The sequence below is a fragment of the Ctenopharyngodon idella genome, chromosome 8, assembly GCF_019924925.1.
Source record: "Ctenopharyngodon idella isolate HZGC_01 chromosome 8, HZGC01, whole genome shotgun sequence".
NCBI classification, from domain to species: Eukaryota; Metazoa; Chordata; class Actinopteri; order Cypriniformes; family Xenocyprididae; genus Ctenopharyngodon; species Ctenopharyngodon idella.
Window position 1 is genome coordinate 22,462,331 of NC_067227.1, and position 139,495 is coordinate 22,601,825.

General features: G+C 36.2%; 4 protein-coding genes across 11 annotated transcripts; 2 read left to right on the top strand and 2 right to left on the bottom strand.

Moving 5' to 3' along the window:
- Positions 1-46,730: 46,730 nt before the first annotated feature.
- Positions 46,731-68,722, bottom strand: unm_hu7912 (un-named hu7912). 2 transcript variants are annotated; one of them, XM_051903949.1, is made up of 2 exons: positions 68,464-68,722; positions 46,731-51,507 (listed from the first exon to the last, which is right to left on the bottom strand). In XM_051903949.1, the coding sequence occupies exons 1-2, from the start codon at positions 68,563-68,565 to the stop codon at positions 48,256-48,258; spliced, it is 3,354 nt and encodes a 1,117-aa protein (XP_051759909.1). In that variant the 5' UTR covers positions 68,566-68,722; the 3' UTR covers positions 46,731-48,255. The 2 variants fall into 2 exon arrangements, with proteins under 2 accessions (XP_051759909.1, XP_051759910.1); XM_051903950.1 differs by lacking the exon at positions 68,464-68,722 and adding an exon at positions 57,147-57,355.
- A 1,109-nt stretch (positions 68,723-69,831) lies between these two features.
- Positions 69,832-86,703, top strand: LOC127517820 (beta-1,4-galactosyltransferase galt-1-like). 4 transcript variants are annotated; one of them, XR_007931378.1, is made up of 3 exons: positions 69,832-69,919; positions 70,784-72,646; positions 76,421-76,777. XR_007931378.1 is itself a non-coding variant. In XM_051903952.1 (3 exons), the coding sequence occupies exons 2-3, from the start codon at positions 84,043-84,045 to the stop codon at positions 86,056-86,058; spliced, it is 1,326 nt and encodes a 441-aa protein (XP_051759912.1). In that variant the 5' UTR covers positions 72,089-72,646; positions 84,029-84,042; the 3' UTR covers positions 86,059-86,703. The 4 variants fall into 4 exon arrangements, 3 of the variants coding, with proteins under 3 accessions (XP_051759912.1, XP_051759913.1, XP_051759911.1); XM_051903952.1 differs by lacking the exons at positions 69,832-69,919; positions 76,421-76,777 and adding exons at positions 84,029-85,342; positions 86,033-86,703 and having other exon boundaries at positions 72,089-72,646; XM_051903951.1 differs by lacking the exons at positions 69,832-69,919; positions 70,784-72,646; positions 76,421-76,777 and adding exons at positions 82,792-82,947; positions 84,029-85,342; positions 86,033-86,703.
- Positions 86,704-91,031: 4,328 nt separating this feature from the next.
- Positions 91,032-109,086, bottom strand: syn1 (synapsin I). Of its 4 annotated transcripts, none has more exons than XM_051904213.1 (15): positions 108,770-109,086; positions 108,144-108,672; positions 106,790-106,847; positions 105,228-105,319; positions 104,463-104,619; positions 103,755-103,844; positions 102,613-102,675; positions 102,277-102,419; positions 102,105-102,179; positions 100,150-100,252; positions 99,928-100,059; positions 98,431-98,503; positions 97,733-97,801; positions 95,978-96,572; positions 91,032-93,775 (listed from the first exon to the last, which is right to left on the bottom strand). In XM_051904213.1, exons 2-15 carry the CDS (start codon positions 108,449-108,451, stop codon positions 93,745-93,747), a joined length of 1,989 nt encoding a protein of 662 aa, XP_051760173.1. In that variant the 5' UTR covers positions 108,452-108,672; positions 108,770-109,086; the 3' UTR covers positions 91,032-93,744. The 4 variants fall into 4 exon arrangements, with proteins under 4 accessions (XP_051760173.1, XP_051760170.1, XP_051760169.1 ...); XM_051904210.1 differs by having other exon boundaries at positions 91,032-93,813; positions 108,804-109,084; XM_051904209.1 differs by having other exon boundaries at positions 91,032-93,813; positions 108,770-109,084.
- A 6,653-nt stretch (positions 109,087-115,739) lies between these two features.
- vgll4l (vestigial like 4 like) lies at positions 115,740-121,363 on the top strand. Its single transcript, XM_051904216.1, is given in 6 exon segments — positions 115,740-115,968; positions 118,112-118,235; positions 118,339-118,576; positions 120,269-120,344; positions 120,466-120,599; positions 120,601-121,363. Coding segments are annotated over 6 exon segments (813 nt in total). The 5' UTR covers positions 115,740-115,901; the 3' UTR covers positions 120,775-121,363.
- The last annotated feature ends 18,132 nt before the right edge of the window (positions 121,364-139,495 follow it).

Sequence of the window (139,495 nt, forward strand, 5' to 3'; positions counted from 1 at the left end):
GTTGCAAACTGTTGCTGAAAAAGTGGACATTAAAGTGAATTTGGGTCCAGTAAGGGGCCTCTTGAACCTCCAGCTCTATTGTTCCAAATGAGTGGCAGATTGATGAAACTGACAGCTGTGCTCGTTCTCTCTCTCTCTCTCTCTCTCTTTGATTCCCTCCTCCTCTCTCCTTTTCCTCGACAGCTGCCCTTGCCTCAGGCCTCAGTGGGTTTGGCTCAGAAAGATTACAGAGATGTTAGCACGTGTGCAGTGCTCCAGAGACAATGCACAAGCCCCCCCAATAAAATATCCATTCTTCTGTATTACGGTTTTAGCATAAACAAACTAATAAACTTAATTTGATGCATATTGTCAGTCATGCATCAATGAAACGGGTAAGATTTCTGTCTTATTCGGCTCCATCTGTCACAGGTTTATGTATTTATTTATTGTATCAATAAATCCAATTAGTTTCAGTCTGAAATAAATATGATTATTTAATTGAAATCAAATAGTGATGCAAGTTAATAATAGACTATGGCATGATTTCTGAAATTTTACCCATTTCATTTATGACTGACAAATATGCATCACATTAAGTTTATTAGTTTATGTTAAAACTGCATAATTCAAATGGACGGACATTTTATATGCAATTCAAATACATGAGTCTTAAATTTAGGTCTTTTTTGTTTGTTTTTTTGAGCACACCAGAGCAACAAAGATGTGCAGCCAGGCTCATCCAGAGCAATTCTCTAGCCAGATACACATAAGAGGAAGGACAAAAGGAGCAAAAGCAGCAGCAGCAGCAGTCAGGGACGTTCAGAGAGAGACGGATCAAGCCTCTCTGTACGTGTGCTGAAAGCTCTGGTGTGTGGCACAGTGGCAGCTGCTGCTCCTGCACAGGAAATCTGACTCTGCTTTCTTTCACTAACACATGGCTGGCCGGAGGAACAGGAGTGGATACAGTGGTTAGGGAGGGGGAGAGAAGTGTGCGTGGGTTTGCACCGGGAAGAAAGGGCACACTTTGGCCCAAATAGCTGCTTTGCAAATGAATAGAATGAGCTGGAGCACAGAATGAGACACTTTCACCCCTCAAAGAGAGGGGGAAAAAACAATCATGTGACATCCATCTCCATTGACACTACACAAAAGAGGCTCAGTTGAGGGGTCTGCATCTGACATACTGATGTGACTTACAGTTTATGGTTGTGCTGATTTACCATAACAGGACAAATACAAAGCATTCCTAATTCACATTTAATGTACAGTCAGCTGGTCATTTTATATATATTTTACTGGCAATGTGTGCCACAAATATATATATTATATTATATTATATTATATTATATTATATTATATTATATTATATTATATTATATTATATTACATTTTATATAATATATATATTTGTGGCATTATGTACGAAACTCTGCATAGTTTGTTGGGGTTAATATACTGCAGTTAGTAAACTGTACAGTAAAATGACAATCTACTTGTTGGCTTAATTTGATATGACTATTAAAAGTAAATTTGCAATAACTGCCACATGCAGTGCTTGACTCTGTTCGCTCAATCGCTTTCTGCTTTGTGTAGTAATTAGAGGAGTTTACATTGTCAGACTGTGCAGTGATTAAATTACAATCACACCCTTTGTGGGGGCGTGTGTTGGGGCAGATGGTTTTGCATGACCCAGAATGATGGGGCCGTTGTGCGAGCTTCTGGGTCAGCCGTCATCTCAACAAAAGATTCATTTGGATGAAAACGAACATTCATCAGTCTTGCAAAATGTTGCCTATTATACGCTCTTTTGTTACAAAGTGTGTCCATTTTCACTGGGCACTTATTCTAACACCACTATGAGTGAAGGCCAAGTAAGGCCAAGAGTGATTAAACAATTATTAAGAATGGTTTTTGAAACAAATCTATGCATCGGGTTATTTCAATTGTGCTGGTTTTGTGCTGATTTATTAGTTATTGCTAATTGTTTCTTATGCCAATAACTCAAATAAAATGTAACTTAATTTTTCAGACTTGCAGATTGCTCTGAATGGTAACATGTCCTTTTACTCTGATGGCATAATGCTGGTGCAAGTCCAGTCATGATGAGATCACTGCCTAACCCACAGTGACACAATCTGTCAGTCTGCCACATTTACAATTAATGACTCACTGCCACTGTTAAACGCTCCAGTAACTCAAATGACAGTTGATTGTGGACTCCTGAAAAGCTTTCTTACAATATTCAGTCAGGACTAATTAGAGGGAAAGGGTTGATAGGTTAATTTTAATGTTTTAATGTCATTTTTAATGTTATTTTAATTTCTTCAGCATTACAGTGCAATTGTGAGGCAATGCTTTACAAAAGTGATGATGCTTCTAGTATACAGCTTTATTACACAGCTCTCTGGCATACTTGGTCAATAATTGCATTCTGTAGCCAAATATATAATTATTAAAATAACTGTCATAACCAGTGTTGGGGAAAATTACTTTTAAATGCATTACAATATTGTGTTACTCCTTAAAAAGTAACTAATCATGTTACTTGGTTACTTTTCATGGGAAGTAATGTGGTACGTTACTTTTGCATTACTTTTTCTCACCAGGGCTGGGCTTGCTTGTTTGTTTTTTAACAACAACAACAAAGTTCTATTTTTGGCAAATGTAAAGGCCCCTTCACACCAAAAGTGAAGTGAATAAGCCTCAGGCTGAAGGAAACACATATTTACACCTGTACAGTAGAGGGCGCAGCTCAAACAAACCTTTCAGCTGTGCTGCCAGGCACCCTAAACGCTCTTCCAGTCCCCACTTTCATGATGTAACGTCGTTTTGACTGTCGGGAGACTGGCTGAATCCCAAATGGCACACTTCTATGCACTTTCGGCCTTGTGGACTTACAATGGCTGCCACGTGCGTGTGTCTGTTAAGTCCACGAGACTGTAGGGTGTCCCATTCATCATTTTAGGTTTCAGAAGGGTGCTCGCGAGCACCCCCTTTGTGGCCGCTATGCGCCCTCGATGCACACTTCAGCTGAGCCCGCAAGTCTGCGAGCTATGAAGAGGACTTTACCTGGCAGTCAAAGCAGCATTACGTCACGAAAGTGCAGACTCGTAGGAAGACCGCGAGTGTTTAGGGTGCCATTTGGGATTCAGCCGAAGTCTGCTGCGGAGCTCACTTCAGTGTAGGCTCGGCAAAAGTGCACATCGAGGGCACATATTGACCAAAAGGGGGCGCTTGCGAGCACCCTTCTGAAACCTAAAATGACAAATGGGTTATCCTACGGTCTCATGGACTTAACAGACACATGCCAGCCATTGTAAGTCCATAAGTGCATATGAAGCGTGCCATTGAAACAAATGTGATGTTTAACTAAAGTCATATTCATATTTTTTAACTGGATCATCAAAGGTCAGAAGCAAAGACATTGGTTAATAAAGTGAGATTAAATACATAAAGTATATTTGTGTTATTTAACATATGTGACCCTGGACCACAAAACCAGTCATAAGTCGCACAGGTATATTTTGTAGCAATAGCCAACAATACATTGTATGGGTCAAAATTATCGATTTTTCTTTTGTGCCAAGAATCATTAGGATATTAAGTAAAGATCATGTTCCACGAAGATATTTTGTAAATTTCCTACCGTAAATATATCAAAACTTTATTTTTGTGAGTGGATATGCATTGCTAAGGACTTCAATTGGACAATTTTAAAGGCGATTTTCTCAATATTTTGATTTTTTTTTTTTTTTTTTTTTTGCACTCTCAGATTCCAGATTTTCAAATAGTTGTATCTTGGCCAAATATTGTCATATAGACTGGCTTTGTGGTCCAGGGTCACATATTTATTTATTGCAGGTTTGCGTAATATAACTAATAATTGTGTAATTGTTCCAGGTAATTTATTTTCTCCAATCAAATCAACACTTCATGTCAGTTAATTTATTCATTTGGAAAGGAGCCACATAATTAGTGCATAGTCAGCTGTTCATTATCACAAAATAATAACTGGGTGACTGTACACTATTCAATACATGCTAATATCTAATAACTTTTTTGCTCACCAGCCACTGTGGCTAGTGGTTTTCCAAAGTTACTAACTACTCAGCATTTTCACTGGCCACAATTTTACCATGGGAAAAAACTGCCCTATAGATAATTTTAATATTATCTCATAATTTGGCAGCAGGTATATTAGACTGCTGTCACTTTAAGACCTGATGCACGGATCCATTATACTGTTAACATATGCGTTTTCTTTCTCAACTGTTTTCATTCACTGTGTTTACGTGAATACCCGCCAAGACTGGCATTTTGACATTACTGTGTATTTGACTGTTTAAGCGCAATACTCAGTGAAAAATAACTCAATTTAGTACTAAGAGGCAGCTTTATGTGCGCACACTTTGACAAAATCTGTGGGAATGAGTAGAATTATGCACAATACACGCAATCCCACAATGAAATTCAAGCCCTGTAACACCAACAAATATTCATCCAGAGCAAATGAAACGAGTGAGTGAAGGGAGGCAGGTTTGTGTGTTAACTCGCTGTCGGAGAGATGGGAGAGCGAGAAAGCGCAGCTGGTATCGTGTATCTATTGAAAGTAAAAGTATTGGAAGCGTTTCTGATATTTCAGTGTGACAAAAAAGACTACAATTTAAAAACGTATATAAACAGTATGTATATAAAATGTAAATATTATATATAAAATTAAACCTGCCAAAGTAGCTAGTAGGAGTGACTGCTTTACACGCCACTGCTTAAATCTACCCGCATTTGGCGAGTTGGCGGTTGTTAATGTCAAGCCCTGATCCTTTATACTTTTTATATTTAGCTCAGTAGGAGTACAAAACCCTATGAACCCTATGACTCAAACCTGAAAAGCGAATAGGTCCAATCTCCATGTTGACATAAGCTCATTTCAATTAATAAGGGGAACTCTCTCAAGTTCCTCAAGAAGGATATCAAAGAACGAATTAGAGAAGTTAAGCTTATAGGAAATATTCAAGTGTTTGATGTTACAGTTAATCCAGAGTTTGAAGCTCCCTCAAGTAACATAAGTGGTAATTTCCTTCTCGCTGTTCAGAGAAAACCTGTTTACTTTTACACCCAGCACCTGCATGGGGTTGTACAGAGCTCAAGCAGCCTGCGGTTACTCACTGTGAGAGGGACTTCACTGCCAAGTTTCAACAGAAACAGTCATGTATTCGCTACACCTGTAGAAACACCTCTGAACTGTCATAAAACGCTGAGATCTTCAGAAAAAAATCTGCAGGCTACAGCAGTAACAAACAGGGGTTGTTTGGTGAATACTATCACTGGGAATTTCTGCTATCAAATCAGAGATAAGCAAGTCTAGTTTCTGCTCATCAGTGAGCGGCTGAGTGTAAATGATTACATCATCTTTTGTGTCTCTCTTTAGCTGGAATGTAGCTAAAGGTCCTCAGCCGACTCTAAGATAATCAAGATGGGATGGGATTCAGATAGTAATACTAAGAGACCACTCACTTACTGCTATGTTCCTTATCCAGGATTGTTAATCAATTTGCAATTTAGCCAGAAAAAAATTATTTACTTATATAAAATTAGCAGATGCTTCTCTCAAAAGTGACTTAAAATAATGCAAGAACAATTAGTCAAATGCTCACAAGAGTTTTTTTTTCTTCTTAAAATATAAAAATAGTAATAGTAATAATAGTAATATAGTAATAGTAAATAATAATAGTTAATGATGATTATTAATATTATTGCAATAACTTTTCGTTGGAGACAAGGTCACTCCGACTTAGACCAGCATGACTTTCCATGCTGGTGGACCAGCATAGCTGTGCTTTTCACCCACAAAAAGGTCAACCGGTAGTCTATTTGTTGAAACTGGTTTAGCAAGAAGGCCTTGTTGGTTAAACTAGTTAAAAAGCCTAGTTAGGTCACCAGCATCCAAGCACAAGATAGTGTTATTGTACTGGTGTTGTGTTATGCTGGTCTGTTCGTTCAAGCATGCACGTGCACGCAACAGCACCGCTCATTCTACATCAGGACAGTTTGTCCTCTAGCAGCTGTCAGAGATGGAGATAAGTACAGCTGGACTGTGACCTGTCACAAAAACATGAAGGTGTTTCATTGCCCTCCTTGTGCAGCAACCTGCTGTTTACCTGTGACACATGCTGCAGATTTTTATCAGTGCTCCATGACAGATGCATTAAGCTGGTGACAAAGGGCACACTTCTGACATCCCAAACAAAGACAATTTGTTGAACGGAGTGACTGTTGATTGTCTGCTCTGTTTATACTCATAACAGCAAACAGCGCTCTGTGATTGATTGGGATCAGAACGAGTATCTACCTGCCTGTATATCTGATGAAGTCTGGAAGGCTACCGCTTTCATTTGGCGCAGTGAAAGCACAATGGTGCTGTGTGTGCATATACACTGAAAACATGCAGGGACTGCGTTAAAAATGTTCTGTCCCACCCAATTTGTGTTTGAGATGGCGATCAGAACAGACATTATAAAAGTGTGTCTGTAATAAACAGCAAAAAATAAAATAAAATAAATAAATAAATAAATAAATAAATATTTAGAAGGTATATTCAAGAGTTTTTAAAATTCCAATAACTTTTGTCTCCATTTCACAATTTTAAAATTATATTTTTAAAATAAATATATTTTATATTTAATATATATTTAAATTTTAAATTTAAATACAAAATTGTGACATGGGGATAATAGTAAAAATATAAATCTACCTTCTAAATAATAATTTATTTATTATGTTGTTTATTATGTTTATATTTAGTACAATTAACTGGTTCAGTCCACCCGATCTCACGGAAATTTGTATGTATTTTACAAGGGGGCTAATTTCGTACGAATTTGTACGAATGACTAACCCCTAACCCCGCCCCTTACTTTTTAAAATATTTTTATTTATTTATTTATTCATTTATTTTACATATTAGTAACCACTTTAACTTTTCAGAAATGTAAATATTCCATCTGATAATGGTGCTTAGAGCTTGCAAAAATGAATAAAACCATAAAATAATAATAATAATAATAATAATAAATTAAAGTAAAATATGGTAGAAGATAGGATTTTCAATTAACTTAAAAAAAATGGTCATACAGTACAGCATTAGAAGATATGGCACATGAGCAGTGGTAGGGGTAACGCGTTACAAGTAACTTGAGTTACATAACTAGTAAAGTAACATCTTTCAATTTACAACAAAATATCTAAGTTACTTTTTCACATTTATTGACTGACAGCTCTTCTGTCCCCATGTTGAGAGAAATAAAGTGAAGAGGTGTTGTGTGTGCTGTGTAAACATGATGGTTATTGTAGTTCTAGACTAAATGTGAACATGCATTTACTCATCTCACTTGCATGAAAACATTCAGTATTCCTCAAAATGAATAAAAACAGTGAAATGCAATCTCAGAATTTTACGCAAACCTAAATTACACAAATATACTTTGTGTTGAACTTCCTTTTCCTGTATCCTATTCTTCTTTAATCCAGAATGGCAGCACAGCTGAAAGGTTTGTTTGAGCTGCGCCCTCTACTGTACAGGCGTAAATGTGCATTTCCTTCAGCCTTAACATTTGCCAAATGTAAGGGCCTTTACATTTGCCAAAAATAGAACTTTTTTGTTGTTATTAAAAAACAAACAAGCAAGCCCAGCCCAGGTGAGAAAAAGTAATGCAAAAGTAATGTAATGCATTACTTTTCATAAAAAGTAACTAACGCAATTAGTTACTTTTTTAGGGAGTAACGCAATATTGTAATGCATTGAGCTTGACAGTCTGAAAGAATTGATATCTGCAAAATATCTATATTTGTGGTCCAAGGAAGATAAAAATCAATTGGTTAAAAAAAAAAAAAGATGGGTTAGTAAATGATGAAAATTTCATTTTAGGGTGGAATGTCCATTTAAGTGGGGTAATTTTAGTAATCCAAACATTAAAGGAGTCAATGACCAGTGAGCCAAAGTAACCTGTCCTATTTACTGCCTTTTATCTGTGTTCCTTGGCAGCAACCTGTGATTAATGTTTCAAACAATATCTACTTTTCTCTTACAGTTATTAGGCCATCCAGAGAGACTTATCATCTCTTCTGTCAGCATGAACCCTCAGATTGTGTCATTCCTGAATATTTAGCTCTAAAAGTGCAGGTCGACCTTCTTTCCACATCTACCCGCTCACAAGTGCACGTGAAAGACAGTGAGACACCAGTGTGGCATAATCTCTCAGTGGGCTGATAACACACGCACCTCTCCGTTCAGTGTTTGGACTGCTCAGCATGGCACGAGGTGAATTCAAAGAGAGGTGTGAGGCACAGCGAGGCAGGGACAGAGAAAATTTGCCCCTGTGTGTGAACAGTGAGCTGCAGGTGAGGGTTAATGAGTGATAGATGCTTGACGGGAAGTGCTGCCTGTTTCTGCACAGTGCTCGGGTATCACAGCAGTGTTAGGAAAGTCCAGCGCTCTTAAAGGGAGCTGACTCATCATGCTGTCATGGCATTACACAAAGAGAGAGAAAGAGTGAGCAAGATAAAGAGAGGGAAAGAAAAGAGAAAGAAAGGAAGATGGTGGGCAGAAACATAAAAAGATCAGAAACTAAGCATGAATGAGGCTACTATTATTCTGTCTTTCTAGTGTTTGCCTACAATGTTGAATGTCTATACATCAGTCCTTTATTTTCAGACATAACCGTTGTAAGACATCGCTCTTTGAAGTCTTTGGAGAAGAAAAGACACCTTAAGATCCACCGAAATCTCTTTGATCACACTTTTGAAGAACTTTTCTTTGTGATGAGATGATTGAGGTGCTTGAATTACCGATCCAATGTAATTATTGTCAATGGTAAAGCTTTGTTTAAAAGCTCTTGTGGCCGTAAGAGGGACGTTTCAATCTTTAGGGCGATTGAGTGTCAGTTTCAAATGCAACAAGCCTCTTTTTGATATCAGTGGCTGTAAAATATGACTCAGTGTGCAGATTATTAAGACGGTCTTGATTCATATGAAGATCACATAAACATTTATACACAAAATACTATTATATAATATTATTTATTTTGTGTGCATTAAATAAAAAAAGTATATTAAAAATTGGTTTGCTGTTTTTTTACAGTACAAAATATTCAGTAATTATATGTAAAATAAATAACATCAAATATGTGAGAATAAATAGAAAAAGTATGTATTATCTTATTTACTATTACAATTTACATTCTTTTTACAGGCAATGTGTATACTTTCATGGTAAAATGTTAAAATTATGCTCTTTTTATAAGCAAAAGGTATAAAGTTCAAACTGTTTGGTATATTAACCTCATTTATATATTATATTATTCATCATTTATTCATATATATACAGTTAGGAACCATATTTACAAGACCTAATTTTCCAATATAATATTAAAGTAATTAAAAATATGAAAATGTAAATGGAAGTGGGCTACATGAATTATGTAGTAGCCAAAAATGTTAACAAAAAGGCAAGACTAACTTATATTTTAGATTCTTTAAAGCCATCCTCCTTCTAATTCATTAAAAAAAAAGTCATCGTTTTGTTTTTTGTAAGACTTTGTCAAAAAATTCATATGTAGGCATTATTTATTGCTATTTCAATCAGCTAAATATAGCTAATTTCAATCATTTAAGCATAAGCCTTCAGATTAAAAGCTTAATTTCATGAAAAACATAAATTCAGTCAAGTGTGCTCATATTTTGACTGGTAGAGTATTTATGATTAAAAATCTGACCTCTCTCTGCAGACATGTTGTGGCATGTTATCGGACCACTGACCCACTGTAAGCGTCAGCGCCTCTGTTCATCCTCAGCCAGCTTGACGTGATTAGACATATGTTAACCATCCCAGAGGACTGTTAGTGTGGCTGATGATGACCGTTTCTTACAGTTTGCCCTTGCCCATATCTTTTGCTTTAAGAGCCCTGGCAGCTGCCTTGTGTGCATGAAATTTGAAATGGACAGGTAGCGCCACATGTTTGGGACTGGAGTCAGCTCTCCTGTTACCAGCTGCACGCGACAGCTGCTGTAAAAGTGCTCCAGTTTCATGTGGGTTTATCACAGTTTATGATGAACGTGCTGGACTCCACACTTGGCCCCTGTTCTGGGTATTTACGAAAGACAATTAAAATGCCAACCACCAAGGCCGCAGGACAGAACAGCGACTGTTGAGCATTTTCTGGTTTATGTAAAAAAAAAAAAAAAAAAAAAAAAAAAATTGATCAACTCAAAGTTAAGAAACGTAACAGTAAACAAAACACAAAGACTCTTTTACTCATTGAAAAGAGTCAGACTTGACTAGGGTTTGTTGCAGGTAAAGATAGACATCTTATCAAATGCTTAAATATCTTATCAGATGCTATAAGGATGTTTTGAGGAATTTATATACAGTGGTTTATTCATTCACACTAAACAGTACAACCGGTAGAGCCTGAAGACTGGAGACAATGAATAAAGCACAGTTGTTACATACTGTACAGCCAAACAACAGACTCCATACATAAACCAAGATCTAGCCGATATGGTAAACTGCTTATATCTACAATACTTTCACCTAACATAAAATGCCTTTTCTGAATGTATAATTAAAAATATACACTTCTGTTCATACATTTGGGGTCAGTAAGATTTTTTAAAAATGTTTTTAAAGATGTTTACAATATTACTGTCTTTGCAAAACATTAATATTGTAATAATATTATTATAATATTATTAAAATAATAAATAGGTTTTATTCCTGTGATGGCAAAGTTGATTTTTTTTAGTATTTTTAGACCATTCAGTCTTCAGTGTCACATGATCCTTCAGAAATCATTCTAATATGCTGATTTGGTGCTAAAGAAACATTTCTTCTTAATATTAATGTTGTTGTGCTGCTTAATATGTTTGTTGAAACCATGATACAACTTTTCAGGAATTCTTGGATGAATCAAAAGTTCAAAAGAGCAGCATTTCATTAAAATAGAAATCTTTTGTAAGATTATGAATGTCTTTACTGTCACTTTTGATCAGTTTAACCCTCTGGTGCTGTTCGTGTGTCAGTCAAAAATGACTGATTTTTAATTATTATTTCAATTAAATGATTGTACTATATTTAAGTTTGATAATGTTTTTTATTTAATATTTTGTATTTTTAGGGTATTTTATGGTACTAAATTGTATTTATTCAATAGTTATAATCCATTTATTCACTTTTTGAGCATGGACATGAAAATGACATTTCCATCATAAACTGTCATAAATCTTAAAGGTTTTGGAGCACAGACTTAAGTTTGGTCTCTTTGTAAAGATGACACTTGGCAGATTATTGCTTAAGTGAAAAAAGTTTTAAAAAAGTAAACTTGAAAAAAGTTATATTTTACATTTATTGTTATGAAAAATGCATAAAAATGGAATTTTCAAATTTTAAATGAAATATATCTTTTGCAAAAAACACTTTTTACTCTAAAACTGTAAGAAAACCAAAGGCATAAATATAAACAAGCTGTGTTCCAAATTTGAGGTTGATATCTCAAAAAATGAGCTTTTAGTAATAATTTGTTTGTGCACAGTACCAAACGTTTCCAATAGATGAAATTCGTCTCTCATTCATTTCCAATGCGGTCATTTTTGAACGCATTTTTTTAGGACCATTTAACCTTTTTGAATCATGTCCGTGATTTTTATTTATTTATTTTTGTAATCACACAGCAAGTGCCAAAACCTTTACCAAGTTTTGTACCATTCTGATTAAGTAAAAAAAGAATGACTTAATAGCACCAGAATGTTAATGTGCCCTTAATTTATTTTTTTCAGACCTCAAAGCTTTGACTGGTAGTGTAGGAATAAAAGAAATAAAAAAACAATGAACACATTTATCATTGGCTTTTAAAAATATTTTTGATCCCAAATGGTTTAGCCTCTCAATATCATTTTATATAGCAAAATATCTCCACTACACTATATGAACAGCAATGGAAATAATAAAACAGTGTCCCACTTCACCAAGTGTCCTAGTTGTATTCACCTATAATGGTGCACTATATATCTTTTAGGGGCTTTGAAAGTCTGTTTACTTTCCACCCCCTCAGCGTCTTTCATGTCATGACCTCTGCGCTCTCCCCACCTGACGGCCGTCTGAAGTCATGTTGTATAAGCAGAGTTACAAAAGTGGTGCAGGCAGCAGTTCCTGAAAAGGTCCTTTGCCACTTCGCTGAGCCGGAAATATGATCCAGCACATGTTGTTTACACTTGAGAATGTTAAAAGGAGAATGATGGTAAAGGAAGATGTAATTATTAATGACTAATAATGAATCCTCCATAACAAGCTCAGCCTTTTAAGCAGGAGAATGAGTATATACTTCAGTATACTCCAAAGTACAACAATGTTTTAAAGATCCTGTTACTAGTTTTAGACTTATTACTTAGAGTATATTATTTTTTTACATCATATGGGCATGCAGAAGTACTGTATCCATGGTTTCCACACTATACTTGTTTTCCCTATATATTTGACAGCTGAGTGCCTTAGTCATGAATATCAACATGTATTTATCTCATTTATCAACTAGAGTAAATAATCCCACACATATATCCCACTCTATACCTCTAACATTATCTCACACCATCAGTTAATCATGTATCAAGCACCATGGTTGAATCATGTATCAAGCTATTTTTATCTGCTCATAAAGCGCCTTGGCCTTGCTCTGGTTATAACTGAATTAGAGAAGTTTTAGCAAGATAGAGCCGTGGGAAGCAAACTATTTCAAGATTTCAATAAATATATTACCTTGGACCTATTATTCTTTGGAACCTGTTGATAGGAAAAAGAAAGATGACAGTAAGTAGGGAACAGCACAGTCTTTATTTTTAGGAAGGAAAATGAGTTTTCGTAATTCTACGTAAATGTCCAATTTACTTCTCAAATTATGATTTAATGTTCTATCAGCAAGCACTTTAAACAGGAAAAAAATCCCAGAGGCTTCATAATTATGATGGTGGTAGATATTGCATCTACTTTTAGATTCTCACTCACAGTTACATGGAGTTTAAAAAGATTCAGCTCAACAATAGAGAACATGTTCAAAGATTTCACAAAACGTTACTCTATAAGTCACTTTGCCTGCTCCCAATTCAGCATGTTAAACATAAATGGAATTTGAACAGAGTGAACTTTCTGAATAATATATACGTATCTTACATTCAGTCTTTGAATTAAAAATGTCTTCATTAGTATTTATATCTTTTAATTCAGAAAAATATATCTAAACATGTAGAGGCTCTAAAGTGACGTTTGCAGGGAAAAAAAGTGAAATATTGGCTGCATCCGAAAACTTACGCAGCTGACTTGTTGCCTCGCTGCCCTATCAGGCAATGACTTTGTAGGGAGTGTTTGCGCACTATAAGGTACCTCACGAAACTGATTTCAAACAGACTTCTGAGGCAGCATTATGGTTTAAAAATCTACAGCAAAAAAGAGCGAGCCTTGGTGAGAACTAAGCAAATATTTAATTTCCACAATAGTAATTTCTTGCTAGAAATCACATCAGAAGTGAAAGACATTGGTCAAAATTGTACATTTACACACAAACTGACCACCAACTGGAACTTTCAGATGCCATCTTTAATTTTTAGCTCAACTGTCACAGAATAGAAAGCACAGGATTCAAAAATCGATCAAATTTTTTTTTTCTGCAAATGTCACAGTAGAGATTTAGAGGCAAATGTTTTCCAGTGCGCATGGGAAAATGTTGTCATTCGCATATGCAGGTTTCATCTTGTGCACATAGAAGTTTACCACGCGTGGGTGAATTTTTTTCCTCATGAACACGCAAAAGTCTCAGTTTCTTCTGCAAATATCAATTGAGGGAGTCTCGAATTATGATTCTTGCATAAGACATGTTTTAAAGGGATAGTTCACCCAAAAATGAAAATTTGATGTTTATCTGCTTACCCCCAGGGCATCCAAGATGTAGGTGACTTTGTTTCTTCAGTAGAACACAAATGATGATTTTTAACTCCAACCGTTGCAGTCTGTCAGTCGTATAATGAATGTCAATGGGAACACAATCTATAAGAGTGAGGTGTGTACGCGCTCTGGCGTAGTTTAAAGGATTAGTCCACTTTTAAATAAAACGTTCCTGATAATTTACTCACCGAAGATAATTTACTTTCCTATTCTACTTACGGAAAAAATGGAACTGGCGCCGTGTTCGTTTCGTAAGTTGAATAAGGAAGGCATAGGACATACAGTGTAAGCTTTTTGAAGAATACGGAAAGCGGAAGCATGTGCAAGGCGATCACTTGTGTTTATAAAGCATATACATTTGAATTTTTTAGAAAATGACCGATCGTTTCGCTAGATGAGACCCTTATTCCTCATCTGGTATCGTTTAAAGCCCTTTGAAGCTGCACTGAAACTGTAATTTTGACCTTCAACCATTTGGAGAGACCACTGAAGTCCACTATAAGGAGAATAATCCTGGAATGTTTTCATCAAAAACCTTAATTTCTTTTCGACCGAAGAAAGAAAGACATCAACATCTTGGATGACATGGGGGTGAGTAAATTATCAGGAAAATTTTATATGAAAGTGAACTAATCCTTTAAACTACGCCAGAGCGCGTACACACCTCACACACCGGATGCCGTGCGCAAGGCAGTTGGACATAGTGGTGTATTAGAGGTAAAAAATTATATAAATACTGTTCGGTTTCTCACAGGTTTCGTGTCTTAGGACATCAATGTGTCGTCACGAGCCGCAGGGTTTCATATGGATTTGTCTGTGCATGTTTTTTTGACTCTTATAGATTGTGTTCCCATTGACATGCAATATACAACTGACAGACCTGCAACGGTTGAAGTTAAAAATCATTTGTGTTCTACTGAAGAAACAAAGTCACCTACATCTTGGATGCCCTGAGGGTAAGCAGACAAATTTTCATTTTTGGGTAAACTATCCCTTTAAGATCTTAAATTTAATTTATTTTCCTTACCCCATTGGCATTTTTCCCCTTCTTTCAAGCATAAATTTTAACAAATGTAGTTATTATACTTCAAATAAGACAATTTGCCAATGAGGTAAGAAAAATAAACTCAATTCAAGATACATCAAAATAAGTCTTAACACATTAGTATCTTACACCATCTTGTTATACAAATGTTCAGATATTTTTATTGGAAAACAAGAAAAAAAAATTATTTTGAAAAAAAAAAAAAAAGAATTTCTGCAATGTGTACAGTGTATGTATGAGTGAGAGCAAGAAAGCATAATCAAACGCTTATTTGTCAGAGAAAAGAATCTGCTACAGGGCCATGAAACAAATATTCCTCTGTTTCACCCTTATGCCTCATTCATTGAGAAGTCCAAATAGCATCTTCACTGTTTGTGCTGCAGGCTCTCTTGACGTAAAAAAGTCAGTATTAATGAAGCAGAGTGGGCAATGAGTGGACCTTTTCATGTCCACTGGGTATTCTTCTGTAGACGCATTCAGGGGGTGCAATTTTTGTTATGTGTGGAAATGAGAGGCATTTCGGATAACCTCGTTTTCATGTACGCAAAAGAGCCAACAGTGACGGAGATGTGCCCACACACAGATACACACTCATGTAGAGAAGGGAACCCTTTAGCTGTGTGACTACCTTGCTTGAATAATTAATGTTATTGACTTTTGTTTTTCAATAACATGATGACTTGTTTTTTTGCGTTCTATTTGCCTGATGTCACTACTACCACTACCATTACTACTAATCACCTCGAAGGGGAACATACACTCACGTTTGTTTTCCTACCATTGTGGAGACTTTCCATTTACACTTATTGTTTTAATACGGAACTAATGATATTTTCTATCTATAATCCAAAATGAAATCCTTTTAGATTTTTATGAAGACATTATTTAGTATGCTTATTTAGCCATTTAATCTGACCAACATCAAAGAAACCTGTTTAACTGAACTAGTCTTCTAGGTATATATGACAACACAAAGCTAAATGCAAAACATAAAACTCAACTATTAAATCAACACAGACCGTATTGATACAGTGTTTGGGCCACACAATTTATATCTGATGTAAAATCTAAAACCTCAAACTAAACCAGCTGAGAACCACTGGATTATAGAATTGTACACCTGTCCACATTGTTTATGAAATGCACAGAGATGCAAGTACACAACATAGATAGTGCATTTATACTTTAATCTCACAAACAGATGCTCCCTGATGACCCTCTCATACACAAAACTGAAAGACCTCAGGATGTTTTTCCAGAGCCTCCATCAGCGTCCTCAAGGATTCCATGAGGATTATTTGCATGAAGCATCCCCATTATGTTGTTGCCAAGGAGAATCTGTCATAATCCAAAGCTACCCTCCTATAGTGAGAGCCATCCATAAAGCTGGCGATCACAAGCTGCCACAAATTAAATAACATAAGTAGGACTTGCCTGTTTTGATTCTTTCTCTCTCTTTCTGACCGGATTGCCCCCTGCCCCATCCAGGTAGATGATAGTAGCATCCAGCTGTGGAGATTAACACACAGAACACTACATCAGCAGCTGCTAATCTGTCATCTGGATTATGAGTTACAATCTGGAAAGGTTAACACAAAACACAAAGAAAAGACAAAAGCTTTCTGCCCTTCCCCCTTCTATCCAACCCAGCAAAATCAGGAGACAATTAACGTGCCTTGAAATCACTTTGTCATGCCAGAGTATTTATAGTTAAATAATGTACAAATCTTCTCACAATAAGTATAATATTCTCACCTGATGTATACGGGTCATTGACAAATAAGGTTTTTAAATGTGTAAAAAACGTAATGGAGATATAATTAATTTTGAAGTTTTATTAAGCGTTAACAATGAGATTATGTGGTTTTTATAATCAATTAACACTGCTTTTGTCATTTTTTACAAGATGGACAAAATTTGTCACCAAAAAAGTCATTCGGTTTATAGTCATATCTAGCTAGCAAGCTAGTTAGCTTGTTAGCTAGCAAGCAAAAGGACAATCAAACATTTTATATTTAGTACAAGTTTTTAAAATATTACACCATTTTCCATTTTTTATAGCGGTTGTACCAAATAACCTGATGTTTCAGGACATGTGTATGAGCAAGTGAATTTTTCAAATAGTTAAAAGAGAGTTAGTTATTTTGCTTCACGACCATGTGGTCCTTTGCAGGTGTCTGAATGATGTCACATCCTGTCACATGATACTGACCGCATGACTTGATCCAAAATGGTCCCTTTATATTGGTTACTCCGAATTACATTAATGAAATTCATTTTTCCGGACATTCTTTCTCATAACAAAGCAACAACTTCTACACATAATTTTAATACCATTTTGCACTATGTTAATATATGAAGTTATAAAATCATGCCAGAATAAAAAATATATACATTTATTACATTTTAAGATATTTTAATCACAAATGAATTGGCTGAATTGGCCTTTGGACGGTTAAACCGAATGACCTTTTGACATTTCAAAATCTTTAAAATACATTTATATGTAGCAAAATATATTTAAAATCTTTTGGATTCAATAAAAGAGGTCTAGTTGTACTACCTTACATACTTTGGATGTCATATCTTTGTTTTTTATTATTATTAAGGCCTTTGGACAAAAAATTTGACCCGTCACGTCATTGACCCATACACAAACTAACATTGTAATAATGATATTACTGATAATACAGATGTTACTGACATTTTACAAGAAAATGGCCTTTTTTGTTATAAAGTACATTATCTACACTCTCTTACTAAAGTGATTTAACCAATTTTCTAGATAAAAGATTCACAAAAATCTGTGTTAGCAAGTGAGAAACCATTTTAAAGGATTTTGTGTTTGGCTTTGTCCTGTGTTTGGAGCCCCTCTGGTTACTGTAATTGTTATAAGTGGACTGTTGATTTAGCAACTGATTGTGTGTTTCCGACAATGCTCTGTTGGTGAATGAAAACATGAATTATTGATTTATAACTTAATATGTAATTAAATGGATGATGTGTATTCAATGTGAAAGATCTAGACCCTCAGGGAAACAGTGTTTGGTCTCCTGTGATGTTTGATTGCTCTCATTAGACGCAGATCAGGCTTGTTGTAACACAGGATAATAAAGATTGAAGGAGCAAAAAGTGAACTTATGAAACTTCTAGCATAATGTTTGAGACAAAGCAGTATGAGAGTGTCCAACTTTCCACTGACCCCACCACAAAAAATTCTGAATTTTAATTTTTATTATTATTTATAGCAACATACTAATTTTTTATTGTTTTAGAAAGTCTCTTATGCTCACCATTTATTTGATACAGTAAAAATGCCATGAAATATTATTACAATTTAAAATAGCTCTTTTCTATTATATATATTACTCCAATCTACTGACCCACTACAAGGATTGTAGTATAAGTATATATGGTTCCATCAGCTGGCCCTGGGCTATTGGGCCATCCTTATTGTTTAGTCCTAGTTCAAATCAATGTCAGACACACTAAAAGCCTCAATCCTCAGGATTGAAATTTCAAGATCAAGAACAATGGAGCTCTGTTTATGTTGTGGTACAGGCTGCTCAGAATATGTTTTTCAGCCTGCAGACAAAACAAGAGAGCAGTAAATCCCCTGATGTAAACAAATGACGATGCCTGTACGTAAGCTCTTCCGTTTACATGATGGATGTGCTGATTAATATTACAAATTACAACATTCAATAATGAAAAGAAATTAATACTAATGTGTAGAAGTGAGGAAAGCAAATTTGCTAAAAAAAAAAAAAAAAAATCATAAAATCTGAACAGCTGTGGTGAAAAACGTTGATTCATTGTGGATTTTTGTCTTTGATCCAGTTTTCAAACATTAATAGTTGTGGTGGCAGAGAGACGGGTAAAGCCCACAGGGTATTCCCCTGGCCCGGTCAGTTCCAGCGTCGGTGCTACTCAGTTAGGAGGCATGAGAGGAATGCTTTCCGATCCCTGAGCCGGGGGCTGAGGGCCCACTTAAATTCCAGCATGGAGCTGTCAGAATGCTGAACATCACTGATGGAACAAATAAAGCATATAAATATCATCACTTTGAACTAGTTCTGGAATATCATACCTGGCTTTTATTAGCTAGTCTTAATATTTACTGTTAGGATGGACTAGAAACTGTTAACACAGGGGTTTTATCTCTCTCTCATCTCCTACTCCATGTATTAACAAGGGCGTTGGCCCAACACAAAGCCTGCATCTTTCCGAGGGATTTACATATCAGGTGGACTCGAACACAACAAGTTAACAAATGAAACAGAGGTTTTAAAATTGCAGTTAATCCTTTTCAATGAAAACAACTGTGAAGGGATTAACAGCTTACACCAAATCAAAAACAGATAAAGCTATTTGCTAATCTTGACAACGAATAGTACGCTTCCTCAAAAAAAAAAAAAAAAAAAAACAACATCAGTGCCTCTACTCAAAGTCTTTCCCAAGCTTGTGCTTGTTACTGCACACTTTTAGAAGAAAAGGTTCTGTATTGAACCTTAAAGGGTTCTGTCAGGTGCTTCATATATAGAAATTTAGGGGTTCCCATCATGGGAACATTTTATGGATTTAGTTCTATATTCTAAGAGTGATGTGCAAAACAAATGCATAAAACTCTGCAAAGGGGGCACATGCCAAATTTACTGTATTTAAGTGTCCAGAGCTGAATACTGTTTTACTACACTCCTGTTTGCACATATGTACACTATCTTCGTAAAGAGCTATGAAAGCAGTCCCTTCGTTACACACTCAATGGGTAGAGTGATTACAGAACACACATGAACACATACACTAAGATAAATAGAGGGAGCAGCTGTGCTTTCACCTGTTCTATAGGCCTAGATAAGGTGATCACTAATGTTTTAAACAGAAGGCTACTCTGGTGGTCTCCAGTGTAACACTGACCTACATTCAGACTGCACCCAAATATTGAGAGAAAAATGGAAAAAAAAAAATTCAATTGACTATAGGCAAACATCCAGCATTTTTTTTAACCGCACATATGATGTAAATGATTCAAACTGAACCAATTTAGACCGTTTTGAGTGAATTCACTAGAAGTCGGGCATTCTAGTTCAGATTCTAAACATCTGACAGAAAATACGGAACACACAGGCTACTGACAGGAATAATGAGCGCTGAGTAAAACAATGCACGTAAAACTGGTCACAAATGCAGAACTAGTAAAACAGGAAGTATATACCTGGAAAGAGTCTGTTAGCAATCCAACAGCATCATCTTTGCTTCATTGGAAGCTGATTCAAACATTTTAAGCGTCATGTGACTGGTCACTGTATTAAAAATATCCTTGCTGCAGATGCTTTGCTGCAGCAGGGATATTTGCTGCTTTGATAAAACAAAGTAGGCCTATAACACTGACAATTATGAGATTTATGAGTTACGTTCAAAATCAGATTTCATCAGAATACTCTGCAACTGAGAAATGTGCATTTATCCCATCTAACCTGCAGATGCGTTCACTGCGAAGTAGCAGTGGCCAACTCGTAAATGAATCATTCTTTTGAGTCAAATCCTTTCAATAAGTTGGTTCAGCCAGCCAGATCACAAAACTGAATCGATCCGAGTGATTTTCAAATCAACAACTCACCAATTATATTGAACTGAAGAAGATTATACACCGATTATATTGAAGAAGGGGCCGACTCGATCCAAGAAACAATGCGTGAGCTGATAGTAACAAGATTGGGAGTGAACCAAAAATTTTACTGAAGTGGCAAAAAGTAAAGTTGTGTCCCAAATGACGCACTAAACACTATGCACTCATAGGCTACACTATGTACTTATGCACTATGTACTCAACTGTGTAGCATATAATTTTATAAGGTTATTTTAGCTATGTAATTCAAGCTACGACAGTTGAGTGCATGAAGTGTCCATCTTCCGGGTATTTACAATGTAGGCTACTTTTTCTTTTTGGAATTCAGCATGAACAACACACTACTCACACTATTTATAGACTACTACAAAACTCCATAGAATAGTGCATAAGTAGACTATGTAAATTGGGACGCACCTTAAGTTAGATATAAGTTAAGTTGAATTTTTAATTTGATCACATAATATGCCGCAGCGGATTTTATAGGGTCCATGTAATGATATAATTGCGACGTAACAAAAGCATGTTTTACTTAAAGTTGTCCATGTACATTAAGTATTTAAAAAAAACAAAAAAATAAAAACAATCTGAGCTGCATTCTTATTTGATAAAGCCCAACAGATCAAACAACAACAAAAAATATAACAAAATCTAAGCAATTGTTGTGTTTTCAGTTTAATTATGGATTGTCAAAGCAGTTGTGCTGATTGTTCTTTACACTTTACACACTCTTTCTATGTCTCTCATTCTAGTGCCACAGCTGTCTGGCTACCCTCACCGTCTCACACCCTGCTATATCCTCTTCTGTGTGGTGTATCTTCGTTGTCTGCGATGTGTTTGCTGTGTAAGCAGTGTGCAGAGGCCTGAGGCCATTCAACAGCATATGGGAGACAGAGTGGGAGGAGATGTGAAAGGGCAGATGTGAGGGGGAGAGAGTTTAATGCATTTAGCTGGGAGGACTGAAACACCGACAGCATGTATCACCTGGTCTGTTTGAAGTGGTTGACGCATAGACCAAAGAACAATATTTCTTTAAAGTTTCAACAAGCCACAGAAGACAGGGAGGACACCGCCAAAGAAACCTGATGCACTGACAAAGGTGGGGAGCAAAAGATAGGACTTCCTTCTTTATGTGATAGACGGTCTGTCTTAGTTTTTATTTACAGCCTACGGGACTTCTTAATGTTAAAAAAAAGGACTCAATGACAGACTGTTTCTTTTTCCTTGCTGGCCTTTTTAGACTAGCACAAAAGAGATGTACAACACCCCTCCTGCAACACCTTTACGTAGTTATGGGGTTAATTAATGAGCCCTAACATTCATTTATTGTCATTTAGAGTACCTTTAGAGCTGCAAATCCAGGAAACCTTGGTAAACAAGTCCCACCTAGACAAAGATAGAAAAGGATTGCGCAAATGTGTTAATGGCTCTAAATTTGCTTGTAGCAAGAACTCCACCTTTTGCAAATGTTAGTTCATCAGAAACTCGTAATGTGTTTTAAACTCAAGTTGGTTGGATGTAAATATAATGAGTGGGTTCATGGAACTCAATCATTTGTTCTAAATTAAGCAATTAAAGTGGAACAATCAATGCATGCCAGAACTGCAAGCACATCAAGAATCTAATTGTGAATTGCCTTTTTCATCTCAGTTCAGACAAGTTGTTTTCCAGGCTATTTGCATGCAAATATCAATAATAATGAGATGTAAAGGAGCCCTAGGCATATAGACACAAATGAGACACATGCATTAGATTCAATTAGAGAGGGGTTTGATGCTAAAAAACGCAGCGAATAAAGAGGACAGAATAAAAAGGAAAAGAAATCTGTGATCTACTTTTGTGTTTGCTGAGGGTTTCAGCACAGAGCATCTATGCTGCTCTCTGCACACTCACAGTGACGAAGGGGAATTTGTCACGTAAGCTGAATTATCCAAAGCAGGCCAAATGTAGGTGAATGAGTATTTATACCTAGAGGATATTTTAGCCAGCTCTGCTTTATTTTTAGACGAAGCCATCTGAGCAACAATCACATGCCGTTGACACAGTCACACATATTGTTCAGAAACACAAGCGTTTTGTAGCAAATCCGTATGACGTCGATGTTGCCTTAAAAGGGAAGCTTCCAGATTTAGAGTTCAATCTGCTCAACAATGTTAGGTGTGAATTGAATTTTAATGCTTGATGAATAATGCTGAAAATGTTCTGTTGTGGAACACATTGTTCTTGCACTGCATTATTAAGCAATATTTTCTTCGAAAGCATTGATGTTTCTTGTTCAAAGCATCACACTGCCTCCGCCGGCTTGCCTTCTTCCCATAGTGCATCCTGGTGCCATGTGTTCCCCAAGTAAGCGACGCAAACGCACCCGGCCATCCACGTGGTGTAAAAGAAAATGTGATTCATCAGACCAGGCCATCTTCTTCCATCGCTCCGTGGTCCAGTTCTGATGCTCACGTACCCACTGTTGGCACTTTTGGCGATGGACAGGGGTCAGCATGGGCACCCTGACTGATCTGCAACTATGCAGCCCCATACGCAACAAATGCACTCTGTATTCTGACACCTTTCTATCAGAACCAGCATTAACTTCTTCAGCATTTTAATGTACAGTAGCTTGTCTGTTGGATTGGACCACACGGGCCAGCCAATATTGAGAAAATGCACCAGCCATAAATATTTCATACCAGCCATGAAACTATTACATTATTAGATTTAGATTATTATTATTTTTTTTTTTTTTTAGGGGTGCAAAAATAATAAATTAATTGGCACCTTTCACAAAAAGGTGATGTTTTTCATACTTTCTTTTTGGTGGCTTAATTTTGGGGAATATTTCACAAACGAGTCACCTTAAACTAATCGGGAGGAAACACAATTGACATGGATAAACATCTTGTATTGCTTGCATCACTATCAGCGAGGGCTATCAGACTATCATTCTTACTATATTCTAGGGTCAAATTATATTCTTAGTGTTATGTTGCAGTCACCAGCTAACTGGCAAATAACCAAAGTCCCTATTAAGGCTAGTCATTCCACTTGGTGGTCATCTGGTAACACACTTGAGAAACTATTTCCAGTCATAGTAGCTTGAATAGGAATCAATCAAAATCTTGTCTCTTTTCATCAAGATTGTCAACACATAACCTATTTCAAATCAGAATAAAATTTAACATAAATTGTATAATATTGTGTTTCTTTCAGTGTTATTTAAATATTATATAATATTATAGTATCTTTTATTTTGTTTTCATCTTTTATTTTATGTGCTTTTGTCATTTTTTTAAATATTTCTATTTCTAATTTTTTTTAATATAAACTTTAACATAACTTATTTCATTTAATTGCCATGACAGCATATCAATTTTTTTGCATTTATAAGTTTTTCATCTGATATTCACATTTTAATTTATTTCAGCTTTATTTCAATTACCAAAACGATTCATAATAATTTTAGTTTAGTTTTAGTTTTAGTTAACAATACCAATATAAGCTGTATAATAAAAATTATTTTTCAAACAGGTAATTGGCTGGACTTTCTAACATCCGCCTGTGCAAACTATATTTACTAGATATACTATATTTAGCATTACGAAACAGTATACGAATAATTGTACATGAGCGACCCATCTTCTCCCCTCATAGTGTCTCTGCATGTAACACAGCACTTATTTACTTGTCAAAGCCAATAAAATCTCATATTTGGCACTAGTGATGTTATTGGATGCTGGTCAGACCTTAAGTGATAAGTTTTACGCTGTCTGAGTAGCTTTAAGCAGGTAACTTTTGCACATTGTGCAGCTTTATATATGCATGATGGAAATCGGTGAAAGTTTATTGTAAGTGGATTAGGAAAGTCCATGGATGTGTTTCAACATATACTCTCTCTCTCAACGCACAGATGAGATTAAACTGTGCTTTAGAGTTACTGGAAGGAGCTAAACATGGATTTGCACATCATGTTCCCTTTTTAAAACTTGTTCAGAAGAGCTTGTGTTGCAACCTACTGTGTTGGATAATCATTCACCCATTGACTTTTTTTCTGCTCTTTTTGTCAATTTGATTTAAAAGTCAGAAACCAAAGGCCATATCATAGACAGTTCAACCGTCCTTCCTTTAGTCTTGCAGCACAGCAATCACAACAGATGAGTATAAAGTTGAATTAATATCAGGTCAAATTTCTTTTGAAATACTTCCACTCAATGAAGTCTTCCCATTGCAAACACGTGCAGACAGCAAGCATGAAAAGCCAATCCATGTCACTAGGCCACAGTTAAGATCTTGCAAAGAAGACAGATTTGTAAATTAGATCATATCCGGTGTATCATTATATTGCAAAACTGCAGAGCTTACATGCACTCTGCAACACTGATTCATTGGATATATTTAGATATTTAATTGTGCATGCTTATTTCCACCATTTTTACGTTTAGATGAACTACACCACCATTCAAAAATTAATATTTGTATTTTATAGATTGGTCAAAAGTGACAGTAAAGACATCTGTAATGTTACAAAAGATTTCTGTTTCAAATAAATGCTGTTCTTTTGAACTTTCTATTCATCAAAAAATCCTGAATAAAATGTCAGTATCAGTTTATAGTTGGGAATTTGTTGTGTTGTGTCAGGCTGCATCCAGTGTAGACAGCATCACTGATTATAATGGGTTCTATTTGCTTTTGTCACGTTGCGTTTCGTCGTACCACTCATATCACAGACACAGTGTAATAATATTTCCCAATAGGCTATTTTCCAAACTTTGATCGTTCGTATATTACACTTAATATTAATCTTTAAAAAACACTGTTGTGTTTAAAGATGTAATCTTTAACTGATCTAAAAATGAATCATTTTTCAAAATGAATAATTATAATGTTGTGATTCCTAAATTCACTTGTAAACACTTAAAACAATTGTTTTATTGTTTTTATTTAGACAATATAGTTTAGAATTAATATAATATAGTTTAGAATTAAGATTCGGTTATAGGCCATATCATCTTATTGTATCGACAATGCAGAAATCGGTGCATTCATTACCAGTGTTGGGGAAAGTTACTTTTAAAAGTAATGCATTACAATATTGCGTTACTCCCTAAAAAAGTGACTAATTGCGTTAGTTACTTTTTATGGAAAGTAATGTGTTACATTACTTTTGCGTTACTTTTTCTCACCTGGGCTGGGCTTGCTTGTTTGTTTTTTAATAACAATGAAAATTAATTTTATTTTTGGCAAATTTTAAGGCCCTTTCACACCAAAAGTGAAATGAATAAGCCTCAGGCTGATCACAAATGTGATGTTTATCTAAAGTCATTTTTGCTTATTAGTATGGTTGAATTGGATCATTGTAGGTCAGCAGCAAAGACATTGATTTAAAAAGTGAGATTAAATACATAAAGTATATTTGTTTAATTTAATATATTTAATTATTGCAGGTTTGTGCAATATTCTGAGATTGCATTTCACTGTTTTTATTCATTTTGAAGAATACTGACTCTGCAAGTGAGAGGAGTAAATGCTCACATTTAGTCTACAACTACAATAACCGTCATTTTCACACATCAGCACACACATGGGGACAGGAGAGGTGTCATTCAATACATGGGAAAGCGAAGTAACTTGTGTTACTTATTTGAAAAAGTAACTCAGGTATTTTGTTGTAAATTTAAAAGTAATGCGTTACTTTAGTTACTTGAAAAAAGTATTTGATTACGTAACTCACGTTACTTGTAATGCATTATTCCCCAAAATTGTTCATTACACAAACATAAATTCTATGATTTATTTCTGCTAAATCCATGCACTGTCTGTTTACTGTTCCAACTACACACATTAGGCCACAAAACTGCACAAAAAACATCTTGAAGTTACCTTAGGCACCTGGATTTCACAATTTAGGTTAGAGAGTGTGTTGTTGTGCTGTACACAGCAAACTGAGGCTGAATGAAAAAGTGATAGGCCCACATTCATCAGAGGATGCTCCCATTTTTGTTGTGTCCCTTGAGACGACAAAAGAACAGATAGAAAAGATAGAATAGGTTGTGTAAGTGGGTCAACACATAGCCGTTGCTATGCATAACCTGGTACTAATAACCTCTTTCAACATTATGCTGTGTAAGAAGTGTCCCACTTTTAGGGACACTAGAGCGTGCTTTTCACATGTTGAGAAGACTAGGTTATTAAGACCAGAGACTAAGAAAGAATGAAGGGTGGAAGATGATGTTCACATCCACATCTTTAAATTCACATTCACAAAATTTTTGAGGCGACTTTTTAGATTTTCAGGGTTTACACTTCTCTTTTAGTATAAAAAGGACCTTTGTAGCATATTTAATAACTGTTTTTAATGACTTGAAACATCAATTACTGTCATCAATTACTCACCCTCATGTTGTTCCAAACCCAAATGACTTTTGTTCATCTTCGGAGCACAAATAAATCTGAGAGATGTCTGTCCCTCCATTGAAAGTCTATTCACCCAAAGAGAACTAAAGAAATCCATATAAATAGAGCAGTTTAATCCAAGTCTTCTGAAAAGACATTATCGTTTTATATATATCGCTTTAAATAGATTTCATTTGGGCTTTTATTCACATATAAACAGTAATCAGTGAACATAGATGCAAATATGGTAAACAGAAGCTCAACCGTTCTTGCATGATGTGCAAGAACAAACCTCATTGGTTCTTGCGGAAGCTCAAACGTGCCGCGTAAAATGCGAGAATGAACCTCACTGGTTCTTGTGCATCAAGCAAACATGAATGAGCTTCCGTTTATGTTTGCTGATCAATGTAACATTTTGAACTCAGAGTTTTGGGTGAATACAATTTCAAATTGATGGACAGAAATCTCATTAAAGATATCTTCCTTTGTGCTCTGAAGATGAATGAAAGTCTTTTGGGTGAACTAACCCTTTAAGAAGTGTTTTCCATGATTTTTTTGATTAATTCTCTAATTTTAATTATCATGGCCACAATACATATCTATAGGAAATGAAAGGTCAAGTTGAGCACATTATGGAATAAACTATTCCAGTCAGGCTACGTCTACATTAATCCGGATACATTTGGAAACAGCGTTTTCATTTAAAAAACGCTGCCCATCCACACTAGCATTTTCCAAAAGTTGCTCATTCACACTGAAATGTCTGAAAATGCTTAAAGTCCCAGTGAACCAGAAGTTGCAAACGGCTTTTCTCCAGTGTTGTGACGCATTTCCAAGTGAAACGGAATATTGAATAGAGGGCAGGGTTTTACTTTAGTCACTCATAGCAGACTAACGGTTGGAGGGGAGTGGTTTAAGCGTTTTCAACCCAAGCCGTCAAACTGACGTCATCAGAGAAGGAACGCCATTCCAGACCAGAAGTAACTTTTCAGATTTTGTTTAAAGATTGCCACGACAAACAATTTTTTTCTGTGTATTAACTTGCACGGATTAATTGTTCACCACAAGACTTGTAATATGCTCTAGCAAAGTAAACAGGGTCAATTTTGATTTCATGACGACTTTAAATTACCTTACTGCGCATGCTTAAAACATAATAAAAGCTCATAAGATGATACCAAGAGAGCAGACATAATAAAGTTCTCACACTATTCTTCTGGCACGAACGTTTTATTATAGTAAAATATCCCACCACTTACTGTTGCATCCAGGTTGCACTTAAAATTGTATGGTCTAAAACGCAATTGTCAGCATGTTTTGCCGCAGGACAGCAATTGCGAGTACATTTTCTGTCAATTTTGCAGGAATGCAATATTAATATTCTACACAGGAACATTTCTCTTTAGCAATGTTATTAAAGTAAATAGCAGGCACAACAATGTCAGTATAACCATAGATATCTATGGGTAGCCTACAATTTGCGTCACATGACTAAATGTGTTATCGTTTTTGAATACCTCCTTTTTCACAGTCCACAATACAAGGCGAATTTATCCACTTGGGAGACCGTTTTCAAAAAGCTCCGTCTTTGTTGAAAAAAAACACTGTCTCAGTGTGGACAGAAGGTCAAAATAGAGAGAAAAATACACATTTTCAATGTGGACAAGGCCTCGGTAAGCTCTGTCATGCTGCACATCTTGGCGAATGTATTAGGCCATCCTGAGAAGTATTAGACAAAAGTCTCTATTTTCTCTCCTTTTTAATCTCATTGATGTCTAGGTGAAGTTGAAATCTCATTTTGTGACTTTCTTTTCTATAGAGATTACCACTGATTAAGAATTAGAATACGATTCTTACTAGATAATAATCACTTTTTTACACAGTGGCATAAAATGATAAAAATGGTCAATACTTCACTTTTAATACTATACAAATAATTTAATGATAAAATTAGCAAGTTAAAAATGGCTGGTTTTATCTACCTGAAACTAGATTTTTTTATGCTGGTATGAAATTAATCTGCCCCTTTTCACAAACTGAACAGACCAGAAGAAAAGAGCTGAAACACTGGCCCCTGAGGAGAAGTGTGGCCTATTTTAGCATGCCAGTTTGAATTATAGAAATACTTTACATTGAAGTGTTTCTCTGGTTACTGCATAAAATAACTTTTCCATGACCTTGCTTAACATACTCAAAGAAGATGCCAAAGCAAGAATTCTTGTTTTCAAAGTGTGCTCTTGCAGTTGCTAGGCATCTATTGAACTGAGCTGTATAGTTTGGCTGGGATCTGAGAGAACAGGTGTAGGCCTCATCTCTGTTATGAGTTGCTGCCTTATTGAAGCAACTGCCTGGACCACAGCAACACACTCCTACTGCCCGTCAAGAAGATGAAATCAAATGTCTACTATTTCAAAGGATTAAAGTGCTCAAAAGGCACACTTACTCACACAAAGGAGACTACGGGGAATTCTGGGGCATTATTTTAAAGATGACTCTTTAATGAGCACAGCTGTCTCTGTCTACTCCTGATAAACCAGTGGAAGACATTTGTGAGGGGCATTATGTCCTCGTCACAGCTGTGCAGCTGCAGCATGGAGCACGATAGGCATTCCAGGAATGGTTGGAATATTTAGTGGTTTTATTCTGGAGCCTTGAGTCAATCTCAGTGACTTTGCCATTGGCTCGAAGACTTAGAAACAAAACATTTGTTATAATTCATCACTGCGTGAGCTGCAGGACATGACGTCATGCGAGCTTGTACTGCAGCTATTTATCTGACATGTGATGAACCCTTTCAAACACTGTTAAAATTAGCTGTTATGTTTCATTTTAAAAGGCCATTATACAGTATAATTATTTGGCCTACGCCAGTTGTAGTGAGATTAATGCGTGCTTGATGAAGCCAAGCTACAATCTAGATCTGTTAGTCCTTTGACTTAAGAACTTTGGTTCTTAAAAATGTTCTCTTTGTACCGCAATCATTATTTTCAAAGATGTTTTTAAGTATATTTTGCAAGGTAAAAAGTTTTTTTATTTGAAATCGTGAGTTGTTAATTCACAAATATAATGAAGCTTTTGGGGAGTCACACCACATGACAATTTACATCCTGAACTAACTCTGCCTTGTCATAAAAAGGGAAAATGATCCAATATTTTAAGAGACTTATTGACTTTCACACACAGGTTCTATCCGGGATATCACTGTTTTGTCCTGTTTTTGCATGTTGGTTGGACCAAATGATTTTAATTTGGCGGATAAATGTTTTTTAAATATTAATAAGCAGTGAAGAAGCTTAATTTTTTTTTATAAGAATTAATAATAAAAAATATTTTAAACTCCTTAATAGGGGTTTTCATTTCAAGAATTCTATTATTTTAAAGAAACTTTTTTTTTTCGTCATTATGATATCAGGACAGTTTTATCACCCTGTCATTTTTTACTTAATTTTTTTTTTTAAAACAGTAATTAAAAACATGGTCATCACATAATATGTGTATTCAAATCATTGTATGTCTGAATTGCATTTTAATGTATTTTTTATAAATAATGTATTTTTTAAATAAATTAATAGATAGCACAAAAAATTTGCATCATGTCTGACGGTTAAATTGCATGAATATGTATAAGATATTTTCAGTAATGCAGTCAACTCTAGAAATATAACCACTTAGTATCACCAGGATGCCCCATTTCTAAAAATACACTGAATAAAAGTAAACTGTATTTTGGTCCCGTCATGTGGTCAGTAGCGTTCTGGAATGGACCAGTGAAGGCTGACGAGGATTATGGGAGTTTCCTACCACTCTGATCACTACCTTTTCGCATGCAGGTTACAGACAGGTTTAGTATAATGAGATAAAGGTCTATTTTTAGTACCCTTATATCTGTTTAAAGGACAGACTGCACTATTTTTAGTAAATCTTTATCTTGTGATTTCTATTTTTAACTCGTTCAGTTTCCAAATGTAGGAACATTCCAGCCTGAAATATTTGTTCATGTCCCAAGTGTACACACCACAGTGTTTATTTTAGCATCAAAGCGAGAAACAACCATATGGTCAGTGTTCATAAGCTGCCCTGAGGAAAACTGTCTTTTAGAAGCAGCTTGCATGTTTTTCTGCACATTTCCTGTGTAGAAGGAAGTATTTTTGCATCATCTTCATGTTTTATTTGTTTGTCTGGTGCAATCAATAAGTCAATCTGAATTGCAAAATAAAACTGTGATAATACATATCACAGCAGCTAAAGGTTTGGTATTTCACAAAGATTCCCATTCTCTGTGAGTTTTGCAGCACTAGCTGCATTTTGCAAATCTTTCTGAGAGGAAGCTCTGCATGAGCTACAGAAAATGGTTCAGCTCTGCTGAAGGTGGTGCTGTGGTTTGGATGAGTTTGAAGGGGAAGCACACCATACTAATAGCAGCCACAGCTGAAGCTGTGTCATATCACATTCTTGATGCTGACATACACAAATGTCAGCTGAACTACTTTCAATATATGAGCAATATCCATAAACCTCACAAACCCTGATATATATCAAGAAGGAGCTCTACATGTAAATAACTACTCAGTGCTCAGCAATAAAGTATACCAAACGGTGCAGATAAGTGATACAAAATTAGATATCTGCCATTTTGACAAGCTGTGCAAGTCATGCATGGTTTGAGGTCAGGTTGAGGACAGGGGAGTTTAACAGCGAAGGATCTGGGTTGCTAATACAAAAGTTGCAGGCTAAATCCCACATAGCACTTAACCTCAAATTACTTCAGGAGGCTGTCCATGCTATCAGTGTCAATGACTTGAGATAAAAGCGCATGCTAAATGCTGACTTCTTAATGCTGACAGTTTTAATTCATAGAAAACAGTTGCTAATTTAGCGAATGGACACTTAAATAACTAAACTTAAATGTTTTATTGCTAAAACAGCTAACTTGTTTATTTCATTTACTCCTGTGACAATAAGTCCAGAGTTTTTTGTATACTGTATAAATAAACCGGTTACTAGCTATAATTTATTATAAAGTCTTAAAATGAATCTTAATGAGCAAATTTAAGGTCTCAGAGAAAAGATAAATAATTTTCACTATTAGCAGTGACACTACATGCCCTAATGAAAGGGGGTTGGGTGGGGTGAAATTGGGAGAAGATTGAGCGGCCTTGTTGTCAAACTACAAGGACCTTATGGCTCAGACAGGCTCCTACTTAGTAAAAAGTAAGGTCTTTGCTCTTATTAACAAAGATTTCATTTCATTAAGTGCAGCAGATGCCTAGATGGCAATGTGATCAACAAACTCCTTTGAAAAGTTCTGCTGTGACTGACAGATGTCGGTGCCCGCAGCTTGCAAATAGGTCATATGACCCGATGGGTCACCAAAGGGCACTTGTTTTCTTTGTTTTGCTAGCACATACTTCTTACTTTTATTTTTATTTTGTTTTTTTACAATAATCTATTCAACAGCAAATTGTGTAGTGTAAAAAGAAAAAAACCCTGCTTGAATGTACATAAAATAAAGCATAAGTTTAGATGCTGCATCCTTCCAGATTTTAGTAAAGCTGTGTATACCTCACCACAGAAATGTTAGTAAACAAACTACTCTTGTATAATGTCCTGACATTTACAGGACAAATGTTAGAGTTTGCTGAAGATTAGTACATCAGCCTGAGAGATAATATCTAACCACTCTTGACATATAATCTTGGGTCAGGTAGTTTTTTTTTTATGCTTTTATTCAGCATCAGCAATATGACAGTAAAGGCATTTAAAATGTTGTAAAAGATTTCTGTCACGTTGTTCCTTTTGAACTTTCTATTCTTAAAAGAATCCTGAAAAAATCTATCAGTCTGGACAAAAATATTAACTGTTTTCATCCTTGATAATAATAAAAAATGTTTCTTAAGCACCAAATCAGCATATTAGAATGCTTTCTGAAGGATCATGTGACACCAAAGACTGAAGTAATGGCTGCTGAAAATGCATTACAGGAATAATGCAGTGAGTTTTAAGACAGATGATCGCTGCAGTATTCACTTGCAGACATTTGTGATTCATAGGTCTATTTCTCTTTTCACAATGGGCATATACCGTATCTTTTATGTTAAGAGTTAGGTCATTGCATTTCTTCGACATAGTTCTGTCAAAAGGTACTATATGTATGAATTTTCATGTATTAATCACTTTTTTTTTTATTGTGAACAGCTTGTATAGCAACTAAAAAATTGACACCTTCCCCAACCATTAGATGTAAAAAAAAACAAAAAAAAAACAACAACAAAAAAAACATAAAAGCCTAATAGCATTTGTTTTTACTTAGAAAATACACTAGAAAAGTGAATGTTGTAATGTTGGTTATGCATTATAGATGCACAACTGACTCATGTTTTGATCTTACTCCAGGTACAAAGGAAATATGTAGCTGAATTTGTGTTGTATTTTTATTTGACATTTTATGTATTTAAATTAAACGCAACTAGGATGTTTCCACAGATGCCATAGTTACAGTGAAGGTCATGAGTCAATAAATGCTAGCTTCTGCACAAATTTGATTTCTATACTTAGACCACAAGTCTGTGCGGTCTAACCAAAACCTTTACACATCAGTGAATCATCAGACATGATAGTATGTACGATATTAATGGTTAAAGTTTGCCACCCGCACCACCACCCACGATCATGTACAGTATGAGAGTCAAGTATACAGCATGCAGACACTCATTTTTTGTGCTATGTGAAAGTTGGATGGGATGTTTAGGTGTATCAATTACAGGGCACCTATTTTGGTCAAATGCACAAGCTGCTGTATTGAAAATGCTGTACATTCTTCAGATACTATTGTGTATCTGACATTTGCAAAAGCGAGAGCAGATCAGTTGGCGGCACCTGGGAGAATATACTTTCTGGACTTTATCATGACTCATCAGAGTGAGATATGTTAGCAGTAAGAGCAGCACAAGACCTGATCATATTACCTTGTTCAAATAGTAATGGCAGTGCAGCAACTGTAAAGACAGAGTGCTGTATCATAGCTGGACTGATCAAGAGATGAGTATAGAGATTCAGTTTATCAAATTCAAAGTTTTGTGATTCAATTTTGCTGAAATACCACTCTTCGGCCCTATCTCTTTCTTTGATGAACTTTATACATATGACTACATATGTTATGTACAATGTTAGCATGGAATTACCTGATGAAAAAGTACAAAAAATTAAAAGAAAAAGACTGGACATTGTTCCACCCCAAGATACTTCCTAATTTTCATCTTAATTTTAATTTTAAACAGAATCTTTAATATGACAAATGAAATGAATATGAAATGACTTTTAATATGACCAAAATTTAACATTACTTTTGAGCCGAGCAGCTGTATTAACAGAATTTCTTTAATGTGTACACTTCACATGTAAAACATTTATTTTGCATTTAGCAGATGCCATCATGATATCCAAGATTATCTACTAAAGGGGTGGATGATCATGATTTCACTTTTTTTAACTTTAGTTCGTGTGTAATGTTGCTGTTAGAGCATAAACAATGTCTGCAAAGTTACGACGCTCAAAGTTCAATACAAAGGGAGATATTTTCTTTTAAAGAATTCTCTGTTTAGGGACTACAACAAACGGCTGGTAGGGACTACAACAAGCTTCTTCCGGGGTTAGTGACATCACTAACCCTAAAATGTACATAAATCTTGCCCACGAGAACACGCAACAACGTGGGTGAGGCCATGTTGGGCTGTTTAAGAGAAGAGGAACAGTTGTTTAGATTTACATGACGGCACATGCTCGTTGATGAGTTGAATCAACTCCACAGCAACTACATAAATTTATCCACTAACCGTTCAGAAACGTCCAGATGCATTCTAAAAGTTGTAACTTCTTCCTGAGTCTCTCCATCAGTGTCCGACTCCGGTTTGAAGAATGTAAGATTGAACACCATTACTGACAATCGTCATTTTGGCTGCTTGTGAGATTCTCCAGCTTTGTTGTTGTTGAGCAACCGAAGTGCGAGCTGTTAAAGCTCCGCCCTCTGCTGGAGCGGAAGCTCATTTGCATTTAAAGGGACACACAAAAACGGCGTGTTTTTGCTCGCACCCAAATAGGGGCATATTTGACAAGCTATAATAAATTATCTGTGGGGTATTTTGACCTGAAACTTCACAGACACATTCTGGGGACACCAGAGACTTATATTACATCTTGTAAAAGGGGCATTATAGGACCTCTTTAAAGGGATAGTTCACCCAAAAATTAAAATTCTGTCATCATTTACACACCCTCAAATTGTTTCAAACCTGTATGAATTTCTTTCTTCTGCTGAACACAAAAGAAGATATTTTGATGAATGTCGGAAACCAAACAGTTGTTGGGCCCCAATGACTTCCTTTTTTTCTCCATACTATGGAAGTCAGTGGTGTCCATCAACTGACTGGAATAAAGAACCTTAATTTTTCAATAGTGTTGTAGGCATTCTTTCACCACTGTGAACACAAAACACACTTGTGTATATCTATATATAGTGCTGTCCACTAGGGGCATTAGACAGTAATTGAGAACATGTGAAATAATCAGTTATTTGTTGCACATATAACCAATGTTCTTTCATCTAGTTAGTGACCTGTGCTAGTGAGTAACACAATGGACTTTTTGAAGAGCAGCTAATAGGCCCTTTATGACATGGCACATGTTGACCTGCCCTAAGAACTGACAGATCAGTGGTCAAAGTCAGTGGAGGGTTAATGAGTAGGTTGAGGTTAAGTTTAGGGTTGATCTAAGGATTTGGTCAATCTGCCCCTTGAACACCTCATGCCATAAAGAGCTAATGCATCTATTAGCCCTTAGCCCAAGGGTTATTTGACCTGATCTTGTAGATGTCTAAGAAAAAGCCTGAAGGGAGAAAAAGCCATTTTTGCAGTGATCACAGAATGAGATAAAACAACAATGTTTTAGAAATACAATTCAACTGAAAATAAGAACATGACAGAATGTCTCAGAAATGCTAAGCCTGTATGTTTATAAGAGAGAGTGTGTATGTTGAGGAAGGGGTCTTTTCTGTGTCAGGGTTCCCCTTATCATCATGGTTTCCTGTGTGTGCTGAAATCAAGCAGCTTGCTATACCACATAGTATGTTTTCCAGGAAAATACAAACCTGTTAAATTCTCGTTTCTCACTGTGATCAGAAATGGCCCTGAGCTGAGAAATGAATCCACTACAGCCTGGGAAACCATGCAGCGATCAATATCTATTAGGGAATGGAAAAGTACAGACATTATCATCCCATTTGCCTGTAACAGTAAACGGCTGTAGGACATGCTTTGGAATCACAATACAAGAGTGAGATTAATGCAGTCATTATCACTTGTTAGATATTTTCTAATTTGCTGAATGCACATAAATGCATTCACATGATCCGGTCTAATGATCTTAGCAGATATGAATACATAAAATATCATGAAAGAGGCTTAAAATCTAGCAAAATATATTTATATCACTGGTTAAATTTATATTCCAAGCAACAAAGAAACAAAAAGCAGACACTTTTGTCACAAAATCAATGGAAAATGTTGGTAAGTAGACAATAATTATGATCATTAAAAAAAGGTGATGTTTTACTCTCAGAACACAATGTCTTTATGTGTTTCTCAGAAACAAAGCATGTTCTTTTTATTTTTACACTTATTGAAATATTATTAATTTGGGTATCTGCACAACAGGAAGGACATGATGCGCTTTTACATTCGGCTTTCATTCTATATGTGTTTTGCAGGTGGGTTAGAGTTGTTTAGATGTACTGACTGTTATATTCAAATGACATTATACTTCCCTTAGGTCAATGCCACCATTATCTGTGGTAAATATAAGGGATTATTACTGATGCTAATGTAATGATGTTTACCACTGATCATGGGGTTTCTTTATGGAAATACAATACACTCTTCTGGCTCCATAGTAACAAAACCCAACACCAACACAAGGGTTCCTCAGATGAACTCATTCTCAAATGACCATGCGCATGTTTTTGGAGAGCAAAGTCACACTGCACTCTTTTTGTCCCTTTCATAGTGACTCATCAGACAGTCAGCAGACTATTCGGATGTTTTAAAAGAACAATAACGTTACAACATGCAGTTGTCATATGCACCACGTTTTGTTTGAATGCATTACTTTGGTTGTAGTGATAAAATCTATGCATAATGCAGCTGTAGCAACAACGCTGTCCTCTTCTAAACAGAATTCAGTAAACAAAAGACGGCGTGGTTGTTGACTCTGAGTCATCCTTACTCCTACACAGGATGGAGGGTGGGGAAAGTACCCATCTTAGGGGATTCAAATGTCTATAACCTGTTGACCAAGCAGGGATCCAGTTGACATCTTTTGATTTACTCATGCAGAACTTAATCTGTATAAGGCTGGGGGACTTCAAACTTTTTTTAGGCCAATGACCCTTGGTGGATATAGTCATAGAATAAAGCCCTTAGTCACATACTATGTCAATTTAGTGTTGCAGTTTAAGCCTATAATGTGTATAGTTCCATATTAATCTAATGTTTACGGAATTTATGATGCCTCCATTGCAAATCATCATTAAAGTCCAACATAAATTTGAAAAAACCTGCACACTACTTAAACTTCAATCAATACGAAATTGTATTAGCTAGGGAAGGTTGACCGACCAAAAAAATGTTGCAAATAGAATTTCATAATGATGCAAGTTTGAGTAGTGTGAGGGATTTACACATTTTTTTCAACTTAATTCAATAGAAAAATTAGCTGAACTTAGGATAATATTTATTTTTGGTGGATATAGTCCACCAAATGTTTGCATGTTTAAATTTTGTCACCAACAGGACTTTCAGAACCTCTGTTGAAGGCAAATGGCACAAAGTATTAAATGTCATAGCATGAGAGACTCCCATGCTAAAGGAAACATATTTGCATATATATTTAGAAGCATATTTAAACTATTCCACTGGTATATTTGTGCATTACTGGCCCACATCAGCCCAACCTCCCACAAGCTGTCTCAGAGGAGCTGCTTTACAGCAACACTGCCCAGCATTTTCAACAATTTATGTAAGCTGTCTCTTCTACAGAGAAGGAAATTATCGACTTAGACATTAAGAGGAAGTGTGTGAATTGCTGGAAAGGATATCGGCTTCATGAAATGACACTATGATATGCACAAAATGTGTCATTTAATGGTAGTTGTGCAGCAAAAAAGATTATTTCCAGAATGCAAGTGATTTATATGGATTTCAAATGGTTCTCAAAAACATTTGTCAGCTGTCAGTTTTTGTCAAATTTCACCGTTTTGAACTGGGAAAAAACCTTTATCATTTACGTGATTCAATGTAATGCATATATTGTAGGTATTTGAATGTGACAAAACAGGAAACATTAACAAAGCCATTTTTCAGACATATAGGCATATGATTAGGAGTGATTGTGTGTGAAAATAAAAATAGCATTTGCAAATTAGTTCAAACGCAAAAAAAAAAATATCTAGTTCTTTTACTATTTTTCTTTTTGTTTCTTCAGTGTCCTGTATGGTATAGCAGGTTGGTCTTGGTATTTTTCCCTATCACATATTTTAGTAATCATTATTTGAATTATGTATTTAAAATAGATCGGACATTGCGTTACCATGGAAACAGTACTTCAAAACCTTTTAGCAGGCACAACTTTTGTGATATCAATTTCAAATTTGGAACACAACTTGATTTTTTTTTTTTTTTTTTTTTTTTTTTTTTGTAAAATATATGTTTTGTATAGAATAAAAACATTTTATACATTTGCCTTCCACTAAACTTAAACTTTATTTATTTAGAAGTAATTTGCTCTTCGTCGGAGTGATGAGATAGTTAGCAGATTATCATCACTCAATGGCTGGCTGTCTAAGTGGTGTCCACAAAATAATATAGGTTTCATAGATAATTGGAAAAGTTTTTGGGGCAGACCTGACCTGTTAAAAAGAGATGGTATTCATCCCTCCCGGGATGGTGCTGCTCTTCTCTCTAGTAATATGGCACATAGTCTTAGAACTGAAACATGACAAACTGGGGCCCAGGTCAGAAAGCAGACAGACTGGCTAAACCGACCGTCTGCTAGCTGCCTCACGTTACAGAAGTCAGAAAATTCAGATAACTCTCAACACATAGAAACTCTTACACCTAGATATTTTCAAATAGAGACTGTGTCTGTACCCCGAATTAGTAAAAACAAAAAACTTCCAAACCCATTGTGGTAAAAATTTAATTGATGTTCAACAAATAAAAAATAGAGATAATAATGCTAAACAAATGATAAAACTCGGGTTGTTAAATATTAGATCCCTTTCTTCAAAATCACTTATTGTTAATGATATTATCAAAGATAATAATCTAGATGTGCTGTGTTTGACAGAAACTTGGCTAAAACCGGACGATTACATTACTTTAAATGAGTCTAGTCCTCAAGGTTATGATTATCGACACAATGCCCGTCAGAAAGGCAAAGGGGGAGGTGTTGCTGTAATCTATAGTAATATTTACAGTATTAGTCAGAAGTCTTTCAAATATAATTCCTTCGAAACTATGGTACTTTACGTAACATTATGTAAGTTGACATTTGTGCTGGCTACTGTATACAGGCCACCAGGACACAATACAGACTTTATCAAAGAATTTGCTGACTTTCTATCAGAGTTAGTACTAGCTGCAGATAAAGTCCTTGTTGTTGGTGATTTTAATATTCATGTAGATAATAAAAAAGACGCATTAGGATTGGCATTTGCAGATATTCTAAACTCTATTGGTGTTAGACAACATGTGTCAGGACCCACTCATTGTCATAATCATACTTTAGATCTAATATTGTCACATGGAATCGATATTGATGCTGTTGAAATTCTGCAGCAGAGTGACGACATCTCAGATCATTATCTAGTCTTGTGTATACTACATTTAGTCAAGGCGGCTAAACTGCCTCCATGCCATAAATATGGTAGAACCATCACTTCTACCACTAAAGATTGCTTTATAAATAATCTTCCTGATCATTTTCATCGCCTTAGCATACCAGACAGCTTAGAAGACCTCGATGTTGCAACAGAAACTATTGCCTCTGTCTTTTCCAGCACATTAGACTCAGTTGCTCCTTTGCGTTTAAAAAAGATTAAGGAAATTAATCCAATGCCATGGTACAATGACCACACTCGGGCCCTAAAGTTAGCAGCCAGAAAAATGGAGCGCAGCTGGAAGAAATCAAAACTACAAGTATTTCATATTTCGTGGAGAGAGAGAATGATTGAGTACAGAAAGGCCTTAAAATCTGCTAGATCTGCCTATTTTTCAAAACTCTTAGAAGAAAATAAACACAACCCTAGGTATTTATTTGATACAGTAGCTAAATTAACAAGAAATAAAGCTTCAACTTCTGATGTTTCCAAAGAGCACAGCAGTAATGACTTTATGAACTTCTTTACTTGCAAGATTGATAATATTAGAGAAAAAATAATAACCATGCAACCGTCTACTACAGTATCGTGTCAGATAGTGCATTGTAGTGTCCCTGAGGAAAAATTCAATTCATTTACTGCTTTAGGAGAGGAAGAATTGTCTAAACTTGTTAAATCATCAAAATCAACAACATGTATGTTAGACCCTATACCGACTAAGCTATTGAAAGAAATGCTTCCAGAGGTCATAGACCCTCTTCTCAATATCGTCAATTCATCTTTATCATTAGGATACGTACCAAAAACTTTTAAGCTGGCTATTATTAAACCTCTTATTAAAAAACCACAACTTGATCCTAGAGAATTAGTCAATTACAGGCCGATCTCAAATCTCACTTTTCTGTCAAAAATACTAGAAAAGGCAGTATCATCACAGCTATGTTCCTTTTTAGAAAGAAATGGTATCTGTGAGGATTTCCAGTCAGGATTTAGACCATACCATAGTACTGAGACTGCTCTCATTAGAGTTACTAATGATTTGCTCTTATCATCAGATCGTGGTTGTATCTCTCTATTAGTGTTACTGGATCTTAGTGCAGCATTTGACACTATTGATCACAATATTCTTTAAAATAGACTCGAAAATTATGTTGGCATTAGTGGAATTGCATTGTCATGGTTCAAATCATACTTATCTGACCGTTATCAGTTTGTAGTAGTAAACGAAGACATGTCATATCGATCACAAGTTCAATATGGAGTACCACAAGGCTCAGTACTAGGACCGTTACTGTTCACTCTGTACATGCTACCCTTGGGAGATATCATTAGGAAGCATGGCGTTAGTTTTCACTGTTACGCTGATGATACTCAGCTCTATATTTCTTCGCGCCCTGACGAAACTTACCAATTCACAAAATTAACGGAGTGCATAGCTGATATAAAAAATTGGATGACCAGTAATTTCCTACTACTAAATTCAGAAAAAACAGAGATTCTAATTTTTGGACCAAAAACTTCTTCACCTAATAACCTAGAATATTGTCTAACACTTGATGGCTGCTCTGTTAAGTCTTCGTCGTCAGTTAGGAACCTGGGTGTGCTCTTTGATACCAATCTTTCATTTGAAGGCCATGTTACTAGCATCTGTAAAACCGCATTCTTCCATCTTAAAAATATATCTAAACTACGACATATGCTCTCAATGAAAAATGCAGAACAGTTAGTTCATGCGTTCATGACCTCAAGGCTAGATTACTGTAACGCTCTACTGGGTGGTTGTTCTGCTCGCCTGATAAATAAACTACAGCTCGTACAAAATGCAGCAGCTAGAGTTCTTACTAGAACCAGGAAGTATGACCATATTAGCCCAGTTCTGTCAACACTGCATTGGCTTCCTGTTAAACATCGTATAGATTTTAAAATCTTGCTAATTACTTACAAAGCACTAAATGGTTTAGCTCCCCAGTACCTGAGCGAGCTCCTAATTCATTATAGTCCTTCACGTCTATTGCGATCTCAGAATTCAGGCCAGCTGATAATACCTAGAATATCAAAATCAACTGCAGGTGGTAGATCCTTCTCCTATTTGGCACCTAAACTCTGGAACAATCTTCCTAGCATTGTTCGGGAAGCAGACACACTCTGTCAGTTTAAATCTAGACTAAAAACGCATCTCTTTAACCTGGCATACACATAACACATTACCAATTTATATTTCCAAATCCGTTAAAGGATTATTAGGCTGCATAAATTAGGTCAGCCGGAACCGGGAACACTTCCTATAACACCAGATGTACTCGTTACATCAGAAGAAGAATGGCATCTACGCTAATATTAGTCTTTCTGTTTATCCCGAGGTTCGCCGTAGTCAACCGGATCCGGGCCGTATCCAGGTGAGACCAAGGACCTGCACCTTGACACGACCACAACGCAGCCCTGAAGTATCAGCAGAGATTGAGTCAACTAGATCATCCCCTGTGAAGGCCTCATCGACACGACAGCCACGACACAGTTCCTCAACAACCGTCCATACCGGCGTGATGAATACGATCCTCAATTGGATGGAACTGAAATAAATACTTTTAATGTTGCGATCCTATTGGACTTATGATAGCAACCTGAATTGTAACAAAGCACTGTTGGCCAGAGGAGAACTGGCACCCCGACTAAGCCTGGTTTCTCCCAAGGTTTTTTTCCTCCATTTTAACACCAATTTGCCACTTGTCTGCCACCTGATGTCACCTGATGGAGTTTGGGTTCCTTGCCGCTGTCGCCTCTGGCTTGCTTAGTTGGGGACACTTGACTTGACATTTTGATATTCAACAGTGCTTTGATCTGCCTGCATTGACACTATTCTTTAAGAGCTGCTGTGCAGCCAAACAATGTACCAGTTATCAATGTAAAGCTGCTTTGACACAATCTACATTGTAAAAAGCGCTATATAAATAAAGGTGACTTGACTTGACTTGACTTTATTTATTTATTTGCATTTTATTTATTTATTTATTTTTTGCATTAACTTCTGCAATCCTTTAAAACTTTTTAAATACTTTTATTCCTTTAAATAAAAAGAGAGAAAACATTTTTTTTTTTTTTTGTTCAAGGCATGGTTTTGGCCTTGCTCATTAATTTTTTTTTCTTCAGTGTATGATTTTTTTTGCACTGTATCTGTATGAATAACAAAATATGATCCCCTCACTAAAATAACTTGAAGAGTAACAAAGCATATTTCGATGATATAATCTTGCAGTGCAAGTAAATGATGTTATACGGCAGTGTAAAATCCAGAACTTCAGAAATGAGTACTGTAGCACTGATATGGTTATCTTTTGTCACCAAAGTTGTGGGATGACTTGTGCTCAGCTTTGGCCATGCTTACAGCACCTGGTGATCATGTGGGCTGGGATGTGTTTGGGCATGTGGTGCTTACAAAGACAACAGCAGCTCATCTCCCCCTTACAGCAGATGAATCATTTATGACTCATTCTGACTCATACCGAGAGTGTCTGTCTAGCACCCTCTACTGGGGGTGATGAGAACCAGCATATGGGCTGATAACAAATGAAGCTCAAACATTTGAAAGTGTTTTTCTCTCTTATCATCAACTTATGATGCTGTTCTCTCTCTCACTCTAACTTTCATAAACTTGAAATATAGTATGCTGTGGATTGTTTTGAAAGGTAAATGCATTAACACTGCACTGACTGCATGAAACATGGGAATGTGGTGCCATCTAGTGAAATAACTGTCATGTGATGCAACTCTGCAAACTATGACATGATTTGAATTATTTATGAATATGGTTTTTATGTGAGCAGGTTTTCAAGGGCATTAAGAGTTTCAGCCGTGCCAAATAATTTCACTGGAAAGCAGTTACTGTTCAGATAAAGATGAAGCATTCCCGTTTATGTGGAGTTCTTCCTGAAGGCTGGTGTATCATTTGACCATTCACATGCTTTCCCAGCAGCCCCCATTTATCACCCTGCCCACAGTCTGAAGTGCCTGGATGTTCACTCAGCTTCCTGTTTCCCGGCAACAAGCATCTCAGTTCTGAGCCTCCACCTTTCTGCCTCCAGGAATGTTTCTTCTTTTTTTCCTCCGGAACATATTACATAATGAAATATGCTGATTTACTAATTCATATGCCTCAAGTGTTTTATGCATTGCTGCTTGCCTTACTACCAGGACTTTTATTGGATCATGCCATGATTAAGACATTTAACAGATTAGTCCAAAACTATGGTGAAAAAAACATCAACAAAACCCTTAAGCAAAATGTATGAAATTTATAACATGGTGTGGAAAGTATGCCCTGCATAATATGTATTTATGTGGCCATGAAAAAATGCATATTTGTGATAAGAGAAAACTAAATAAAATAAAATAAAAAAACCTCAATGAAACCATATCCTTACTCAAGCAGAATGCATGAAATTCATAACCTAGTGAGGAAATATGTGATGCCCTGAATAACATGTAGCCTATTTAAGGGGCAATGAAAAAAAAACTTAATGCATATTTTACAGTCCAGAAAGGTTCTGCTTCAATATCCAATGGGATAATAATAACGTTTTTGCTTGCTTTCACATGAATACAATAAAAAGTACAAATAGAAATGTGCACTATGTGGTAATGAATATCAGCCTCCATGGGGCAGCACCGAGACTGAATTTGGTGAGGTGATTTTAGCAAGACAGATCCACGAGATCACGTCGGAAGTGTAGCATAAGAAGGATGACAATCGTCTATGTTTTGAGAAAAGACTCTTTAGATTGTCGCTCGTATCGAGCGCTAAATGAATTCAACGGCATTTGTCAGTTTAAATATACATGTTATAACTAATCTAATTTTTTTCTTGAAATAAATATATTTAAATTTAATGTAAAATACATAAATAGTGTTCCGTATTAATATAGGCCTAGATATATCACGGCATTTTTAGTCACGCATTTAATGTAATGTTTCTGCTACTATCAGTAGCCTACTTTTTGCACCCACATGGGCATGAGTTGTTTTTCTACCATGACGTTACACTAAAATGCGTCAATAACTGAAAATGACGTCTAATGGTCGTGCACGCCTTATTATCATGTGATAAGTTATATTAACCAGCAGATGTCGCTGCAGTAATATCTGTTGGGATAGGCCTATTCTTTCACGCCATTTAGAAATTTATTGGAGGCATTTATTCTATAGGCCTAACACGTTTCCAGCCGTTAGATCTGCATGTTTGTTACCCTTAAAGGATTAGTTCACTTCAGAATTAAAATTTCCTGATAATTTACTCACCCCCATGTCATCCAAGATTTTCATGTCTTTCTTTCTTTAGTCGAAAAGAAATTAATATTTTTGAGGAAAACATTCTGGATTTTTTTCCATATAGTGGACTTTTAATAGTTACCAACGGGCTGAAGGTCCAAATTGCAGTTTCAATGCAATTTCAAAGGACTCTAAACGATCCCAGCCAAGAAGTAAGGGTCTTAGCTAGCGAAATTATGTCATTTTCTAAAAAAAAATATACAAATTTATATACTTTTTAGCCACAAATGCTCGTTTTGCACTAGCTCTGCGACGCGCATTACGTAATCACGTTGGAAAGGTCACGCGGTAGGCGGAAGTATCAACCCAGAAGCAGGGTAGGGTAGGATGAAAAACTCCTTATCATTTTCTCCTCCAACTTCAAAATCGTCCGACATTGTTGTTTTAACTTTTTTAGTAAAGGGCATTTGACTTAGTCTTTGAGTTGTAAACACAGGTTTGGTACTTCCGCCTACGTCTTGTGTGACCTTTCCAACGTGACTGCGTAATGAGTAAAGTCGTGGACGCACATCAAGCTAGTGCAAGACGAGCATTTGTGGTTAAAAAGTATATAAATTTTATTCGCTAGATAAGACCCTTATTCCTCGGCTGGGATTGTGTAGTAGAACCCTTTGAAACTACAATTTGGACCTTCAAATCGTTAGTAGCCTAACCCTTGAAGTCCACTATATGGAGAAAAATCCTCAAAAACATCTTGGATGACATGGGGGTGAGTAAATTATCAGGAAATTTTAGTTCTGAACTAATTCTTTAAACAAACGGTAAGACACACTTAAGCGTCTTTAAAAGTCTGTTTTATCAAGCTTATTGCCTACCAATTTTCATGCTTGGTAAAGGCAGCAGTCAGCCATAGAAAACAAAATCATTAAAAAGATCATCAATGAAAAAATAACTGCTGTCTATATATATATATATATTTTTTAAATGTAATTGTCTTTTTACATGTTTTTTTTTCTTACAAGCATGCCCTTGAATTATCAAAACTACAAAACATGATGCCTGAATCATCATATTTCAGTCATGACAACTCTCAGGATAGTTTGTAAAACATTTTTTTAATGTAAATAGAATGTACATAGGTTTGGTCTTGGCGGACTAGATCTGCTATGGAGCTATGGTTGCTGCTACTGCTGCAAAGCGACTTTCTTTTGCTAAATGCTCGGAACATAAAATTAAAGTGAACATGCTGCTGCTACTAGAGAGAGGGAGACCCCCGTAGCAGATCTAGGCAGGTGGTGTTGGGGAAGCAGAGGGCTAGAATGATAATTTGCATTGTGTGCAGAGATGTGCGTTCATTTGGATGCCATGTGGATAGGGAAATGGTAATGGATATGTGAAATCGATTGGCTGGGAACATTACATTGAAGGAACCAGTCAGAACGCTAATAGAGTTTCATGGCTGAACTATTCATGTATTATTAAGTATTATTATGAGTCAAATGCATGAGACATTAAGTACTTTTGGGTGTTTCATTTATTGACCATAATACAGAAATAAAGCAGCACTCATCAACAGAACACAACAGGTAATGAGCAGTGTAAATAAATAAATAATGCATGGCATAAAATGGCAACAGAAATAAACACTGTAACACTGTCTATTTTTAATTACTGTAAGGTTTGTTGTGTGCATGCTGTTGATTACATTATCTAAATGGTCTGTTTATAAATATTTTGTACCCTCAGCAGTTTATTAAAGTGCTAAAACTAACAATCTTGCATACAATGGTGTTATACACCGCTGCTTAAATCTTTTTCAAATTTTATATTTTCTATTGAAATATTCAATTTCAAATATAGGCATCTAAGTTTTGTCAGTCATTATAAATGATTAAAATACGAATAACATATTTTATATACATGTTTATATTTTTCACACAGCAATATTTCAATGGATGTTTCAATAGAAACATCATAATATCAGAACTTCACAATACCATGAAAAATGTAAAACAGAATATAATTAATAATCTTTCATGTCAGATGAATAAATTAGCAAGTAATCTTATTTTTATATAATGGAAATGTGAATAACTCAAAGATAAATGTTTTCCTGTCATGTAAAGTTAGAGGTTGTTAACAATTTCAGCTGATTTAACCATGTGAATAGATATAGTACTCCATAAATACAATACAGAAAGCAGTTGCCATGTACAATACAGTAAAATCTTCCAAGCAGTTTATTTGACTGTCTGTAAAAATGTACCTGACATATGTTCTTGTCTGCCATAGTGTAATTTATTTTAAAGAAATTATAAATCATCACAAAATGTAAAGTGAATATGCATTTTCCTTGCCAGCATGCAGTCTCCATGCAAGTGCATTTTTATCCTCTCAAGGGGCGAAAGACAATGATTTTTAGACATTATTGTATTGCAAGAGAAAAAAAGACTTTCTCCAGAGGTTATCCAATGAAATCCTAGTTGTTATATCCTCATTGCAGCAGACTAGCACAAGAAATACAGTCATAAGCAGGCCCACACATAATCCACAGAAAGTTCAACAATTTCCACAGAATTGGAACACCTGTCATTCACAAAGTTCTGCACATCCCCCCACCCCTTGTGTGTTTATTAAATATTTTGGCTAATTTGAGCTTTGCTTATAAGAGTATACAAACTCTTAGCTCTATTTAACAGATTTAAATCCATTCTGCAAAAAGATTTGCCCCAAATGTACGTGCAGAAAATGCAAAATAATAATAATAATAAAAAAAACCCTTCTGATTCTGTTTGGGCCAATGAAATATATAGTAGTTGCTAAAAGGAAACAGATTTTAAGACAAAACATAACCTCATACATCTTCTAATAAATACTGTACATAGCTTTTTATCCCATAAGCAACTCGTATTAATTCTAGTTTTAGTGCCATACAGAAAAACAGCAAATATAGTCTCACTATTAAAATACATATCTAAAAACATTAGTCATTTAAGTCTTATTTTATACAGCAAAAGCTTCATAATACTGGATGCATAGGATTATATAATGTCATCTAGAAGGTGTGGTGCACCAACCCAATCGAGCATCCTTGGTTCAGACGCTGCCATGATCATACACATGAACTGCTTTCCGGTTCTCTTATCAATGGGATAAATTGTGGTGGGGGTGAACCTTTTGTTGCTCTCCACAAACTCACAAAGCTGGTTGTATATTTGTGGGAACTCGTGGCGAAGGAATACACCTCTGGTACGAAGCTCCCTTTGGATGTTAATGAAACAAATCTCTCTTGCTTTCCTGCCCTCTTGGCCATCCTTGTCGATGTCAGATGTCCCAGGAGGAGGGGTGAGAATCAGAGTCTCCATTTCACATTCTTTCTTAAAGATTTTCTTATCTGGGCTTGAGGAGGCTAATGAGACCTTGGCATACTTGCGAACTGTTGGCGTTTGTAATTTGGGTGAAGGGAGTTTAGGCACTAGGTCTCCAACAGCAATGGATACATTCAGGAGGAAACATTCAGTGGGGTCATACTCCTTGCCTGCATTCTGCAACTCTTTGCAGTATTGCCCAAGGTTGTCTTTGAAACTGTCTAACTCTCGAAGGGACAGATATGTTGGAGAGATGGTAAGGCTGTCAAGACCAACTTGAAGAAAGTTATCTGCACACCCGGGGTTTGGAAAACCCAGGAACAGAACTCCTCTCCCGCGGGACAGGTACCCTACCCTAGCAATGCGTGAAAAAGCTTTATGAACGTCAGAGTTCTCTCTACAGTGTTTTAGTATGTGCCTACAAACACTACTAATGCGGCCATAAAGACAGCTCTCTTTATGCGTGTCCCAGTCGTCTCGCCTACAGTTTCTTGAACAGTAGTAGGTATAACAGCTGTGGCAGGACTTGAAGTACAAGCAAGCATTGAATGTTGTGTCTTTGCGTAAGCATTTCCTGTTGGAGCACACCATAGCGTCATCTTCGACTGCAATGTTGTTCAAAGCAATGTCCTCAACACTCCGCTGAAAACCCTCGCAACCACTGTCATGGTCTTTAAATGTGTCTGGGCTGGTCTTTGAAGAGTCTGATTGTGTGTTCAAAAGTCCTGAATCCTCTTGATCTATATCCCTCTTCCCTTCTTTGGTCTCGTCATCTTGAATCAATTGTTTGAGTTGGTCTATCAGATCCTTGCTTGGTCTCCTGCTATTTTGAGGTTTGTAATCAATGACTAGGTCGGCTAGCAGCTCATCAAGCTGTTCGAGGCTTTGCTGCAGGGAGTAATTATTGTTCTTCCTCTCTGTGGATTCTGGTGGGTTTGCTGGTCTCTGTAAATTATGCAAGTTTGCTGTTTGACATCGGCCTGTATTTTGGGTATTCCAGCTGCTAGTTCCCCCATCTCTCTTGTTGCTCTTTGCTGCACGGATGTCATTGTCAGTAATTGTAATCTCTGGGGTTACAAACCATTGCCCCCTTGCACTGTTTTGTCTGTCACCAGCACATTTTTCTAGACAGTTTTCAGAGAGAGATAAGGCAGCGTAACGTCTCGGCGAACTAGAAAGGTTTACAATAACCGGTTGTTGGCTATTATTCGAAGGAACTCCTGGTCTTCCTTGATGGAGAAGGTTCTCGTAACTCCTGCCTCTTGAAACACCATGTTCTCTGTCCATATGAGGGATGAGAATGTTGTCCCAGGATTTTGAGTAGTTTCGGACATCTGCTCCTAAACGACTTGGCTCTGTAAAGTCATTGGGATACCACGGGCTTATCGATGGCACTCGCTGAGGAGTGGCCTGTGAGGATGCGTACTGACTGGAATATGTAGCAATGCTTGACCGGTGCCAGTCATCTGAAAAGACCTGGGACATACGCGGCCGCCGTCGTCCCTCTGTATGATATGCTCTCATAGGAATGTTTAATTCTGCTGGGTAATGGCAAGGCCGTGTATAGAACATCTTTGAGGGGTCAGAGGGAAAAGCATATGCTCTTGGATCCTCCTGAAAGTATGTTTCACTCTGAGGAGTAGATATGAAGTATGGTCCTGGCTCACTCACTGAATATGGTCTACCATAAAATGGATCCAAGGGTTCACGATGGGAATCTGCATAGTACGAACGCACAGGCAAAGTATGAACCCAGCGAGTCCTTGGGTCAAGTACATACTGACTACTGACGGAGGGATTTTGGCTGTTGCTGCTGTTAATACTGTACTGGTCATCCTGATAATATGTCCTACTTGGTGGTTGAACTGGATACCTGCAGGGATCGTCCGTGTAGAAGAACTTGGTTGGGATGTTAGGATTAGACAAGGTCCTGTACTCCCTTGGGTCTCTAGGAGAAGTCCTTCCAAAAGGGATCTCTCCAGATTGAATGTAACTACCGGACAAGCTGTTGGGATATTGATATGCTTGCCTATATTCCATGTTGTAACACTCACTAGGAGTAGGTGTTCTAGAGGTGGAAGTCTGACTTGGAAAAGAGACGTTCCTAATCCCTGATGTTGAGGAAAGCTGCCAGGGAACATTACTTCTGTGAGTAGGCATCTTCCGTGCAGTATGCTGGAGAACTGAGGCATCTGGCTTAATATCAACACGGCACCTTACATGGGGAGTGTTAGATTGTTTCTCCTGTCTGCTCTCCTCGAAGCAATCAGAAACATAGAGGGGTGCGTGGGGTTGTAACTTGATTGGATGAACTTCATTAACTAAAGCCCTGTTTAAATGAGAGGCTTCTCGATTTGGCAGACCATCAGATCTCTTCTGGGGGTCCACTGGAGACCGACGCCTCATGGTTGCAGGTGGAGAGACTGTGATGGGTACAGGCGTCAGGGTGGCTCGAACTCTCGGAGCACTTTTTGAGCGAGGCTTACCATGAACACTAGTCCTTGCTGCCTCATTGTTTTTGTCTATGCTGATTTGTTGATGGGAGAGTCTCGAGTTGAACAGATCTGGTGAGGAAAAACGTAAGTGTCCCTGCTGTCCAATGCCATTCCAGACTGCATCCTTACTTACTGTTTGCTGATCAGATCTGTAAGGATACTCCATGGACAAGGAAAAGTCCTTTGGGTCATCCAGTGACTCAATGAAGTCAAAGCTACGGCAGTGTCTTTTGTTAATAGTTTCGAAGTTTTGATCCAGTGGGCCAACCATTTGGGAATCACATTGCTTAGAGGATCCAGAATACTTTGAGAGCCCAGAGTTAGGGCCAATTTTTATGTCTTGATACAAAGTTGATGTTAATATGTCAGGGGGATCCGTACGTGTCATCTTAAATGGACCCCCGTTATTTCTCCCCTCAGTTGGTGTCTCCTAAAGAGAATCAAAAAGTCTTATTAGATACACATTTTCTTTAATTCAACCATTTAAATATCTGAATAGTATGGATAACGGATCCCATTTGAAGTCAGATCTCTGAAAATGACCCACTTATGCTTAGAAAAGAACATAATACATTAAAAAGAAGATGAAAGAGAGAATTTTATGACTTATCGTTGGATTTGCAAGATACTTCACAAGGCATTCATTTACAAATGATCTTGCTACATTGGACCACTATTATGTACTATTATGTACAAATGCATGCATATTAAGTTATAGGCATCATTCACATATCTGCCAAATTACATGGAAAAAAACATTTTGCTTAATATGATTACTGCAGAAGTTTAGTAAACATTTAAGACTATCCTCTTGTTAAATGCCGTGTCATGCATAAACATCAGTCTGTGCAGAGAAATTGCAGAATGCTAAACAAATAAAACAACACTGAATGTAAAAATTTGAATTCAGAAAGATATTTGGAAGAATATCAGTAACCAAACAGATATCGCCCCCCATTGACTGCCATAGTGTTTATTTTTCCTGCTATGGTAGTAAATGGGGGGTGAGATCTGTTTGGTTACTGACATTCTTCCAAATGTCTTTCTTTGTGTTCAGCAGAACAAAGAAATTCATACAGGTTTGGATCTACTTGAGGGGGAGTAAATGATGACAGAATTTTCATTTTTGGATGAACTATCCCTTTAATTTTCCATCTTTCTCCCTGCTTAAGCTCTGTTAAAATGAAACAATTTCAGATTCACATAACAATTAGTATTTTTATAAATGTTATTAAAGTTCTCAAACACAAACATGATATAATATCATCTTATGTATTCGGAGTCTCTATGTTTTCCACCCAATAATCTATTTTAAAATGTAAATATGAAATGTAATATGAATTAAGGAATAAAAATTATTCAAGAATTTAAAACTATTCAAAATATTTTTTTATTCACATGCCTTTTTTTACAACAACAAAATAACATATACAGTTTTACCGCATCCTACTGCAACGGCCCTACTCCTGCCCATTAATAATAGTGCCACTCTGGTCTTTGGGGAAATAAAAATGAATAGAGTGGAAATAAGGTTAAAAAAGGAGAGCATATAAACTGGTAAATGTCAGATGGTAGTTTTACATAGATGGTAGATATGTTGCACATTGCTCATTTAAAATGCAGAAGATCAGTTCTGATCCCAGAATTCAGTTTCAGCTGCACCTAGAAACACACAAGAACCATGCAAGTGATGCACACATCTGTGCATATGGTCTATATTTATGCTTGCTCTGATTTTCACTGTTCCTCAGTACTTTGCTTTCTTAGGATTATCTTCTTTTGTCCTATTAAATATTTGCATTTCAAAACAAAGGGTCGTTTTGATTGTGCTTGTCTCTACACCCTGCCTCTGTGTGTGTGACAATTATGTTGGTTGTTTTTTCTTTTCTTTTTTTACTGAATGCTGAACTTAAATAAGAATAAGATTTTGTTTATCTACTATAAATGTTATTGTATTTGGTTGCTTATTTATCCTGAGATACAGTAGAATGGCTTTGTGGCATTTACAAAGGATTAGGAGCTAATTTTGAGGTTTTTACAATGTTTGGCTTTTCAGGGATTTTTTAAATGACAGTAGGAGCTACGGAGCCCCACTTACTGGCTACCTCCTTTCAGCCAAGCCTGAAAACCATCTGTTCATCCTGCTGAGAAAGGACCGACGAGCAGTCTAAACACACATACACACACACACACACACCTTCACTCTTTTCACTGGATTCATCTAAAACTACTAGAATTTCAGCTTTTCAACATATTATTACACTGTGAATGTGTTTTTTGCACTAACAATACTAAAACAAATTCTTCAAACATTGCAGGCCATAGTCAAAGCACAGTATCATGAAAATGTTTTTTATTTAATGTCAAATGATCTAGATGGTCTCCAAAAATAAATATCAACATAAACTGACATGAGTATTTTTGTGCATCCTAAGGGATGGACTGACTGACACAGACAGTGTCAGTGGCAACTCCTCATAAAGAAAACCTCAGGTTGACATTATCACTGACATAAAGACTAAACTCCACATGGGCTCAGATCAGATCTGATGCGGTTCTGTGATTGATGCAACTGGGACTGGATAAATTCCACGATTATTGTATTGCATGTCTGCTGGGAACAATTTTCAGGCACAAACAAAAATTGCACTTTAAAGCACACTAAGCACTTCATCTACTTTTAGAAGCATTTGCTCTAGTGTCTCTGCAGCCAGAGGTGAACAGTCTCATGTGGTTGGCCGATAACCCATAACTACTTTGTGTCTAAAAATCTTGAATGCCGTCTGGGTCTCTCCAAATTGTTAAAGAGAGCTGAATCGCACATTTTAAAAGCTATTTATAAAACAGTGTCACTCATGGTAAATGCTTACGAATCAGGTTCCTTTGGGCTGCCATTTTCACTGGTTCTGATTCTAGCTGACTAAGGGTATAAATGTCCTCTTGGTGAGCTAATATCTGCCCACCCTCTCTCATTGCCCATCTCCTTCACTCTTAACACTGTAGGTCACAAAAGGATGGAGAAGTAACATAAAAGCTGAGAAAAGCATGCAAATTAGGTTCACATATCACATAATTAAATAAAATATTACTGTATCACCCCTAGTTGACCCACCTCTGCATACAGTATAAGATTACACTGAATCACTGAGAATAAAAATACATTTTCCTTTGATCAGCTAATGCTTTTTTCCCCATCTAACCAGCATTTAGCAATAATTTAGAAGGACGCAATTATTTAAAAGGTAAGTTCCACAAATAGAAATATAATGAGGACAAAAAAATAGAGCATGACAGAGAGTTTTTGAGGGCACTGTCATTTATCTTTTTTTGGATTAAAACATTAAAAAGCAAAAACATCCATATTGGGCAAAGTAGATGTTAATAATTCCCTTCTTCCTTTATGCAAGGTGGCTGATCAGCAGGCATTTTCACAGCTAGCAGCAGAGCCAGTACTTGTGACTGAGACCTGACTGCCCTCACACAGTAAATCACCACCTGTCTGACACTTCCATCACAATCTGCCAAAACTAGCTTCCTTCCACTTCTTAACCATCATTCATTCTTGAAAACAACCACTACTTTTAGGAAGTACAAAGTATGCATGTACACTTGCAGGAGAAGGCATGTGAATTCACCAGGATTTCTGAATAAACTGGCCATAAAATATGACGATTGACAGCTAAGTCACAAAAGAATCAGATCTGGAGTGAATTGTTCATCATAATGGGTTCACTGAATGAGTCAGTTACAGACATTATGAGTAATGAAAAATTCCTTTAAGCTACAGTCTGACTCCAAGAAACCATGACAGCAGAAAGTGTTAGCAGCAGCAGTTAATCTCACATGATGCCTATCTCCTTAAATACACAACCCATTCCTCAAACAAGCTTGCAGAGTGGGGTTTTTTTTTGGCCGGATATGAGGCAAAGAGGCTATATTTGGACACAATGGATAATGGGAAGATGCATCTGAGTCTCTCAGTGAAAGCAGCCCAGCTGGATGACTCTGTAGAGATTCTGTAGATTTGGAGGTGAAAATTCTTTTCTTTTCCAATAAGAAAGCTCAAAGGATTTTTAGTGGAACTGAAAGTCCAAATGATTATACCTACCACTGAATCACAAATGTCTTAAGTCTCTAGTTTATAAAGTCATGAGAGAAACAAGTGGAAACTTCAGTTTGTTTTCCCAGCTTTCTTTTCAACTGCAAAAATAATGTCTTTATTCAGCACATTTATGTTCCTCTTAAACTGCACATTTTTTTTCCTCTTCAATTGCACAACAAAACTAGATCACTGCCATTACAATCAAAGCTGCATTGCATTTTTGCCACTAGCCAATTCAGTAGTTTACGAGAAGAAATTATAGATAAAACATAAAAAAGGCAATATTAAAGCGATAGTTCACCCAAAAATGAAAATTGTGTCATAATTTACTCAGATCCTGCCCCCCATTGACTACCACAGTATTTTTTCCCCCAACTATGGTAGAGATCTGCTTGGTTACAATCATTCTTCCAAATATCTTCCTTTGTGTACAGCAGAACAAAGAAAAGTATACAGGTTTGGAACAACTTGAGGGTGAGCAAATTATGACACAGTTTTCATTTTTGGGTGAACTATCCCTTTAAGATTTTTTTAATATTTTAATATAATGATGCGTACCACCTGCGCACTCCACCATTTAATATCCACTGTTCTAGGCCATAAGAGACAGTTTTACTTTGTTCATGTACTAATTGATTTAGACAATAACACTCTCTGGAAACACATTGCTAACAATTACACTTATTACACTAACTTAAGTTAAATCAATAAGAACAACAGCACAATCCAATCAGCCCTTGAGGGGGTGATTGTCCTTAACATTTCATTATTAAAGCACTCATGCATGTCTGTTGTCAGCAATTATACTGTCTCAAACTTAATGGAAAAACATATTTTTAATTCTAGTCTCTAGTTTGGATATTTGGATTGCATAAAAGTGGTCCAAGTGGTACAATAATATTGTACTTTTCATCTTTTTTCCAAGCAATTGCATGTATTCAGAACAACAGGTGCAACATACCCTATTACGACTGCTGCATTGCACAAACTGTCTTTTTAATGGTTGCAGTGTTTTGGTCTGTTAAAATAAATATAGATGAGCAAAAACAAGATAAGCATTTCTCTCTCTCTCTCGCTCCCTCTTTCTAACGCTTTCTTCGATTCCAAGCACAGTGTAATTTTAATAGTAATGTCTTGTATTGTTGATTATCTATTGAAACATCTGTGCGCGTGCTCATGGTAGTAAAAGGCATTAGTTAAAGTGTCATTTCTTTTATGTTTTACCTTTGTAATCACACTTCTGCCTTAACAAGTTCATTTAAAACGGTATTAAAGCACAAAAAATCCATATGACCTTTCAATTAATATAATATGATAAAAATGGTATGTTGCTTAATAATTATAACATTAGAAAAAGTTTTAAATTAAATATAACATTTGAAACCTCAGGAATTGTCAACTTCCCAAAAGTATTTATGTCAAATGTCCTACTGTTAAATGTATGTCACATTTATCCATACATAAGTACTAAACTTACTCCTCCTTAAACCAAGCACATACTGTCCCACATGCTCTGTCGCCTGGATACCTAGCAAAACCACAAAGTCCACTATGCACAATCTACTGACTTGCAACGCAACCTGATTTACAAGGTCGCCATAAAGCGTAGCGTGTATCAACATCCTCCCTCCTCAATCTTTGATAAGGATAGTTGATGAATCTGACGAAGCTGATTAACATGTCGTGGTTTTAAGGTCCTGCGAAAGTGCAGTGCGAAAATGAAACCTTTGCCCATCGCACCAAAATGTAACACAAAAGCACACTTTGTTCTCATTTATTGCTGCGGCACGAGCCCCGCACTATCGAGCATCTCTCGTAAAATGACCTAATGTCTTTCGGCGCAAAACACATCAGTGATACGCAAAACCACTGCAACCTTATCGGTCTTACTAAGATAATTCATGAAGTCATAAGTTTTGTTTTTCCACTGAATTTCTAGCTTTTAGTAGTGTGCGCATTTATCTTACCGTCTTCATCCATAGTTAAGCTCCTGAAGGTGCAGATAATCTGTGGATTTATGTATCAGTCACTGATCATTTAGAGATTATGTAGTCTCCATATCATATTAGATGCTGTAGGGTGGGCTGCATCAAACTCCTTAAGTATTGTTGTTCGCCCACGGGTCTCGGGGGCGTACTGAGACAAGACGAGGGGGTGTGACCGCATCCCTCATGCGTTGCGTTTCTTGTGTGAGATGCGCAGCAACTGCGCATGCGTGCGACGTTGGACGCGCGCTTGAACCCTGCCTGCGCGCGTGCGTGTGTGTGTGTGATGCACACGAATCTCATGCTGGATAGACATATGCGATGGCACAGCTTTGAGACATGATTTTAATTTTGAAGGTGTCATATCTTGCTGATAGGCTCCAGTAATTATCCATTTCAAGAACAAAGAACAAACATGATTTTTAATAATCTATCTATCTATCTATCTATCTATCTATCTATCTATCTATCTATCTATCTATCTATCTATCTATCTATCTATCTATCTATCCATCCATCCATTCATTCATTCTCCCCAGGTTAAGCATTAGTGCAAGATGTGCAAATAATAATAATAATAATAATAATAATACATATAAATAAAGTTTAATAGAATGTTTGTTAGTTTAGAAAAAAACGAGTAGACCTATTTTTGGGGGAAAAAAAGTTGTGGCAAGGTTCCAAGGTCATATATATATATATATATATATATTTTTTTTTTTTTTTTTTTTTTTTTTTTTTTTACTCAGTCAAATGTGTTATACTGTTTAATATATATTTATTTTGAAAAACATATATTTAATGGTATAATATATTGGTTTATATATTGGTCAGATCAGTGGTGTGTTTTGAAATGCTATTGATATGAAATTCATGTTTAATAAGAATTTGTGATATGTACTAATAATGCTTTTATGGATGAAAACTGAACTGAAAATTTTAACATTGAAATCTGCATTTTTTTTTTTTTTAAATGAACCATCCAAAAATAATGATTTTATTGGGCAACCTAACCTCAGCATTTCCTTCTAATAATAGAACATTATTCAATTAGTTGAAAACAGAAGTGCACAATAGCACAAAGTACAGCTTAAGTGAGACATGCATGAGACATTGATTTCCGCATTAGTGTGATCAGCGGCTGATTTTGTGGGCTATTTAATCAAACATGACAAAAAAGTGTCTGTACCGTATAGCACACTGAATACAGACACCAGCTTATAGAATCATGAGTAAAATGCACATGTATTTGCAGTTCGAGCCATGGGAGCAACCCATACAAGACCAGGCTTGTTGGTAAAATGAATAGCATTATTGTATCTGTAAATCCAGCTGCTTGTTTCCCTCTGAGTAAAACTTTTATTGCTTTATATCTTGCTTTTGTGCATCCTACAACTTTAAAGTGACTGGCAGACTTGTAATTTGGTGAACTATCCTACTGGAGCAATTGCATTCATTCTTAATGCATTGAAAAAGATCAACAATGTTTTTGATAAGCACTATTTGTCTGTCATAGCCATTACATTGCAAAATGCTGGCAGCTGACATTTGATTGTTTTGTTTCTTATTATCTGTTTTCTTCCTGCTCTCTATAGGGCTTGTGTGCTGAGGTGTGACTCAGCTTCTATTCTGTCTCAAGGCAGCTTTCTTCTTCTTTGTTTTTGTCATACTAAAAGACAGCTCTGGTTATTTTAAAGGGTTAGTTCACCCAAAAATGAAATTTCTGTCATTAAATACTCACCCTCATGTCGTTCCACACCTGTAAGACCGTTGTTCATCTTCGGAGCACAAATTATAAATCTGAGAGGTATGTGACTCCTCCATAGACAGCAATATAATCACCACTTTCAAGGTCCAGAAAGATGCTAAAGACATTGTTACGTTGACGTGACTGCAGTCGACGTGACTGCAGTGGTTCAACCTTAATTTTATGAAGCAACAAGAATACTTTTTGTGCGCAAAAACAAAACAAAAAATAACGACTTTATTCAACAATCTCTTCTTCTCCCTGTCATTATCCTTATGCAGTTGACACAGTATAAGCACAGTGAAGGCTTCCGTGTTTACGTCCAAATGCCGTCTCAGTATTGGCCAAAGCTGCACACATGAGCAGCACGACACATGCGTGTGATGTTGACGCAGGAACCGGCCAATAATGAGTCGGCGTTGTGACATAGAACCCGGAAGGGCTGGACGTAAACAGAGTAAGAGAATGACACAGAAGAGAAGATATTGTTGAATAAATTTGTTATTTTTGTTTTGCTTTTGTGCACAAAAAGTATTCTAGTCACTTCATAAAATTAAGTTTGAACCACTGCAGTCACGTTGACTTTGTCGACTGCGTCAACAACGTCTTTAGTACCTTTCTGGACCTTGAAAGTGGTGATTATATTGCTCTATGTCTATATACCTCTCGGATTTCATCAAAAATATCTTAATTTGTGTTCCGAAGATGAACGAAGGTCTTACGGGTGTGGAACGACATGAGGGTGAATAATTAATGACAAAATTTTAATTTTTGAGGGAACTAACCCTTTAATCTATCTTCTAATCTATCTAAAAAACTATTCAAGATAATGCATAACTGTACAATATTGTAGAACATGTTTTTCAGAAGTAAAAATGGTAAATTATTTTGATGGAATTTTTTTTTTCAAGGTAATATATTTAATTCTATTTTTTATAAGTAAGAATTGCCTTATAATTTATAAAGAAAGGGCATTTCCAAAATTCCCTGTGTAAACCTTCTCTTTTGTTTAGATTTTATTTTAGAAATATTTTTTTATCTTTTATCTTAACTTTTTTGTTAAGTTTTAGAACTTTTTTGTTGAGATTTATGTTATGTTAATAAGTTAGTGTTAATATGCATGTGTCATGTGTGTTTCTGATACTGTTTTGTGTTTGTGTGTGGTCAGAATGGCACATCGCAGATTGGCTTGTATCTTGCCACATTGCAATTCAGACTTCTGCAAAGAGGGATAGTGCAATATAAACTATATTTTGCAAACTGTAAATGTCGACACAACAACAGGGAATAAGAGCACACAGGTCCTGCTTATCAGTCCTGCCAGGAAACAAAGCCATGTTAACAAGGTACCAGGTAGATACAATAAGCTAATCACTGAATTTTTCAGGATTTGCAAGATTAATGGCATCAAATCTTTGAAAGAGTTTTGTTGAGGCACTTAGATAGATTTTGCACAGATATGACCTACTGTAAAATCACAATGTCTGTGTCCTGCAGCTTATAGAAAAGCTCGTCCTTGTGTTTTTCAATTTTGCTTGTTCATATCTTCTCCAGTCTGCAGGGTCATAACTGAGTGAGATATATAACTCATAATATCGCTGCTTCAGTCATCTGAATGATAACACTCTTAGCTGATGACCCCTCAGCCGTTCTGAGAATAATCAAGGCCATAACTACACATGATCCCCCCTCTCTCTCTCTGCGTTATCTCTCTGTCTGGCCTGAATTTACGGTTCTGCCCTGCTGACAGCAAACTCATTACAGTGTCACTAGTAAGATCACATGGCAGTGTCTGTGGTAAAGGTGTCTTTAGAGAATCACAGGGGAAATGAATTAGCAGAGACAAGACTGCTGAGCTAAGGGCTGCCATGTTCATCATATCTTATAGCCTGAAAGATAGTCGAAAAGGGCACAGAGGATATAATGGCTTTTAGTAGTCCGAAGGTGACTATGACAAGTTTATCAGGATATAGTCAATTTAAGCAATAAGCCTGTGTTTTACAGGCTTATAGGTAAGTGGTGTTCTTAAGCACAATGCAAGCAAAATCCAGAGACCACAGTGTTACCAGCTTAGTTCAAATTGTTTACTGTGCACATACTATTGAACAACTGTCTATTTTTATTTAGAGTTAAAATCCCCAAAGATGATAACATAGATTAAGCGCTGATATATAGTTCTATAGAAGATTAATAGGTGAATTCCTGCTGAAGAACTACACTACCCATAATTCTGCATTAGAAGTCGTCATTTCTATGCAAAAGAAAAAGAGATGGAACAACGAACTTCCATAAATCCCCACGTTTGATGTACCTGAATGAACTTCCTCAAACTAGTTATATATTTGTTTACAATAGTTAGTCCTGATCCTCGATTTTGATTGGTCGAGTGGTTGACCATGGACAAGGAGTTTTTTATCACTCCTTGTCCATGTTTGAGCATTCTTGTGTTGAGAATTTGGCGACGATGGCATAATCTTTGTATGTAACATTGTTATGCCAGTAGGTGGTGGAAAGTCACAGTTTTTTTTTTTTTTGAGTGAGCTATAGAGTGATTCACCTAATTCATTTCTTCAAACACATTGATTCATTCAGGAACGAAACAAGTGACCATTAGTGAATTCAGAACCGCATACTAGTATACAACTCTTACTACTTTTACCACATTTTCTATGGCAGAAATAGTAAGAGCAGTATGCTAGTATGTGGTTCAGAATTCAGCACATCTTTATGAGTGAACCATTGAATCATTCACATGGATTCATCAACCGATTCAAAAGCACTCACTGATACATTCACATTCGTACTCGCATAAAATCATATTCACTGACACATTCAGGAACGAAATACGTTGATGAATATTTTACAATAAACTGAACTGAACTGGTTTTATGCTTATAATAAATTATTATAGACCTATTTCAGTAGTTTTATATTGTGCTATTATTTGAATTAGGCTAATTAATTTATGGCGTATTTCATTGTACTTTTTTTGCCTCAAATGAAAGTTTGTAATATTGTGTTCATCTTGGAGTTGGCTGATTTGGTTTAAGGCTTAGAGCTCTTACTGAATATTTTTAAAAACCCCTATGGAGAAGGAAAATGAAGGAAAAATATTTACTGAAGCAAAGCCGCTGAGTAAGTGGGCGGTGGCAGTTGCACTCTTAACACAAATTCTTCACATTTTACATGCAGTAATAAAATACAATGTTCATACTGTAGGCTACTGTGCCTCTGTCCTTCTCTGTTAGTGAGAACTCATCGCTGTTATTGGCATGGCAACCCAGCTTCCCGTTGGTTTAGCCTGCCCACCATCTGTCTGCTCCCATATGGGTTTGAAATGATGCAGCATGACATGAGCCATTCCCACAATGCAAAGGTGTGAGGACCCAGGGCCCTGCCACAGAGCCATGAAGAGAAGCTCAGCTACAGGCTTTGATCTTTTAGGCATGAATGATGCAACTCCTTCCAAGGAGCATGCAGGCATTAGAGGCCGTCCATCAGCTGCATGCTAGCAGGTGTCTCAGCTGCTCCAGAGACTCTTAGGAGGAAGAGGAAGATCAATGTCCTGGCTGCAAATCCTGCTCTTGTTGATGAGAGGCCTGCACTACAGAGGATCAATCAGGTTTACACCATTAGAGTGTTCAAAACAAAGTCTACGGCTGTTTGAACAGCTCCTAACTGACTGACGCATAATATGTGTTATCATGATATCTTATGGTAGCATGATTCATTCAAACACGGCAAATGAGGCATACCAATTTGGTAGCTGGTCCGTTTATTTTAATCAAAAATATATTAAAAATGTAATGATTTTAACACACCTCTTCTATGATTAACCTATTTAAAATTGGATTGATAATTTATTCATGCACATCATTATTTGTTGGAAATTTCATGTCCTCTTGTAACCTTTAATCAAAATAACTTCCCTCTCGCAGCGACATCTCTTCTCTGATGACATATTTACTGGTGCAAGGGCGGGACAACCTGTCACTCACAGCAATAGCAAAACACCACCATCCAATCAATTCCCAATGGACAAAATCAAGTCCCGTCCTACATTTTTTTTTTTCTTGTTTGTGACTCGGACATGTCACAAAGAAAAGACTTTCGCAACTTCTGTTTCATGCCAACTTCAAAGTACAAAAAGATAATTTTGATTTTATTAACTGATGATAAAGATACACTAAATGTGGACACTCTTACATCTCATTGAAACTGATAAATGGGTTATTTGATAACTATACTATTTTATAGCCTACCGATAAGTATGTATGCAAGTTAAGTAGTGTTCAGTCATATTTAATCCCACGTTTAAGCAACTTTAACATGATTTAATAACAAAGGATCCACGTTCCATACACAGTAATTTAATAATCAGTCTGCCATTCCATCCTTCTGACAAGAACAATAATTACTGCCATTTACTCTTTTCATAAGCAGTCACTTAATCACCTTACAGCTGTACAAGCAAATTCACAACTAGAAAGATCCAGATGATCTGGAATTATAATGCACTGCTAGTGAAAACAGCCAGTGATGCCTTGAGGGGGTTTGGCATATATTGATTTTTCATCCTCCTCATGCTGAGTCATGTTGTTCAAGCTTGTTGATCTGTTCATCTGATTATGAAGTACGCTTAAACCAGATTCCCACCTGTTGAGGTCACTAACCTTTCTCGGTAACACTTTAGAATGGTCCACCCTTAATAAGTAACTATGCAGGAGGAAGTAATGCAGGACAAAATAACACTTCAGCTACTAATAACTAATAGGCTATCCACCTTATTCCTACGCCCCATGACGCTTTGTGCGAATTATGGGTGTAACTTCTGTTAAGCTGTAAACAGTCAGTGAAAGGCTTGCTCTATGAACGCAATAATACGTTTTTTTTTTTAACTGGGTACAATGAGATAACATTATTCTACTCACCCTTCAACCAACGAACATTAAAAGGACATTTAAAAGTGTAAAAGCATCAACAAGGTACTTTCAACAGACCATGAAAAAGCGTGATTCTTTCCACAGCAATAACGGACGGGTAAAATAACTATAATGATATACAGGTGCTGGTCATATAATTAGAATATCATCAAAAAGTTGATTTATTTCACTAATTCCATTCAAAAAGTGAAACTTGTATATTATATTCATTTATTACACACAGACTGATATATTTCAAATGTTTATTTCTTTTAATTTTGATGATTATAACTGACAACTAAGGAAAATCCCAAATTCAGTATCTCAGAAAATTAGAATATTGTGAAAAGGTTCAATATCGAAGACACCTGGTGCCACACTCTAATCAGCTAGTTAACTCAAAACACCTGCAAAGGCCTTTAAATGGTCTCTCAGTCTAATTCTGTAGGCTACACAATCATGGGGAAGACTGCTGACTTGACAGTTGTCCAAAAGACGACCATTGACACCTTGCACAAGGAGGGCAAGACACAAAAGGTCATTGCAAAAGAGGCTGGCTGTCCACAGAGCTCTGTGTCCAAGCACATTAATAGAGAGGCGAAGGGAAGGAAAAGATGTGGTAGAAAAAAGTGTACAAGCAATAGGGATAACCGCACCCTGGAGAGGATTGTGAAACAAAACCCATTCAAAAATGTGGGAGAGATTCACAAAGAGTGGACTGCAGCTGGAGTCAGTGCTTCAAGAGCCACTACGCACAGACGTACGCAAGACATGGGTTTCAGCTGTCGCATTCCTTGTGTCAAGCCACTCTTGAACAACAGACAGTGTCTTGCCTGGCCTAAAGACAAAAAGGTCTGGGCTGCTGCTGAGTGGTCCAAAGTTATGCTCTCTGATGAAAGTAAATTTTGCATTTCCTTTGGAAATCAGGGTCCCGGAGTCTGGAGGAAGAGAGGAGAGGCACACAATCCACGTTGCTTGAGGTCCAGTGTAAAGTTTCCACAGTCAGTGATGGTTTGGGGTGCCATGTCATCTGCTGGTGTTGGTCCACTGTGTTTTCTGAGGTCCAAGGTCAACGCAGCCGTATACCAGGAAGTTTTAGAGCACTTCATGCTTCCTGCTGCTGACCAACTTTATGGAGATGCAGATTTCATTTTCCAACAGGACTTGGCACCTGCACACGGTGCCAAAGCTACCAGTACCTGGTTTAAGGACCATGGTATCCCTGTTCTTAATTGGCCAGCAAACTCGCCTGACCTTAACCCCATAGAAAATCTATGGGGTATTGTGAAGAGAAAGATGCGATATGCCAGACCCAACAATGCAGAAGAGCTGAAGGCCACTATCAGAGCAACCTGGGCTCTTATAACACCTGAGCAGTGCCACAGACTAATCGACTCCATGCCACGCCGCATTGCTGCAGTAATTTAGGCAAAAGGAGCCCCAACTAAGTATTGAGTGCTGTACATGCTCATACTTTTCATGTTCAAACTTTTCAGTTGGCCAAGATTTCTAAAAATCCTTTCTTTGTATTGGTCTTAAGTAATATTCAAATTTTCTGAGATACTGAATTTGGGATTTTCCTTAGTTGTCAGTTATAATCATCAAAATTAAAAGAAATAAACATTTGAAATATATCAGTCTGTGTGTAATGAATGAATATAATATACAAGTTTCACTTTTTGAATGGAATTAGTGAAATAAATCAACTTTTTGATGATATTCTAATTATATGACCAGCACCTGTATATCTGTATTATAATATGCGTTGCCTTAATAAAAAATGTTCATGAACTTCAGCATTGCGTGATACTATTTCAAAGTGATTTCCATCATTTTTGCAGATAATAGGCTAAATTGTATTTACCTGTGAAAACAAACCTGGAAAGAGACGTGAGGCTTTGAGGAGAAAAACGAGAGATTCTTCGTGCATTCCAGTGAATTATTAATGGGATATATCGTAAATTATATCGGGAGAACAGACCGCAAATGTGCAGTATATGTTGTCCTTTTTCATACTATTACTGCAAAGGGACAAAAGAAAATAATCACGAGGAAGCAGCGACTGAAAAGAGCTCTTGCCATAGATATTCTTGTTATGTTACGTTAAAATACCAAGCGTTACGTTATTCTCATGATGTCTGAAAATAAAACATGAAAGAAAAATTGACAGCTCATTCAGTCAAACTGGTGGATAAGCTTTATTTGTAGAGCAACCTTATGATTTGAAACGATTCGTTTCAGTCTTTTTAAATGTGAGTTCCCCAAACCGGAAGTGCAACTCATAATTCGAAACGCAGTAGGCTAGTCAGGAATAAGGTGGGTAGGAACAAGCTTAACTAATCAGTAAATAATATCGAATTTAGGACTAAGATACTTCCTTATTAATCAATAATTACTTAATGAGATTGGCATCAATAAGAATTAATAGATAACTATGACAAATTATAAAGAATTACTAATCACAACATTAATGTGTCTGAGAAATTTTCACTTCCAAAGGATGAGGCTGTGAAGAATCATTGGTTAAAGATGGGACAGTACCCACTTTATTTGGATCAACTTGCACCTCAGAATCACAACCTGTTATTATGATTAATTATTGAAAACCGAGTGTTCAAAATACATAGTTTTGTGTTCTAGCTATATTGTGTATGTCTCCGGCTAATCGGCTAACTCACGTTATTACTGTCTTACTGAAATACTTCTGCTAATCTACTGTGGCCCACTATTACCTAAAATTGTCCATTAATGCAGATTGCCTGTCATTCTTACTACTTTGAGTAATGATAAAGGATGGAGCGAGATTTGTTTTACAAATTTTATTGTTACATCAGTCATTCACGTTAGTGCTCGGCTAATGTATGCACTGTAATTGGTACTGTTAATTATACAGTTCCCACATGTGCACCCCAATAAATTAAAAATACACGGATCAGTTTGTTGATGGACATATACTTGTTAATGCTGATGTAAAGGTATTACAGTTGCAACATTTCATATTGTATGTCAAACTGAGTAGCGTATCATCACTGAGAAACAGTCGTCATTGCGATGAAGGTTCGGGTTGAATAAGTAATTCTTCCAAAATGTCATCATCGGACTCGCGCTCAGATTGATATGGTAAAATTGATGCCATCGTTACTGTCATCGTTAGCTTTAGGAAGCCTCTGGAACTGAATCAGTTATGGTAATGGGTGTTTGTTTTCAAATTTCGCTGTAAGCGGTAGACCAATCACAACAGACTGGGCCGTCTGGCCAATCAGAGCAGAGCAGGCTCTCCGAAAGGAGGGATTTAGAGAGACTGATTCATCCGACGAGTCGTTAGAGAATCAGTGAAAAATGTGGTGATGTGCAATGTATATTATGAGAAAATTAAAGTGTTTTTTGACCTTTACTGCATGTAAACCTGTTGTAGGAGACCTCCTAAACAGAAATAGGAAACTTTCAAATAGCATAATAGGGGCACTTTAAGAGGAGCTCTTGCTTGGTGCAGACATCACAAGGGCATTTGCTAATGACTACCTTGTGTAAAAGCACGGTGCATGAAGGTAGTAAAAAAAGACTAGAGCTGACAAGTTTCCACTTTTTTTATCTGATGGTTTTCTGCACGACATCTTATATGAGATTATATTATACACCAATATAATGTTATAAAACTGTGCATAATAACCTAATTGACTATTCGTGCTGAATGAGAACAGCATGCTGTATATACATGTTTTATTTAAATTTGATACTTTTTTCCATCCACAGCTGCAACACCATTACGGAAGAGAAGGAACAGGGAAAGTGCATTAGAGTGGGATAACAAAAAGCAGAATGTGTTTGAGTAAAGGTTAGGTACTGCGCTAAAATGAAGGGACCCACTGGGGATGCAGCATTTCATTTGCATATACTGTATTTTTCACTCTTCTGGGCAACCTTTGCACAGCAAGTTACATATAATTTAAAAAAATCAAAGCATGTTCTTCACTGTTTGAACACAAAGAAGAATATATTCGTTGAGTTTACCAAATGAACACAAAGATGATATGTATTTAATTATTCCTTTTTACACCAATATATCAGTATACATAATAATAAAAAAGCAATATTTAGTGATTTTTTTATTAAAACATTTGAATACATTAAAAATATTGTTCTGTGTCATTAAGTGGTAATTTTGAATCAGTTCATTGCAATGGACAGTCTAACATTGAAGCTCTTTTTTTATTTTTATTTTTGTTGTTGTCAGGAAATTTAGTTAATCAGAGAGCCTTTGCTAAAAGCATAAAGACTTACTGAAGCCTCAAACTTAGAATATGCAGCAGTAATGAAAGCAACCTCTGTCCATGGTGATGCATGGTGATGTCTGGTGAAATATCTTGCCAGAATGACTTGGCACATGGACAGAGGGCGGGATTGTGTTTCCTATTCCTTCATCCTTTTACCCAAATGTCAGTGATGGTGAGAGTCCTTCCCTTGGTCATGTGTTTTTGGCATTTTGCTCTTACTAGAGTCAGAAATGAAGGGAACGCTAAAATTCAAATAAGCTTTTCCTCAACCATGTCTAAATGGTCTTTAAGTGTAAAGAACATTCAAATTAATGTGTGAAATCCAGACAAAGCACAATCGAACAGAAATCTCCTACCTTTTGATGAAAAATGGCCATAGTATCCATGGTTACCTTGACTACGCAAAAGCCAAAAATTGCAATGTAGATAGTGTTTTTTCCAAGGCTGAGAAATGGCATGCTGAGGGCAGCTCTCCATGGAGACCGAGTAAACTGACGTTATGGACTTAAGATGAATGGAAGGTGGTGATAGCTTGACAGTACAGAGAGTTCTGTGTTCATTTAAATCCATGGAAATGCTGTCAGACCCCTCTGCCTGTCAGAGAGAGAAGAATCTCCATCTATCTCCTCCACTCACACTCTCACCCACACTTTACATCATGGAGGGCAAAATGAGGCTAGCTGGCACTAACTGGATTTATGAACCTAAGTAATGATACTGAAAGTAATAGAGAATTGCAAAAATCACTGTGAACCCCTGCATTGTAAACCACCCACCGCACCTGTAATGTGGGTGGTAAGGCAGACTAATAAGAAATCCAGGAGAGATGGATCTAAATGCAGGTTTATGTTAATAATATAAATGAAGATAACAATCAAGGAACACAAGGAAACATGGAAGGACAACATCCGACAATGAACATAGGAAACCGTAACTATAGTGGTTGTGTAGTGGTTGTTACAATATTTTCATTTTTGGGTGAACTAACCCTTTAATACTGAATATTAATACTAATGTCTGAAAGGGATAGTTCACCCAAAAATGAAAATTCCATCATCATTTACTCACCCTCAAGTTGTTCCAAACCTGTATAAATTTCTTTGTTCTGCTGAACACAAAAGGAAGATATTTGGAAGAATGTTTGCAGATCTCGCCCCACATTGACTACCATAGTATTATTTTTTCCTACTATGGTAGTCAAGATCTGCTTGGTTACAAACATTCTTCCAAATATCTTCCTTTGTGTACAGCAGAACAAAGAAACTCATACATGTTTGGAACAACTTGAGGGTAAGTAAATGATGACAGAATTTTCATTTTTGGGTGAACTATCCCTTTAAGACACATTAGTATTAATATTCAGTATTAACAGTACGCAGTTCAGAGCACACAGATAGCACGCCATTTATCTTAAGTCCTTCGCTAACGTCCCGCTATTGTCGTTGTTACAGAGTGCGTTCATAAACAAGTGAGTAACTTTGTGTATGTATTTATTCATTACCCTTGAAGGGCTGTATTTTGAATGTTTAAGTTTGATGTATTAGTGTTAGTTACTTTGTTCACCACTGGATTCACTGGCCAGCGCCATCTCGGCCAACTGGGGCTAATATCTCTATATATGTATAGCGGGCCTTTTCTACAGTAAATGATTTACATTTTACTACTGATGACAATGAGCAATATGATTATGGTTGTATATAATTGTGGGTGTGCTTCAGAACGCACCCTTGGCAAATCCTTTCTGTTGAGGAATACAGGAATTACATATACCTGACCTGTAAGGCAATGATTTTGATTATATTGTGACAAAAGGTATGTATCTATTTTTCATCTTATTTTACAATGGGGGATAATAATAAAAGCAACCATAATCGCTTATAGCTCTTTGGGATTTCTTTAACGTGCTAAATCGTCAGGAGCTCCATATGAACAGCTGTTGAATCCAGTGTGTAATTGCTCTGTTGTTATGATTCTGACTTTAACAGTGATCATATTTAAATTTTGATTTATAAAAGCATTTTAATAATAATAATAATAATAAGTTTTATTTATATAGCGGCTTTCCAGGGCTCAAGGACGCTTTACAATTATCAAAGAAGAGATAATACAAGTAGACAATGATGAAAACAATAATGGACAGGGAAGCATACAGAAGAATAGAGTCAAATACAGAAATACAAAACAGGACTTAAGAGACATAACATAACATTCAGAGTCTGCAATTGTGTCTGTATAAATTGCCATAAAAGGAACAAAGAAAGAACTGTTGCTCTTCCACATTCAAAAACTGGTTTATGATTAACCCATGTTAAACATTTAACATAGACTAAGATGATGTCAGTGAACAAGTTAAAGGAATATTCTCATTTCAATTCAACTTAAAATAACAGCATCTGTGGATTACCAGATGTGTTCACAGCACAGTTGTTTAGAACTGAATTTAAAAGCCTTTTTATATTCCATATGAATTCCAGAATTTGTATTGAGGTAGCAGAAATATGCAGAATTACAATTAGAATTTGAATGTAAATAAGTATAATTAAAATGGACTGTAGTTGAAAGAAATTCATATAACTAATTTTAATTAGTAAAGTGAAACTGTCAAGGAAACTTGGACAGAGAGAATTCAAAGACGGAACAACATTTTCTGACATTCATCTTTTTTTTACTCTACAGGAACTAAAGCAGATGGATAAAAGGACATTTAAAGCATTTCTTGCTCTATCATGTACTATCACTATTATTTTCACACTGATTTTAACATACACAAGCAATTTTTCTCTTTCCCAATATATGGCTCCTTTCTATAAGCCAAAAATTCCAGAGGCTTTAAATTCAATAACGCCCATCAAAGACTCGGAGCATTTCATGGTGTCTGCGTTTATTGACCACAGACTGGACGGGGTCATTCGAGTCATCAGCATAATCAAGAGAAACAATCTTCAGCCACTCTACTGTGTTTACTGCATCACTGTACATGACTGCAAAACTGTTCAGGCAGATGTCCAGATACACAGTGACCATTTTGGCTTCCCATTTCATGTCTCAGATGTGATTTGTGAAGGCAAGCACATGCAAAATGCAACACATGTCCTCATATCAACTAAAGATTCAGACAACAATAATACGGAGTATCTGCCAATAAAAAATCGTGTCAGTACAAATACTTTCAAGTTTAACTTCACCGTTTGCATCTCCAGCCTTTTTGGCAAATACAACAATGTACTGCAGTTTGCTCAAACTATGGAGATGTACAAGCTTCTGGGTGTACAGCACGTGGTCATCTATAACACTAGTTGTGGACTAGACCTGGAAAAGCTCTTAAAACATTATGAAACAGAGGGAATACTGGAGATTGTTTCATGGCCTATCGACAAGTTTCTGAACCCATCTCCGGGCTGGAACTTCCGGAAACACAAGGGCGATCTCCATTATTACGGTCAGTTAGTAACACTCAATGAGTGCATTTACAGACACATGTATCAATCCAGGTACGTTCTCCTGAATGATATTGACGAGATCATCATGCCGTACAAACACAGCAATTTACCATCTCTTATGGAGGATCTCCAGTCTGCTCATCCCAGTGTAAATGTATTCATTTTTGAGAGCCACTTATTCCCCAAAACACAGTTTGAGGACAGTGGGAAGTTCAAACGAGCAGAGTGGAATAATATTCCTGGTGTCAATATCATGGAGCACATTTACAGAGAACCTGATCGAAAACATGTTTTCAATCCTGCAAAGATGATTGTCAACCCAAGGAAAGTGAAGCAAACATCAGTACATTCCTCCTTGAAATACTATGGAGATATTTATCATGTTAAATTTGATGTGTCTAGGATGGTACACGTGAGAGAACCACAGCAGAGGAATCTTACAAAAGACCAACTGTTTGTAGACAAAAGAGTCTGGGACTTTGAGCAAAAACTGATACAGAATGTTGACCAGGCGTTGAAACTTTCAGGTTTGCTGCAAATGTGAGAAATTTAAAATCTGAATTTTTGCTTAGAAAAAATAGGATGCCTTTTGAGAACTATTTTCTCAGCTAAAGTTATGGCAAAATTGATTTATACCAAGGTCAAGTTAAAAAGGTAAAGCGTTTTGTACAAAACGTACTGATGAAGTTTTCATTACTTATTTTTCTTTTAATACAACAAAGCGTTTTTTTTTTTTTTCTCTCTTAACATGCATTGATTGGTGTACAATAAAATCAACAACATGTAGAGACTATTAATATAATAAATAGGTTCGAGTTTAATTTAGTGCTATCTTTAAAATACTTTATTTGTTTACATTTTTTTCTTCTGGTGCTCTGAGTCTGATAAACTTCCTGCCTTACTCTTCAGGGGACCGGAAGAGTATGAGTGTGCTGTTTCCTTTAGCATCACAGTTTCTGAGCAAAGGCTAATGGCACAAACCTCGCAACATGAAACAGCAAACTTGATTACAACAAGAATTATAAATACATACATGTTTAATTAAGAAAAATTGCAACGTATGCTTTGGCATTGGCTGTTCCTGTAATTGTTACCAAAGGTACTGTTTTTGATCTGTTTTCTTCTTTTTTAATTTTCCAGATAGATTTAAATACATCTCTCCTGTAAGGCAATGATGTTTATATTGTGACAAAAGGTACTGTATATATTTTCATGGTAACACTTTGGTATGGGGAACACATATTCACTATTAACTATAACTTTTGCCTCAATAAACTCTTAATTTACAGCTTATTATTAGTTAGTAAGGTAGTTCCTGTAGCGTTTAAGTTTAGGGACGTAGAATATGGTTATGCATAATTAGGCATTAATATGTGCTTTATAAGTAAACAGCCAATATGCAAGCAAATAAGCCACTAGTTAAAAGTGAGAATTGTTCCCCATACTAAAGTGTTACCATTTTCATCTTATTTTACAATTTTCTGTTTGGGGGAATCATGAAAGCAACCATAATCTCTTATAGCTCTTTGTTGAATTAGTTGTTTATGTGGCAAGTGTAGGATTTCTAATCGTCAGGAGCTCCGAATAAACAGCTGTTGAGTCCAGCATAGTGTAATTGTTCTGTTGTGATGATTCTGACTCTAACAGTGATCATATTTAAATTATGATATATAACAGCATTTTCATGTCAGGTTCATGTGCCATATATCACTATGCTAAATATCTAAAATCACTAACATATTGCAACAACTGCTTCAATAGAGCAGCACAACTGTCTTTTTTTGGGTGTAAACTGAATAGTTACATTTTTGATAATGTGTTACAGAATATAAAAAAATACACATGTAAAATGGCCAGAAAAGGAACTAAGAAAGAATGATGCTCCCTCTTCCACTTTCAAAAACTTGTTGTTTATGATTAACCCAAAAACATAAAAACATATATATATATATATATATATATATCAGTGGTGAGTAGCTGTTGTACACATGCATGTTCTGTGATCATCTGACTAAATAGACTGGGTAAATGATGTGCTGGCCCTATAATAATATATCTACATACTTCAGTTAAAACTAATAACTAGGGATGCACCGATACCAAGCTCATGTACTTGTACTCGTACTCGTAAAAATACCCCGACACCAAAGACCGATACCCCACGTGACGTACCTGACAGAATTTTCGTGCACAGAGACACCGGCGGCAGCAGCAGAAACAATGTCAGCCTCAGAGGTGTGGAAATACTTCAAAATTAATGATGACAACACACGCATTGCGAACTGCATGTGAATAGGCGGGATTAGGGTGACCACCATCAAACAAACGTGGGACGATTACTAAGTTTGTGTGACAATGTGGGACATGTTACCAACACTAAAATACAACCTGAAGCTGTTATATAATGTCTAACTTAATAAAAAAAATTGTATTCTGCCTTTCAGCTGATAAAAATACTTTGTTCTTTAGTCCCTTCCAGAAAACACCATTACATCACAATGTAACATAATATCACCAAAATCTTATTTGTTATTACTGTATCTATTTATTAAAAAACAGGGACAATAAATTTTTTAATGTTTTTGTTTTTAATTGTTGCGGGTTCCTTATAGGCTATTATTACGTTAATAATTATGATTTAGTTTTATTATTAGGATTTTTGCTCTGGTTTTAATACAATTCACCAAAAAAAACTTTTACACGAATAATAGTAACCATTGTAAAAGCAGTTCAAAACAATATGCCTGTTATAACATTAGTATGACTTTACAAAAGCACATTACATTACAAAAATAAAACAACATACATTTAAGAAGATAAATATAAAAAGGCATTTAACAAATATTTTTTAACAGTATTGAATTTAATATTTTAATTTTCACAAGCTGTTTTTAGCTACTGTATACAGAAATTACAACTGTTTTAACTTTTAACTATTTTTAACTATTATTTTGCATTTTAGACTCATTTTAAGCACAAAGTACGTGTATTATTTTATTTTATTTTTTATTTATTCATATCTGAGTGTACCTTCATCACATAGTTAACCCTCTACTGCACACATGTTGATGGCACATGAAAAAAAAAATATTGCACATCATTTTTTGGTTCATTTGGGAACATTTTTTTTTTTTTATAAAAAAATGTTTTGATCCCCCCCACCCCAAAATATTTTTTCGTTGCCCTGTGCAACAATGGTACAGAATCAGAGAGAAAATTATCATCAAAATCACATTTAAAAAAAAAAAAAAAATGTCAAGAAATCATTAAATAAAAAAAAAATACGATTTAAATAAATAAGATTTCATGCCATACGAAACTTCAAAAAGCAGTTCTTCTCTGCTGTAAAATTGTGGTGTATGTTACAATTTTTGCACATCACTTTGGGCATTCCTGCACACCCAGGAACCCTGCATCTTCCCTTCTTATTACACATTATGGCCAATGTGAGGTATTGTCCAAAATATCCTCAAAAAATACCCATTATTGCACAACGTATCAGTGCATCCCTAATAACCAATGTAGCACTTGTTCACATGCTAAGTGTAACTTTTGCACTATGCAAACTCAATGAACTAGTAACAAGTTACTTGTTACTGGCAGCACAGTTATAGTTCATTGAGAGCAACTTACAACATAGTTTCACTTCACTTCCTGTAGTCACCCGCAGTGTGCTACCAAGCTCTCTTCAGCACAGTAGTATAGGCACAAAAATGTCATAAACATAAATGTCAAACATAACTGAACGAGAAACATTAACAGGTCTTTCCATTTACTAAAAAACAAAACACACACACACACACACACACACACACTCACACACATTAAATAGCACTTCAACATAAAGGGTCTGTCCTAATACCCACATTTGCAATTTTTGCACTTGAGGCTACTTGCATGATGTATTTCCGGAGTTCGGCCAAAGAGTTCAAGTAGGATTGAAGACGGCAAGTGTTTTAAGATTTTTGTTTATTCAATGAGTCACACTTAATCACTGAGTGCTTCATTATCAAATGTTTTACAAAATCTTTTCAGTCTCTGCTCCAATAAAATGTGCAACACTTTATATTTATAAGTAACATCAACATCTAATTAATTTGACTTACACAGTAAAGTTTTCCTAGACATGACGCGAAATCGGGGCATGTAAGTTCCTGAACGTGATGAATGACTGTGCTTTGGCATTTTTCAGACTGCAGAGACAGTCTTGCACAATTACTTCCTGTTGAGCGCACGTGCTCTCAAATGGCCAAGTCTGTAAGTGTGGGTATTTGGACAGGGCCTTACTCTCCTGATTCAGCCTTATGCAAAGCATGCTGGGAAGTAGAAATCTACTCCACTGCTTCAATCAATGCACCAAAGATGATTCACATAATCCTAACACAAATGGATTAAGTTAACATTTTACAAATTTCATTTCATTTGACATAATAAAATTGAGTACAAATAAGTAAAACAATTCAAGATTTGTATTACTTTTGTTTGTTTTAGCTCATTTTAATTAAGTAAACTGAGTAAACAGGTAAAATCTTTAGCTAGATTCTTTTTTTTTTTTTTTCTTTTGAGTAAAGCCTTTTTAAATTTCATATCTATTCCAGAAACTGAACTGAGGTAGCAGAAGGTATACAGAATTACAATTTGAACTGGAATGTAAATAAATATAATTAAAATGATTTGTAATTCAAACTAACTCATAAAACTGTCATTTTAACTAGAATAGCAAAACTGTCAAGGCAACTTTGAATATTGGCTTCTCAAAGTCTGGTTTTAAAAGCCTCAAATTTGAACGTTTATAGGCCTTATGGACAGAGAGAATTCATAGACGGAACAACAGTTTGCACATTTTCTGACATTCTTTTTTTTTACTCTACAGGAACTAAAGGGCAGATGGATAAAAGCACATTTAAAAAGTTTCTTGCTCTATCATGTACCATCACTATTATTTTCATACTGATTTTAACATACACAAGCAATATTTCTCTTTCCCAATATATGGCTCCAGTCTATAATATGCCAAAAATCCCAGAGGCTTTAAATTCAATAACGCCCATCAAAGGCTCAGAGCATTTCATGGTGTCTGCGTTTATTGACCACAGACTGGGCGGGGTCATTCGAGTCATCAGCATAATCAAGAGAAACAATCTTCAGCCACTCTACTGTGTTTACTGCATCACTGTACATGACTGCAAAACTGTTCAGGCAGATGTCCAGATACACAGTGACCATTTTGGCTTCCCATTTCATGTCTCAGATGTGATTTGTGAAGGCAAGCACATGCAAAATGCAACACACGTCCTCATATCAACTAAAGATTCAGACAACAATAATATGGAGTATCTGCCAATAAAAAATCGTGTCAGTACAAATACTTTCAAGTTTGACTTCACCATTTGCATCTCCAACCTTTTTGGCAAATACAACAATGTACTGCAGTTTGCTCAAACTATGGAGATGTACAAGCTTCTGGGTGTACAGCACGTGGTCATCTATAACACTAGTTGTGGACCAGACCTGGAAAAGCTCTTAAAACATTATGAAACAGAGGGAATACTGGAGATTGTTTCATGGCCTATCGACAAGTTTCTGAACCCATCTCCGGGCTGGAACTTCCAGGAACACAAGGGCGATCTCCATTATTACGGTCAGTTAGTAACACTCAACGAGTGCATTTACAGACACATGTATCAATCCAGGTACGTTCTCCTGAATGATATTGACGAGATCATCATGCCGTACAAACACAGCAATTTACCATCTCTTATGGAGGATCTCCAGTCTGCTCATCCCAGTGTAGGGGTGTTCCGCATAGAGAACCACATATTCCCCAAAACACAGTTTGAGGACAGTGGGAAGTTCAAACGAGCAGAGTGGAATAATATTCCTGGTGTCAATATCATGGAGCACATTTACAGAGAACCTGATCGAAAATATGTTTACAATCCTGCAAAGATGATTGTCAACCCAAGGAAGGTACAGCAAACATCAGTACATTCCACTTTAGATGAGTTTGGAGGTTCTTACAATGTACAGTTTGATGTATGTAGGATTGTACATGTGAGAGAACCACTGCAGGGCCATCTTACCAAAGACCAACTGTTTATAGACAAAAGAGTCTGGGACTTTGAGCAAGAACTGATCCCGAATGTGTACCAGACATTGATTTTTTCAGGTTTGTTAAGGCCTTAGAGTTGATCATAATTATGCAAATGTGATAAATTTAAAATCTGACATTTTGCTATAAAAACTTTTTGTACTTAAAATACTATACTGTACAGCTGATGTGCTGATTGTCTTGTATGTATATATGTATGTCTTTGGCCCTTTCATTTTCTGACTTCATTTGAACCCAGTGAATAAATTTCCTGTTAACTGTCTCTTTCCTTTTGGAGTTGTTCCCAATCATTTTCGTTAAGCTAAAATTACTGTAAATTTATCTTTGCATTTATAAATATATTTTTTTATATAAATGTTGCATTATTTTATGTACTTGATATTCATTTACATGCAATATGTGTCAATTACCATTTGTGTACCATTTAATTCATTACCTGTGTTTAGTCCCGGTTTCTTTAGTTACTCATTGCTTTATTGATTAGTCACACCTGTTCCTTTTTTATCCCTCATTTATCATGTGTATTTATTCATCCTGTTTAGAGAAGTTCTTTGCCTATTCTCATCTATGTAAAGTTTGGTTTGCTGTATTCCCGTGGTCAAGAGTGGTTTTGGTTTGTGTAGCGTTGTCTGCTGGACTCTGACTGGTAGCAATGTAATGCCACTGCTCTGGGTTAGTTGATTTTCAGAGATACATTAGATACATAAACATAGAATCTTCAAGAGGCATTGTAATTGTTAATGTATCCCAGTACAATTTTGCTATCAGTGTAGTATTTTGCTGAATTTAGATCAATGTCCATTCCACTGGTTATCAATTCTGCAAACTCAACTGCTAAAACAGCTGCACGTAACTCCAGACAATGGCACCGTATGGGCTGATTTTGGAGCCAGTTTTGATTTGCCCATAATAAAGCCTACATGACACTGGCAATTATCCTCTACAGTCTTGAGGTATGCTACAGCAGCTATTGCCATAGAAGAAGCATCAGAAAACACCTAGTACTAGATCTTTTAGGTCGTTAGCTCTACCATTTGCAGGAAATGCCTCCATAACTGAACTTCTGTTTAATGCCAGTTTATGCAGTCTCAGGTTTGATTCGGCTAGCATTTCTCTAGTTCTTTGCAAGAGACTGTCTGCTTCAGCTTCAGAAGACACTGAGGTGAGTCCATCATCCACGTAGAAGTTTCTCATGAAAAACTTACATCTTCGCCATACTCTTTCTCTCCTTAATCAGCTGTTCGTTTTAGGTCATTGATAGCTATTGCTGGAGATGGACTGTTCATTCTGAACTCTATACACATCTTACAATGACACCTTATTTTAAAGTTTTACCAAATTGTCTTACTCAGTATATTTATCTTTCACGATATAAATATGCTGAAACGATCGAATCTTGTGTCCTGAAGGCCACTGTTTATATAAATTCATCCTTAATCTCAGGATTTTTCTGAAAGGAGCGTTGTAAAGAAAGGAGACGTTTTTGTGCCAGCTTTCTGTTATTTGGTAGTCGACGATGGGGTGAGCGAAAGCAGTGGTGCTACCCAGTGGTTTATTTCAACTAAATCTCTGGGCGTAAAGCATGTTAAGAGGTCCACTGATTTGCTCACTTACTTTATGAACACTTAAAGGGTTCACCCAAAAATGAAAATAATGTAATTTATTACTCACCCTCATGTTGTTCTACACCTGTAAGGCCTTCGTTCATCTTCGGAACACAAATTAAGTTATTTTTGATGAAATCCGATGGCTCAGTGAGGTCTGCATTCACAGCAATGCCATTGAACTTCTCAAGATGCAGAAAGGTACTCAAAACATATTTAAAACAGTTCATGTGAGTTCAGTGGTTCAATCTTAATATAATATTTTTGTAAAACTGAAATATAACAAACAAGAAATTAAATTACAAATTGTACATTAATTTGTTTGATGTAGGCTGAACAGCGTGCGCTGCAATCTGCACGTGCGTGCCTACATGTGATAGAAAACTTTCTTACATCATATTATATCAATCACACACTTTGCTTTCAAGAAGTAATATTGTTACCACATAACACTCTTAAAGATCGCCCACAAATAGTAAAAAAACTTACAGGCATTTCTTTTTCAAAGGCAAAGGCTGTTTGCGCGCTGAATTGAAACTGCACGTTGACTGTTGGTTAGTATTGCTTATGTAGGCCTATGGAAGAATTACAAACTGCAATACTGAAAATGGCTACTAGGCAGTTATATACCATGACCAGATAATGGACAGAACATCTAAAACACAATTAAATAAAATGCTTAATTCAAAATACAAAACACCTGTGAAAATCAATATGGAATATTTCTGTACAGTGGGCTCTATTTTTACAGACTTTTCTTAGAGTGTAGGCTATGAATGTGCGTCGATCAATGTGGATACATCGTTCTTATGACAGCTTCAGACTCCGGCTCGAAGGACCATTTGTGGGGGAGACTAGTGTGGGTGCTAGTGGATATTGAGCAGACATAAGTCGCCCATTGAGAGACAAAGTACACTTTAATGGCTTGAGGCTTGTAGATGCATTTACAGTCGTAGTATCTGATGAGTGAACAAATGTAGTACAAGTAGCATGGGGTATGGCAGAGTAGCACAGAGTAATTTGGAATGTACCACTGTATGAGAAATAACAATACTCAGTAAATAAACAGGAAAAACAAAAATGAACTCAATCTGTCACTTATGCACAAAAATCGATCGATTCAGACATGTAGGGACTAGATTAGTCACGTTCTCTGACACATGAGCTCGGGGGAAATCGATAAATATGGCGTAGGCTATATAACATGAACAATCTCACTTATACAGTAAATAATAACATACTCAGTGTGACTCACAATTTACAATATTATACACAAAAATCACTATTTAACAGTCTTTTATATGCTTTCATTTGCACTGTATATGGATGATACAGTACACAATGCACATAGCGCACATACACAATTAGCAACTTGCTGATACATCAAACTTACACATTCAAAATACAGCTCTTCAAAGGTAATGAATAAAAACTAAGTCACTCACTTGTATACAGTGGTAATAACTGATTACATGTAATCTGGATTACATAATGAGATTCCAAAAATTAAGTACTTATAATTAGATTATATTACATACTCGTAATCTGCCTACAGTTACTTTTTTATTGATTACATTACATGTTATTCTCACAATGGCAGTAAATTATTCATAATTCATTGATTCTTTGTTATATTTTACATTTTATAAAAGTCTACTGCTTATATACATTCAGAAGGTTTTCCAGGTTTGTGGAATTGCACACACTGACCAGCCACTAGTCATGTGCCTATCACTGAAAACTGAGTCCCAAAGCATTTGATCACTTTTTTTGATTTACAGAAATCAGTTCACTTTTTTTAAAAATATTTACTCATTGCAGCATTGCCTATCTAATCAACTCCTGACAAACACACTATTATTTGTATTATTACTCAGTGAGTCATTTAACCTTGTATCACTGTCTCTGGAAGGCTTTGTCTTTCAAACACATTAAAGGGGTGGTTGATTATGATTTTACTTTTTTAACTTTAGTTAGTGTGTAATGTTGCTGTTAGAGCATAAATAACATCTGCAAAGTTACAATGCTCAAAGTTCAAAGCAAAGGCAGATATTTTCTTTTAAAGAATTCTCTGTTTAAGGACTACAACAAACGGCTGGTAGGGACTACAACTAGCTTCTTAAATTGACATAAACCCTAAAATTGAACACGCAACAAAGGGGGTGAGACCATGTTATTGCATTACAGTACGTAACACAAATGCAATGGCATGTCATAAAAGCAAGATGCCAACATAAGTTGTAACCGTAATTAAACTAAACTGTACCTGTTCTATCTTCATGCAGCATATATTCTCTGGCTCTGTAGGCATTTTACAACAGTTCCCACACAAGAGATTTATAGATTATCATGACAGAATATGCTAATCAATGACTTTAAGATATCCCACATCAGCTACATAAGTTAAGCAACTAACCATTCAGAAAGGTCCTGTTGCATTCTACATGTGGTCACTTCTTCTTGAGTCTCTCCCTCATTGTACGACTTTGGTTTGAACATAAAAGGCTGAACAGTTTCTGACATTTTCAGTGAGTCTTCGTGAGGTAATTGGCGCTGCTAACACTATGTGCTAATATGAGCTCTTGAAACCCCACCTTCTGCTTAGGAGCAGCAGCTCATTTGCATTTAAAGGGACACACACAAAAACAGAGCGTTTTTGCTCACCCTCAAAATTGAACATGCTATAAAAAATTATCTGTGGGGTATTTTGAGCTAAAACTTCACATACACACTCTGGGGACATCAGAGACTTATTTTACATCTTGTAAAAATGGCATTATACCATCCCTTTTAAAATGTACAAATTCACATAATTTCATTATTTACATGCAATGCATGGATTCCCCAACTTTTTTGTCAGCTGAAGCTCTTTGCCCATATGTTTACTTGATGTAAGCCCTTAGATTTACGTTAATAAGTTAGGTCAATAATAACATTAAGCCAATAATAATAATAAATAATAATAAAATGAAGTTCACAGTACTATGATGTTGGTTATTGGTCACATGACATGCAGGTAAATAATTAAAAAAAAATCTTATTAGTAAATGTTTTATTTTTATTTTGCTTTTATTTTGAAATTATTTATTTGAATTTTATGATTTAATTACTTAATAGCTTTTCATTACACCGGTCTGGAGAAATCCTGAAGTAATGTAATATTTAATGCACTTCATGTTGTTTTTTTTTCTTTGTATTTTTATATCAATATCGTACAAGATTATCCTATTCAAATCAATGTGATAAATGAGTAATGTCAAAAGTAATCTAAAAAGTAATCAAAAAGTAGCCTAGTCATAATACATTACCTAGAATGAGTAATCATTACATTACTAACAACAATTTTTGTCATGTAATCTGGAACCAGTAACTGACAATTTGTAAGTAATGGCGCCTAGTCATCAGCGTAATGTGCCTTAAAGTCACAAGGGGGCGCTAATGTCTCTCTCTCTCTCTCTCTCTCTCTCTGTTTCTATATATATATACATATGTATGCATAGTGGGCCTTTTCTACAGTAAATGATTAACAGTTTACCTGCGGAGCATGAGTTACATGGCCTATCCAGTTCTTGCTACCACAGGTTCTTCAGTCTCTCTTTCTTTCTTTTTTAATTTTCCAGATAGAATTATAGGCCTATATACATGTCCTGTAAGGCAATGATGTTGATTATATTGTGACAAAAGGTACGTATCTATTTTCATCTTGTTTTACAGTTTTTATTTGGAGATAATAATAAAAGCAACCATAATCTCTTATAGCTCTTTGTTGAATTAGCTGCTTTTGTGGCAAGTATAGGATTTCTTTAACATGCTAAATCGTCAGGAGCTCCATATGAACAGCTGTTGAATCCAGTGTGTAATTGCTCTGTTGTTATGATTCTGACTTTAACAGTGATCATATTTAAATTTTGATTTATAGAAGCATTTTCATGTCAGTTTCGTGCCAGCCATATGTCACTATTGCTAAATCACTAACATATTTCAACAAAAGCTTCATTAGAGCAGCACAACTAACTAACTGTCTTCTTGGGTGTAAACCATACATTAAGTTAGATTTTTTTTGGATAATGTGATAATGTTGTGTACATTCTCTAGTTCCTGTAAGCATAAATGGCCATAAAAGGTACAAAGAATTAACCAGCCTTCCACGTTCAAAAACTAGTTTATGATTAACCCATGTTAAACATTTCAAATGTATGTGGACTAAGATGATGTCAGTGAACAAGTTAAAGGTATATTCTAATTTCAATTCAACTTAAAATAACAGCATTTGTGGTAATCAGTCAGACTACCAGATGTGTTCACAGCATGGTGGTTTAGAACTGGATTTAAAAGCCTTTTTATATTCCATATCAATTCCAGAATTTGAATTGAGGTAGCAGAAAGTATGCAGAATTACAATTTGAATTTGAATGTAAATAAGTATAATTAAAATGGACTGTAGTTGAAAGAAATTCAGAAACTGTCAAGGCAACTTTGAATATTGGCTTTACAAAGCCTGGTTTTAAAGTTTTAAAAGTTTTAAAAAGCTATTTAAAAGTATAAGTATACAAGTATATTTATGTGTGTACGTGTATATATATATATATATATATATATATATAATGTATGTCTGTGAGTAAAAGCACATGTATGTTTTTCCTAACTTTGAAAAAAAAAAGAAGAAAAAAAAGCCTCAAGTTTATAGGCCTTACGGACAGAGAGAATTCATAGACGGAACAACAGTTTGCACATTTTCTGACATTCATCTTTTTTTACTCTACAGGAACTAAAGGGCAGATGGATAAAAGCACATTTAAAACGTTTCTTGCTCTATCATGTACCATCACTATTATTTTCATACTGATAGTGGCGTACACAAGCAATTATTCTCTTTACCAATATATTGGTCCTTTCTATAATATGCAAAAAACCACAGAGGTTTCGATGCAAGAAGTCAAAGAGACTTTAATAACACCCATCAAAGACTCGGAGCATTTCATGGTGTCTGCGTTTATTGACCACAGACTGGACGGGGTCATTCGAGTCATCAGCATAATCAAGAGAAACAATCTTCAGCCACTTTACTGTGTTTACTGCATCACTGTACATGACTGCAAAACTGTTCAGGCAGATGTCCAGATACACAGTGACCATTTTGGCTTCCCATTTCATGTCTCAGATGTGATTTGTAAAGGCAAGCACATGGAAAATGCAAAACAAGTCCTCATATCAACTAAAGATTCAGACAACAATAATACGGAGTATCTGCCGATAAAAAATCGTGTCAGTACAAATACTTTCAAGTTTGACTTCACCATTTGCATCTCCAACCTTTTTGGCGAATACAACAATGTACTGCAGTTTGCTCAAACTATGGAGATGTACAAGCTTCTGGGTGTACAGCACGTGGTCATCTATAACACTAGTTGTGGACCAGACCTGGAAAAGCTCTTAAAACATTATGAAACAGAGGGAATACTGGAGATTGTTTCATGGCCTATCGACAAGTTTCTGAACCCATCTCCGGGCTGGAACTTCCAGGAACACAAGGGCGATCTCCATTATTACGGTCAGTTAGTAACACTCAACGAGTGCATTTACAGACACATGTATCAATCCAGGTACGTTCTCCTGAATGATATTGACGAGATCATCATGCCGTACAAACACAGCAATTTACCATCTCTTATGGAGGATCTCCAGTCTGCTCATCCCAGTGTAGGGGTGTTCCGCATAGAGAACCACATATTCCCCAAAACACAGTTTGAGGACAGTGGGAAGTTCAAACGAGCAGAATGGAATAATATTCCTGGTGTCAATATCATGGAGCACATTTACAGAGAACCTGATCGAAAACATGTTTACAATCCTGCAAAGATGATTGTCAACCCAAGGAAGGTGCAGCAAACATCAGTACATTCCACTTTAAAAGAGTTCGGAGTTTTTTACAATGTGCCGTTTGATGTATGTAGGATTGTACATGTGAGAGAACCACTGCAGGGGCATCTTACCAAAGACCAACTGTTTGTAGACAAAAGAGTCTGGGACTTTGAGCAAGAACTGATCCCGAATGTGGATCAGACATTGAATTTTTCAGGTTTGTTAAAGCCTTACAGTTTATTGTAATTAAGCAAATGTGAGAAATTTGAATTTTTGCTTAAAATAAAATTATGCCAATTGTGAAATACAATCTCAGCCAATTGATGTAGACCAAGGTAAAGTTAAAAAGATAAAGCTTTTTGTACTTAAATACTGTACTGTACAGCTGATGTGCTGATTGTCTTTGGCCCTTTCATTTTATGACTTCATTTGCACCCAGTTGTTGCCAATCAGAAAAGGTATATTTTCATTCAGCTAAAATTGCTGTAAATTTATCTTTGAAGTTATAAATTTTTTCTTTTATTCATTTTGCATTATTTTATGTACTTGATATTAATTATAAAATTGTTTTAATTCTTTAGATTTGTATTTCCATTTCATGCAATATGTGTCAGTTATTATATGTGTATTATGTATCATTTGAATGTGCACAAATATGCAACTCCGTAAGGTTTAACAATTGAATATTGGAGATTTGTGTGAGCGTGTGCTAAATGAGTGCATCCAATTCTCTCTTCCTCCTGCCTTCCATTGGCAGGTTTAAATCTGCTCCAGAGGTCTAGTCTGAATAAATGACAGTCACATATTGCATGTTACATAAAGGCAGTCACAAGTAGTGACTGCACATTGCTTAGATGATCTATGAACGCACCAACTGTCTCTAAATATGGAATAATTCACTGTGCAGAATCTGCAGATGTAATCCAGTTCTGATCTACCAAAGCAACTATAAATCAGCCCCTCATAATAATCCACATCACAACCAGCCGTGGGAATAGAGTGAAGCCGGTGGCACGAGTCTCACGGAAGAGCTCGGGAAAGGAGTGACAACAGACCAAGTCAAGAGAGAACCAGGCATGGGACATTTATTTTGCTGTTTTTGTTTTAGTTCATGCTGCAGTCATCTGTGAGATTTGTTTAAGTCTAAACAAATTCTTGTTTAACCCTAAAACACAACCAAAGGAAATGCCTAATTCAAAATACAAAACACTTGTGAAAAATAAGTATGGAAAATTTTTGTACATTGGGCCCTATTTTTACAGACTTTTCATAGAGTGTATGTATGTGCGTCGATCGATGTTTATATGTGACTAAAAGCCTAAATTAAAGGGTTAGTTCACCCCAAAATGAAAATTCTGTCATTAATTACTCACCCTCATGCACCAACACAAATTAAGATATTTTTGATAAAATCCGATGGCTGAGGCCTGCATTGCCAGCAAGACAATTAACTCTTTCAATGCCCAGAAAGCTACTAAAGATGCATTTAAAACAGTTGTCAGATGTGACTACAGTGGTTCAACCTTAATGCTATGAAGCGACGAGAATAGTTTTTGTGTGCCAAAAAAACAAATAACTTTATTCAACAATATCTAGTGATGGGAGATTTCAAAACACCGCTTCATGAAGCTTCGAAGCTTTACGAATCTTTTGTTTCGAATCAGTGGTTCAGAGCCTGTATCAAACTGCCAAAGTCACGTGATTTCAGTAAACGGGCTTGGTTACATCATAAGTCTTTCGAAATTTCAATGGCTCACCAATGGGGGGCGTGACTTTGGCAGTTTGATACACGCTCTGAACCACTGATTCGAAAAAAAAGATTCGTTAAGCTTCGAAGCTGCATGAAACCGCCCATCACTAGATATTGCGCACAAAAAGTATTCTCGTCGCTTCATAACATTAAGGTTAAACAAACCACTGGAGTCACATGAACTGTTTTAAATACGTCTTTAGTTCTGGGCATTGAAAGTGTTAATTGTCTTGCTGGCAATGCAGTCTATAAAGCAGTCTTCAGAAGACTTGGATTGTCATATTAATTCACTGATTCATGTAAATTGTACATTTTAAATAAAAATAGAGCCTGAGCCTGATAGTTTGATATGTTGTATAAAAAAAGAAAATTTTTAAATGTCAGTGGAAGAATTCTGCAACAGCCATAACTAAAGGTCATTTTGGACACTAGACTTTCACTAATATGGCATCATTGCAACCAGTCAAATGAAATTTGCTTTGGTGCGTTCTTCCAGTCATTTTTATTTAGCACCAACATAGAGTTTTTAAAAACACTTTTTTATTACAAAGTGGAAAAAAATCATATCATGAAACAAGGAAAAGGGCTGATCGAACAGTAGTGAGATTTCTAGCAGGAGCTCTGATAGTAGCTTTTAACATTAATATAAGCAGTTTTATCATAATTATAGGAGAAAAACTTTGGGAATATACAAAAGTGCTGAGAGCCTCTACAGCTCCAGAGATAAGGAAATTGCCCTATCTCTATCTCAGGCTGAGGATCTGCAGGTCCTAGTAAAACATTAATCTCTTGCTTTAAGGAAACTGAGGGACAAAGTCTGCAATATGACTTTTAAAATGTTTAATTCATGGTATAGATAAATAGAAAGGGAAACAGAAACAAAAATTTATCTGCCTTCTAATTAAAATCGACCTCTTCCACCTCCCATTTCCAAGAGCACAGTTCGTTTTCTTGTCATTTATGAGGCTCAGAAGTGAGCAAGACTATTGGCTGTTTGGGATTTACAATAATAGCTGGGCTACTTTTAGACTTGCTGTTGTGAGTTTAAAACAACGGTTTCTTTTAATTGGAGTTTGAGAGATAGTCATTTGTTTAAGTAAAATACACGATAACAGATACCACTGATGTTTACCATAGTCAAAGAAGGTTGTGACCTTTAAGGAATGTAATTTTGAGCTCATAGCTCACTGCAGTGAGTGTGACAGTACTCCTGTGGTGCTCAGTTTCCTATTTTCAAAGGAGACGGTGCCTGTGAGACAACAGCACAGATGTGCTACCAGCACTGTTTGCAGGGTCTAGTAAAGCCTTGCATGTTAAAAACACAGTATCACACAGTTGAAATACTCTTAACTTCTTTTATCACTGCACGAACAGTACTGTATGTGACAGTAGCATGCATAATGGCGTTTGGTATCAGAGTAGTCCAGACACTGAATGGGAGAGATGTCTCTGCTTGATTGCATTACATGATTTGTGCTTAAATATATAAAGAGACTTCCAGCAATAAAGATTGAGCTGTAGTTCAACATGAATTAACAAGTGTCACAGACCAATAAAAATAATTATATGCCACCAAAGGCCAATCAATGCCTTGATTAAGAAGTCCAGCTTGCTGAGTAGAAGCTTTGTTGGAAACTGGGGGGGAAAAAAACAGGATAAAAATGGCTTTAAAATCAAGAAGGCTCCTAATAAATGTACCTATATCATGCCTTTGACATCAGTGTTGTACTGAAAGCTCCTCTGTTCTATAGATGTATTGATTAACAAAAGCAGAGCTCCCCCTTCTTCGTGGAGTCTGACATTTATGACACAATAAATTATATAAAAGACCAAGAACTACCAAACTGAACTGAACCTCATTGATGCACAAGAATCACAAGTTTCCCACTAAAAAACAGCCTGTGAATTAAATCTGTTTGTTTACATTTATGTTAAAATATGAAGTTAGGAATGCAAATGAATCATCTGTTGATTATTAAAACAGCATAAGCCTAGTCGTGCAGTGTATTAGAAAGCAGGTCTCATTGCTTTAAAATAAATCACAAATGAAGCTCAAAAATGTTGCCGACTTGTGCCACACTGTGGTCATATTGAGTAAAAGCTTCTCGTTCTCTTGCACGTGCTTGAGACGGGGTTGGTTAAATAGATCGGATGTTACTGGATTGTGTATAGGGGTGTCCGGTTGTACTTTGCGATGTCATTATAATTGAGATCTACATGTCTCAAAATGGATTTGGAGCAAAATAGCCTACCGATAAACACTTGTGTCAGCATAATGTAGTAGACAGGCTAACATACGAGGCTTACCGTGAAGACACGACAGACGGTACTGGCTCAGCTCCTTGCTCTTCTCGTTGCTGCGCGACTCCATTACAGCTGTGTCGTGAGAATTTACCATAAAGTATCATATAACTTCCCAACTAACAAAAATATGTTCTAAGAAAGTCTTGCTAACTTTCCCATTAAGTTACAAAAACGTTGTTTTTTAATGTTCTCTTGGTGCTATTTTTATATTTGTTTTTTGGATCGATTTTGGCACCTTTGGATCTGACAGCTCGCTGAACAACTGGGAAACATTGCTTCACCAAAAAAATATAACCTTTTATTAATAGTAGGTCCTAATAAAACATTATTTTAATTCGAGTTTGAGAGATAGTCATTTGTTTAAGTAAAATACACGATAACAGATACCACTGATGTTTACCATAGTCAAAGAAGGTTGTGACCTTTGAGGAATGTAATTTTGAGCTCATAGCTCACTGCAGTGAGTGTGACAGTACTCCTGTGGTGCTCAGTTTCCTATTTTCAGAGACGGTGCCTGTGAGACAACAGCACAGATGTGCTACCAGCACCGTTTGCCGGGTCAAGTAAAGCCTTGCATGCTAAAAGCACAGTATCACACAGTTGACATACTCTTAACTTCTTTTATCACTGCAAATTATTATGCATTACATCAGTATCTCCCTTGGCGGAGAAACATCAAACATTTCATATGCGATGAGCTCGAAATCACAACTTCAGAAGTTGGAATTATCATATTTCCGATAGCACACGAAGGCAGCATTAATGACAGAATTTTCATTTTTTTGTGTGAACTAACCCTTTAGTATTATCATTAATATCTTATCAAATATTTTATCAATATACTCATTGGTGTATTTTGTTGCTTTAAAGGTGCAATATGTAAGATTTTTGCAGAAAAATATCCAAAAACCACTAGGCCATATGTTATATATTTTGTTCAGTTGAGTACTTACAATATCCCAGATGTTTGCAACTATTTGTAAATCGTGAGAAAATTGCTATTTTAACCAAGGCTCTCGGACGTGTGAGGAGTTGCCTGTCAATTGCGTCATACCCGCGTTACCCTCGGTTTCCGATTTTATTTTGTAAAAAGCATGGAAACACCAAAGATGCTTTAATATATTACATGTTTTAATAGACAAGGGAACAACTGTTTGGTTACGTTTATAGACAGAAAACTAATTATTGTTATATAGCTCAACATGTTTAGTCTTATTGTTTAAATCTAATTTTCTTGATTTTTTGCGAGTACCATGCTTTACCATGCCTCAGAGAAAAACACTATTTAGTGAAGTAGCTAACATAGCATAATCAGATGCAGCTTTATTTTTTAGTAACAGTAATACAGAATTTTCTCTATCATACAATACGTTTTAAAATGAATTGCATGCCATTTATCAACACAAGCTATCCAGCATTTAATATGATATTCTAAAATCGATCTATCTTACTGCAGTGTGTCTCAAACAAGTGTCTCACAGCAGCCGCCGAGCGAACGCACAGAGTGACGTTATAACATCATTTTCAACACACTCAAATATATCTAACATGATAAAAGAACTGCGTTACCTCATACTCATGACCGGAAAAGCGGAAGCGGCGCCGGCGACTGCGGCATAATAAAAGTTCCGATGCTCATGAGGCGTGTGTTGCGCAATCGCTCCAGCGGCCTCGTTCAGCTACCACAACACTCAGACAGAAATCTTACATATTGCACCTTTAACGGAACTCTAAGTCTCTAATAGGCTATGCTATTATGTTACCCCTTAAAATCTGTTTAATGCACTGCCTCCATCACTTATTGCTTTATGATTATTTTTCAAAACAGCTGTTAACAGGGAATGGATGCATATTTATTTGATAGACTTTATTGATTATGTGCACATTTTAGCATAGTAATTTGACACCATTATTAAGCTACATTGAAGATCACATCAAAGTTGCATCTGTTTGTGTAATACTACACAATGTTTAACAATATTTCTCAATTTAATATGATTTAAGACTATAATTCTATATATTTGTGACTTTAATTTTATATCTTCCTTTCTTTATACAATTGGCAGGCATGAACAGACAATAAAATTCACTAAGATTCAAACAGTCAGAACAGGATAAACCTATTTCTTATTTTCTGTAAAATGAGATAATTCCTCTGTATATATATAAAAAAAGGAAAGTACACAAATGTAAATATGCCAAAAAACAAAAACTTGTGAAGTACAAACCTCAGGCATGGGTTCCATAAGTACTGCAACATTTAAATAAATTACTGAAATTCCATTTGCCTCCAAACTTGATTGCATCAATGATACAGTTATTCATTAGACATTCAGTAAAGCCATCATATAACATACATATCTATCCTAATTTGTAAAAACATGAACCACATAGAAGAGCATTGAAAGTTTGCCTGAGCCACAATAATATCATGGTGGACCATCTAGATTACCACATATGTGAACCAATCAAGCCACTTACAATCATATCAATGGACACACTGAAGATGGCTTTAACAACTGCAATTGTCACAAAATGGGAAAAATAAAGAACACACAACCGTTAGGTTTAGTTAATAGAGGAAATATTGCACAACCTAAATCACATCTGATTGAAGTAAAATCCTGTCATACACAAGACCCACAACGATGACCTTTTGAGGATCAAATCAAATACAGGACGTTTGCATCGTTTGTTGAGTTTAAGATCTGTACAACACTTCTATTTGGTTTAGACAGTTTACGGTACAACATTACATTATACATATATATACACATTAACGCACCATTTGTCACAAAAGGATCACTGTGAATACACAACAGGCTGGTGAGCGGGAAGCAGGGGAGGTTTCGGGATGGGTTGGGACTCCTGGAATGGCCTTGACTAAATATATTGCCTAAAACACACCAGTTCTGGGATGTTTTATCCTCACTTGCGGAAGACGCTGCCGGTTCAGCTCTAAACTCCTCGGGTATTGTGAGAAGTTTCAGGAGTAGTTGGTTTAAGGATCCACATTGTGCAAAAGGGATCACACTGGGACATACTATATGCATTTTAATCTAAAACCCAACATGAGACGAGTATCTCCTCTAAAGATGATCTTTTTGTGAAGACGTTTGCTGCTGATGGCATCCTTGGCTTTTGTATTTTGGCTTTGTGTTTTCATAGGGCCCAAGTGTGATGAACAAGTAGCTCCAAACACCTACATGCTCTCCTTTGCTCATCCAGGCATGCAAAATTACCTTCTCTTAATGCAACAAACCTTCCTGAGCTTTCACTCACCTCATATGTTCTCAAGAGTTACAGTATTAGTGTGCAAACATGTTTATGTAGCAAACAAATACATTCGACAGTTTCCTCCCTTTACTGGCCTTCACAATCAGTAACTCTCTACAGTAATGGGCTGGAAGACCTGATCAATGACGCTAGGTCATTGCGTCTTTCTCTTCAGGACATCCCTGAGACATGTGATTGCACAAAACCAGTCTCTTTACTTATTCCTATCTGGCTAAGGCATATTAAACATATTGAAGGGTGTACCATTGTGTGTGTGCGTGTGTGTGTGTGTGTTTTGTTTTTGTTTTGTTGTCAGGAAGAGGGACGCAGGGGAAGCAGCGACAGCTTGCTCACGAAAATGAAACAACGTTTTCACTACAACTACCTTATCTAGGTGCAACGACACAACACAAAGCAAGACCACCCACATTGTGCGACTACGTTCTCCTTAAGTGACATGCAGTTTCAAAGTAGCGCTAACAGCCGCGGGGGTTAGTTTCGACGATGGAAGCCTGTGCAAAATTTTAACAACATCACAATGGGTCATCATTGCAAAATCCAAATCTTGCTCAAGCATGTAAATTACATAACGAATAACCATTCGGTTACATTACAATGTGGCGCACGGGTTAAAATCATTAAATGGTGCCCCTTATTGTAACCGAACATGCTTCAAACAATTAGCAGACATGTTTCAGATATCATATATCTGAGAGAGAGTGGTAGTGGATGATTTTGTAACAAAATGTCCACCAAAACTTTTCATTTTCAAATGAATCGATTGATTATCAGTGTTAAGTTAATCATAGGAGACTGGAATGAATAGGCAAGTATTAGCACATGTAGGTCCAGTCACTGTGTAGGTAGTGTAAAAGGGTGTGTGCGAGCGTTTCTGTGTGTGTTGTTTTCACACCTCCCTCCATCAGTTGGACTCAAAAAAACTGGGAATGTGTCTAAATAATTCAGTTGTGTTAAAAGATTTAACTGCAATAATGCTGTGATATCTCACTTCATATTGCAATCTTTAGCAGTGCAGGCAGTGTTTTATCAATGTCGCATTGCAAATTGACGTGCACAGATCTGATGTGCACTGCAAAGTGCGATATAATTGGTCCTTTATGTTTATATTTGACGAGAGTGTCTGTGTTTGTGTGTTTTTCAGAAAGACTTTGTAACCTCTCTGTCTGTGTATGTGTTTGTGTGTCTGCGTATGTGTTTATTCCACGGAGAAGAGGCTTGCAAAGGATTTCCGAAGGTTGCGGATGGTCTCAGCCTTGGCTTCATCCTGACTAGGACTTTGGTGCTGGGCGGCCGGCGTTTCTGGAATGTTGAATGTATTGGTAAGAGACTGGGATTTGCTACAAAGAGAAGAAGTGGCAATAAAGGAGAGGAAGAGGCTATTAAAGTCATGCAGCAAACCCATGGAGATGGCTTTAAAGAGGTATGGCAGAGAAAAATAAAAAAGCTGTGAGAGAAATAGAGAGAATGAAATTCATGTGCTTTCATTTGTGTCATTCATTTAAGCAATCATGACTTCAGTGCAATGTTTACATCAGCCCTTGGACTTATGGGAAATGGCATCTCTGGATGTAGAGACATGCACTTTATTCAGCGTCATTGTTTATTCTGGGCCACTATTCCTAAACGAAGAACCAGGTGCAGAGGCACATCTCAGTAATATAGCATTTTGGAAGAACCTGCATTATATCGTATATTAGTCACCTTAGAACTTAATTGAGGAATAGTGGGGAAAAGATGATCACATTCATACTTGCTGACAACAGCTTGACAGTGAAAATAGATCAAATGCACATTTCCATTCAGAGAAATGCAATTTTCACAATCAAGTGCATGAATGGTTTGGGTGTAAGACTGAAGAAAGCCATCTTTTTTGGCATGCAAAATACCAGATCATCTAGAGTGCATACTTCTGTATCTCCATTGTTTTAATTATGCGTCTGCCTATATGTATAAGCCACATCATTATGGTCAAATATCATTTTCATTATCATCACCAAAATTTGAATGTTTCAAGTCATCATAGTATGCTTTGCAGAATCTGTTCAGGAGCTTTTGGATGTGTTAATCCATTCATTTAATGCTCATCTGGGTTGCAGCCTTGATAGTAGCCGTACACCCATGGCCGAAATATATAATATATATACCTGATTATTAGAGAGTTTTTGAAAAACAATTGCTTTGGCTAAATAAATAAAGCTAATTATATAATTCATTTCAGGCCATTTTTAATTTTGCATTTTGGCTGTGTGAATTAGTTAAAGGGATAGTTAACCCAAAAATGAAAACTCTGTCATCACTTCCTCACCCTCAGCTTGTTCCAAATCTGTATAAATTTCTTTGTTCTGTTGAACACAAAGGAAGATATTTTGAAGAATGTGGGAAACTGTACAGTTCTAGGACTTCCATAGTATTTTTTTTTTCCTACTATGGAAGTCAATGGTGCCCCAAAGCGGCCTGGTTACAAATTTTCTTCAAAATATCTTCCTTTTGTTTTCAGCAGAACAAAGAAATTTATACAGATTTGGAACAACTTGAGGGTGAGTAAATGATGACAGAATTTTCATTTTTGGGTGAAGTATCCCTTTAAATCTACAAGGGGTATAATGGGGTATAAACCCATCAGACCAATAATCTCCACCCAGTCTCTTATATAAAGAATAAACACAGATAAATAACATCCAGAATTCAAGGGTAGATCTGTGACATCACTGTGTAAAAATATTGTTTTCTAATTAATAGCACACTTCATTTGAGCAATCCCAATATCCCAAGAAAATCTACTTGCACAGTGCTTCCTGTCCTGCAGGGGATGCTGTGTTCTAACTAATGCACTCAGCTGTATAGATTAGGCCTTGCTTTTTTAAAATGAATATGTTCATACATACACTTCAACCAGTATAGCCTGATACATGTACAAATGTCTTTTGAGTCTTATTTTTAATTAATAGTTCAGTAATTATAGAAATAGACACCTTGTGAGTCTGAATCAAATCGGGAAGTCTGTTTTCATACCCAATCTAGATATTTACTATTTTTTCTTTGAAGAACCAGAGATCCTTATTTTAAAAGTGAGAGTTACTAAAATTGTAAAACCCAATGGGCATCTTCAAAAAGAATATACAATTCTCTAGTAATGCCAAGCTTTAAAATATTTTATTGGGTCGAAATTTTATTAAAATTTTTTGGGGAGGGGACATTACTGTATATTGTTGTGGACAATGGGGGACCAAAAAAGGTTGAGAACCACAGCTTTACCCTAATTCACACAGTCATTGTCAATCATGCCATCAGTACCATCAACTTGTCATGTGATTTGTGAATCTTATGACGTAGTAAAAGAGAATGGCCACCATCTGGTGTAGTCACTTGCATGGGGGATGAAACATCATCAATAAATGGATAAACATGTCCAGATGCTTATGAATAATCAAAACCTTCACATCCAGTCAAATGAACTTAGAATTTTCAAGCAAATATGACAGAGGACAAAAAACATCTTACTTAAGCTGCGGCGATCCACTCAGGGCCGGGTGATCGGGACTTGGTTTCTGTGGAGGTTGGGGTTTCTGCTGCAAGGGAGGGCGTGCACCTCCTGGGCCTCCCTGGCCCTGTGCAGTAGGCCGTGGTTGCTGAGTGGTAGGAGGGCGAGGACCGCCCTGCTGCTGCGGGGCTGGTTGTGGGGCGTCCTGGGTTGGCTGTGGGCCACCCTGGGTGGGCTGCCTGGTTGGCTGGCCTTGTCTTGGCTGCTGTGGCCTCTGTTGGGGCTGACCAGCTGGCTTGGGACCCTGGCCACCAGTTTGAGGCCTCTGCGGCTGCTGTTGGGGACCGCCTTCCTTGGTCCTCTGTGACTGAGGAGAGCCACCCGGGCCACGTTGGGCGGGACCCTGTGCAGGCCTCTGCTGACCTGCAGACCCTTGACTTGCTTGTCGCTGTGGGGGCTGATTGGGCCGGGTTTGTTGAGCAGGGGGGTTCTGAGCATTAGGGCTGGTCACAGACTGGGTTTGGGCAGGGGGCTGGCCCTGGGGAGAGGGCCTCTGCTGCGGTGGGGCTCCTTGACGGGCAGGAGTAGTGCTAGCAGCTGCTTGTTGTGGACCTCCTAAAAACAAAGCTCATTTTTACATTGTAAACATGTTTTCGAATATCCAGCTTATTTTGCAATGCGGAAATAAGCATACATTTTCTTTGAATGTGCGAACCTTCTGATTCAAGACATTTATAATGTTACAAAAGATTTCTGTTTCAAATGAATATTCAAATATAGAATATATATTTAAATATAAATATATTATATTCAAATATAAATATTGATATTCTGATTCATTAGTCACTATAGGTAAATAACTAGAAGAATAGTAAAGTGCAGTAAACAGTAAAACTATGTGCTAGAAACTAATGTGTTTATGATTATGATAATGAATTTAAGTACTATGATAACAAATACCAGTTTGTAGTTTTTCAGTTTTTGTATAGGTAAAAAAATTGGAAGCGGCTGACAGCGGAAGCCTTGCACATTGAAGTTACCAATGGCTGTACCCACTTTATGTTGAAAATAAGGCGAATAAACACAAACTATTAAAATATACAATTATCAGATATCTATTGATATTTAGAAATATCTGTCTTTATTTATTCACCCTGTCATCCCAAACCTGTATGACCTTATTCTGTAGGCTGAATGTCTAAAATGTGTGTTTCGTATACAAAGTAATAAGTAATTTGTGATTTGTACCATAAAGGCCTGTTCACACTAAGAAGGAAGCTAACATTTTAATTTGAATCAGTGGCTGTTAATGCATCTGTTCAGACCGACACAAACATTTGCATGCCATCAGTGCGACCATTTTGTTAATGGAAAGGTGTTCTAATCTATAAGTTCAACGCACTACAAAGAAAATTGGCCAACCGATTTCATGCTTTTGGTCAGATTTGCGCTTTTGGTCACATGCTCAGAGTCAATTGTGGTACATAAAACTATGCTTTTTGGCGCTCACAAACAGAGTATTTTGCTGAGCAACAATGAATAGTAGAGATGGATATTGAGCAGCTTTCGTCTTTTGGTGTTGCTTGATAAATGAAATGTAATACAAAAATAGGATTGTTTAAGTTTGCATGTAATGAAAATTACCTATCAAAAAACCTATTTACTTTATTTCTGCACATTACTTGTCTTGTGGTGAACAATTAATTCATTTAAGTTTGTCTTCATAATCTCTGGGAAAAAAACAGAAAATTTGCTTTCCCTCTGGAATGGTGTACCTTCTCTGATGACGTCATTTTGAACATCCTTAACCATTTCCCTCCAACCGTCAGTCTGCTGTTCGCCCTCTATTCAATATTCCATTGTACACAGAAATGGAAGTTAGCCACAACTTCTTGTTCACACAGACTTTAAATAGGTTAAACAGTTATCAGAGAGTGAAATTGAGTTCTCATTTGGCCCATCTGCCATTTTTTTCCACATTGTTCTGAACAGAAAAGTTGCATGTGAATATGTTTACAAATTTTTGTGTTTAACAAGTCCTAAAACATTTTTAAAAGTACCATAAGTTGTCCATTTCATGAACAGATCAAATTTAAGTCCTTATTCACTGAAAATGTTCCCCACTGAGATCAGGTACCAATTATATCTGGCATCATTAATATCGAACCTGTTGCGATGTGTCAAATTCTTCATTTGAAAATGCAAATGTGATTATAAGTTGTATGTACTACATATATAAGTTATGGTGCACTTATGACCTTTTTAGAGTTTAGCAGTAAATAAATCACTGTCCACATTCATAAAACTGCAGCTTAAACATTCTTTAGAATTTCTTCTTATGTGTTTAATGCAAGAAAGAAAGTCATACAGGTTTGGAATGACACAAAGGCAAGTAAATAATGACTAAATATACATTCTTGATAAACTATCCCTGTAAGGTTGCCTTCATTATTGCAATATTGTAATCCCTTACCCTGTGGAGGAGGGCGCTGTTGTGCCTGTGGGACTTTAGGCTGAGAGATGGGTAGAGGTGAAACAGCTGGGGCCTAGAATATAAAACAGACATAGGAAGGGAGATAGAAGAGCATATCAGACATTACCATTCAAAACACACAGAAACAGAATTCTGGCCCCCACAAGTTTTCAGTGCAAGTTTTAGTATTTTTAGGAACACTTTTAGCTACTTTCATTAAAAAAATGTGAAGGTTCTGTCTCAAATAAGACCTTTAACAGCTGTAACGTCAAAATTTGCTGAACATCACTCTTGAAACATAAAAAATGGCTGATGCCAACAAAACATACAGTCATTAATCTTCAGGCAGTCAGTTTAGCACAAATGTGGAGAGAATTAAACCAAGCGATTTGATGCAGAGCGGTGATGAGGGATGTTGTTTGAGTCCCTAGCTTATGCATTAAAGGCATTTCTCACTCTCATTCTCTCCCATCTGTGTGGCTATGAATCATTACAATCACAGCTTCGGGAATAATGGAGAAAAGCAGCCTCTGCACTGCAATCAAAAAGAATCTCAAACTCATGCTGTGACTACAAGTTTTGCATCCATATTTATATATCTAAATTGACAATAATGCTTACTGGTGTGTGGAAACTACACCATTTTAATGTATTATTCAGCAGAATTGCACTGCTTTATGCCGCATAACCAAAAATGTAAGTTTTTGTATGCATGTTTTAGGTCAGATTTATGCTGTCAAGCAATAGCAATAGTTTGAGCCACCAACTGAACCAGCCACATTAAAATTTATATTTTGGTTTTGCATAGAGCACAGCCTTTTCAAAATCTCACATGAGAATATACTAGTTTTATTCCTTTTTACACAAATGATGATTATAGGGGCAGATTTTTCATTAATAAATGCTTATTTTTTCGAAGTTCCTTGCATAATAATATGTTCTGAAATAAAAACACTTTTACTATAGTGCCTTTTTTTGTAAACTAATACAACTTGATGTTTTTATCACATAACTAGCTCTATATGTATGGCTTTTCGGACGTAGTGCTTGCCCAGTATACTAGATAGCATTGCAGTTGCGATGTGGAACGCGGGTCTGCAAGTCCTTTGAAACATGAATCACGATAAGAGAGCTGAAAGACTTGTAGAAGAAAGCTAAAATAGCATGGTTGCTGGAGCAAACACTTTTTTTTATCTCACATTTGCTTTAAAGACTATGGGTTAGGTTTATGGTAGGATTAGTGTTTTTAGCACTACTCAATGAATTTTTCATTTTCAAACTGCAACAACATCCAATGTAATAACATTACCAGATTCACATTCATCTGTTTTGGATAAAACTGAACGCGCTTTTTGCGCCACTCATTGGACATTTCCCTTTGAATATGTCACAAACCCTGCAAGAAGTAGCATAATATAATTTTGCAGAAATCGTTTTTTTTCCCCAATGAGCCTGGGTTGAGAATATATGAGGATGCTTTGAAGCGAATGTGTTAACCTGAGAACGGACTGGAGTGGGAGATGAAGTGTGTGGCATGGTCTGGTTCATTTTAGCCAAAACAAGATCAGCCATCAGAGCCCGGTCCTCATCCTGCTGGTCTCCTATGAGAGGCATTGAGCAGCCCACCACCTGATTGACACACACAGAGATTGTTTGCCCAGGATACTAAGGATATTTCATAAATTTATTTTGAAAGCTGCCTGTTTTTACAGATGTTACCTCTATGATGTAATCTCGACCATCTTTACCATGCAATGCTTCTACAGCGCATATATCAAGACCCCCGAAAACCTCAGAGCATACGTCCACCCACATACGGTACCTGCAGGGGAAAAAGAGCAAATGATGACCTTGTGCATTCCATTAAAAGCATCCGCCCACACTGACAACACTGCCCAGAGTAAACAAGGGATTCAGCAGTGCAAGACATTAATATTTGGCTTGGTATCATCAACTGTTTTGATTGAAAAGCCTCTTACAGCAAATTAAACTCTGATCTTTGTTTTTTAAAAACATTCAAAAAATTGTGTGATACTTGTTCAGTGTAAGCTTTTGAAAAATAAATCCCTCATAATTTGTGTATGTAAATGACTTTTACATCACTATGATAATTAGGGCTGGATGATTAATCAAAATAAAGCGAAATCGTGATATGGCTTGTGTGATTATCAACTCACAAAGGCGCAACCTTTAATTTAATTTTTAATTAAATGAATATATGAGCTGCATGTTTCAGAGTGAAGCACAGCACTCTGTTTTTTTACACATAAGCATCTCATGATCTGGTGATTTCGGTGTCTCAGAGAGGCTCGGTTTGCAGTAAATGCTGCTCCACACGAACACATCTCTGCATTTGTCCTGCAGAGTTTAGCTTGAACCCTGATTAAAAAACTCACCTCCCTGTAGCCTTAGCAAAGCCACTTGAAGGCAAGTCTGCAACCTTAGCCAAAAAAGCGTAACGCCTGCTAATGCTGCAGTACTCAGCGAAGGAGATACGAGGTGACAGATATGATTCGGTTTATGGCACTTCTCATTCATTTCTATGGTATCCGCAAACAGTGATTGACTGTTGCACAACTCTGTAAAGTCAATGACGTCAAGGCTGTAATGTGACTGGCTATCAAGGCACACGTGATCCAAGTTAGCCGTTATGCTTTCTCCAATGGTAGAGCCACGGACACTCGTATCTTCCAATAATAACACCATGGCAACTTCCTGTCTCATGAGATGCCTTCATCTAAACGATTTTTGAAGGCAGCATAGATGTATCCTTCGCTGCCTTTGATATCCCACAATCCTGTGCTTTCCATTCTGTGACAGTTGCATCTAAAAAAGTTGCGTCTGGTAAAGAGTTTGTGTGTAAATGTACATTTTTGATCATTGTTTGCTGAAGATCATTAAACAATTACGCTGCCTCAGAAGTCTGTCCAAAGTCTGTTTCGTGAGCTGCCTTCGTGCGCAAATGCCGCCTGCAAAGTCATTGCCTGATAGGGCAGTGAGGCAACAAGTCAGCTTCCTAGGTTTTCGGATGCAGCTCATCTCTGGCCTTAGAAATCCTGAAGACATTAATTAGCTTGTTCAGGTGTGTTTGATTAGGGTTGAAGCTAAACACTTCTGGACAGACATTACCCATCCCTTTTATAGTATGTTGTTATTTTTCGCAATAAATTTTTTTTCCCCCCAAATCATGCAGCATAGACTGTTGCCTTCTGCATCCTAACTAAATGGACAATCGTTAGTGGCTTATTTGGAACACTTTACAGAGGAAGCAACTAGTGTTAAAAGCAAAGGAGACATTGACGTGCAATTGATTTCAATAAAGGCAATGTAATTTTCAGTACTGAATGAAATATTAATGAATTCATGAATATATTATTATTATATTCAACATTTCTCTTGCTTCATTCGCCATCTTGAATGAAAATGCGACACTGCCTAAAATGAGGTATCTTACCATTTAATGTCTCATAATGCTATCTAGGAAGGCAGCTGAATGGGTTTTGGAGAAGAGCTATTAGCATACGATATGCATAATACATAATATGTTAAATTATGCAAAATATGTCATTTTTAGACAAGCAAACATCTAATAAGGTTATCTGATGTCATGTTATAGGAGCTGTATAATATGCCTTATATCAAGGCAGAAAGAACATCCTGTAAGAATTGCGTACCTGTCAGACATGGCCACCTGCTCTAACATGGCTGATCCTGTGTTGGTCTTCCAGTTGCCAGATATAGATGTCCTCCTGTCCAATAACACAACAGCAGGTATGATACAGTGTTTTAAAATGGGTTCATATGATATTGACGTTGAGAACAAATACTGTGGTTGTAATCTCTTACATGTAGGCCTTGTAATTGTCACCGATTTTCTGGATTCGGACGTCATACTTGGCATCGATAAAAGGTTCAGATGTGGCATATGTCTTTGTCAAAGCCACAACACTAGCAATGTCTTGGAAATCGTATTGATTGTCCACTTTGACCTGTACAGAGAATTTTAATTGCACTGATACAGCTGTAACCACAAAAAGACCAAACAAGCCATACAATAATATAGATAGTTTGGGCTTTCTAAATATAATTTAAGTACAAATACAATTTAATGAATTACATTTTTATCATACATTTTAAAAATAGCAATTGACAGGAATGTCTAAGAAAGGGTTTCAGTCATACCTTTCCCATACCAGAGTGAGCATGACCCATCTTCACTACCACAGGAAAGCCAGGTGTAGTGATCTAATGACAAGAGAGATATATGAAGATGTTTTTTTAAAGAAAATAATACTTTTATTTTTTGAGGATGCATTAAATTGATCAAAAGTGCCTTGTTGGCACTTATAATGTTACATTTCTATTTCAAATAAATCCTGAAAAAATTTATCACTCTTTCTGCCAAAATATTAAGCAGCATCAACATTGATAATAATAAGAAATGTTTCTTGAGCACCAAATCAGCATATTAGAATGATTTCTGAAGGATCATGTGACACTGAAAACCAGATAATTAGGCTTTGCCATCACAGGAATAAATTACGATATTAAAATGGAAAACAGATGTTTTAAATTGTAATGGTATTTCAAAATTTTACTGTTTTTACTGTATTTTTGGACAAATAAACGGTGAACATAAGAATTTATAGAATTCTATCCATTCCATTACTCAACCATGTTCTTACTGCAAATGTTAATACACAATACTGGCATGATATTATATTACCCGACTGAATTTAGGAGAAAACTACTGTTTATTAATAGAAGAACAAGTTGTATTTGCAGTCTCAGTGGTGCTTGATAGGCATCTTCTTTATATTACTGCAGTTGGAGAAATGCGAGAGCAAAATCTTCCTGCTCAGGCACAAAAAAAGCCCACAAAATTGTGTCTAAGTCTGCTGTGCTTTATCTTAGAAAAAGGCCAGCGAGAGAGGAAAACATTCTGGCAGAGAGTGTGTCTGGGATCATTTTTGTGTAAAGATGCCTGCAGTGCAGGAATAGGAGGAGGTGGTGGCACTGCAGCAAGCCTCCCTCTCCTATTAAAACCTGAACTATGTCTATAAGAACCATGATGTACCACACATTTATACTAGTCTGAGGTTTATGAAATTTCCAGTCTAGACAGGGCTAAGCTGAGTGGAGCAATGCTGAACTGGGGCACTGAATATGCATGAGCTCTGTATATTTTACTGTTTACTGCATCCAGGCACCGCTGTCCCTGCCACAGATGGGAGCTTTGTACTGGGTCCAGTGGGACCGCCTAGAGCCCTATAGCTCAGGGTTTACTGGTGAGAAGGGACAGGGACAGATGGTTAAACACTCACCATCTCCTTGTGGTTGGGGTAATAAACCTGGTCGATCAGTGGGAACTCCTCTGGACCCAACTGCTTGTACAATCTGGACAACTGAGCGAACTGATAGATGCATGGCGACCCGCATACAGACATACATACACATGGAGACAAATATTATGCAGCAATAGTTAAGGACATTCAATAGTAAAATTGTATGAATGCCATTTTGATAATGCTCTATTTCTAACTGGAAACATGTAGGATATTTATATGCAGGATTCCTGTGCTTTTTGACCAATGGTTTTTCCATGACCTTTACAGTTGTTAAAAATTAACTTGATTGATTGTTAAAAATCAATTTGATTCAATCCGATTAGTGAACCAGCTTGGCCCAATTCATTGTAAATACCTAAGTAAAGAAAATGATTTATATATTTCTCACTATACAAGAGAGGTATAAAACCAATTCACTTTTTAGAGCAGAGCATCTACTCAAGAGAAATGTAAATTCACTATAGAAATTTCTAAGACTTTAAAGATTTTATTCATTTCCATGACTCTTCCAAGCCTGGAAAACACTATTTTGCATGACCGTGGGAATTCCAAAAATGTTTAATTTTCTAATGAATGGCAACCTTTTCAAAATACACACATATATATATATATATATATATATATATATATATACCATTTTGGATACATACAAATACCATGTGGACTGATGTGTGTAGTGCTCACCACCCATGGTTTGTCACAGAAGTTGTAGACAGAGTGAAGGGAATTGACACTGGGCAGACCAGCATACTGAAGTCCAATCACAATGTTCCTGTGGTCGCCATTCTTGGCCATGCTGAAAGCATGCTGTCGCACCAGAACAAAATCTGGCTTGAAACACCTAAATGACCACAGAAATGTTGGTAATTATTATCAGTCAAATACTGTGATTAAAGGGATAGTTCACCCAAAAATGAAATTTCTGTCATCATTTACTCACCCTCATGTTGTTCTAAACCTGTATAAATTTCTTTGTTCTGCTGAACACAATGGAAGATATTTGGAAGAATGTCAGTAACCAAACAGATCCTGGCCCCATTTACTACCACAGTAGGAAAAATAAATACTATGTTAGTCAATGGGGGGTGAGATCTGCTTGGTTACTGACATTCTTTCAAATATCTTCCTTTGTGTTCAGCAGAACAAAGAAATTCATACAGGTTTGGAACAACTTGAGGGGGAGTAAATGATGACAGAAATTTCACTTTTGGGGGAACTATCCCTTTAATCTATCTAACTATACAGTAGTATGTACAGAAAATATAGGCCTAGTTTCTTCAACTAATCATCTTGGCTCCGAATATTCCTAACATACATTAATTATTCTCAAACATTTTCTATAATTTTATGCAAACTGAATTAGACAAAGCAAAATCCACTGAATTACATGGCTTTCAATGCAATAAAGAAAACATTCTGGAAGAGCTCTAAAACAGATCTGAAACCTACTTTGTGATTTTGTTGCCATTGCGGATGGCCTCAATGTCCACGCTATAGCTTCCCGTTGCGTGAGCCACCAGATTAACCTCAGAGAATTCAGCCTTGAAAATCAATGGAAATCCATAGATGGAATAAATGGATCAATGCATGTCATCAGTAAAGTGATTTTGTCAAAGCATATACACTAAAACAGCACCTGAGGACTGTGATGGGTTGCCAGTGTGGTTATTTTAAAACTAGAAAAAGGGCTTTTTAAAGCATACCATGGATATTTCCTTATAACACAAGGTTTTTGACTGACATATCATTAAAAAATCAAAACACAAATGTGGAATTGTTAAAAAGGCGTTTTGTATTTCTGTGTCTGGTATTCCAGAATGTTGTCAAAGTCTTAAATAAATCCCTAGATTATTCTGTACTAATTAATAGTATTACATATAAAAATCTAATCAAACGTAATGCAAGCAGTTGTTCAATGAAAATGTTTCTTCTGGTAGAAATTACTTTTGGCTTATTGTAAAGCTGCTATCAAATCTGTCTCGTCCATGACTAATTATTTTAAAGGATATTCATTGACAGAAAGATTAATTTTCTTTTATCCTCCTCTAGAATAGATTAGATCTTGGATTTCATTACTAGGGACTGTTTTGATATTGTCATGTGTTTGTTCTGTTTTGGCTAAGGGGCCGTTTACAAGACACCATTTTCAACTAAAAACGAAAATTTTATGCGTTTTGGCCTTTTATTTACATGACAATGGTGCTTTGGGGGCATGAAAATGCAAACTTTTGAAAAAAGGGTTTCAAAGTGCAAGTTTTTGAAAACCATACCTTTATCATGTCCGTGTAAACTACAAAAATGCAAATTTGTGAAAACGGTGACGTCATGCACTTGCGTTTTATGTGTTCAGTATTTGTGTGTAGTATTTCTTTACAAAGTTACATCGCCAACTACTGGCCTGGCAGTACAATACAGCGTTTTTAATTGTTTTCATGGATGTGTAAATGGGGATTGTTTTGACAACCTCGTCGCCTGTACGCGAAAAACGTAAAGGAAAACGTTTTCGATTTAGTACATAGTTGTTGTGTAAACGTGCCCTTAGTTCTAGTTCTTGTATCAGTTTCCTTTATTCCCATTTTCCCGCCACTAGTTAGTTTCCTTGGTTACTGATTAGTTCATCACCTGTTCTTAGTTCTGTTAATTACCTCACTGTGTATTTAAGCCCTTTGTGTTTCTCAGTTCTTTGTTCATTCTCATTTCCGTTATATTGGTTGTGAGTGTTTTCCTAGATTGTCTCCTGCGTGTTCCCTTTGGATTGTTTTTATAAAAGACACTTTTGAATTCTCCATCGCCGTGTGCTTCATTACAGCCACTCAGTTGTGATAGATTTATTCTCCTGTCCCATTTCAAAAACACAAACAAATGTCACTGAAGAAAGACAAAGGCCCTGTATTGAATGATAATAATCTAAAGCCAGTTAATGTGTTTTGGCAACATCTAATTTATTACACAAGCACACTGTTGAATTGTACAGCTCTGGTGATTTGGAAGAATTAAAAAAAACTCCCCACCTGTTCTACTTTGATGTCAAATTCTCCATGCACCTTCTTGCCTCTGAACACCTTTGCCCTGAAGGAAGAAAGATCAAAAAAGGAAGAACATGTTTATACTATTGTGAGTCATAGTTAACAAAAACACTTAAACTGTGTCCAAACTGGATTATGCAACAGTGAAATGGTGTGAAAATCGTGTATTTCAAACATTCACCAAGCATGAATTCTTTAAAAAAGGGGAGGCTGGGGAGTTTTGTTTCAATGTCAACTATGTGATTTTGTGTTATGTGTCTCAAACTGTCGTAACATTCCTATATTTATATGCTACTTTTATACTTTTTCTTAGGTTAAAACGATTATTGTCCTGTAAATCCTGTATGTTTTTACACTGAGACATACAATTTCACATCAGTGTAGTGGTGGTCATAAGAAATAACTAATTCCTAATTAAACTAATTACCCTGTGTTAAAATATTTCATGCAGCATTGTTTTCAGTCACTAAATAAACAGATGGATGGATGGAAATGTTGGTTCCAAAATGCGTATGAAATTAACTTTTGGATTATGTTGGTTTTAATATTCTAGTAAGTGAGTCACTAGCCCTTAGAGGAAAACAGTGAGAGAAACATCAATCTCATTAAATTTGTAAAGATACTTTCAGCACCATGTGGGGTTCCTTAGATCGCCATACGAGAAGAAACCTCTCGAGAACCTCCAGGCATCCTTGCAAAAAAGGACAGTTCTCTGAGGAACCCATAAGTTCTTACAAGAACTCTAAAGACTGTCAATCCATTAACCCCATTATAAAGGAAAGGCTGGCACTTGACATATATGTTTCTTGAAATAGATTTAGTTCCTTGAGTATAAAATAAGACATTTGATCCACCCTGACAAGGGTTCCTAGAAGTTCTCCAAAGGGTTTAATATGCGAAAACTCCAAAAGTGCCTCAATTACCTTGTTATTTTCAAAGACTTTGTGTTAGCATTACTTTTTTCACAAGCAGAGCCAGTCTACTCTGAAAACCAACAACACAGGACCTTTTAATCTGGACTCAACAGCTAATGTAATTTACTCTACCGTGAGGTCTCGCTTCTTCTCCATTAACTGGCCCAGACTGAATAGTGAAATGCGCACAAACACACGCGCGGGCACACCCACAATTACACGGGCGCGCGTGCCAAAAAGGCCCATAGACTAATGAGTCACGACATTTGGATAGTGACTCCTTTTGGCCTGTATTAGCACGAGCTACACCTCAGGTGCGAGTATGAAACACACACCTCTGATACTCTCAAATATTCCGTTCATATACTCCAAGCCATTACGTTGTATACAAAACGCTGAGATTTCCTTAGAATCACGCTTCTTACCAGTCTGTCCGCTGGTCATCAATGACCAGGAGGATCTTAGCGTTGCTCGAGCCGATTCCTCTCTCGGTGGCCTCGTTAAAGGTGGCAGCGGCGGCGGCGGTGGTCTGTTTGACGGCGTTGGAAAGGGAGGAAAAGAAGCCGGCGCCTGTAGACTGGCTCGGGGGTTGACGTCTCTCTTGAGAGCCGGGAGAGAGCACCGGGGCTGGGCTCTGCTGCGGCGGATCGGGCCGCTGTAAATCGCCCATATAGCCATTGGGCAAGTTGGACATGAAATTACTGTCCGAGAGTCGACGTCGCAGGTAATTCATAGTGAAGACGAAAAGGGATGCGACGGTAAATTATCCCCCTGTAGGTTCTGCACGGCAAAAAAAAAAAAAATCCAAGACGAATGGAAAACCGATTAACTATCTGATATCTAGGGTGCAACCGAGTGTTTCAGTTTAAAACGAGACGTGAAAATGAGTCGATACGCAATTCTCCAGGGTGCACCTCAAAGCAAAGGTCGTGCTTCACAACAGGCAAGGCAGCACTGCAACAAATGAAAGAAACCAAATCAACGCTTTAGTGAGATTACGATTAAATATGCATAAATAAATGCTTGTAATTATTGTGGTTGATTGACTTACATCACTGAGAAGCTAGTTCAACAATTGGCATTACCATATCAAGCTCCTTCCATTTATGTTGATGATGTTTAGATCCTAATCCACGGGCGTGGAAAAAAACAATCCTAACGAAGAGGCACTTGTTAAAAGTGTGCTGCTCGCTCGGTGAAGGTAGTAATTGTCATAAATGAAACTCGGTGAGGCAAAATCTCCGGCCAGATTCTCAGTGATCCGTTTGGGGCTTCGGAGGATGCAGGGATTGCATCACTCGTGCTATCCAATCCTTGTAATCCGCCCAGTGTTTTCCCCTCGTCATTTTTTCTGACCCATCATCGGTTTCTCCCGTTGCGCACGTTCTTTACGCACGGGACAGGTCCGGGATGTAATTGTTTAGATGCGTATAGTGATGAATGGGAAGGAAAGACGGTTTTGTCATGTGCTTGTGTTCATTTTAAGGAAGCGAGAGATATTGATTGAACATCATTGGCAATGGGTGGTGCTGCCTAGTGATTAAACAGCTTGTAACAAAAAGGTTGTAGGTTCAAACTCTGCAGGTGGAGATCCTTGAACTGTCACCATGGTGCCCTTGCGCAACACAACTAAACCCAGGTTGTTCCCTCAGGACTGTCCTTGTACATTATATAGGGTTGCTGTTAAGTGGATTTGAAAAAAAAAAAAGCCTCAGATAATTGACAATTAATTAAAGGACTGTTTGTCAAATATTTACTTATGCAAAATAATGTAGTTAAAGGATGATGTTGGAGCAGTGTCAGAAATTAACTTTTTTATTAAAGGGCTCTTTTTGCACCTTGAAATTGATTTTAGGGGACACTTGGGAATATAATATAATAGCCTACATAAAACAACTGTGGAATTCACTTCAGGTAATTTTGTTTATATTCTGTAAACAGCTGCATTTTTACTTTTTTTTTTTGCTCCGAACCCTGCATGGTTAATTTCTGACCCTGATGCCAACTTATTATTTAATATCTGGAGACTCAGTGAAAACTCATGAAAAATCATGAAAGTATAAATTATTATTTTAAGGTATATAACTAGGTATATTTTTAATATACTAATTGTACACTCTAAAAAATGCTGGGTTAAAAACAAACCAAGTTGGGTTGAAAATGGACAAACCCAGCGATTGTGTTGTTTTAACCCAGCGGTTGGGTTAAATGTTTGCTCAACATGCTGGGCAGATTTATTTAACCCAACTATTGTTTAAAAATTACTATATGACTGGCTTAAAACGAACCCGAAATAGGTTGAAAATTAAAAATCAGACACATAATTACTAGAGGCAACAATAATAATCAAAAGGTGAACATTTATTTATAAGCAATTTAAAAAAGGTTTATTGTTTAATTGTTATTCATTAAACCCTTCATAAAATGTTCATTTATTAAACATATCAATAAATGTTAATTTCCAACATACTTTGGTTTCATTTTAAGCAAGCAATACAGTAATTTTTAAACAACAGTTGAGTTAAATAAAACTATTTTCCATTTTCAACCCAACTTGGGTTGTTTTTAATCCAGCATTTTTTAGTGTTTGGTATAGTTTTGTATGATTTTTTTATTTTATTTTATTGTAGACTTTTCAAAAGGAATTTTCATCTTTGAAAAGAAGGATGGGTTTTCAGTACTCTGGACAGTTCCTGTGGAAATACTCCTCCCTGTCTGTGATTTCAGCACCACGGACAGTGAAACTATATGTTGCTGTAAACAAAAGAGGCCGGGGCTAGTTGTCACACTTTTTGCTCAAGAGAATATTTTATTTTGAAAGTCAGTTTATGTATAGTCACATACTTTAAAGTCATTATGAAGTGAAATGTAATTGACATTCAGATCTGCCTTCAGCCAATCATTAACTGATAGACAGAACCATGTCCCCACCCTACTTTTTTTTTTTCTTTTTTGATTATCCGTTACACTTGAATGAACGTCAAAATAAGGGGAAAAAGGTCTGTTGCTACTTGTTTCATAACAACTTTAAAATAAGTTTTTTTTTAAACTACTACATTTTCCCACTGTCATTGACAAGAAAGGAAATGTATTTAACAAACTGTTCTGTAGCAACATGCACCAAAAGTGCAATTAAGTGAAATTAAAACAGTAACATTTATGAAGAACTAAACATTTAATGAAAGAGCAAAACTCCAGAAGATAATATACACAAAAAAAACCCACATGTGACAACGTGCCTGAGCTGACATTTATGAAAAATAAATGAAATTAATATTGGACTAGGATAGTCACAAACATTATTTTTAGACTTTGTCGAACTAAGTGTTTGAAACAAACATGCAATATCACTTCCAGCAAAAACAATCATTTTGTGTAAATAATTGGATGTTTGACGCAAAAGATACTAAAATATAGTCTGTGTCACACATAGACTGACTTTCAAATGGAGAAACATAATGTTTAAAGGCTCCACCCATTGCAACACAATACATTAACAACACATTTACTGCCTTTGTGTTCATGTGATTCTAAAGGTGTGTGTACTCCATTTTAATTTCTACCATTTCGTATTCATACACTTTGTTGCTTGACCAGGTTCTTAAATGTAACCGTTGATTTCTATGGCCATGTCTGTTTGCTAATGAAATAGGACCTTGCATAGACAGACAGACTATCAATAAACAAAGCATTGTTTACATGCTTTACTTGAGTGGTGAATCAGTTACACCCACATTAGCACAAAATGGAGGTGTGGGCAGCAGCAGACACCTTCAGGCACACAATGCAAACTGAGATGTGAGTTTACGAGAGGTATTTTACACCACAGCTTTACAGGAGAACTGCAGTCTATAATGCCTAGGTTTTTCCCCTCCCATCTGATCAAGCTCTATGTCTGCAATGAAGGAAAAATTGGTTACTGTTTTTTGTTTTCTTTTTTTCCACACATTAAAGGCCTATAATATATATATAGAGGGAAAAGCTCTTAAAATAGTTACCTGCTTTGTGAAGGTAAAATTTTATACACATATAGTACAAAATAATATTTTATATAATTATATAATTGTAGATATTACTACTACTACTACTACACACAGTTATATAAAATATTATTTGTACAAAATTACTATTATCATATGTTCCACATAGACTACCTTTCAAAAGTTTTTAGTTGATTTTTTATGTTTTTGAAAGAAGTCTCTTGCAAGGCTGCATTTATTTGATCAAAAATACAGTAAAACAGTAATATTTTGAAATATTAGTACAATTTAAACTGTTTTTTAATTAAATATATTTTAAAATGTAATTTATTCCTAATGACAAAGCTGAATTTTCAGAATCGTTACTCTATTCTTCAGTGTCACATAATCCTTTAGAAATCTCTGCTGGTTTGGTGTTTTTCTCGTTATTATGTTGAAAACAGTTGTGCTGCTTAATATTTTAAAGCAGTATTTAAAGAACTGCATTTATTTGACAATCATTTAAATCTTTGTGGCAATGGAAAAGCCATTACTGTCATCAACTTTGATCAATGTAATCCATCCTTGCTGAATAAAAGTATTATTTTATTGTTGCAGCTCTTTGTGCTAGTTGTAGAATATTTGGTATGTACATTGTGGTTGGATTATTTATTGTTGCTTTTCTCAGACTAGTCCCCAGTTCTTTGTAGCACTCAAAATGAGTACACACTGCAGTGGTATACAGTAATTCTCAATTATTCTACACCACATTCTCTTCCCCCTTGTTAGTGGATTCACAAAGAGTTGTTTTACAGAAAAAAGGGACCCTTTCCCTTGAGAAAATAGCTGTTATCCTCCATTTGGAACCAGTTGCTCAAGTCTATCAATACAATGTGCATGACATGAATTGAAGTGAATTGTCACTTCTGGTGTTGACCCTAATTCTGAGGCATTACATTAACAAAAGAAGCTTATACCCGCCTTCACAAAGCTGTTCCATTATTGAATGAGCAAAAAGTATTCATAAACAACACGTGAATGGTTCAGACAGTCTGTGCCGTTCAAAACAACAGACGCCATTCACACCTATACACCTATACATATGGAAAACAGCCATCAAGCTGCAAATATTTGACTATTTGTAGAAACAGTGCATATTTTGCAAAGGCTATGTGGGTTTATGTAAATATTATGAGAATGTATTAAACAACAAAATCATATCCCTGCATAATGAAAAAGACTGGTAATAATGAAAAATGATAATAATGTGGTATAGTTATATATGAGAATAGATATTTGCTGTCAAATAAATATCGTTGGATGTAATGTAATTTTGCAACTGCTAAGAACAATCAAATTTCATTGTCAAACAGCCAAGTCAACCGACAGTAGGTCTACTTGCTTCAGGCCACACTTTTTACTCTGCGATGAAACGACACCAATCTCAAGCCAAAATAAAAAAAACTTGGGTGCTTTACTCGTTCTGTGCGCTTTTTTTTATTTTCTCTTTAGTTTCTCGTGTATATCTGGTTTAGACAGGATGAATTCAGAGTCGATTCCCTGTATTCTCGCGGTGACAGAAGAAAGCCGGAATTATTGCTTTTCTTGACTTCTACCGCAAGAGGTCGCTGTTTCCCACGTGATGCGCCACGAGGCAACCGAAAAATCGTGCTGGGTAAAGATTGTCAAAAGTATAACCTTGGTCTGACTGACACTAATAAGCCTATTTTCAGAAATATACACAACCTTCCATAAACAGCTAAACAATGACCTGTTTAACCAACCTAGAAATTTCAGCGCTTGAATGATTGTGAGAAACTTTTCTCACTGGTCTGTAGAGAATAGAGATGCATATCTGTGTGTGGCATCCTGGGAAAAGCGGTTATAAAATAGATGGCAATCCAATAATGATAGGGAGTAAGTACAGTAAATATTTACAGTAGTTCAATACAGTGTTAATTCGCAGGTAGCCTACTGTGAGAGGCAATCAATCACAGTACAGTCACAGGGAATATTGCAAAATAAACGACATAAGAGTTTTGAGAAAGTAAAGTATTGCGCTGTTCAAATGGTTTTCTTTCGGGAAGTAAATTACCTGTAATAACTTGACCTGTATTACCTCTTTTATTTAAAAAAAAAAAACCCAGTTATGTTTAAAGGCTGACCTTATGAAGAGCAGCAGCACTATGGTTTGCTTGTAATGCAAATGGGGTTAACTCTGTGTCCAGAGGGAGTGTGTTTCAGTCATGTATGTAAGCATTTGTGGCTTTAGCATGCTCAGGCAGGATCTCGCTGTACAAAGCTCTCTTCAGCACTCTGAAGTCTTTGTCTTTCTGCCAAAAAAGAAATAGGAGAAACAGATCTGTGGAAAGAAAAGGCCCAGTGCATAAAGGTTGGGAACTCACAACATAACTGCATGTATGGGCAAGATGGTGGAATGACTGCAGCTCAGGTGGGCTAAACACTCTGAAAAATGCAGTCGGGTGAGATTTTAGATTAGGGCAGAGGAGGGGCTGTCGACAGGTGCTGACTCTTAGAGAGGAAACAAAAGACAGAGCAAGACTTGTTTGTGGATTCTAAAAGGATCCAGGGAAGGAAAAGTGGGATGGTGAAGTTCCAAAAGGATTTAGAGTTGGATTCAAAAGTCTAGTGATTTTGAATTTAGTTTTTTGCATTTTTATTAGTGTTTTTATTCTTCATTGCTAATGATATTACCAGCATAATTTTTATGCTTTAATGACCACAGCATTCAAGCTCCGTAAGTTTGTGTAAAACCTGATGATCATGTTCTCCAGCATCTTAAAATTCGATGGAAAAAGAAAGTTGAGATTACAAGTTCAATGTCACAAATTTGCTTTCATTTTTATTTCATTACTTCAGTTTCAAATGTTTCTATTTCTCTTGTGTTACACCATTTAAAATATTTTCAAAATCCTAAAACTTTATGAAATTTCAGATCAGAATCCCATACCAAAATATATACTATTCAAAAGTTTGGGGTAGGTAAGTTTTTTTTTTTTTTTTTTTCCCAAATAAAACTTTTATTCAGCAAATAAGGATGCATCACATTGATAAAACATAACAGTAAATACATTTATAATGTTACAAAACATTTCTATTTCAAATAAATGCTGTTTTTCTGAACTATTCAGCTAAGAATACTGAAAAAATGTATCTCAGTTTCCAAAAATAAATAAATAAGCAGCACAACAGTTTTCAACATTGATAATAATAATAATAATAATAATAAATGTTTCTTGAGCACCAAATCAGCATATTAGAATGATTTCTGAAGGATCGTGTGCTGGAAATTCAGCTTTTCAGAAATAAATGTATTCATAATAATATTAATAAATGAATATTATTATTCACAACAATGTTAAAATATATTAAAATAAAAAATCATTATTTGAAATTGTAGTTTAAGCTCACAATTTCACTGTATTGTTGATCACTTAAACGCAGCCTTAGTGAGCATTGACTATTGATTATATTATGTTATATTATATTATAATTCAAGTGAATCATTTTCTGTGCAATTGCACAATCTTACTGTATGTTAATGTAGTCTAACATGTTTTAGTATAGTAGCAATTTTAGGTTTATAACGGCAGGAAATGTGTTTCTCAAGAACAGTGATAGTATAACAAGGAAACCATTCATCTCTCTGCCCGGCTGCACTGGCGTGTTGATACATGGAGAAAAGGGTAGATCCACATTACGACCTGATTGTTTTATTTTGAGCTGCCTAGCTGCCCGAGTAATTCAATTATACATGTAAAATCTCTGTGATACATATCTTTATGAAATCTAAACACCTCATGCCAGCTTAGATTTATTTTTTCACCTATATTATTGTGTTTCACAATAAATTAAAGTAATATACATTTTTATTCATTTTACTTGCAATTTGATTTCAACTGTCAGTTTTAGCCCATGTTCGGGGTGGTATGGTGGGGTGGGGGTGATAGACAGCAAGCAATTCACAGCTTTTTGTCCCCTCTCATAAGGCACCTGTGGTGGTAGGTCAACTCATGCAGACAAAGGCAGAAGGAGGGGGTTGGCCTTCAACCAGCCAATAAGAAGGAAGAGAGGCATGTTCATGGAAAACACAGATCACTTGAGCTCAGTGACAATTCAAAGCTGAGTGAGGAACGATTCTGGCGCTCACAACTCAACTTGTTAAGAAGCATTGCACGGCTTAGAAAACGCTGAAGATTAGGAATGGCGGTCACTAATTTTCACTACATTACTCGGATGAGCAGTGGCTTCAAAGTTTACATCTTAGAGGGTAATTATCACATTTTATTTCTTTATACAAGTTTAAAAGAATTACATAATGTGTGTATGTTATAACTGCATTATGTTCATTAGTAATCAATAGAAGAAAGAAAATGTACTGTATAACTGGAATTTATTATGTTGACTGTCTAGTTATTTTAATGTGCAAACTTGAAAATAAAGGTTACAAAAAGGGGTGATACCATAGAAGCACCATTTTTGGTTCCCAAGAGAACCTTTCAGTGAACAGTTCTTAAATGTTCTTAGTGCAAAGAACATTTTAATAATCAAAAGAACCTTTTTCCACTATAAAGAAACTTTTGTGCAATGGAAAGCTTCCATGGATCTTAAAGGTTCTTCATGGAAACCTTTGTTTTTAAGAATGTATATTCTTTGGTGGTATTATACATGTTCATTTTATTCATGTAGCTTATTCATATTTAAATATATAAATGTATTAAATTCACATATACATATTCAAAAGGTTTCAAATAAGAAAAGAGGCTGGAAAAACTACTGACAAAAATTGTGATGCTGTTATTTTGAAGGCTAGTTGAGGAGAGTTGAGATGAAGACATGCTTGATATGTGTTTTAGGCTGCAAATGAAAGAGATAAGGAAAAAGGATGTGGGTCTGTTATTTTGTCTTTAATCTCCCCTAGAAAAATATCCCTCCCTGAGGCACTAAAAATCAGTCATCAGTCAAGGTTTAAGGTGTGGTTTACACCCAATCCCCCATCCACTGTCATGCAAAGTCAACCTGCCTTGTCACAGTCCACTGCTTTGGAGATTTTTGAGCGTGTGTAAGTGAAAGAGGGTTCTGCCAACAATGCCCCCTCATCATCCAAGCCATTTGAGCATTTAGTAAACGTTATCCGCTTGAAGTCTGATAGCGCCTAACGCTACACTTCGTTCATGCAGTGGTAAAATACCTCAGATGTTAATCACCAATCAAATCAACACAGGTCCTGACTGGTCTAATATGTGGTTGATTTGATATCCACAGCCCATGATCTTGTTTTTACTACTTCATAAAATATTTAGCAAGTTAAGAGTCAAATGATTGGCCAAACATTCAAGCATACAATCTTGACTGATTGTGGTAATGATACATTAGAGTTACTTTAAGTCATAGGTTGCACAAAGTCACTAAAATTATTCTGCAGTGAATCAAGAGGATGTTGTGAAATCCTATTTCTTAAGAGCCAATATTAATATTCAAAAGCAGTTTGAATGTTAACATGTTCCATACAATGCTATGGGCAGGTATACTTAACCTGGTTTAGAACAAGTCCTCAACACTTTGTAAATTTAAAAAAATGAGTTATTATTATTATGCATTATCAGTTGAGTATTTATTTAATTTGTATTTATTTAACTAGGATTTTGTCCGAAGATGTACAGTACATAGGCAGACATGCATACATTCCATACTTTCAGTATAGACAACCTGTTTTTGTGAGTGAAAAGTACTGTCGAAGGTTGTTTCACTGTTTATCATTTAATAAAAAAAAAAACTGAACCCAGCAAAACTGATCATTTTGAGACTATAAATTGTTAATGAGCTCTTTATGAGCTTTAAACCATCATCAGTTGCAGCATGTTTAATGACAACACCTTTGCATGACACTGTTGCTGATATTAGCATGTGAATGGCATGTGTATTTCAGTTTGGATTAGTCTGTTACTATCGTTATGTTGGGTAAACATTCTGTGAGCCACATGCTTTAACCTACGAAACTTGTTTTGCCCCTCAAAGCAGTATGAACAACAAGCCAGCGAGATACTCATTTGTTCACTGATGTCGTTTTTTTTTTTTTTTTTTTGGCTCGAATGTTTTCCAACATTTGAATGACATTTACCGTTAGTGGTGAATCAGCTGGGTAGTTCTACAGTAATACTCACAGAGCCAGTTGATCTTGCTCTGCCACTTAACGGAGTTTACATTTAACGGTGGCCCAACAACGTTTTTTCCCACAATTAAGATACACACGCAGTGATGCAATTCCAAGGATTAAGAGTCAGTTGTTTACTTGTTTGCCACACCTTTTCACAAGTAAGGGAATCGTGACTGGCAATGACCGTGTGAGCACCCTGCAGCGATGTCATTTATCATATCTGAAGTCACACGGGCTTGTGTTCATCTATTCACAGGACAGCCCAATCTGAGGAGTGAAGACAGATTTCGCCACATGACGAGCGACAGGGTGCGGATGCGCCCTGCACATCCAATAAAGCGCAAACACAGTTCAGAGAGAGGACGGACACTTGAAGAAAGGTAATCAACCTTGTACCTTCCAATATGGAAGCAATAACCAGTAGAATAAGAGGGAATGAAGATGGGTTAGTTTGGTCATTTATTTTTGAACTTTCTGTTTCAGAAGAGAGAGGGCCCTTAGCAAGAGCCTGTCCAGCGGTTCCCGCAGATCATCTGGGTTCAGTATTCCTGAAAGCCCCACATCCACATGGAGCCCAACGGCCAGCCCTACTCACCTGATCCCCAGCCCAGTGTACTCCACCCCAGTCATGGACGAGCCTCTTGCCCTAATTAAGAAACCACGCCCAGAACCAGAGAAAGCAGAAAGCCAAAACAAAGCCACAACAGTCAGACAAATACAGGTGATTATTACTACTGTTACTGTAGTGTTTATTATTATTAATTATTATTAATTATTGGCCAACCCACCAAATGCAGGTGGATTTAAGTGCCAGATGCCTTTCTTTGTTTTAAGTGAACATAAAGAGTTGAGAAAGAAAACGCATGTGTAACAGTATAATGGATCCATGTGTCAGGTCTTAAAGTGACAGCAGCCTAATATACCTGCTGCCAAATTATGGCTAGTAACTTTGGAAAACCACTAGCAACAGTAGCTGGTGGGCAAAAATGTTAATGTCAAGCCCTGATATATATATATATATATATATATATATATATATATACATACATACAGTCAAACCAAAAATTATTCAGACATTTTTTATATTTTTAATATATTTTTACTAGTGGTGCAGGACACTATAGTTCATTTATGTAAGTGAGGATAGCAAAATAAAGTAAACTGTGAAATATTATACCCAAAAATTCTTCATACAGTGGGCTACCAGTAAAATTGATAAAAATTTGACCTGACCATAGTTTGCTTAAGTATTATCTGACATAATTAAGATTAATTTTTTCTGACACAGTTTAACTCTGAGATCTTGTCATATTTTATTACCCTTTTTCTAACAAACAATTAAATATATGATAGATAAATGTGTAGATCCTATGTATCAACAACAACATTGTATGTGAAGTAATATTGTAGCATTTAAAAATAATTATTAAGAAACATTATTGATTAAAATAATATTAATAATATTGTATATATATATATATATATATATATATATATATATTAAAAAAGTTAAAATTTTAAATGTATATATACACATGTATCATATAAATAATATTGAAATATATTAAAACACACCACCATGAAACTATCTGTGAAATGATATCATAACATTTAAATGTAATTATTAATAAACATAATTGCTTAGAAAATAATAGTAATACAAATTGTTAACATTCATTAAATATGAATAATAATAGTACATCAAATACATATATTTTTTTTAATATTTTAAAATAATATATATACATATATATATGTAAATCCTATCCTGTGTATCAGTACCTACATTATCTATGTAATAATATTGCACTAAAGTCTGTAAATATTACCAGTCATAAGTACTGTGGATACCAGACATTAGCCAAACAGTGTTCAAAGCTACATGCTAATCCATAAATAAAAGACCAATTTGTGCTTGTTCCATCCTCTCATCCCCTCTTTCAGCCATACGTGCTGACTGAACACGTTCGGTGCATTATACCATCCACCTCTTAGAGTCTATCCTGAGGCCACCGCAGTCTGTTCATCCTCACTCACTGTCTATGAGACACAACAGAATGCAGGAAGGCACTTTTGTGTTCCTGAGAGAGTGGCTCTTTAGAGTGCGGACAGGCCTCTGCCTGTCTCAGATATGCAATCCAGCCGGATTCAGGGAGAAAATGTGAGCAATGGGTGGAGGAATGTTGTCAACAAGTCTCAACACACCAGTGCTGTTGTTGACCTGATAGTGGCATTAGGGCTGAGGGAGAACCAGTCTAGAACCACCAACATAACTGTCCGTCTTTTCCTTTTAGTTTCCCATCTTTCCATCAGTTTTATTCACTAGCTATTCCGAAAGCTCCATTATAGATGAGTAAAAAAAAAAAAAAAACTGTGGCTACAAGGATTTGCTGACCTTTGCTGTCTTTTTCAGATACGGCCATCTGTCATCACTTGCGTTTCCTCTGCAACAAGGTCAACCAAGAAAGACTGCTGCGATCACTCCACTAGTAAGTAAAAAGATGCAAATAAGCTTGGCATGCTTCCTTTAACATGTCTGTGCAGATATTTTTCATCAGAATGAACTTTTGAGCATCATCATCTGATTTTATCTCCACTTGGTCTCCACAGTTGTTACCCAGCACAGTTATGATCACGTTGAAGAGCATTTCCAGAGGAGTCTCGGGATGAACTACCACAGAGCCGCCTCCATCAGCGTGTCTGTAGATGACCACTTTGCCAAAGCGCTGGGTGATAAATGGCTGCCAGCTCAAAGCTTCATCCTCCTCCTGCCATTCCTCCTCTTCTTCATCTTCTTCATCTCCACCCTGCAGTCCAACCTTCATCCACTCACCCGGCAACAGCCAGAGTCCCAAAAGGGCGCGCAAAGATTCAGTCAGTCCTTCCACAACCACACCCAACTTATGGTCTGAGAAATGAAGAAGAAAAAGAAATTAGATGTACATATGACAAAACGGACTTAAAATACATGTGTAGGCCCATGTGTTTCTGCTGTAAAAAGCCAAAGGGAGACTGTGCGATTGTGAGTTGTTGCAACTGTTGTTAACAATCGATGAGCAAATGAGGAATTGTTCAATTGTCTTTTAAAGGGAGATATTCAATGTTTGACCGTTTTCGGATCGTTTCATTGTAGCTAAGCATTGTTGGAGTTGGCTTTGTCATTGGTTTTTTGGTTGCCACTGGTTTTTATTTGTTGACTGTGATTGCACTGATTGTTGCTAATAACATTTCATTGTCTGTTGGAAGCTTTCTTTTGATAATATGTGCATATTTATATTGGACAGTGTACCAAGATCTTGTAACCTAACAGGAGCACTGAGCAAAACAGACCAAAAATTACTAGGTCAAAAAGTTTCATGTTTTTGTAGAAAACAAATGCTTGAAAAAAAGAGGTGGGTAATTGTTTGGCATCTCTATATGGGCTATTGCTGTTCATTTCAATCCATGTGTAAATTTCAAGCTTTTATACTATTGTACATATTTGTAATAAACACATTTTTAAAATGCATTCATTGTAGAGTTTTATACATATTTAGTAAAAATCTATCCTGAAATGCACATTCCCAGTCTTGTTGTATATGAATAATCAGCACTGAGGTCAAAAGGACACATTCAATTTGACATAGTTGCGAAATATTTCGATTTTAAATAAATGCTGATCATTTGAACTTTCTGTTCATCAGAGAATATTGAAAAATGTAACCACAAAAATATTAAGCTGTTTTCAACATTGATAATAATAAGGAATGATTCTTGAGCACCAAATCAACATATTAGAATGGTTTTAAGGATTATGTGACACTGAAGACTAAATATATTAAAATAAAAGTAAAAAAATTCACAATATTACTATTTTTACTGTATTTGATCACATAAATGCAGCCTTGGTGAGTATAAGAGTCTTCTTTCAAAACCCCGCCAAATTTAACGGTAGTGTACGTTATTCAAGAGAAAAGTATATTTGTTTTTGTAATCTTTCATCAAACTTCTAGTAATAACTTGCTCTGCCACATTTCACTTTTAATCACTTCATGATAGGTTAAACTGCATGCCATTTCATAACCCCACAGAAAACAATTTAAACTCTTTCGATATGTTAAAAGCAAGCAAAAATACACAGTTATGCTCTGTGTATTAAGTGGACAACATAATGGGTCAAACTATTTTCTGACGTAATCAGCATCTGTTTTTTACTTGGAATATTTCTTTTGTAAGCACAAAAACAGGTTAATGAAGTATACTGAGATTCAGTCATCTTCTCTTGCTAAATGCTTGCCCACATGCAAGGATCATACAATAGTTGATTTTTTCTCCAGCAGAAATCAATAAATCAAAATGTTGTCTGTTTATGTAAGTGATCGTTATGGGAGGGTAAAATTAGTCAGGGCATTATAAAAACACTTGTGTCATCATTTTAGAGGCCAGATTCAAGTTGTGTTTACCAGTACTTACACATAAGCTTGCCTTGCCAGCAGCAAAACTGCAAATTTGACCTTCTTCGGTTGTTTACGATAAATAGGAAATAGTTGAAAAACAACTTCCATGCTTGCTAAAAAAAACAAAACATATCAACTGCCAGTTAGATCAGATGCAAAACTTGTCAATCACAAGATCAGGTTCAAGAAGCTGAGAAACAGGTTTGAATGAAGATTTTCTGGCACAAAGGTACTGTAAAAGCCATTGAACGGAGTTCAAAGAAGTCCTGTTGCCAAAAGCCCTGCCTTCTATACTCTTTTGCAGGCTTGACTGGCCTTATACAGGGGAGAGTCTAGTGTTTCTCAGAGAACAAAATGACTCATGCTCAGTGGCTCAGATCTCAAGGTGTTGCAGTAACATGATGTCCTTCTGGAATGTGGACACCTCAAGGCAGCTTTAAGTCACATGAAAAGTTAGTATAGGTGACATCATTGTCTAGCAGAGCAGATCTGCACAAAATCTAACCGACAAGATTAACAATACTATCAACATCATGTTACTTTGATTTGATTGCTTCATACCTTTGCATTATTTTATGCCACCTAAGTACAAACGTTAGCAATACACTTTGCAATAATGTCCTATTAGTCAATGTTTGTTATTGTATTAACTATCATTAACAATGAGCAATACGTTTATACAGTAATTATTAATCTTTGCTATTGTTAATTTTTGTAAACTATTTAACAATATTTAACTATTTATGATTATTGTTAACTATGTAATAAAAATAGTTCATTGTTAGTTCATATTAGCTTAATATTAACAGTTTTTATTAAAGACACCCAAGATGAATAGGGTAAAAAAAAAAAAAAAACTAATAAATATCACCATACTTCCCTAGTTGATTGATTACATTAAGTATTGCAAACATTATTTTGTATTACAAGTTTTCTGAAATGTTATATTTAAATATGCAAATGAGTTGTTATCTAATCAAAGCTGCAGTCCATAAGTTTTGCCTCTTTGTCGCCATCTCTGTTTGAAACCTGTAATTGCAGTTATTTGCGGAGTTATCATCTTTACGTGGGTTGTGCATCGGCACGGCTCCTCATGTTTTCTGTCAGTCACCGCACTGGTGTGGATACTGTACTTCGGAATCACAGATTGTAGTCTTGTAAGTATGACCAAAATAAGAATTTTCACCAGAAAATGTCATCTGAACAAGTAAGTAACAAATCTGCCACTTTTGTTCTGACCAACTGAGAAAAAAAAGCAATAAATCGCACTGCCAATGGTGATTAAATCTAACGATCGCTTAGCTCGGATCACGTTAAACCGTGCAAATTATTATTATTGTTATACTTTGTTCTCAAATTGTTAATGTTAACAACATCAGCATTGCGTGACTATGTATTTAGTGTGTATTAGCGTTACCTGTAGATTTCAATTTCTGTTGCCACTCTGCAGCACTTTTGCTTTTTACTATGGGTGGAGATTCAGTTGTCACTGATGATTACCATTTGGACCTTTCTGGATTACAATCCGCAATCAAAATGATAAGTTTAATTATTGCAGCTGCTGTGAGAAAAGTCTATACATGATCCGCCGCCTGTAGCATCCTCCACATGCCATATTACTTTCTAGCTGGGACTCCTTCTCTAAGTAATGACGCAAAGACGAATGGCGGCATGCTCGAATTTCCCGCGAAAACCCACCAGTACCACCCGAATCATAAAACATTATTACAAGCTTACCGTTGTGAATAGGGCTAAGGTAAGGAGATAGTTTGGAACACTGGCTGGTTATGTACTTGCTCAAAAAAATATTTTGAATAATTTTTAACCAAAAAAAGTTACGGACTGCAGCTTGCACTAATTTGCATAAATTTATAAACAAAAATCTGAACATTGGATAAAGTCAAAATTCTTGTTTAATTTGACATATTAGAGTCAAAGGTTTGGGATTTTTGGAGATCTCTTTTTATCACTCCATAAATCAGAATATACTGTGAACAGCCAGAAAAAATAAATTTTCATCAATTTTTTTTAGTAATAAAATGATGTATAACATCAGGAAAATTATATATGAACAAACTTCTTCAGAATATAGATAGGAATAAAACTGTCAAGTTTGGTGTATGTAAGTGTTACTGATATTTCTGCATCAATGTAGGAGAAAAAACTCATTTTGAGAAAATAGCCTTTAAAGATATATACTGTAATTGAAATCTACGGATGCAAATAGATAAAGTGCTATAAAAGATACACTTAAAAGTGTTGGATGCTTTCTTTCCACTAGTCTGAAAAAAACACTTTATGAGAATCCAAAAAGCCCAAAATCTCAAAATTGACAGATGCATGAAACATGAAAAAAAAGATTAATAAATGCTATTTTTCATTGTTAGTTCATGTTAACAGATGTAGTTATGTTAACAGGTGGAATCTTGAAAATGATTAGGCTATAGCATTAGAAGAACATTTTCAAAAGGCCGAAGCATACCCCCGACAGAGAACCTCCAGAATAAAACTTCCATCCAGAATAACCTTCAAAAATAAGAAAGGCAAAACAACAAACTAAAACAACAAACAGTGCCTCAATGAAAGGATTGTAAACCCAGCTGAGGACACTCTAACTTCCTGAAGTCTATTCATTCACACAGGTGAACACACTCAAAACTCTGCATTTACCTGAACATGTAGCAGTCCTGGATGAGCGCCCAATTTTATGTTACGCCCCACTCGTTCCAAGCCATAACATAAAGAAGGATTAGACAACGAAATCAAATTCAAGAAAAAAAATGTATTAAATTCAACAAATTATACAACCAATAATAATAAACAGAAATCTAGGGGTATAGCACAAACAAAAGGATAACAACAAAGAAATTAAAGCTACATGTAAGGTAAACACAAAAATGATTCACTCCTGAGAAATGTCCCCCAGAGAGTGCCTATCCTCCAATAATACACAACCATTTTTATATTCTTAACTAATTATCAATTAATATTTTGGAACCAATCAGGAACCCCCACATTCTGCACCAATAGCATTAGGAGTAGACTGAGGGACGTCACAACTGTGCTTTTATAGTTCGGGAGACTTAATGGAGATTATGTTTCCTTTTAGTATCTAGTATCTATTCTCTGAAATAATCCATTATAGGAGAAATAAAAATAGAAACTTGAAAAACCTGACAGTGAGACAATTATTGACAGACAGTAAAATGATACTGAGCATTGTTGCAAGTTTGTGGTCTTGGATTAATTTGATGAAAAAAATGAGAAATGTTGATATTGAAATCTTTGCCTTCTGATTGCAGACTTCTGAGCACAATGTGAGACATTATTGACATAAAACTCTACATGTGATAATATTGTCAGCAGGGTTTTAATCTCATTTAATCTCAAGAAACAAGAGTTTTCTTTATTGGTCATTTATATTTGTTATATGAAGTGTGTCATGAGTCAAAAATGTGAATGTGAATTAATCCTGAAATTTGTGAACCACAAAATGACAAAATCATTCACTCATATTGTGAATAACACATTGACTCCAATGGAAGATTCATCTCATAATTATTAAATACATTTATAAAGCTAATATTTGTCACTGTAAGTAGCATCACCATTCTCTTTCTGCAGTTGAAGCCCTAAACATTCATTTTTGCTGTTATCACGCATGTCAGCTCTGCTGTAATGGAGCCCCATCCCTCAGGCTACACATACTTTTTAAGTCAAAGTGAAGGGGTCTGCGTAGGAGGCTCTTAAATCAGAACATCATCCTTCAACAATAATCACGGTTTGAATCAGCATTTAAAATGGATCAAATGTTTTCATGAGGTTTTCAGAGGAGAAGCAGATTTTTAAAAGGCCGCACCCTCCTATCCATGTCAAAGCATGTGTTGAAACAGATCCCTTCTGACATCAGTCATTGCCTTACATTTTATATTCATTTCAGGACTAGGGTGGTACCCTAAACAGGAGTACTAAAATAGCAAAGAAATAATTCACATTTTCCAATGCAATGCAAAATATAATTGTATACAAATGTTAGTTCTGGCCCTCCAATTGGATGGGCCCTTTCACATTTCGAGGGGTTCTTATTTCCTCCAAAAGCAAAAGAAAAAAAATCCACGATAGTGTTTCCACGACTTTACAAAAGAGAAAAAAAAAATAGAGAGATTTATTATGCAAAATGTCAAATTTACCTTAGTCATTGTTTTAGAAACACCCTTGCAACAGTGATATAAAACATAACGCTCTTAAAAATAAAAGTTCCAAAAATGGGTTTTCACAGTGATGTCATAGAAGGACCATTTTTGGTTCCCCAAAGAACCTTTCAGTGAACATTTCTTACAGGAACCTTTTGTTTTCTTAAGGTGATGATGATACAACTTAAGATATCCAGAGAGAAATTTGTTGCCATTCTTAATGGAAAAGTGCCCAATCAACATCTTTCGGCAACATTGCTCAAAAAGTTGCCCCGCGTATCATCACCTTTAGGCCCCGTATACACTAGTGCGTTTTTGTTTTAAAATGCGTTTTAAAATGAAAACGATCTTAGTCTTGACTGGCATTTCCACAGCATTTCAGAAACAATCTCCGTCTACACTACACGGCCAATGACTGTTCATGCACACTGGGCATGCGCGTACAAGTGTACACAGTTGCCTTTTGCGCATGTAGGCAGCTGCAGTATTTAAAAAAATGCAGAGTTTAACTGCACAATGGCTGCTAAAAATTACAACAATGCCAGCAAAGATTGCTGTTCAGTGTCCATGTTATTGTTTACACAGTCATCAAGGATACCCAGAGCGAACGTGGGCAGCCATGCCATCATTTTCAAAAGTCTCCGTTTTGGTCCGCTTATACTGAAACGCAACCCCGGCATTTTCAAACTAAACAATTGCAAAGAATTTATTTGATATTTGTATACTCAATTGTAACCATATTCTGATTTTAGATTATTACCCCCCGAAACCTTCATATTTTTTTTCTTGTTCTTTTTTCTTCTTGTGTTTTATTTTTGTATGCAGATGGTGACAAGTGAGTATTTTTATGAGTGAGTCATTGAATCATTCATGCAACCGATTCATTCAAAAACACTGATTAATTGATTGCTTGGAGATGTTCAACTCTTCTGTGGCTTCGCTTGAAACTCTTTTCGATGACGGATCAAAAGTAATTGTTAATATCGTGTCTATAATGTAAGTTACACTATCTTCTTGTTTATTAAACTGTTGTGTAAAAGCAAATCTAGCAACCAGGCCTATACCATAATGGTAGTTGACTAAACTCAGCATTACGGGACTAGTTTCGAGAACAGCATGCCTTGAAACATAAAGAAACTGTGATTCATTTCTCACAAGGAAGTCAGCGTGATTCAATTCTCTCTTCTGCCGAAGATTAAGAGAGTGAAGAATATGAAGTATATAAATGTATTTACGCAACAAGAAGAAAATATGTGATAGTGATTATCTATTGATTATAAATCTTATTTATATTACATATTATCACAGGTTCTCTCTGTTTCAAGGAATGTGATTGGCTGTTCGTGGTTGATGTCACACTTTTATGTGCACACGCTCCATGAACTCAGGATCAAAACCTGAGTTGACAGAAAAACTTGATGATCAGCATCATGGTACCAACAAAGCCTGATTGGATTGGTTTAGTTTTGTCAACTCAAAACTGAGACCATTTATTTGCTGTTAAAGATTTGTGATGAAATGGCCTGAGACTTGTGGACATCACATATGTGCCTGATTTAAAGGAGTTTTAAGGAGTTTGTTCAACTAACATCATGGTACTGGCCCCAGGTTTGCCATGGAGCACAAGTTACTATGGCGAACACAGCTAAAAGCCGAGCCACTTTCATGGTGGCTAAAACCCAGGGTTGGCACAAACTATACTAAAACATATTGGCTATCCACCTAAACTGGCTTCCTGGTATAGGCCCCTGTTTACATTCGAATGTGGTTAGAGTCGTGGGTAATAACACTCCTGCTAGAGTGATATTTTTATTTATTCATATTATGTAGACAGTTATTGAGTTATAATGTCAGAATTGCAAAATATAAACTCACAATTGCAAGAAAAAAGCCAGAATTGTGAGTTTATGTCTCGCTTTTTTCTCAGAATTGTGAGATATAACATATAATTAATATAATTAAGTATATGTAAAGGGATCGAACTAAAAATGAGTGAACTCCCACTCAAGTAGTTCCAAACAAACCTGTATAAATTTCTTTTTTCTGCTGTACACAAAGGAAAATATTTGGTACTGTGGGGGTTGACTACAATGGGGGTTGACTACTATGGTAGGGTACTATGGTATGGGGGTTCCGTTGACTACCATAGTATTTATTTTTCCTACTATGGTAGTAAAGATCTGCTTGGTTACAAACATTCTTCCAAATATCTTCTTTTGTGTTCAGCAGAACAAAGAAACTCATACAGGTTTGGAACAACTTAAGGATGAGTAAATGATGACAGAATTTTTATTATTGGGTGAACTATCCCTTTAATTATAAAATGCGAAATTTGCGATATAATTTTGCAATTCTGTCAGTAAAGTCTGAATTTTAAATTAGCACACCAAAACGTGACTTATTAGACTTGTGTGTCCAAACTTACTTAGTAAATGCAAGCGTGTCCTTAGCTATTTTTATTCACTGTTTGGAAAGAAGCTTCATATAGTCAAAACCTTCTGAGTGATGCAGACTCGACCTTTATGTGTATGAGCACTCCCTGCATTATTCCAGTAATGAAGTATTCATGCTTCTGACTCACTTCCGTAGGATTACAGTTCAAAAAGACATTTAACCAAACCTTCACATTCCCACCTTCACAGGTCTGACAGACAGGTAAGTCAGCACCATCACAGTCTGTGACACATCAACTGTCTGCACCTCTTCTCCCTGCTCCTCAGGCTTGGCTGCGTTACTAGGGAGGTCAGGCAACATCTGTGCGATTTATTCACATTAGGAGGACGTTGGTGGACTAGTCATTTCGTTGCTTTCTGTTTCTCGCATCTCTCTTTTCATTTTCTTCCCTAAAGGCACTTAAGTCAGGGCAGCACAAGCCAAGGCTTTAGTCAGGGATTTTTTGGGGGGAAGAAACCTCACCATGCAGGCCACAGCAAGTCTTTTGGGTCACACACACACACAACATATGCACACATACACATGCAGACATTCCTCACTTCTGAGAAAATTGCAGTGATCCTACCAATCCTGTTTGGCAAGGGAATGGAGGGAGGGAAGGGGTGGATGAAGGAGCAACAGATGGAGGAAAAAATGAGGAGAGATGTACTGATAGACAACATGTTCCTTGTGAACTACTTTTAGGGGGTTTATTTGCATGTTGAATCAGGTTTAACTGTTACAGTTAAGGGTTTTTTTTTTTTGGTTTTTTTTTACCATGGGAATAATCTCTGTTATGCTGTTAGTTATTTTGAGAATCTAATGAGGAAATAGTAGGGGAAAAACAAGTCTATGGAAATGCATACACGAGGTTCACTCTTGTATTCACTTGTTTTTTAGGTGCTATATGGCATCCTTGTGCTATAATTTGCTAAAATATTTTCACATGAATAAGTGAGACCTAATGTATTCTGTTTGTTAATTAATAGGATTTGAAGCAGATTTCAAAGATATGGACCAAGTTCAGGGAGCATATAAACTTTGAACGTAGATTAGCCATAAATCATATTTATCTCTCTCTATGACTAAATTATTGAGTTTATGTAAATATCAGTATAGGTAATTGCATAGGGATTATGAACAATATAAAATGAAAGTCTCTATTTTAGTTTTTGTTTCTCCTTTGTTTTATTGATAATGTAAGATTGAATATTAAAAACATCATTCAAATGTAATATAACTATATTTAAAAAAAAAAAAAAAAAAAAAAAAAGTGTGCACAATAAATGGTTTAATTATGAAAGAGATCTAAACCTAGAACAAATCATCAACAAACACACATTTGTTTTATTATCATGTTGGGGACTTTCCATTGTATTGTTTTTATACTGAACTAATGATATTTCTATCACTAACCCATAAACCTAACCCTCACATAAACCTTTTTAATATTTAGATTTTATTCTCCTCATAAGGACAGTTGCTGATCGCCACAACATAGGTGATTTTAGGTTTTACTGACCTTATGGGGCACTTGTCCCACCTCTGCTTTAAAAATAGCATATGTGGGTAGATTCAAAGCAGAGGTGAAAGAATTAATGATGAATTTGTGTTTTACTGACATCTAGTGGCCATTATTTCAATTGATTTTTGTTCATGCGTTATCACTGAAAGCTGATAACCAAAGAGATAAACAGTTGGAAATTCGTTTTTTTTTTTTTTTTTCTCAAGTGAGTGGTTAAAGATCTGGTGTAGTAACCAAATGTTGTAGGTTGTGCATCCACAAAGAATGACCTATAAACCATCACCATTTTGGCAAAGCAATGTGTGCAATATAGGCCTAAATGTCTGTCACTAGAAAACTGATATCAGTCCATCATGACTCAAGACACTGACGGCAGAAAGGTTGGAGAAGGTACCACTTGGAAGGTCTTCTTCTTCTTGTACGATTTAATGGCGGTTGACAAGCCACTTGGAAGGTCTTTATTTACAGTCTATGGTCTGGACTCTATCGCAGCTTTCGTTAGCCAAGGACCGCCTGAGAGGACGTTTGACTGACATGTAAGGAAACCAATAATAGTTCGTTTTGTTCCGCGTCATGTTTAGGGGCGTGATAATGTAAAGTCGATGTCCCATACAATAACAGACCGGCGTGCATCTAATAAATTATTAATTCAAGAACGTTGTGCACGTTTACTGCAGCAATGGAGCCGCAAACTTCACATCCAGTGTTTAGTTGATCCTGGTAAGTGCTCATTGTCACAGTTGTAAACACGACGGGGTTTGGCGTCATGGCATTTTGTTTCCAGGCGGACCATTAAAGAACGTGACACACACGTCTCCCGGACATCCTGTAGAATTCAACCAACCAGATGACGACTTCGAAAATCCTGAAGTGTTTCCAGTTAAGTGTGCCATATCAGGCCTTCTCCCAAATGGCACACTTCTGTGCACTTTCGGTCTTGTGGACTTACAATGGCTGCCGCGTGCGCGTGTCCGTTAAGTCCACGAGACCGTAGGGTGTCCCATTTGTCAATTTTAGGCTTCAGAAGGGTGCTCGCGAGCGCCCCCTTTGCGGCCGATATGCACCATCGATGCGCACTTTTGCTGAGCCCGCACTGGTGCGACCTTTGCGGCAGACTTCTTCCCGACAGTCAAAGCGACGTTACGTCACGAAAGTGCGGACTCGTAGGAAGGCCGTGAGTGTTTAGGGTGCCATTTGGGACAGGGCCTCAGACTTTCAGGTTATGGTTCGTGGGCGTGACGTCTGAGGCAGAGACTATCCAACGCCCAGCTAACAAAAAATGTTCTGAGGTTTTGCCAACGTTCCCATTTAGTAAAAATGTTGGCTGTGCTCGAAATTGCCTTCTAAAGCCCCATTCATTATACTTTTCCCTTCATTAGTCCACTAATATAGTTCACTTAAAATAGTGAATGAAAAAGAGTGAGCGAATTCTGACACTTTTGCATAGTTTGTGCTTGCTGTTTAAAAATCATTTGACACTTGCAATCTGGCAGTTCCAGTAATGAAAGTATTTATCTTGAACTCTGTCTTGGAAACATAATTAATGTATAAACCTTAATTAAACAATTTAATAAATAATTAAAAAGGAATTTATAGCTGCTATTACTGTACCCACATTGGACCAGCGATTTGGAAGATGTATAGGTGGATGATTCAGCTGCGGGCGCCATCTTTTTTTGAGACGCAGAAATTCATTCAGCGTGACCCTCCCTCATAGTGCATTATAGGTATTCTCTAGCTGCTGAGGGTGCTTCTCATTTCTTATTTGTGCATCCTCGTTTCCTTTCCTCACGTCTTAGCTCCACCCTCTTAGGATGCAAGGGAAGGACTAGGGTTGCAAAATTCCGGGAATTTTCAAAGATGGAAACTTTCCATGGGAATTAACGGAATATATGGGAATTAACGGGAATTTGCAAAGTTGCAGGTTACCCTATAACAGGGTTCTTAAATGTAGTTGAAAAAAACATCTTGCAGCATAATTTTGGTTAAAACAACCAGATTTAATGCAATTTCAGTTGAATTTTTACCCTGCACATTCCTCAATCACATTCACACAGCACACTACTTACTGCAGGGCTATTGAGGCCACACCCCCTGCATGTACTGTGCATTCCCCCAGTCCATAACATGCACATTTGATCAAAAATACAAAAAAAACAGTAATATTGTGAAATATAACTACAATTTAAAATAATGGTTTTCTATTTTAATATACATTAAAATATAATTTATTTCTGTGATGCAAAGCTGAATTTTCAGCATCATTACTCCAGTCTTCAGTGTCACATGATCCTTCAGAAATCATTCTAATATGATGATTTGATTCTCAGTTATCAATGTTGGAAACAGTTGTACTTCTTAATAACCTGTGATACTTTTTTCAGGATTTTTGATGAATAAAAATTTAAAGAACAGCATTTATTTAAAATAGAAATCTTTTGTAACAATATACTACCGTTCAAAATGTTGGGGTCAGTCATTTTTGTCTTTCTTTTTTTGAAAGAAATTAATACTTTTATTCAGCAAGGATGTGTGAAATTGATAAAAAGTGATATTAAAGTGATATTGTTAGAAAAGATTTCTATTTTGAATAAATTATGTACTTTTTAACTTTTTATTCATCAATGAATCCTGAAAAAAGTATTACAGGTTTCAAAAAAATATTAAGCAGCACAACTGTTTCCAACATTGATAGTAACGGAGTATCAAATCAGCATATTAGAATGATTACTGAAGGATCATGTGACACTGAAATAAATAACACATAACAATTGCTGCAATAAAAATTTATTTATTTTACATATTTACTAAATTAGAATTAATTGAATGTGAAAAATAAATAACTGTTATTTAATGTTATGACCAAACAAAATGTTTATATATTTATGTCTTTATATGAAACATTTTATATAAATATTATAAATTTATATAAATATCCCAAAATTTCCAATTAATTCCCATAAATTCCCATAAAATCCCATAAATTCCTGTTAAGTTTCCAAATTCCCCTGGTTAAGTTCCCGTGGAAAGTTTCTGGAAATTTACCAGAAACCTTCCACCCCTTTGCAACCCTAGGAAGGACACAACCTCACTCATGACTCCTTGGGAAGCTTCCTCACTCCTCGGTCCTCTGAGATGTCCTTCAAGATGGCTGAGTACGCTTGGTTTCCAGGTCACGGACTGGAGGATAGGAGAGAGGAAATGTATTGAAAAGCACCCGGAGTATACATCGGTTGTACACTTGTCATTGCAGTGCATTATGGGTTTGAATGAGTGCACTCTTTAACATCCACTATGGTTTCGGACACCACTGGCTGTTCCCTAAAATAGTGCTCTGTTTAAGGGTATAGGGGGTGATTTCAAACACAGTCCTAATTTCTGAATGTTCTCTGAACATTCATACGGAGCCCTTAAAGGGACATGGTGAAGGAAAAAAATATGAGATGGAAGGGAAAATTGTTTGTTGGGGGAACAAGTGAATGCAGTTTCTCGGACGAACGAACGAAAAAAAAACATTTGCGAGAGAATGCAAAAGCATTGAAATATATTTTCCTCTCATATTTTTTTACATCACCATGTCCCTTAAGGGGCACCGTACGTTCAAAACGTACAGTTTTTTAATGTTTTAAAAACTTTTTTTTCTTGGTTATGCAAAAGTTAAAGGAACATTCCATTTTATCATTTTGCAAATATAATGGAAATGTTAATGTTCTCTTAACATTCTGAAACAAATGGTAACATTTAAAAAACATTAGGTGAACATCCAACTAAATGTTTCAGGTAAAAACGTTGTATAAAACAATGTATAAATAATGTTTCTGTGCTAACCCTTTGAGAACATTATTAAAGATAACTTTGAACAAATGTTTTATTATCGTTACTAGAAAAACATTTGCACATAACTTTGAGAGAACCTTGCTACAACGTTAGCTAAAGTTCTGAGAATGTTCCCTGTTAGCTGGGTGGCTTGTGACAGGATCTCACTTTTATGTATGAGAGCTCAACAGATGTTTTAAATTGCAGGATTATCCTTTCAGTAGATGAGAAAATATGAACATGAAATGACATGACACTGAGCCAATTACAGAATTTTAAATAAATAATTTAAAATGTTTTTATTATGCCAGTCCTTCTACTGTGTAAATACTACTGCCTTCAATGGCTTGACATGAAAAAATACTATAGTAATTAATAGTAAATACTAGTGTTTTTTATAATAAATAAAGTGTTTTTGAACCGTACTATAGTAAATTGTCATATTGTAGTATTTACAACACTTAGTTAACGAATGCTACAGCATAGTATTAACTATAGTGAACTGATAAACTGTAAATAAATACTGTAGTATACTTTAGTTTTTACTACAGTAAACTGTAGTGTATTGTAGTATAATATACCCTATAGTTGTTGAAAACTTTACAGTATTGGTAAAGTAATTTGTTTATATTACTATAGTTGTTATATTACCACAGCAACTGTACCACAACAAATTAATTCAAGTACTTTACTATAGTATGGTTCAAAAACACTATAGTATTTACTATAAATTACTATAGTATTTTTTCATGTGAGTGAGGGTCCATGTTTGAAAAGGTTTCTGAATAGATTTGTTGATGGGAGATGTTGGCAACAGAGACTCTGGGGAACTGGGTTGCTTTTCCTCAGGCAAGCACTAACATGTTCTTGGATTATGATTACAAACCTGTGTAAACTGTTGTTAAAATTGACTTGTTTATGTGCGGGAAAAATTCTGCCCACTGTTCTTTTCACTGTTATTGTCTTATCTTAATGAAATGATGTCTAGGCAGTACTGGCTGTTTCGGTCTTTCTTAATTGAGTGTCTCCAGATTCATGTTAACAAGATGTCAAGGTAAAAGAACATATGAAAAAACAACTAACACCATCTATTTAGCTGTCATTGTGAAATGAAAAAGGCTAAGCAATTAAACTAAACAGCACCAAGTACATAAATAAACAAAACCTTGCACTGTATTGGGTAAATTGTCATTGTACCCTATAATGCAGAGATTGATTTAGATAGACGCCAATGAGTTCTTCTCTTTGTGTTTACAGTTCAGGTCTCCCACAGCTGTTCACATGTCATTATCTGTTATTTCATAAGTGATGTTTTCAGTAGAGGCAGAAAGTATTTCAAATAATCTCTTATTTACTCTTTCACGTGATATTTAACATTTCTCATTCATTTTTAGCTACCCATTGTGCACTTTATCTATATAATTAAAGTATCAGGCTTTACAAAATTGCATGTAATTGGTGGTTATTTTGGGTGTGGTGATTTGTTCAGTCAGTGTATCAATGTCATTTTGGCCTGTTGCATTGTGTCAATGATTAGGCTTCATGAGTCATATTCAAAACTCCTGTACAACAGCCTTATCACTTTGCATGTGTATTAACATGTAATAAAAATATAAAGGGATGTCATGACTTAAGCATTAAGCATGAGTTCTGTTCTTGCTTAAGTAAATATGCTTAAGACCCCAGACCACCAGAACAATATATTTATATGAAGAGGTTAGTTCCAAAACGCTATAAATCCATATTGATTAATTTGAGTAAAAATGTGTTTTCTTTACCAAGAAAGTAGCAAAATGAAAACCACTATTTTCTGTTTCAAACTTTCACATAGCATCTTTTGGTTATAAAAACATAAAAAAATTCAAATCTACATTTTGATTTTCAAAGGTTTATTATAAAAACGTATTCTTTTTTTTCCCCAAAATGCAATAAATCCATGACACGTTGTTTTTCAAAATGCAATTAATCCATCAATATAAAAGTTATTTTTCATATTGAAAATACACAACAAATTAAGTTGATTCAGCCTCTGAACTTTGTCAATATTAATCGTATATACAGGCATTTGACTAAAAATACATTCAATCGTCGCTCCCAAAATTAATTCAACAAGTCATCTTGTTAATGTTATAAATTAATTATGTCTCTGTTTGTCATTACCGATTAAAGAGTATCTGGCGCCATCGCACGGTTATAAACACATTTACATTGGAGTTACATTGGAATTGATTGCAACTACCAAGGGGTGTCGGTATACTGGCGTGACAAAGTAATAGATAGCTGATAAATCTTTGTCTGACAGTGCAGATTTTGACAATCATGTTGTTGTTGTTTTCAGATGTTTAAAATCAAAACTATCAATGTCAGATTCGAGAATTAATCATTCTTGGTCAAACGGCTTTTAAAAACTATTCATGATTCAGTTTTGGGGACCGTGACAGAAGTTTGATACTGTCGTGGAACAAGCAACAGTCGGCATTTTTCCTCCTCCCGACTCGAGTGCCTCATCTTAATCTCCTCACGTAAATGATTACATTTCGATGGCTTACGTTTCTTACCCACCGCAGAAACCACCACAGGTTCATCAATGCCGTCAAAATTATTCATTTTTCTGTTTTTGTTGATCACAAAGTTCTAAGTAGATAAGGAAAACTAGGAAGCCGGGTGTATTCAGGGCGCCGCCATTACTGTTTACAGTGCGTGGAATGGTGCGCTGTGATTAGTTGAGCGGATATATCGCATTCTGCAGAGAAGGGAGAGTGGCGTTTGTCGCGTTTTGGAAAGAAAGGGAGAAAACATGACCGAATAACTCGATGGATATCGCATTTTGCGCAAAATTAATAACTGACTTTTCAATACCGACCAGATACAATACTGATTTTGGCGGAAACACATTTTTTTTTTTTTAATGGCGTTTATCGTGTTTTGGAACCAAAAACTCTTCATATATATATATATATATATATATATATATATATATATATATATATATACACACACACACACACCAAGTTCTGTCTTGAAACTCTAGATGGCGCAGACTGATAGGTCCTTAACTCATTTTGGTAGGCTATCTATTTTATGAGTGAAAAAAAAATCCCTATCTTGGTATTTGGGGATTTATGTAGTGTGGTGAAGAGCAGACGGCTTCAGAGAACTATGTCACTCAGTTCAGAGCATTCAACGGACCAGGAAGAAAACAGCTTATTTTAGCGTCTTCCTGCTCTGCGTCAGTGTACTAACCTATTAGTGGAACGGCTGAGCAGCCTGCAGACACATGTGGGTGAGACACATGGCAAAACCCAACTATTTAGTCTGAAGATTCCTTTCCTGTTTTCCTACGCGTCGAGTTTAAATACAGGTTTAAGCAAGCGGTTTGGGGAAAAACAGCTGCCACTGTGTGCCTGAGAGTTGAAGATCATTTTTAATTTTACTATATGTTCCCAGAGAGAGTTTAAATGAGCAGGTTATCTGTTTTGTAAAACCAGAGGCAAATATTATGATTGAAAACTGCTTCGTAGGAGTAAGTTCAAAATGTCAAGGCTTATTTCACAAGACTAACTGGCAGGTTAGATGTTAAGCAACATCTGCCAGTCTCTGAATTACAAAGAAGAGTGAAAAACCTGCCATTTCAGACAAATACAACAACAGGCTTATTTAATTTTGGTCTGGCCTTGATCCAGAACCTTCTTCTGTATTTCACATGGAGCTGCCTGTGGTCTCGACTGAGGTCAGGGTTTGTGTGGAAGCAAAAAATCCTGTAGGGAAAATTCTTCACTCCCCCGTGATTGAACCAAGATGCACATGAAGTGTTCAAAACAAGATGCTTATATCCGTATTCATACAGTACTGTTCAGAGGTTTGGGTTCAGTTTTTTTCTTTTTTTTTTTTTTTTTTTCAGCAAGGATGCATTAAATTGTTCAAAAGAGACCATAAAGATTGATATATTGTTACAAATATGTTCAAATAAATGTTTCAAATAAATGATATTCTTTTGAACTTTCTATTAATCAAAGAATCCTGGAAAAAAATTATATGTGAATATTTTTTATTTCATCAAAAATGTGACTGGAGTAATGACTACTGAAAATTCAGCTTTACCATCACCGGAATAAATTACTTTTTTAAACATTAAAATAGAAAACAGTTGTTTTTAATTGTAATGATATTTCACAATATTACTGTTTTACTGTATTTTTTACTGTACATTTTAAAAATCTTATAATTCCCAAACTTTTGAACAATAGTTTCTTTCTTGATGGCAGAAATGACGTCCTTGGGTTTACCATCATCATATAGTATCTGCACTCAGATGTCCATGACAAAACTAATGTAAGCCTTTAATAGCCATATTTTAATGAAAATGCTTCACCTTGAACTCTTTTCTCCGTTTTTGTCACATTGAAATTCTGTTTGAAAAGAGACTATAGCAATATTAAGTAGGCCTACTGTAATGAAGATAAATACCTCTTTAAGAAGTGCTGCGTAGATTGTGGGTCACTGACATGGAAATAATCTCAATGGCATTATGTGTTGACAGACCCTCATTCCAGGCCCCTCCGGCCTTCCCAAATTGGGTTCAAAGTTTGATCCAAAAATATCTGCTTCTTTCCTTATTTGAGCTGAGAAGGCATTTTCCATATCAAACATACATCCATCACTTTAAAACAGTAAATTATTACACAAAGAAAGATGTCAGCAGTCCAGTGTCCATCGTAGCATTTCGGTCCTGGCAGAGTTGCTGACGGTCATAGATGTGGGTCTGTGACACATGGAAAAAACGGATGTTCATTAGTCACTGATAACGGAAAAAGACCTGTTCATAAGTATTGTGCACTAATAAATGATTAGAGATTGGTAGTTGTATCATGATTTATCCTGTTCTGAGTTTCATAACTGTTTTCCATTATCTAAGCAATTTGTCAAAATGAATGAAGGCCCGTTAATAAGAACAATTATGTGCAACATATACAATAACAGTATAATTTTACACAATTATTTTTTTTAAGTTTATTCTAAAGTTATTTTTATGTCCCTCTAAAAGCTTCTGCAACTATTATAAAATCTAGTAAAACTTTATTTCGATGGTCCACTTTATTAGGTTACACAATGTTCAACTTTAGACATTCTACTAACTATAAGTAACTTTGCAACTACATGTCAACTACCAGTCATTAGAGTATTAGTAGACTGTCTGCTTAATATCTGCTAATACTTTATTTTGATGCTCCCCAGCA

Coding starts and splice junctions, on each gene's coding strand:
- unm_hu7912 (XM_051903949.1), bottom strand. CDS start 68,565: ATGCCATTTCTCAGCCTTGGAAAAAACACTATCTACATTGCAATTTTT. Junction 51,508..68,463: donor TGGCCATTTTTCATCAAAAG/GTAGGAGATTTC, acceptor GATTCTCTTTAG/GAGACACCAACTGAGGGGAG.
- LOC127517820 (XM_051903952.1), top strand. CDS start 84,043: ATGGATAAAAGCACATTTAAAACGTTTCTTGCTCTATCATGTACCATC. Junction 85,343..86,032: donor TCAGACATTGAATTTTTCAG/GTTTGTTAAAGC, acceptor TTCACTGTGCAG/AATCTGCAGATGTAATCCAG.
- syn1 (XM_051904210.1), bottom strand. CDS start 108,451: ATGAATTACCTGCGACGTCGACTCTCGGACAGTAATTTCATGTCCAAC. Junction 102,420..102,612: donor CTCACTCTGGTATGGGAAAG/GTATGACTGAAA, acceptor TTCTCTGTACAG/GTCAAAGTGGACAATCAATA. Junction 97,802..98,430: donor ACAGCGCCCTCCTCCACAGG/GTAAGGGATTAC, acceptor AATATTGAATAG/AGGGCGAACAGCAGACTGAC.